At 38.7% G+C, this 107,001-nt stretch overlaps 3 protein-coding genes and 2 long non-coding RNA genes across 9 annotated transcripts; 3 read left to right on the top strand and 2 right to left on the bottom strand.

The window, feature by feature from the left end:
• Positions 1–11,996: 11,996 nt before the first annotated feature.
• sept5b (septin 5b) lies at positions 11,997–29,410 on the top strand. The gene is made up of 12 exons (XM_044333012.1): positions 11,997–12,730; positions 12,936–12,946; positions 16,582–16,672; positions 19,848–19,934; positions 20,046–20,169; positions 21,260–21,394; positions 21,483–21,600; positions 22,247–22,348; positions 24,325–24,421; positions 24,531–24,666; positions 28,510–28,612; positions 28,785–29,410. The coding sequence occupies exons 1-12, from the start codon at positions 12,685–12,687 to the stop codon at positions 28,845–28,847; spliced, it is 1,113 nt and encodes a 370-aa protein (XP_044188947.1). The 5' UTR covers positions 11,997–12,684; the 3' UTR covers positions 28,848–29,410.
• Positions 29,411–36,764: 7,354 nt separating this feature from the next.
• On the top strand, positions 36,765–77,039 carry mctp1b (multiple C2 domains, transmembrane 1b). 5 transcript variants are annotated; one of them, XM_044332954.1, is made up of 21 exons: positions 36,765–37,569; positions 55,029–55,152; positions 55,242–55,384; positions 55,551–55,630; positions 56,992–57,115; positions 63,318–63,356; positions 66,093–66,260; positions 66,379–66,509; positions 67,664–67,850; positions 67,950–68,043; positions 69,145–69,247; positions 69,946–70,048; positions 71,830–71,931; positions 72,021–72,095; positions 72,553–72,672; positions 72,773–72,883; positions 73,234–73,287; positions 73,386–73,495; positions 73,778–73,887; positions 73,976–74,073; positions 76,328–77,039. In XM_044332954.1, exons 1-21 carry the CDS (start codon positions 37,081–37,083, stop codon positions 76,397–76,399), a joined length of 2,637 nt encoding a protein of 878 aa, XP_044188889.1. In that variant the 5' UTR covers positions 36,765–37,080; the 3' UTR covers positions 76,400–77,039. The 5 variants fall into 5 exon arrangements, with proteins under 5 accessions (XP_044188889.1, XP_044188890.1, XP_044188892.1 ...); XM_044332955.1 differs by having other exon boundaries at positions 36,766–37,569; positions 66,096–66,260; XM_044332958.1 differs by lacking the exon at positions 36,765–37,569 and adding an exon at positions 54,389–54,949.
• On the bottom strand, positions 51,734–53,219 carry LOC122968090. The gene is made up of 3 exons (XR_006398743.1): positions 52,443–53,219; positions 52,136–52,221; positions 51,734–52,046 (listed from the first exon to the last, which is right to left on the bottom strand). It is a non-coding gene; the product is annotated as an uncharacterized LOC122968090 (long non-coding RNA).
• Positions 77,040–86,139: 9,100 nt separating the features above from the next.
• On the top strand, positions 86,140–99,558 carry LOC122968059 (arrestin domain-containing protein 3-like). Its single transcript, XM_044333006.1, has 8 exons — positions 86,140–86,794; positions 91,134–91,215; positions 91,362–91,509; positions 92,596–92,698; positions 92,818–93,074; positions 94,887–95,040; positions 95,135–95,289; positions 98,271–99,558. The coding sequence occupies exons 1-8, from the start codon at positions 86,515–86,517 to the stop codon at positions 98,340–98,342; spliced, it is 1,251 nt and encodes a 416-aa protein (XP_044188941.1). The 5' UTR covers positions 86,140–86,514; the 3' UTR covers positions 98,343–99,558.
• LOC122968093 lies at positions 88,013–90,548 on the bottom strand. Its single transcript, XR_006398747.1, has 2 exons — positions 90,477–90,548; positions 88,013–90,432 (listed from the first exon to the last, which is right to left on the bottom strand). It is a non-coding gene; the product is annotated as an uncharacterized LOC122968093 (long non-coding RNA).
• Positions 99,559–107,001: the final 7,443 nt, after the last annotated feature.

Below are 107,001 nucleotides of genomic sequence, written 5' to 3'. Positions count from 1 at the left end.
GTGGTTAAGGTCTTATAATTAAACAGTTCGACTAAACTTTTTCTCTTAGTCGAGTTTAAAGTGAACAACCATGACGACCAATCACAGAACAGGCTAACAAGCTCCTGGGACAGACTGGTTTCCAGTAAGTAGAGGCACTAACTGTAAAATCTTCAAAGATATTGTAAAAAAAAACCAAAAACTCGCTTGTTCAGAATTTAAATTAGATAACGCAGAAACCTTTTGACCTATTTATGCTGGAGAGTTGTTGAAAGTCTGAAAATAGGATGTGGGACAGAGGTTAGTGTGTCTGTTTACTGCTGAGAAAGTGATGCGTGTTGATAAGAGCTGGACCACACCTACTCTAATTACCCTGCGAACATTGAGAATGCATAATCTCATTTTTTCGGTTTTAGTCATGAAGTTGCTCCATGTCTCATACATTGACTGAGAGGGCTGAATCAGTGAGCTGGTATCTGGGTTGCAGATTGGGGGTCGTGGGGTCGGTGGGTCGGGGGGGGGTTGGATGGTGGATGGTGGATGCCACTGCAGATAAACACTAACAGGGTGGAGGAAGAGCTGTGTTGCCAAGATAAAGACTTAAATAACCACAAATTTGAGCCGTACTATAAATATTTGTCCGGATGTGGAGCACTGAAAATAATCCCTTAAAGTATGTTTGAGTTCATATAAAAATATATTATATAGTAAGTAAATATTTTGGTGCCAAATTCGTGACAGCGTGTTCAGATTGAGGACAGAGGTAGCAGGTGTTGGTCCAGTGTGGACGTCAACATGCTGACAAACAACATTCCTGCAGCAAAACACAATCAGGACTCCTTCTGGAAAGCTCGTTAGGAGAATAAGTCATGATGTCACGTAGTAGGTGAGTAGGTCATGAAAATTGTGTTCCTGCGGCCTCAATAACACAAGAACACTGATCTTAATTACAGTCGAGAAACAGTATGTGTGTATGTGTGTGTGTGTGTGTGTGTGTGTGTGTGTTGTGAGTTCATGGCTCCATGCATGTCCTCAGAGGGCCAGATGCTTCCTCTTCTCGCTCTATGGCTGAGTGTTTACAGTCACACCAACATACTTCCAGCTCCTACAGTTCTGATGCAGAAGCACTGAGATTTACCGTCTGTAAAGCTGCTGAAACCTGACTCCACCTTTCTTTCTTTTAACTCAACACAACTCAGCTCGGCTCCACTTCACTTGAAGGAGACGTATCCTGCTCATTTCCAGCTCTATATTTATATTCTGGGGCTCTACTGGAATATATTTGCATGATTTCCAGTTAATAACTCCTTATTTATCTTCTACTGGCTCTTAATACAGCCCCTCAGTTCAGCCTCTGTCTGAAACAGGTCGTTTTAGCTCCTGTCTCCTTAAGCCCCGCCCTCCCGATGAGCCCACTCTGTTCTGATTGGTCAGCTTCAGTAGCTTCAGGAGGCTACGTAAACAAACTATAGTAGCAGGATTTCACTTCTGTTTCTCCTTCTTTACTCCAAATGTCAATTTTTCAAATCCATTTATCCGTACATAGAGCCTGAAATATGCAACGGAAACAACGCAAACAATGCATGGAAACACCTTAGCAACCCCCTTAGCAACCAAGGCTACAGAATGCACGGCTGTTTGTTGGCAACAGTCGAGGAGGAAGAAGCGGTAACTTTGCAATCAAAGCGTTCAGAGCAGGTTGAAGCCCTGACTTTTGACTTGCAGGCAGCATTTCTACATACGTTCAACTCAAGTTTTGGAACTTTGACCGTGTTTAACATCATAACACAAAAAGCAGAAAATGTCTCCTTTAATTTCACTCAGTTCTTTTCAGCTTAGCCCATCATACTCCCATCTTACCATAAACTCCAACTTAACTTAGTAATAACTGTAATTATATAATAAAAACTCAGAAGATACGTTTTAAAGTTCATCATGTGTAAAAGCAGAACCAGACAGTGTTGCAGCTAAAAGGTGCAAATGTGTTGATCTAAAAAAATGTGTTTTTTACAATCATGTTTCCCTCCTTAAACATTCTCAGTTGAAATCCAACACAAACATGATTAAACGCTACATTTACTTTCAGTTCTCTTTGAGACTTAAAGGACAGGTTCACAATTCTTCAAGTGTGTTTTAAACCAGCAGTCAGGTGTCCATATGAGCAGTGAAAGAGGTTTTCCTCGCTGTAATCATTCCTCCTGTTCATACTGGATATTAAAAGATCCTTCAAATGTGCTTTCAATGGAAGTGATGGAGGCCAAAATCCACAGTGTGTCCACACAGTCATTTAAAAGTCTGTGTGAAGCTTCTATTCAGCTTCATCAGTCTGAGTTAGTCATATCAAGTGGATATCTGACACATTTACAGTCTTTTTAGTATCAAATTCCTTCTTTTTGTGTATCAAATCAGCTGAATGTTCAACACACCCGTGTTTCATTACAAATTAAAATGTTATGTTTTCGCAGCACAAAACAGCGCTGATTAAAGGATCTGCACACTTTCAAAGTGATTCCAGACTTCTGTCCCATGCAACATATTAGTAATACTCATTATGTAATTAGTATTTACAGGAAATGATTCAATATGTGCACTGAGTGTACTTGAGATAAGTGAAAGTAAATCCGTTTGTGCAGAATTTTTGAACTCTTTTGTCTTCTGACTCGGTTGTGTTTGATTGTGTTTTCCTGGTTTTTTGGTGTGTGTGTGTGTGTGTGTGTGTGTGTGTGTGTGTGTGTGTGTGTGTGAAGCTGACTGACAGATGTTGACGTGATGGCAGGCGGTGGGAGGGCTGAGATGCAGCAGTGTTAGGATGTCCTGTCTCTTATCACTTCCTCTGGACTCCATTGTTCTCCGAGCCACCGGGAATATTCTCCTCCTCCTTTTCCACATCAACTCTTTTTATTATCCACATTGAATTGTCACCTGCCGTCGCTGTTTGGCACATGTGGAGGCGTGAGGCCTTGGTTTTTTGTCGTTTTTGTGCGTTTGTCCGGTACCAATATTTGGCACGTTTTTCAGATGGATTGTGATCCGACGTGTGTGTTTGGGACCCGTCTGATCTCTGTTGTCCTGTTTTGGCTTCAGAGCATCCAGGATCATGCACAGCAGTAACACAAGACTCGTATGAAGGAAGCTGCATCATCAGTATCCATTAGCAACATGTTTTGGTTTTACTGCTTTTATCCACGTTAGCTGAAGGGACGGGCGATATCGATCTGTCCCGACAGTTGGTCCGCCATCTTTCTTCAAACTGAAATAACTCAACAACTATTGGATGGATTGGCACAAAATTTGACATTTGTGTTCCCCAGATGATGAATTTTAGCGCCACCATGAAGTTGACATTTGTTGTTTTGAGTGAAATGTCTCAACAGCTGTTGTAGGGCTGCAACTAACAATTATTTACATCATTGATTAACTGATTATTTCATTAAAAACAGTCCACAAACCAAATATATTAAGTTTATTGTCATAGAGGACTAAAGAAACCAGAAGAATTAGAGAATTTGGACATTTTCTTTGTAAAAAATGCCATCAATTAGCATTAGCAATAGTGGGTGATTAATTTAATAATTACTTATCACTACAGTTCCATTATATATATATACCACTTTTTAAAGAAAAGGGGCTATAATCAATATTTTTATAATAGTAATGTCTGAGCTGACAGTGTGTAATGTGTTGGTTGTGGCTCGTAGTGATGAACCTACTGAGAATTTTATGGAGAAAAGCATCACACAACTCCTGTATTTCTCTGGTACACCATGTTTTATTCACCAAACGTTTCCAGCTTTACACCTCAGTAAAATAGTACATCTGATATAAAACAGTACCGTCAAATCCACAGTTTTATTTCAAAGTTGTGTGTAAATTATCCTGCATTCTAAAAATTGTAAAAAAAAAAATATATATATATATATATATTTATAGTGAGTTTCAGCTCATTGTTTATCTGCAATGTTACTGTGTTGGTTCACTCTCAGCAGCTCTCATAGTGTCGTTTTGGGCCGCAGCAGGCAGCTGTTTTCAGAGAAAAAGCTGTAAAAAGCCGCTGTACACTTCCTGCTTCAGCACCAAACAGACACAGTTAGCTGTAGACTAGCTGGTGAACATAGTGGAGCTTTTAGCAGCTAAAGAGCCAGATATTTCCCTCAGGAGTTGGTAGAGAGCAGAAACAAAACTGAAAGAGAGTGAATATTGGACAGAAACACGACTCCAGATGAATGATAATGTTGCTCCGTAACTGCTGGATGTGGAAATAAACAACTGTTTGCTAACAAGTTCAACATATCAACTTAAAAGATGATGATATGTCAGACTTGTTTACTACTTGTTTCTGATAAAAACTAGAGGACAAAACATCAGTTGATGCAGGTTTAAGTAAATATACTTGACTTTAAAATGTTCACATAAAGTAAAAATCTTCATAATAACAAGTGTAGCATTGGTCAAATAGATATGAAAATGCCTGCAGCATGTATCATAAGAAAGTGCCTTCGGCGTAATTAGTCACAAGGCATTATTACCTTAACAAGCTGTTGACGCAGACTGGAGGAAATCCCAACACTAGAAAGTCATTAAGCCTCACTGATAAGAGATTAAAGGCCTCTGTGCCTCCTCTTCCTCTGGTGACTAATTCCACCTGTTATAACAAACAGCGGACGTGACACATTCATTCAGCCCCGAGTGCCATCGCACTACAGTCACTCTGTGAGAATTCAGTTTCGGTTCCATAGTGAGACCACTGCTGCATTCAATCATTATAGAGCCATCTGTCAATCATATTTCAGGTAACGTTTTATTTTACGGATCCATAATCATTCTTTAATAATTTTTCTATGAATGTTCCTGGAAAAAAAAAAGTAATTTGGCATTAGTTATAGGTAAAATACAGACAGTCAATCCCAGTGAAATGCTTGTGTCACCTAGACTCAGCAGCTCCATGCTCCAAACTACTGTACTGTACTGTACTATCTGTCTACAGGCAAGTATGTACGGTGGCCCGAAGGTGCAAAACACAACATCATCACAAAAAACTAAAACATTTCAGAAAATAAAATTAGCAGCGACTGTTGAATAAATCTTTTCTTTCAGAGAAGATCCTCTGGAAATAAACTGCTTTTAACACAACTGACTAAACTAAATCTATGTCAAAGTGTAAAAACTACACGACCACATATCAAACCCATCTTTGTAGACGCCCCATTGGCTGATATGTGTCTAGATGTACATGATTGGTTTTCTTCCTTTTTACTTCATACCTAACTTACTCTATTTAAATGTTGTTTGTAATGTGTTTCATGATGCCACTGATGAAGGCTACAAGCCAAAACGTTGGTCAAACAATAAAGTTGTTCCCTATACTACGAGTGTTGCTGGAGTTTTGCCCTCTTTGACTTCATTCCTTTTCTATGTGCACCTTGGAAGTAGGTGATGTGTTGCCAGAAACCCGTAATCTCCATCTAAAGTGGAAAAATTATCGCTCCACAGTGGAAGTGGTGAATGATACCACTTATTAGCCACTTACAATGCTGTTCTTTCATCTCTTTCCAGGCAGTTTAACACTCGATCACAGCTGGACTCATGAGACTCTAACGAATGTCACCTGACATCCCGGAGGACTAACGGACCACATGAAGAAACCCTTTGGAAAACGAAGTTCAGTTGTTCTTGATTCTGTGCTTTTGGATAAATCATGATGACTGAGAATCTTTACAGACCTAAATAAATTAAACTAGTCTCCAAACGTTGTCTCTATTTTAACAAAAATTAGCACCAAATACTTCAAATTATGAGGAAAATACCTACAAAATAGAGTGTTAAATGAAACTATCTGTATAATCAGATAGTCTACAATGATATAAAGCAGAGAAAAGAGTTTTGGTTTAGTGTTTTTTTTTTTTTTGCTTGATAAATAACTTAAACAAGTTAATTGTTGGTGATTCATTTTCTCCTGAGCGACAACTTAATTAATCAACTAATCATCTCAGTCTTCCATCTAGAGTCTCTGTTTGGTGTTTCAGCTGCTTCTGGATCTGTTGTGGGTCAGCAGGTCAATAGACCCCATGTTGATGTACACGGAGCTCTCCTATTGGATGAAGAGTAAGTTTCTATTCATTCTGAACCGCTGCTGCCGGGGGGGGGGGACGTCTCTGTGTTTCCATTACATGTGCCGCCTTTGGGAAAGACTCAATATGGTGATAATAGATGTCCGAACATGTCACTGAACATGGAGGTCAACGGGCTTTTCAATATGACATGTGGAGACGATGGTCCAGTAGAAGCTGCCCTGAGGCCTCAACCATCCTGTTGACCTCTAAGTGACCTCTAAATACTGAAACAGTCATCAGGCTAAAGGCCGACACACTAGGATTTAAAATGCGGAGAGTTTGTGGTTAATCAGTTTATTTAAATGGAAAAGGACAAAGTAAAACCGCACATCACATTGAGTTCAACTCTGGAGAACTTTCACTAATATAAAGCCGTCTTAACGGAGCTGAACTTTGAGTGGACGGAGAGCTGGAGAGTCCAAGATAAAGGAAGCTATCATTGTATATTAGATGTGTGTCACCGTCCAGTTTTATTAAATCTCATCTGTTGGATAAAAAACAACAGACACATGATTTACAGACTGTTATGAGACAGAAACAGATGGTACAAATATGTCTTTTTAGAATAAACTGTGTGAAGTTATTGTACTGTTTGTGACTGAGCTAAGCTAAGCTAGCTTGCAAACGGTCATGTAGCAAACCCGGCTAGCTCGGAGAGCTTTATTTACCCTCTTCAGTAACTTTTTATTGAATGAAACAGTGTGCAATGTTGGTAATTAAACCTACGATACGTCAACAGAACAGTAAAGAGCGAATAGAGAGAAGCTTCTTTTGATGGACTAGCAGTTAGCTCGCCAGCTACAGCAGCTAACCAGCTAACATCACGATGCTTACGGACACACCTGGAGAAAAGCAAATGTCACTTTGTAGTGCGACCGCTCCGTAATGCTCTGTGCTTCATAGAAATAATAGTATTAAACCTGTTGACAGTCATTTTAAATCAATGTGAAGATGTTACTGTTATTTATATTAAGCTTTTGCCCAATTTAGTGCAAAGCAGGGAAAATTTTAGCATGACTTGTGATCATTTGTGATATTTTTTGTACCATTTGAATACAAATTTGATTCCCTTAATGAAAAGTCAGGCTTTATTCCAGTGAATCAGCCCCCGTCATACACAGCAACTGGTATGTCTACATTTAAATTTATCACAACGAGGCTGAGATTTTATTTTTATCCTTTTCAAATTATTTATCTCGTCAACTCTGTGATTGTAGATTGTAGATATCATATCAGCAAACCTTTTTTATGTTGAATCTAACGGTTTATAAAGGGCTCAGAGGAGATTATTTTAATGGTCGCGGTTTCAAAACAAAACAAAACAAAACAGGAAACAAACAGCGATGTCACATGTCAAAGTCTGATGTTTTCTCACTACATAATGACCTGATTTCCTCCTTTGCTCCTGTCTTAATTACCACAGCTGCCTGAGGACACTGTTATTGCAACGTGACTGTATAAAGTTTTTCTGAAATGACTAAACCAGTCTTCAGATTCCAGGTGGATGACTAAACCTCCATCTGACAAATGAAAGGAAAAATCAAGCTACGGTTATTACAGCTGGGCGGGTTTGAGGCTGTCAAATAATGGAAATATATAACAAATAGTCAACTTATCTTTTCCAACATTAGTGGGTTTTCCACACAGGATAATAACTTGTGGGTACAAGATAAGAAATGATCTTTTGAGGATTTGTTGGCTCCATTAAAACTTGATTAAACCCAACAAATAAAACTAATAAAGATTCTGTATTCATCAAAAGACTAAAACAACCCTTAAATCCAAGATTAACGCTGCGATGAGGGGATGAACTTTGCACAAAAAAAAAAACAGTCTGGGAACCGTTGATTCTCAAAAATACAGATTTTCAGTGAAGTATTCCTTTAAAATTCCCATCCAGTCTCCTCAGCGGTTCTCCTCTCTGCTGCGTCGGCATGAACTTGTTTTGATTTCCGGAGCCATTTTCCCGCCTTATCGCTGCCATCAGCTCATTTCCCACGTGTAACAGCGCCATTTCCTGTCTCCATGGAGCACAATCAGAGAGATAACACAACCGCCACACAAAATGTCCTTGTTTCTCTCTTTTTATTTCTGGGCCCTGCGTGTCTCTCTCCCACTCTGACCACCAGCACCACCACTACTACCACCACTGTTTTCTCCCAGCATCCTTCTCCCCTCCTTTTTTCCTTTCATTCACATCTAACAAGATTTTTTAACCACTTTAAAGTCATCGAACGTTTGTCTGACAAATGAAAAATGAGCGCCGTGTTATCAACGTCTTGTTTATTCCTGACATCTTGACCTAAATGTTTCCTTCACAGGTAACAAATTCACGTTCTCTGCCAGGAATAAACAGAACGTATCGACACTGATGCATTTTACGGTAGTTTCTTCTCTTTCTTGGTAATCCTGCGTCTCGTCCAAAGAATAAATTAAAACACAGTTTTCCTGCTGCTATCTGTCCCTTCCCTCCTCTCCCTCTATTGTCCCTCTACCAGGGAAAAAGAGAAAAGGCTCGCTCAGAACAATAAGCACTTCCTCCTGCGAAGTGGCGTGTTCGACGGCGGCCGAGGAATCAACACAGAGCACATGTGTTGTGCTATTGTACGGCGCTGCGGTCCTGTTCTTCCTGCGTTAGCCTGTTTCCCTGGCTGAAGTCATTGTGTGACCTTGGGCTACGTCGCTGTCTGTTGGGAGGAAACGCTCATATACACTCACGTTCTCACAGCGTATACATATATGTTTCTCACACACACACACACGCTCTCCCTCCTGCCGGGCGAAAAATCTGCTGATGAAGACTATGATTTATGATGGAAACCTTCAGGAGAGCCATTAAACTCCTTTTCACTGATTTTGGGCTGAATGAGACAAAAGTTGGCAATGGAAACGTCTCGTTTGGCGTCAAATACGTCAAATCTGTACGTCTTAAGATGACAGGAAGTACCCCTTTAACATGCACATACAATCATTGCAAGAATGAATTCCCCACTCAGCCGACCTCGTATGAATTGAGGTTAAGAAATAATATTGGTTTACATTGAGATTATTGACATCTGCATATTTTGTAGCTTGTATATAATATCACGTTATCCACACAAATGGACCGTCCCAAATACTACATCACAGTTGTGTATAGTCATCAAGCGTCAAGGCCGCGCCCCCCACCCCCCCCCACCCCTCCACCCTTTTGGGGGAAATAATCACATTTTCACTTTACAGGAGAAACAGGAAAATGCTGAAAAGCTGTTGTGTAACAGGTTGTAAAACAGATAAACACACCTATCCATCCTTCCTGGAGAAGAAAAGGATCCAAAAAGGAGAGATTTATGGCTTCAAGCTAAAAGATGATGAGACGACATTATGGGACTCAGTGTCTTAACGTGTATATGTGTGTGTGTGAAACACTTCATGAGTAGTAAAGTGACTCTTTTATGACTTAAAAAGTAACATAATTAGTCTTTATTAGTTAAGACTTAGTACTGAACGGATAAGTGATGTTCAGCCACTGTGTCGGGTCATTGATCCGCTTGTACGGCGGGAGGCTGAAGGGTTATGACGGCCAAACGATCAACCTTGATTTATTCAGATATCGTGACTCAGGTTCAGGCGATGTAGCAAAATAATTACTGGACGTCTATGAAACAAAGGTTTATTTAACACGTAACGGACGCATAAAAACTTGTCAAAATGCTCAGCTAAACACACGTCTCGTCTAAATATGGTCACTTCTGGCTCCAAGAATCCAAGATGGCGACGGTCAAAAAGCTCAACGAGAGTCCACAAACCAATGAGTGACGTCACGGTGGTGTATGGATTTCATACAGCGGTTCCCTCTGAGACACTAAAGACTTATTTTATACACCTTTTTACACCTGGAATCATTGTTTTTTTCTCATAAACAAAAACTTTAAGACTTTTTCTAAATATACAAGGCCTTTATTTTTCTTTAAGACCATTTTTATGATATTTAATAATGTAAAGTGGGTTAGACTGTCCAACACCTGTAAACACACTTTAACGTGTAAAATTGATGCAGTTCCACTTTAATGATATTAAACGTGTTCATTTGAGGACTTTGTAATGATGACATTTCCAGCCAGCAGGGATTAAACCACTAAATATGTTGCATCTTTGACCTCGAGGCCGAGCAGCTCGTGTTAATCCCAGTTTATTACGCTCAGGCCGCGTCTGCACGAGCTGCCGGTGCTTTAAGCGGCTGGTCTGACGCACCGTGTGGACGTTATAGATAAACACAGATATTGTAGCTCTGTGTGCAGAGGTCACTGTGCTCCTGCGGCCCCCCTGAGATCAGAAGCTTTCGGTGCTGGTGGGAGGGAAGGTCGCTCATTGTCTGACCCCCGCCACCCCCCCCACACCACCCCACACCACCACCACCACCCCGCCACCCATGCACAGGAAACAGGGTCAGTTATGGCACCCCGCTCCTGCCTCCACTCCCACGCTCTCATCATTGTTTGCCGGCTGTCTCCTCCTCCCTCAGGTAGCTGTCACATCACCAAAACCTCATGAGATCCTTCTTTGGCTCGTTTTGTTTTGAATGTGATCAAATCCTGCCTGTGATTGATTAGTTATTGACGAAGAGGACGCAGGAAAACATCTGCAGCAGCTTGTCGTTTCCAGCAAAAGACGAGTTTAGATTTTAAACGGAGGTGAATTAATTAAAATAGAGTCAGATCTGACACCTGCACGGTCAGATTCACTTCCTTTCATTTTATTTTCACACAAGTATGTTGCCCCGTTGTGTTAGTGGGTGGCATCTACCCCCCCCCCCCCCCCCCCCGAAATAACAGTCACACAATGCTGCATTGTTGTTGGATATTTTCCTTAAAACACTGAGTTCCTACCAGGATGTCTAAATGCAGATGTGTGAGGGCATGATGCCGAGTGTGTGAGTGATGTTTTTATAAATAAATAAAGCTTTCATCTTAACTCTCACAGGGAGGAAACCTTTTCTTAAACCATAATCTATCAATATCCTCTAATCAGATCAATCAGTATGGTCATTTATTTCAATGGTTTTTGCTCAGAAATAGACATTTCTGCATCTTCGTGGCTCTAAAGTGACATTAAACAAGCTATTTTTCAAATTTATTTTTTTTTTACAGTTTTAATGAAGATGCATTTTGAATATTTTAATATGATAATAATAATATTAATCTGTAATTACAGAGCAAGTTAAACAGTGTGTCACACAGATGATCAGCTGGTTTTTAGTCATTTGATTCATTGCAAATTTGTACCAATAAAGTTTAAGTTTATTATTTCAGTTCACATTGTGCTCACAGACGTTTATGAATAAAGTTGTGTTCAATCAAATTTCTGCCTTCTTGACTCACAGGTTAGTTGTGTTGAGTTTATGAGCAGCTGCTGATTTACTGACGAATTACTCAAATACTGTTTCTACAATATTTACTCACCGTTCATTCATTTATTAACTATAGTGTCCATATATGTTGACGTGTAAACAAACTGTTGACAAACATTTTTGCATGTTTACCTGAACTGATATATAAGAGACAACAAGTTCATCTAGTAATAAAGTGACTGAGAATGAGCCAAACTTCCAATAAACACACAGTTACATCAGTTCATTATCAATCAGACTTTATTTGTATTGATCCATCATGCAGGTAACAAGACACAACAAACTATATGAGCTGAGAGCACATGAGAAATAAAGATGATGAAAATGTAACACTGAAACCAAAACAACTGATTAAACAAACAAATAAACAACAAAAACGACAATAACAATGTATGTATGTTTATTTCGAACATGTAACAAATAAATAATAAAACGGGAATAACAAATAAAATGAACAGTAAACATTTACAACAAACTCAATAAACAAAGTCTCATAAACAACATTAATAAAAATAAAATGTCTAAAAAGGAAGAAGTAAACATTTATATGGTCTAAACCCTCTATAACTCAAATAATTAACTCAATATTTATCATATACACAACTCACAAACAAATAACCCAATGTTATTATGTTATTAATGATTTATTAAACCTTTATTTAACCAGGTGAGTCCTGAGCAACAGAGCAGCAAAACAACATGCAAGAAAACAATTAAAAACATAATAACCTAAACATCCAGTATCCATAAAAATCAGATGTAACTACTTCGATTAAATAGATTAAACAGAATAAAACATTTTCAAACATGAATAAAATCAACAAAAATAAATAACAGCCATAAAATAAAGTAAAAGTATTCAAGTCTTCTTACTCTGAGAATAAAAACCAAGCAGGTTGAACCATCAGCTCCTGAAGAGCAACAGCGCCTCCAGCTGGTCATTCACATGAACTGCAAACACTTTTCACACAATAAATAATCTGACAACCATCAGACCAGTCTGCATCCGGAGCTCAAACATGTCACATATGGAGATGTATTTGCGTGATTAAGATTAATTTCTGCACATATCATCACGCATATCATCACGCATCTTCATCCTCCTCCTGATTCTGCAGATTCTCTTTATTAAAGGGACCCGTCGCGGCTCCAGACCCTCCTCTTCCTCCGGCTGTTTGGACGCATTTTCCACCAACTGTGTCCGAGATGACGGCGGCCAACAGCAGGTACAGGAGCCGCGCAGCCCGGTCAGGTAAGCAGAGCCTTCAACCCTGCAGGTGACCGACAACCTGCCGCGTGCGCGCTTCACAGCTGGCTGCTTAATTAATCATCGATTAATGAGATGATTTTTCTGTTTCTTGCTCTGCTTCTGGAAACGGCTTCATGCTACTGACATCTCTTCCACCCCCCCCCCCTCAAAAAAACCGGACTGATGTCTCCCGGAATTCACGCCACAGATGACGGAGAGGTGAGACAATCTGCGACACGCGATGCTGCATCACACCTGCACGAGCTCACATTATTCCCTTTGTTTGTGTACAGATGTTATGACATCACTGCAGGTGTCTGTCACGTCACACGGTCTCGTTAACTGATGCCTGTAAATATGCAGGAAAACTCATCCTCTCACTCACCTGCTCGTCTCCATTTCCTGTAGTTTGTAACATCTGTAAACATCTGTAAACATCTGTAAACATGATTCTACAGATTCTGCAGATTAGTTGAGTCAGAACCAAGTTTAACTGTTGATTCATCTGATGGTTGTTCTCTCGATTAACTGATTAATCGTTTGGTCAATTAAATGTGGTGAAAAGTGTAGTTTATCAGAGTTCAAGGTGACGTCTTCAGAAGTCTAAAACATAAAGATCTTCAGTTTATAGTTTAATGATATAAAAAAAGATACGAAACAGCAAATGTTTGGACATTTTTACTTGAAAAATGACTTAAACTATTAATGAACCATCAAAATATTCGTTTGGATCAATTTTCTCAATAAACTAAGAAAATAATCAGTTCAACTCTACATTATATTGAAGCTAATATTTTGAGTTTTGGACATTTTTATAAACAAAATGATGAATCGATAATGAAAATAAACTTTAGTTGCATCTTTTCATGATTCATCAACATCTATTAAACTGTCTGATAATAAACCTGCTGCCTGTAGAACATGTATCTGTAAAAAAGTGTCTAAAATGAGAGAATATTTCCATTTGTGTGTCGGGTTCAATAAAAACATCATATAGTTGAAATAAAAAGGTGAAACAAGATGATGCAGAATATTATAATCGATCGCCTGCAGATTATTCATCTACACAGCGTCAGATAATAGTGAAAAAACTACCGTTAAATGTTCCTAAAAACATGTCAGTGAGTCACATCGCTGCACTGGGTGACATGTTCCTTCATCATGAAGAGTTTAGTCATGTTAGTTTGTTTAGAAACGGCTCCAAAGACTAATAACAGCATCATGTTTTCAGTCTCCAGAGAGTAGTTCTGTGTAAGGCAGACGCTAGTGAGCATGTGCAGGAACACAATTATGTTTACAGCTTTGCTAGCTTGTTGCGCTACATATCACAAGCATTTGCAATGATATAAAACTAACAAATACTCACATTTAGAGAAACTGGAAACAGAGTATTTGGTATTTTAGCTGAAAAAAGACTAAAACAATTAAGCAACATCAATTATCAACATTGTGGCTCATCATAGTTTAAGTTCGGAAAAAAAGGGAGAATTGTTCGTTAGGGGGGTAACTGGAAAATGAACACACTCAGAGTGGAGAAGTTAAAAAAGTTAAAGGATATTGACTCACTACTGTGATGATGAAGGAACATGTCACCCAGTGCAGTGATGTGACGTTGTGATATGTAGCACAACAAGCTAGCAAAGCTGTAAACATAATGTAGTGTTCCTGCACATGCTCAGTAGCGTCTGCCTTACACAGAACTACTCTCTGGAGACTACTCTCAGACTCTTCATGATGAAGGAACGTCACCCAGTGCAGCGACGTGACTCACTGACATGTTTTTAATAGTTTTGGTGCAACAACGGAGGAATAAGATACAACAGGCTTTGTAGATCAGTTCATTGTTGGTTTGGATCCAAACATGAGATTTGTTGGCAATAAAAGAAAATCAGCAGCTTTATCCTTTAAGCACAAATATGTCACTGTGAACCTTCTGCCTGATGACATCTTGGCAACAGACATCTTAAAATCATTCATTTTCATCTGCGGAGGTTCAGGCGTGAAAAACCAGAGATAGAACAAACTGTCATTTCAAAAACAGACATCCTCACATGTCGTACATGCAGCAGCTTCACTGTGAGCATCTTTATTTTTACATATATATCCCTAAAAGCCCAGAGGCAGTTTCATCATCATGTTGTTGTCTTGTCACGTCGTGTTGGACGGCAGCGTTGAGGCTGAGTCAGAGCGGTGGACGCAGACGCAGCAGGGTGTTCACCAACAGCAGTCTGGATCTGTGGGTTGTTGTGGTGTGGGAGTGACTTGCAAACGCATCTACAGACAAAATGTCAATATGGAAGCAATACTGCAAACCAAAGAGAGAGAGAAACACACACACACACACACCCCCGCAGCCTCCTCTTTACATACACGGCTGTTTAAGTAGTGGAGCTAACGCTGCCTGCTGTGTCCTCAAGTGGAAATGTTCAGAAGAGTCTAATGCATGATGGGAGGAGATTTACTGTTATTAAACCAGTCTGTACTGGAGCTGCAACCATCCGCCCATTCATTAATGAGCGGGAAATGAATCTGCAACTGGTTTTATAATCAAATTATGGCTGCAGCTGATGATTATTCTTTCATTTCATTTTAATCTTTTAATCTATAAAATGTCAAAAACTAATGAATAACTGTCCATTAATTTCCTAGAGACCAAAGATAACGTCTTCATATATCTGGTTTTTGTCCGACCAAACGTCCAAAAACCCCAAAATATTCAGTTTATCAAAGATATAAAACACAGAAAAGGAGAAAATCCTCATTTTTGTCGAGCTAGAAGCTGGAAGGAGGATTTTTTGGGGTTTTTTTTGCTTGAAAGAAGTCACTGACACAATTAATCAATTATTAAAATCGCTGCCAATAATTTTTCCTTTGATAAACTTATAATTTAATTGTTTCAGCTCAAAATTAAAATAATCTCTTTAGTCATTTTTAAAGCAAAAATACTAAATATTTGCTGGTTCCAACCTCTCAGATGTGAGGATTCATGTTTTTCTTTGTCTTCTGTGATGGTAAACTGAGCTGCAACTAACAATTATTTTCTCGATTGATTAATTAGTTGTTTGGTCCATAAAATGGAGAAAAATCTCCATCAGTGTTTCCCAAAGTCCAAGATGACGTCCTCAAATGTCTTGTTTTGTCCACAACACAAAGATATTCAGTTTACTGTCATAGAGGACTAAAAAAAAAAGGAAAATATTCATCTTTAAGAAACCAGAACCAAAGAATTTTAGCATTTTTTCTTAAAAAAATGACTAAAAACGATTAATCAATTATCCAAATAGTTTGATTAAAAGACTCATCATTGCAGCTCTAAACTGACAAAACCAGATATTTGAAGATGTCAACTTGGGCTGTGGGACATTATAAAGGGGCATTTTTCAGACATTTTATTGACTAATAGATTCATATTCAGCAGATTAATCAATAATGAAAATAACAGCTTTACTCTGCTTCTGTCTCCATTTTGTTCTATTCTGCTCTTTTTCTCCCAGCCTTTCTTCTTCTTCTTTCCCTCTCTGGACATGTTTTCAGCCTCACATTTATGCTTCTGCATTGTCACGGTCACTGCACACGCTCCCCCCCCCACCCCCTCCTCTTGTGTCCGTGGCTGCCTGCCATACTGGATTATGAATACTCAGGGAACCTCAGGCCGTGCTCTCAGTCTCCCCACCGCCTCCTTCTTTCCACTGTTTCAATAAAACATGAAAAGGAATCATGGGAATGTCCTACTAACACAGCTACCGTACCAACGAAGGAGCACAGACGGAAGATCTGACCCGACTCTGACTGTTGCTGAGCACTCACAACTCACTCTGTATTTCTTTTATTTGTCTGTGTGATTGTTTTTCCAGGAAAAAGAGTACGTTGGTTTTGCGACGCTGCCCAACCAGGTGCACAGGAAGTCGGTGAAAAAAGGGTTTGACTTCACTCTCATGGTGGCAGGTGAGACGTGGTCATCTGCTGAAATGCTGTCACCTCCTCTGGGTTTTTAATGAACTGGAATGTGTGTCAAATGTGTGCATGAGCTTGTGTATGGGGGCCCAAATGTGACACTGAAAATGACTAAATAACTAAATAAATACATTATTGTGATTTATTAAAAGTAAATAAATACATTTTAATTTACACAAAAAGACTAAAGAAATTAACTAAATTAATAAATGCATTAATTATTTTTTAAATTTTCATATTAATTTATTTTCACATTTATTATACAAATTATTATATACATTTATTATAAAATTTATAAATCTGTTCTATAGAATTAATACTTACATAGATAAATGAAATTAAAAAGTGGAAATAAATGGATATATAAATAAATGTAGAAATACAGAAACACATATTATTATTATTTATTTATTGCATGCTTATTTATTTATTTTTTGGCAAAATTTTGATTCATTTATTTTTTTCTTTTGAGGGGGAAATTTTAGATTTATTTATTTGTTTTGGCAAAATTTAGATTGTTGTATTTATTTTTATATATTATTATTATTATTATTTATTTATTGCATGCTTACTGGTATTTACTATTTTTTTCCTTTTTTTGGCAAAATTTTGATTCATTTATTTGTTTTTATTTCTTGGCAAAATGTTGATTCATTTAGGGGCAAATTTTAGATTTATTTATTTATTTGTTTATTTCCTGTGTCACTTTTTTGCCCCCACACTTGAGTGCATAATTAACCCTCTGCGTAAAACCCCCCTTAATTACTGTTGCTATGTCTGTGAAGCTTTCCGTTCAAACATCAGCTCATATGCATTTTACAATGTTAATAGTAGGAGATTTACCATCAAAATAATTAGTAATTTGTGGAAATAAATAGGTTTTCAAATCACACAGAAGTAGACAAAAGCAGCTTCTCATTTCTAGCTGATGACTGTGGATTTTGTCTGTAAAATGCAGCTAGTAGATTTTATTACTAGCATAAGGTGATGATATCGCTAAAATGTGAGTTGGTTGAAAACTTTTGAATGTTTCTAGCTGACTCTTTTACAATAAGAACCATGTAAAAGGTTCAACTATACATACATTCATCCTCACCAGCTGATCCACATGGAAATTAAAGGAGCAGCTTTATTCTTGTATTGCAAATCCCCCGCAGCATTCAAAAAGAAAATAAACTCTTGTAATAATAAGTTTATGTTCCATCTTCACACATAAAAACTCAAACCTGCTTGTTGTGAGGCAGCTTACTCACCATCACACCTTCTCACTATTTCAGTTTTCACAAATTTCATGTTTCCTGTGAAAATGTCCGACTCTGTTAAAATCTGAATGCTGAATAAGTCACAAAAGCCCCCCCCCCCCAAAAAAATGTTTAATTACACTTTAAATCCATTAAACATCCTCAGAGACAAAACTATTCTCCTGTGCACAAGTGTGTTTTAAACAATTTTGACTCCATTAAGTACCTATTATGATGAGAGCTTGATTGATTTCGTGACCTCATTTCTTATCATCTAAATGAGCACACACATCGTTCAGTGGAAGAATCAAAGGTTTATGTTCTTCAGACTTGTGTCCAGAGTCTCATTTGTGGGATATCATGTTTTTGTTACGTCCGGAAAACAAAAAAACATCAATGTGATATTTGAGTCAAATTAAATTTCTGAAAGTGTGTCTCAGTCTGGCTGTTGAAATTAGATTTCCAACAGTCCTGGGTGTGTCTGGGTGTTGGTGGAGCAGCACTGGGTCTGTGAGGTGTTTAAACTGGACTGGAAGTTAGTTTTTACTCAACAACATGAAAAAGTAAACAGTGTAAAGTTTTAGTTAATTTAGATAATGGTGGCAGATTTGCCATCAAAATTAGCAGACATTGTTGAAACAACGGTTTCCTTATTATTTCACACAGATGTAGAGGAAAGCAACTTCATTTCTGGTCACAAGTGCTGATTTTGTCGACTAAAACTTTGTTAGACGATTTTATCAGCTATTGCTAGCTAGCTAATTAATGCTAACCCCATGAATTAAAAACTTTCTAGTGTTACCTGATTTGGTTTAAAAGAAAAACACTGTAAAGCATCTTATGCACATGATTTTGACCCTACTTGGTATCATGCTGAAAGACTGAGGCTAAAGCTAACCTCCCAGGCAAAAAGTTAGCTAATGATCCATGTAGAAGACACAGAATATTGTTCTTGTATTGCAGTACAGTTTTGTACATACACATGAAATTAAAATGTTATTCTATTCTAAATAACCCTGTTTGGATGCTTACTATAGCAGAACATGCTTGGACAATTAACATAGAGGTTAGATTTAAGATTTATTGTGTTTTTAAACAAGAGAAAAGGTTTTGAGGGTAAGAACTAACCAATGTGTTTAGGAAATGTAATCCTGTCTTGGATTACAGGTTTAACTGGAGTTGTTGGAGTGTAAAATTCCCCAAATCCAATAAGCAGCAGGACAGAGATGCTAACTTTATCCTTTAGCATAAACTGTTAGCAGTAAGCTAGTTAGCGAGGCATGCTAATGTTAATGGCTAACGTTTGAGCGCACAAACACACTACTGTTCAACCCATTCCTTACATTTTTGCTCTTTTTGGGTTTCGAAAGGTTAGAAAAAGACGCCACACTTCAAACTCATTGTATACAGAGTCTCTGTGACTAGCTCCATTTACGTTCTTTCAACGTTGTCATGTCTACTTACGGTTGCTAAGCTATCAACGGACAATCACTACTTGGGATGGGTTCGAAAAATGGTCAATTACGTTATTTTAATTTCATGAAAACCTACCAACCATGCAGACATAAAGCCAGTTTGGTCAGTTTGGTTTATCCTCTGTTATCTCTCTCCTAGTAAATATGGTGCAAATATAATCTAGATTTAATGGTTTGTTTTTCTTCTTTTTCTCTTTGCCTTCTTGTATCAGCTGGTTACTCTGAGCTTACCATTGAGTCTGTCATATCACAGTTTCTAGACATGGATGTATTAAGGAGAACTGGCCAGCTAAAGATACTAGCTAGCAAACAATGGTAGCAGCAAAGTAGACCTCAAGCGCACCCACAAATTTGTGGACATGTTTGTGGTCACCTGACTTTGAGCTTGTGAGAATACCTACCAAAAGCATCCAGACAATATTGAAAACTATCTGTTCCTTTGTGTTACAGGTGAGTCTGGTCTGGGTAAATCCACCTTGGTAAACAGCTTGTTCCTCACTGATCTGCATAAAGACAGGAAACTGCTGAATGCCGAGGGTGAGTCACCTGTCAATCAGACATCTCCGTACCTGCCTTCTTATATCTCTGATTGCAGCTCAGATTTCAAAGAACTGACTTAATTACATGTTTGCTGTCTCTGCCATGAAGAGCGTATCAGTCAGACGGTGGAGATCACAAAGCACACGGTGGACATCGAGGAGAAGGGGGTGAAGCTGAAACTCACTATCGTGGACACCCCGGGTTTTGGAGATGCTGTCAACAACACAGAGTGGTAAGCCTTCACTTTGTGACTGTGTCAATAAAAGCAGCTTTGGAAGCTTTCATGGTAAATAATATTACATTGAGGGAGCTCTTTGTAACTCCTCCTACATACAGCACCACTTATCTCACCCTGCCTTTTCAGCTCTGTCTCACTTTCTGTATTTTCATCCACATATAAATAAAAGAAACTGCTTCTTTGCAGCTCAACACCAGCCCACCATGTTCTTAACGGCACATGTAGTCAAGCTTCTTTGACTACAGTATTAGTAACTATAATTCTTAAAGGTTTAGGCTGGTGTTTTTCTATATTTTTCTCATTGTCAACAAATCCCATGAAAAGACCAAAATCGACAATGTGTTAGTGCGCCTCTCAGTATTTTCTGACTTCACTACTCCTACCCTACTGAACATATACATCTTTAAAGTTCTGGTATTGTGGCAAACAAGAAAAATCAGCTTTTGGGTGGATCAGAGTGACGGTGGGGCCTCTTGTTCTGTAAAATTACTCAATTCTATTTCCTCTGTCTTTTTAAATTATTTGAAATTTTGAAATTTTGCGGCTTAAGAGTGAGCAGTGTTGAGGTGTTGAGGCTAACTTAACAATGAAGCTAGTGCTAGCTGGTGGTTAACCTAGCTTAGCATAAAGACTGTAGCTCTGTCCTCTGTCCAAGCCTCAGAGATACATCTACCAGAACCTCTAAATCTCATTAATTAACATGTTGTATCTTGTTTGTTTAATTTGTACATAAACAGAAATGTAAAAACAAATTGTGATTTTACAGGGGTTATATCCTGTAGCTAACTTTTTCCTTTCTTTAGGTATTTTTAGGTATTTATTAGTGAGCTTTACGTGTGTTGTTAGACTTACTTTACAGCTTTGGACAGATCGAGGCTAGCTGTTTCCTGCTGCCTTCAGTCTATGCTAAGCTAACGTAATCACCTCTGGGTGCTAGCTCCATATTTAGCATACAGACATGAGAGTGGTATCAATCTTCTCATCTCACTCTCGTCAGGACAGCAATTAAATGTCAAACTATTACTTTAAAAGTTAGGCAGGATTATAGGAAAAGCACATAAAAATACATGTTTGTGTTTTGTAGCTGGAGACCAGTCACAGACTACATTGATCTCCAGTTTGAGCAGTACTTCAGAGACGAGAGCGGACTCAACAGGAAGAACATCCAGGACAACAGAGTGCACTGCTGCCTCTACTTCATACCTCCGTTCGGACACGGGTAATAAACACACTGCCGTATACACACACGTGGTATTTATGTACATGCATGTATTAAAATACTCAATAAAGTTCATGTCCTCCTGTAGGCTTCGTCCGGTTGATATCGAGTTCATGAAGGCGCTTCAGGATAAGGTCAATGTGGTTCCTCTTATCGCTAAAGCTGACTGCCTCACACCCAGTGAGATAAAGAAACTCAAAGAGCGAGTAAGACCTTAAATATCTGACATGCTGATCTCATAAATAATCCATAACTACCGATTTTGACTGCTATACTCAAATTATGGGACATTTTTATGATTTTTTGTAGATTATTTTGACAGCTTCATGTACAAAATATAAACTGAATTTATGCAATGACCTTTATCTCTTTATCAGACGCTCTGCTTCAGAAACATTTTCAGTAGACATGAAAACAGACCAGATTTCCCCTCTGGTGACAATAATAAATGATTGACTGATTTTTATACCAAACCCTGTATATGAAATTAAATAGAGATTGTTTAAAAAAAGGAAAAATGATCAGTTCAAGACATAAACTGAGCTTAAACTAACAAATATACTGGAAAAAAAATATATATACTGACATTCTGGGTTAATTAGTAAAATGAAGATTAAACAGTGGTTGCAGTTGAGTGAAAGAATATGGCGGTAAAACTGAATATTGCATCAGATTTGGGTTCATTTCAGTTCACTGGTGGATGACTCAGACATGTACGTTTTAAAGCTTTCATATGGGGCAGTGACTTCCTGCCAAATTTTAGCGCTCAGTGGGAGGGTGTGAGTGTGTGTTTCTACTGTTATCTATAACATCTCTCTTGTATGTGTGTGTGTGTGTGTGTTGTCTTTGCAGCTGAGAGAAGAGATAGATAAGTACGGGATAAAGATCTACCAGTTCCTTGACTGCGACTCTGATGAGGACGACGACTTCAAGCAGCAAGATAAAGAGCTGAAGGTGAGTCTGATTCATGCAGTCTGTTATTATTATGAGTCTTATGTTAAAAGGTACTTGTACTGTTCTTGTGTGTTATAATTTTCCGCTGCTTTATATATTTCTACTCCGCTGCATTTATCTGACAGCTATAGTTAGTAGTTACTTTGCAGATTAAGATTAGAGCTGCAAGCGATTAGTCCATTAACAGGAAATTAAACACAAAATATTTTCATAGTTGATTAATCATTTGAGTCATATTTTTAAGAAAAAAAAAAATACAAATATTTTCTAGTTTCTTTAGTCCTCTATGACAGTAAACTGAATCTTTTGGTTGTGGACAAAACAAGACATCTGAATAGTTTGACGTCATCTTGGACTTTGGGAAACATTGATCAACATTTTTCACCATTTTATAGACAATGAATTGATTAATGGAAGAAAAAAGAGTTGACAGATTAATCAATAATGAAAAATAATTGTTAGATGCAGCTCTAATTAAGATTTTATATACAACGGGTAAAGATAAGCCTATAAATATGGTATATGACTTTACATAAATTTAAATTTAAAATTATGCAACTGCAGGGCCAAAGCCAGGATTTTAGAAATCCAGAGGTCGTAAATCCAAAATCCCCCAGCATCATATTAAAGATATTTTTGATGAGCCACCAAAAAAATTTGATATTTTGTGATTTAAACGATTATTAATAAGTAATTTATGTAAATGTTTAGTTATGTTTTCTGTAAATTTTGTCTACCTAAATGCTGTTAAATACTTATATACTCACTAAATCCCTTATATTATATCTAAATTTAACTTTACAATCTAAAAACAATACAATTTATAGATTTTTACCCACCAAAACTCACCTTGTGTAATTTGTGTGTACTTGTAGAATGTAAATTCCTCATCAGGACGTTAAAACCCCCCAATTCCCATTTCCACAATACTTAGGACATGAGCAGTCGTGTCCAGTTCTATGTAAAGACGTTAAATTAACCTCTGCCTCATTAAAGAAATTACCAGAACCTCTAAATCTCATTAACATGTTGTATTAATTTGTACAAGCTAACTTTTTCCTTTCTTTAGGTATTTTTAGGTAACTCTATTTATTAGTGAGCTTTACGTGTGTTGTTAGACTTACTTTACAGCTTTGGACAGATCGAGGCTAGCTGTTTCCTGCTGCTTTCAGTCTATGCTAATCTAACGTGATCACCTCTGGGTGCTAGCTCCATATTTAGCGTACAGACATGAGAGTGGTATCAATCTTCTCATCTCACTCTCGTCAGGACAGCAATTAAATGTCAAACTATTGCTTAAAAAGATTAGTAAAAGCACATAAACATACATGTTTGACACATGTTTGTTTACATGTTATGATGTCGGATATTAAACAGGACAGGAGCTAAAACAGCCTGTTTCAGACAGAGGCTGAACTGAGGGGCTGCATGAAGGCCCAGTACAAGATAAATAAGTTTTTAACTGTAAATCATGCAAAGATATTCCAGCAGCAACCTTGGAGCCCATCAGCTATCAGTCTGATGACAATTTAGCCTCAGGGAGCAAAGACCAATATTTCAGGGCTTACGGTGTAGCCAGCAGATATCCGGATAATAGATATCTGGGCCAAGACTTCCTCTTCCGTGCGCTGCGTTGTTTACAGTCTGATCAGCAACTTGAGATGGTCCAGATGACATTTCGGCTAATCTCTATAAACAGATATGTGCCTATGAATGCGGATACATTTAAAAAAAAAAAAGAAAAAAAGCTAAACCATCATCACACGATAGCTGATGGGTTCTGAGATTGCATGCAACTTTTACCTGCATGCAACCAAAGCCCGCTCAAATGTGATGCATTCATATGCAAATATCTGTTTATAGAGATTTTTTTCCAGTAGAACCCCAGAATATAAATATAGACCTGAAAATGTGCATGATTCATCCTCTTTAAATGATCTGAATACTTCCTGTATCTCTGGCGTCTTGTGATGTAGGAGAGCTCCCCGTTTGCGGTGATCGGCAGCAACACTGTGGTAGAAGCCCGAGGTCAGAGAGTGAGAGGGAGGCTCTATCCCTGGGGGATCGTGGAGGGTAAGAAACTCTAAACTCTAAACTCTGTATCTGTCTATCCGAACTCTCTGCAATCTTCAGTTTCCATGACAATACAGCCCTGATGTTAGTCCTTTTTCCCTGTGTGCAGTGGAGAACCCGTCCCACTGCGACTTTGTGAAGCTGAGGACCATGCTGATAAGAACCCACATGCACGACCTGAAGGACATCACCAACGACTGTCACTATGAGAACTACAGAGCTCAGTGCATCCAGACCATGACCAGGTGTGTGTGTGTGAAAAGGAAAGTGTGCAACTATATGTTGTTTTGTTGTTATTTTGGGCTCATATTGACCTTTTGTTAAGTGTCTGATATCATCTCTGCTGTGCTGTGCTGTGTCTCAAATCGCTTCACTTCTGTACTTACACTTAACATTTTGAGTGCATAAGTGCGTTCACACTGAGAAGTATGGGAAAATGCAGTGTACTATGAGAACCCGGATGGTGCACTCAAAAAGTTGAGTGTGGAACTATGAACGCTTCTCCCCCTCAATGGTCGCCATCTTGGCTACATAGCGGAAGGGGAGGGACCGCTTTTCAAACTGGAAATGGTGGCCGGGTACGTTTTAACTACGGTGAACATCACCACATTATACAAATTTAAATTATACATGTGTTTTTTAGCACTAAGCACCACTATACTGTTGTCAGATATAAGCCATCAGTATGTTTTTTGGGTTAATTTAACAGTCTGTAATGATTTGGTAGCGCGAACGATAACGCGAATGCTAACGCTAGCTAATGCTAATTTGCGATCGTCATTTCCGGTAAGTGCACAGTGGCTGTGTTTGATTTGAGACAACACAATCCTGTCAAAATTCGCGCACTACACCAGTAATATATATTGTACACAGTGTACTACATGAAAGTGTTCTAACAGAAGAATGTGATTTGAGACACAGCTTAGGTGTGATTTTGCACATTTTATCCCGTACCCTCCAAAACACGTGTACTTTACGTTAGCCAAGCTTTCATCCAGATGTACTGTAATGCTAATTTTAATGCTGTTGTGTGAATATTAGCAGTTACGATACGATACGATAAAAACTTTATTGTCCCACTCAGGGAAATTTGTCTTGGACTCTGTAGCTGCACCATGAATGCCTTGACGGCCACAATGACACAAACAATACAACCTCAGCCATACCAACACCAACAATCCTCACAATATTGCACATAACCCGTAACATAAAAAATATCATAAAAAATATCATAAAAAATTCGTGCTAAAAGATCACCATAGTAAACGCACTGTAAAAATTAATAAAAAATTATTGCACAAGTTTCGTCCTCAAGCAGCATTGTTATGAAATGTAATGGAGGTTGGAACAAATGAATTCTTAAAACGGTTGCAGTGAGGGACTCTGTGTCGTCTGCCTGAGGGGAGGAGGTCATACTCTGAATGAAGGATGTGAGAGCTCGCCTAAAAACAGTTTGTTGGTAAATGGACTGCAGGGTCTGATAGTCACTTTTTCCAATTAACCCTCATGGCCGTGTGTACCAGACGAGCAAGTTTAGTTTTGCCGTGAGGTTGCCAATACCAGGATGACATCTCATATCTGAGTTAAACAGTTGGTGGCGCTAATCCTCCAGTCGGTGCCATTAAACCGTTGCTGAAGAAGAGGATCTGCTGCTTTTTTCAGCTCTTCAGTCACGTTTAAGTCACATGATTCATGTCCGTCATCATTTCTTCACTCAGTCTGTTTACATTTGCGTTTTATCCACACAACTACTTTAACACCTCAAAACTTTTTGGCAATACTTAGACGTTTTTTGAATTTTTGGCGTCTCCTCTCAGGTTTTTTTTTTTTTTATGCACGAACTGAATATGCGAATAAAAACAAGTGGATGGAAACATACTTGTTGTTGCCAACCGTTTTACAATGCATAATATTTAGATGGATCACACACCTTCCTGTCAGTCGGCGGTTTCCATTCATTTCAGTACGAAAACAGAGATGGAAAAACTTGATTGATGTGATGCATTTCCTTTGGAAACAGGAAGTTCGGTTTGGACATTAGACAGAGAAGAATCAATCTCGAGTTCAGACCAGACGGCTGTTGATTATGAACTGTGACTTAGAAGAGATGGAAAATAATGGAACAGTAACCAATCACATCTGACACCTGTCGTATATTTATTATAAATAAATAACATTAACAGCTTCTTATTTTACTCCTGAAATAACTACTTAGATGCAGCTCCTGCACCAGTCTGTACTATTGTGAGCCGAGAATGAAGTCTTAATTAAATTACCTGATGAATAACACTAATAAATAATACAATACATTTAATTTAAATAATGAATAAATAAAAACAGCTACCCAAGGGCACAATGAAGTAAAACAAAAAGCCCTGACATACTATGTGAATGCTACTTACTGCATTTGTATAACTTTACCAAGGATAAGTGCAGCTGCTTTGTAACTTGAGACACCAACATAAAAAACAGCCACAAATCACCTGCTGCTGCTCATAAACTTTACTGCTTTACTGCCCACAGTAGTAAAAAAGCAGATCCAAAGTTTTTATCGGCTTCTCTTTTCTCTCATCCGGATTTTAACGGCTGGACGGTGAGAGGTCGATGTTCGGAGAGATTTTAGAGAAGGAAATCAAATCAGGAAGTGTCCGTTTTAACTTAACGTAATGTAAAACATCACAGTGGACATTTTGCTGCCTTTACTTTGTTGTTGATTGTTCGTTATAGTTCAACTGAGAAGCATTTATAAGCAGGGATTTAAATACTTTCTGTCTGTGGAGACACCAGCAGACTTTGCAATGAAAGGCCAGTTTTCTGATATTCAAACCAACGGACACAAACAACAAGAGGCAAAACATTGGACCTCATGCAAGAACATTTTTCTGGTACGAGTGTTACAAGTCAGATTTAACAAACTCTCTTAACTCCACAAACTTGTAGTAAATCTCTGGTTTCAGCCTGTTCATGAGTAGCTGAACGTTCCTGAGATTTCATCGATAGCATCCTTGATGCCCTTAACCCTTTCGTGCATAATAGTGACTACAGTGGACAGCTATTCAAAAGCTGTTTACTTAGATATGCATGGGGTTTTGATGGTGTAGTTGCACATCAGCCACCACAGTGGACTCTAGTGTGTCATCCCATGTTTAAAAAAATGGAAGTTCAAATATTTTTTTTCATGTCTAAAGGGGTATAAAAAAATCCTGACTGAGGTTATCATAATTCATGCATGAAAGGGTTAAAATGTCCACATAAGGCGACCTGTTCCACTCTGTTTGTGGGCGAGCTAACCCTTTGCTGCTGTCAGAAACCAGCAGACACATTTATCAGTGTCAGTAGTCGTATTAAAGGAGCTGAAACTATCAGAAAAATATGAATCCATCAGAGCAGCAGCTGCACTGTGACAGAAATAAAGAGCTTTGACATGAAGTTAGACGCTAAAAAAATGTCTTTCTAAAGCAAAATGCTCCTGATGGGATGTGGTCAAGTGGGCTGTTAACAACTAAAATCTAAAAACTCTCTCAGTAAACTGGCAGCCATGTTTTTTTTTAGTCAAATATTTTAATTTAGTTGATTTCAGTATCATATTTAAACTCCAAATTCATTCAGATTAAGACGTTATGATTCTAAATCAAGTGTTTCTCCCCTTGTGAAGAAAGTCAGACTCATGACTCGTACAACAGCTCTGAACTCTGTAATTTCCTCAAGAGAAAACTGATGAACGCCACAAATTTTCTTAAAAACCTCACATGTACCTCCACAGAACAAATCTGCATGAGGCCTGTTGTTTTGCCACTATGTGTAGAAAATATCTGACTTGAGTGCCCTCCAGTGTTAGTATCAGAAAAGACACATGAATACTTCTATTCAACATATAATCTGCAATAATTGCCTGGATTGTCTTGTTTTTTTTTTTCTCTACAAATGCAATCAGAATAATTAAAAAGATGCTATAATCACATAAAACTTTAAAGGAGTTTCTGTTTAGCACCGTTACCTGTCTCTGCAGGTTGATTTCCATTCTGCAGTGAAACTCAAGTGTCTCGCTGTGTTCATCCTTCTTGTTTGTTCTGTTTGTTCTGTTTCAGTAAGATGAATGCCGATAAGCGGGTGGAGAGCCCCATCCCGATCCTGCCGCTGGCCACACCCGACGTGGAGACGGAGAAACTCATCAAAATGAAAGACGAGGAAGTGAGTGAAGAAACAAGACTCCCAAATAAAACCTCATGTAGTGAATAATTCATTGCAGCAGCTATTACGTAACCAAGACGCTGGATGTGGATTGATGACCCGTATATGTTATTACGTAACTGTCTCTCATCCTTCCTCTCGTTCCATTTTCTCTTTGTCTTCCCGTCTGCAGCTGAAGAGGATGCAGCAGATGCTCCAGAAGATGCAGCAGCAGATGCATGAGCAGGATCTGTGACCTCTGACCTTTATACCTTTCATTTTTGGGGGGGGGGGGACACACAAGAAAATCAATCACATAGCACAGATTTAAAGCTTCACTAACGACATCTCTACATGGGATGAGATCAGAACAGTTCAGATGTGACACATTAAATGCATGGATGAATGACAGCATGCTGGGAGACGTATTTTATTAGTTTAAATGGGTTTTTTTTAGCATTATTAAAACTTTCATTAAACTTTTTTTAATGCAGTCATTAGCCAAGTGAGTCTAGTTAGGCAATAGAGAGTAGATTGCACTTTGTCACCTTTAGATCTCCGTAGATTTCCAAGTCAAAATACTAAAGACTAATGCACCATAAACCCCTGATTCATTTAGAGACTGTACACAAATTATTAGGGTGGAGGGGGGGGGGGGGCTGGACATTATTTTTAACTTTTTTAAAAAGCAAGGCCCTCCCCAGCATCATTAGAAAATTTTAACCCTCCCACCAAGAGAAAAACTATAACACCCTCTCTGCAATATCTTAATATAGTAGTAATATAAATCAAAAATAATTAAACATATATATAATTATTAAATATAAATCAATAATAATATAAGTAATATAACACTATTGTGTTGGTACAATTTTGCCATTAAAAAAACTAAACGTGCACAATGAATTTAAAATTGTAGTTTAAACTTTAAATTCTTTATTTAGGATAGAATTGAATAAAACTTTATTGTCCCACTACGGCAGGAAATATGTCTTTGTCTCACCATTAAAAACAACACAATTAAATAAAAACAGTGAAGACACACACAAGGTCAAACAGATATTCTATTGCTGTTTGTTATAAAGGATCTCTGATATATATTTTGTTGACCAGATGTGTCCTTTAACTTTCAGAAGAGATGTCACTGTCATTTTGTATAACACATTTACTTTTTTGGACACATTTTTTTCTTTATTGTAGTTCTGCTTTCTGTTAAGATGTAGAATAATTAGGCTACGTTTCCCTCAGCAAAAACAAAACAAAACATAACATAACCCTCCCTTATTCCCTAATAATTTTCACACAGTCCCTTAATAGTTTATGCACTGATTGCGTGGGCACCTACATGTAGAGTGACGCCGAGGTTGAAAGGTGGTTGGTGGTTCATCATTCTTGTTCTAATGATTCTGAGTGGTGCAGTTTGTCATTGTTGACTTTCCTTATAATGACTTATGGCACTTATAAACAGTATGTTGCTCCTGTTCTACTGTCCTAAACCACTTCACGCCACCATGTGAGAATTATTATTGACTTGATATGTCACTGTGTAGCCATAGCCTGCGGCTAATAGCAATAGCAACTGTAGCTTTGGACAAAGTTTGACCATTGACGGTCGCTGTATTCCAATAGACATTGTGTCAAAATGTCATTTTTAAAAATGTATTTATTTAAACCTTTGATAACTGACTTTTAGTCCACTTGGCGTCAAGTTGTGAACACAAGTTGATATGTTGAACTTGTTAGCAAACTGTTGCTTATTTCCACATCCAGCAGTTACGGAGCAACATTATCATTCATGTGGAGTCGTGTTTCTGTCCACCTGGTGAGTGTGAGTCCAATATTCACTCTCTTTTAGCTTCTGTTTTTGTTCTCTACCAACTCCTGAGGGAAATATCTGGCTCTTTAGCCGCTAAATGCTCTGGGTTGTTCCTGATGAAAGTTGGTAATTGTGAGAGAAACATGATGAAATTTGTTGTTGTGCCAGTCAAGACACACACACTAACAGCTGATTTAGAGCATCAGTGACCAAAGAGATTGTGTTCAAATTTGGACAGTGTCATAAATTTAGGACCAAAACCCTGCAACATGACTGCTGATACGACCCACAGCTACAAACCAACCACTCAGAATCAGCACCACAAGAAAAACAACACTGGCACACTCTTTTCAATCTCAGCACTGATGTATGGGTGAGTAGATTTTTATGGTTTCTATTTAGCATGGCCATCAGTAAAGCTGTGGTACTGTATACTACGGCTTTACTGTATTACAGTATATGAAACCTTTAACCATGTATTTGCTGAAACAATGTATTGCAGTGTACAATCATAATTGTGAAAATGAATACAATCTGATGTACGATTATCCTAAATACAGACATACAGAACACCAAATTTCAGAGCACATGTATTAAAGTTTGTGTGCATAATATATACTGTATTACAATCTGTATTTCTGACTATCCCATCGCTATTATAGATGATATTGTATTGATTTCAGTCACCGTATCCATATCCTGGTGCAGATATTTATCACTGCCCAGCCCCACACACTGCCATGACTCAAGTAATATCTGAACAGGTTGTGCTTGATGATGATGACGACGATGATAATAATAATAATAATAATAATAATAATAATATTTTTTGTTTATATGGCACTTTTTGAAACAAAGGTAAAAAAATAAAACTTTCCTTTTCCTCTTAAAGTGTTTTCTGAAGTCTTTTCATTCAACTCTGGTCTCAAAACAAACATGTACAAAGACCTTTAACCGATGTTGGGGATAATTCTGCTTAATTTGAATGTTTAATTTAAAAATAGTTTAAGTGACTTTTTGTCATTAATTGATTTTAACTAACATACAAGTCCATACAATACAATCCTTTAATACAAACTTGTCAAAAGCACTGGAAGGTTGTCCTGAAGTCCACTCTGTCCCAACATCTGGAAGGTTTTATTAATTTCGAACAATTATTGAAGACAAATATAGATGAAGAAGAGAAAGGAAGGAAGTGGCAGTATTCTTCCATACAATTTAAAATGAATTCTGTTAATAAATTACCAACTTATAGTTGCATTAATTATTATTTTTGGCCACTTGGGAGCAGCAGAACAAACTGAAAACACAATATTGACATTTTATCACCTTATAAGTATTTTATAAAGAACGTCCAATATTCATTCTCTTTTAGCTCTGTTTTTGGTTTCCACCAGCTCATGAGGGAAATATCTGGCTCTTTAGCTGCTCCACTAAATCTCTATAGGTTTGTTATAGGAACCTCTTTCACATTACTCATTGTCATTTGAGTCACTGTTAATATAAAAATATTGATTAGTGCAGCTTTAAAGTGTTTCGATCCATTTATTTATTGAACCATTTGTTGAAATGTGACCGCTGGAGCCACAAGTGGCAATTAAAGGAGCAGCAGCACAAGTAGAGAAGAGTCATAAAATCACCAAACTGATCCAGTAATGACAGTGACACAGCAATATTGATCTACAGTAAACTTTGCTAACAACATTAGCCATCAGAAGCTACATGGTCATACCAGACCAAGTAAGGCTGTAGCAGCAAGATGCTAACAAGTTCAACTTTTCATTTGTAAAAGAATAAGGTGTTATTTCGTCTTTCAAATGGTAGACGTGTCTCTTTTAAAGATGATTTGGTGTTTATTGGTGGGACTAAGCTGCCCTCTGTTGGACAACACGGAAATGCTAAACACCTCCTCACTTTACTAAAAGATAAATAATTGTCATTTATCATGTTTTTTAAGTAAATAGAAATAACAGTAGTGTATTTCATTGGTTTGTATACAGGCATTTTAAATCTTCCATAATAAGACTTAATTACTTAATGAATCTAAAGCCTTTGTTTAGTCTTTTGGGGCAAAGACCCTTAACTGAGAATCTGCTGCCATGCTAGCGGCTACTTGAGGCTGTATAGACTGAATCACTGTGACGTCGCGCTAACAACAACAGTCACTTCCGGGTAGACAACTGGCAGTTGATTTGAAGACATGAAATCCGCAAACTTCTTTATTTCTGTTGTCGTTTCCAGCCGTAACTGTAACGCTTGAAGACATTTAGTTAAACACAGTGTTCGACCTATCTGACGTTTCTGCTTATTTTATGTACTGTGTTGCTTTGCTAGCGTCTTCGATAAACCAAATCTACCAGCGACATCTCACTGTGGGTCAGATTAAAAATTGCGATGGCCGGAGCGGGTGACGTCACGGTGGCTACGTCCATATTTTTTACAGTCTATGTTAACAGGTAGGTCAGGTTCCTCTGGCTGGCTAGCTTAGCACTGAAGCTAACCGAGCAATGAATCAGAGCTCCAAGCTAGCTTGTATAATAATAATAATAATAATAATAATAATAATAATAATAATAAAAGAGCAGTCCTCTTACAGAAGCTGATATGACGTTAAGTTTCACTGTTAAGAAAAATGAGAAAAAAGTTAAGTAATCGTGGTGAAGAAATGAATTAATTACATAAAGACTGGGACAACTGTTTTGTTCTAATCATTTTTTTCTACAAATATATCTTGACACTAACCAGTTTTCTTATTTGCATGTAAAGGAGTATGTGAAGTAACCTAACAGTTATATTTGTTCACTTAATTGTCTATTTACAGCTTCGCTCCAGGTGATCCAGACAGGCTGGAACTGGTTGTTCATTGTGCAGTAAATAACAGTTTGAAGGCATCACTAGGTGTTGTAGTGCATGTGTATCGTTGTCATGCAGAAGAGACAACATGTAGTAGCAATTATATTTAAAAAGAGTAAATATTCACTCTGAAGCACTCGTAAGTCAGTAACTTCTAATACAGATGTTTTCTTGAATACAGGGTTTAGACTTAGAATTTAACTGTTTTCTCTGCAGCGGTAAAATAAAATGGATCAGATACATCTTTTATAAACTTGCCCTCCATCATTTCTAACATACTGAGAATGTTCATATGTAGACGAGGACTAATGTTGCACAGATCTAAAGTGAAATACAAATGTTATCTATGTAGGCGAGAACGGGGTAAATAGAGCCACCTCCTTTATCTAGGTAACTATAAGCAAAAGTAATCATGTGATCACAAATTAAGAAAGTATAGTCAGTCTTGTATCTTAATTAAAACAGATAAGTTTTGGACATTATATTATTATATGTTAATTCAAGTCAGTGTAAGCTACTAAACAAGGTCATAAACTTAGCATAACTGGATCTGAGCCACTGTGTGAAACAGTTTTGTCTAAATGGAGATTGTGGGGTAAAACGTGCCAGTGATGTTGGGGCAAGTTGAGTCAATGGTTCAATTTACCCCCAAAAATTATTTTATGATATTCTAGAGACTAGAGACACTGTTTATGTTTGGTCCCTGTTACAAGTGCTACAATGTTGATGAATAAAAACCTAATTGTTGATTGATGTTAAGTTTAAGCAACACACAAACATGCTGTACATACAGTCAGGTGGCAAATTAAAGGAAAAGCCGACATAAAGTGTCTTAGTAAGATGTTGAACCACCAGAACAGCATCAATACACCTTGGCATTGATTCTACAAGTCTCTGAACTCTTCTAGAGGGATGAACATCATTCATCCAAAAGATATTCCCTCATTTGGTGTTTTGATGATGGTGGTGGAGAACGCTGTCTAAGACATCGGTTCAAAATCTCCCATAGGTGTTCAAGTAGGTTGAGATCTGGTGACTGTGAAGGTCATAGAATATGATTCACATCATTTTCATACTCATCAAACCATTCAGTGACCCCTCGTGCCCTGTGAATTGGGGCATTGTCATTGAAATGGAAACATATACACTTATGTTATTGTCTTAAGATTATGTTACACTGCCTTATAGTCAAAAGCTCATTGTAAGACTTTATGATTTCTGCTTCCCGTGTGAAAATGTTCCTAACAGGTACTATCTAAGGTGAGGTGTGGGACTCGGTCAGGTGAGGTGTGGGACTCGGTCACTGTAACTTTAGAGGGAATGTCCAAGGAGGAAAGGCAGATAAGGATTTTGGCCTTCAACTGTTAATTCTCAGCAGAGATCGAAAGAAACTCCGTAGAGATACGGTGAATGAATTAAAAATAACTGTTAGGGTGATGAATATGCAAGTACTAACACTGAACTTCATTCAGTATCTCTTCAGCTTAGCAAACTGGGAGATCTGGACTTGCAAATATGTATTCTGGATATTGCAATAAAACTCTGAAAGACAACTTGCTCTCTGTGAATTCATCTTAAATTTCCACTAAAGTCATCCTGGAAGAAACAACTCCCATCAGGATAGAAATGTTTGATCACAGGATAAAGGTGATGACTCAGAACAACTTTGTATTGATTAGCAATGACTCTTCCCTCTAGTAGGACAAGTGGACCCAAACCATGCCAGCAAAATTCCCCCCACAGCATAACAGAGCCACTTTTGTTAAATTGATGGCATTAATAAAGTTCAAAATTATCTCATATTTGTTTGATTTTGTGTAATTTTTATATCATTATTAATGGTAACACTATTTACCCCATCCCCATGCTCATTTTACCCCTACCTTGGGGTAAGTTGTGCCATAGGACTAAGTTTTTTTGATGGGTCATTGTTCTAAAACCATAATAATTAGATAACTTGTTTTAATTTCCATGGGTACACAACAACCTGAGGTATATATAGTAACTATTATTTGAAAGAAATACACTTTTATTTTACAGTAAAATCATCAAATATAAAAAGTGGCTCATGTTACCCCGTTCTCCCCAACTGGTTTTGTCTGGACAGTTATTTTTAAGGGAAAACGCAGTATCTTCCATTAGAAACCTGACCTTCTATCCCCTGGTGGAAGATGTAAACACTGATGCTTAATAGTTTTTAGCTGTATCATAGAAATTACTTATTGTTTCCACTGACACTCAGGATTTAATATTTAATATTTGTCAGTAGAAAAAGACATAAGAAGCACATCCTATAAACCAGCCTTCCATCTGCACGTCTGGGTCTGGACAGGAAACATGATCTTCATGTTGGGAAACTACAGGTGAAAGTTGCAGGTCCTCCATCACTGTGATGATATGCTGCAATGAATGAGGAAGACGTCCGGCGCTGCTCTTCCTCACAGGGAATGTGATAGGGAGAAGGCCTTTAAACCAACAGATGAAGTAACAGCACAGATAGATGCGCATCAAAATCCAAGCGGCGGCTGGCTTGATCGCAGTGAGCTGAACTAAACACGCCACAGACCCCAGACAAAACAAGAGTGTCATTGTAAACCAGAATACGACACAATAATTGTTTTATCTCAATTATCTTGTTTTCAATCGTCGGAAGCCAAATTCATAATTGAAAATAAAATTCGATTCATTATAACTTGGAAATCCATTACACCAAAATGACAACTGACATTTCAGACCCTGCTAGTTTGGCTAACAACGACTACAAAAGGTTTTGAGTTCGCCATTGCTGCAGCGCCACAGACTGTAAAATATATGGAGGTAGTCACCATGATGTCACCCATTGGTTTGTGGACTGCAGTTTTGAAGCCTCGAGTTTAGCAATTTCACCATCGCCATCTTGGATTTCACCGTCGCCATGTTAGATTTTTGGAGCCAGAAGTGACCAGCTTTGGTTAGCACTTGGTTAATAATAATAGCTTGGTTAGCTTGGTTAGCATGGTGAATTTACAATCTATGGTCAACAGTGATAATGCTAATGCTAATACTAATTTCCACTAGCAAAAAACAGGCCTAAAACCATTAAAACGTACTCACTAAAACAACCAAATGCTGAACAAGACTTTTTTAGGCGACCAAAATGTTATAATTGACTTTAATGAACTGAAAACACACTGTGAAATAGCAGTAGCTACGCCTATACGCCATTGTTATGTTACGTAATCAATGCTGTCGCCGTGGTAGCAACTTGTCAATCACATTGTAGCCACTCCCTAAAGCATACGCTGCTTTATTGTCTATTTTACTCTAAACAGGGCCATATTTTACAAAATGAACATCATGATGCATTGAAGAAGACTTGATACTAGCAATTGAGACCATAAACTCATTAGGAAAGTGTTTACTGAGGTAAGTAGTGTCATTTTCTCATAGACTTCCATACAGTCGGACTTCTTTTTGCAGCCAATGGCGGCGTCGTCTCCTGCTGGCCATTACAAAGAATGCAGGTTTAAGGCGCTTACGCATTGGCTTCACTTTTCAGACTGGGAGTGACCCGCTTTAAAGTCAGGGGGTGTGGGGGGCTGGTGGGCTGGTTAGGGCTCCCAAAAAGCTGAAGCCGGCCCTGCCCTGCTGGCACTGCCCGATCTTGTAAATATTTCCGTAGAAGGGGGGCTGGACGACCCTCGCTGCCTGCAGTAGAGACAGAAAACATGCCCACAGTGTTTTCCGCTAGTGTTTCAGTGTTTTCCTCTGTGTAAAGCTGCAGATACAGAGTACACACAGCCTGCGGAAGTTTGACGGCAGATCAGAAGCCTGTGTGAGGATGGAGCGGGGCGACGGGGACGAGAATGAGAGCAGCTCGTCCCAACAAAACACTCTGTGGAAACAGTTTCAAGCCAAAGCAAAACCGCTGCTCAGCCCCAAGCTGGGCGCCAGAGAGCCCGACGACAAGAAGGAGCGAAGCATGTGGATGTTCAAGAAGAAGAGGAAGGGAAACGTTATGGACCGGGTGATCTCCTCCTCGCAGCCCGACCTCATCTTCTCCTCTCGGGTGGATGTAGAGACGAAGGAGGCTCAGCTCTGCGGCAAAGCGGTCGGCCGGGAGAAGCTGCAGTCATCTTCCAAGCAAAGCTCAGCCAGCCCGAACAAACCCACGGTGGCTCATTTGGTGCAGTCCCACCATAAGAGCTCCTCTCTTGGGTCTGCGTGCCTGGAGAAGCTGGCCGAGCCGCCGGGTAGCAGCGGCGGAGGAGAGGCGGCAACAGCTGCAGCGGCAGCGGCGACACAGCTGGAGACGGAGGATGAACAGCCGGTGAGCTCAGTATGGTGGTTTGGCTTCTATTAGTTAAAATTTAGCTCCAAGCAACAGTCTTGATTGAATGTTAATGGATGTTTGGGCCACTGGTGGAAAGTAACTAAGTACATTTACTCAAGTACTGTATTTAAGTACAAATTGAGGTACTTTACTTGAGTATTTCCATGTGATGCTACTTTATACTTCCACTCCACTACATTTCAGAGGGAAATTTGTACTTTCTTCTCCAACATACAACACATTGTTAAAGATGAAACCAGTGGTTTCCAACCTTTTTGTCTTTTGACGTCTTACAAAAAGCAGTGTGTAGTCGGGGTCACATTTCACATGTCTATGAGTTGTTAACAGCTCCACCAAATAGTGATTTTTCCCTCTAAACTTCTCACATGCTTTCATTTCAATAAATGTTCAAATGATCCAATATTTCAGCAAAAATCAAAGATTAGAGAAAAAGAATGAAAACTGAAAACAGATTTGTGTATCAGAACTTTGTTTTTTCTTCTTTCCTCTCCCATTAATCATCTCACCACCCCTCAGATTTATCTGCTGACCCTCTAAAACTACAAATAGTCGTTTTCTTTGTGTACAGATCAAACATTAAATTGAAATCAAATGGTTACAATGCATTAATCATCATGCTTTGAGGTGTTTGTGGCTGTCGTTTTGATCTTTGAACAGAGCCATGTTAGCTGTTTCTCCTGCTCCCAGTTTTTATGTGAATATCGCCTCCCAGCTATATCTCCGACCCACATGACCACGGTATCAGATTTCTCATCTAACGCTTGGAAAGAAAGTGAATGAGCATATCTCCCAAAGTCTTTATATTATTACGTAATTAGCATTATCACAGCGGTTTGGAAGGTCTGCAATAGGCCTTTTTCACAGCTGACAGTTTGATTTGTCATAGTAGGAAAAGCACAACTAATACAGAAACAGCACCAGGACCCTGAAACTGAAGCAGTGAAGTGGAATTGAAATGTCATTAGTTATATCATTTACATATGTACTTCTCCTACTCTGACATGTAGAAAAGCAGTAAAAAAAAAGGCCCATGAAGGCAGAAAACTAATGACAGAGCTGTAGTGATGACCAGGATGCTGGACTAATGTCTGAGACTGAGGTGTAGCTCTGCAGGACTAGTGGTGTAGAGGAAGAGGAAAAGTGCATTTCAGGGGGTTTAAATGTGTTAAAAATAATCCCCATGACACCACCACTTTTTTTTTTGGAAGGACAACTGGCAAGCATCCGTAATTAGGAAGGGAGGCTCAAGTGGTGCAAAGTCTTTTAAGCCAAGTTTCGGGGATCTAATTGATACGACGCTTTGCCAAAAAGTGATTGACTGGAGAGAGAGATCTGGTATTTACTGTAGCGTGTGGTGTAGCGGGAGAAACCGACCAGGAAACGAGGGAGGAAATTAGAGAAACTGACTATGACAACCGCCTGATAGTTGTGACTTAAATATTGCAAAGTTAAATCACTACAAATGTCAAATATACATTACTGTTGAGTAGTAGATATCGTCATATATTTTGGCAGAAATGTTGTCTTTTCCTGGTTTTAAAAGCTGCGTCACAGTAAAATGATGTCATTTTCTGAACTTACCAGACTGTTGTAGCTGTTTCATTATTTGCCTTAATGCCACTTAGTCATTATATCCACATTACTGATGATTATTTATCAAAAATAATCCCTAATCCCTACAATATTGTTGATTGAAGTATTTCGTCAAAAATATTGTGATACTTGATTTTCTTTGCAGGCAAGTATCTGTAGACACATGTATAACTTACATATTTTTTTGTTTATTTGTCTCTTGTTCATCCATGTTGTGTCCTTAATTTTAGGGCAACATGCCATGTATTATTTTTATATGTAAAAAGGTCACAGATATGATGATGTTTACTACTATAAGATCATCATAAACATTAAGACTAAGTGATTTTTCCCTCACATTTCTGAAGATCATATTGCCGTTTTGTTTTCCTCTGGGACGTCCGGCGCTGTCGTCTACCTGTACAGACCTGTACGGGTCACATGTCAGGTGTTACGGAGGCGGAAGCTGCAGTGTTTGTCTACTTCATGGCTCAGGTCCCTGTAAACACCCACGTCCCTGTAAAACACGTTAAACAAACACAGCAACAGAAAAACAAGAGTCATTATTTGGAGGTTATTGAACAGTGTGATTTGTTGAAAGCCCCCGTCTGAGCCGTATTTATGAGGATGCTGCGTAACGGCTGATTGGTTATTGAAGATGTGTCTCTTATTGAGTTTCCTCTGTGTGTGGAGACAAACAGCTCATGTGCTTTAAGGCTGTTTTTTTTTTTCTTTTCACAAGACAAATAGTCGTGAGGTTAGATAATACTGTCAACAACTATTTGTATCTGTGTGTTATTGTGTGTTTGAGCGTTCACGCAACTGAATCGCACTCGACCGTCTCTTTCTATCAGCTCATGTGTTGTTCATCCTTGTCAGAGAAGGTTAGCATTATGACTTCAGGGTGTTTGTGCGGTTATTGCAGCGTCTTAGTGATACATGCTGAGTGGCTTTTTGTTATGTATCATCATCCAGGCGAATGTAAAGTTTTGTTGTCGGTGCAGGAGGTGAAAATTGGACTTTCAATGGTGATTATTAGTGTTTGAAGCATATAAACATTTCTTGGAATTAGTTTTGTTGACTTTACATTTGTTCCGAGGACATTATGATTACACTGCTGCTCTTTACAATCGATACCTTGTTAATTGATGGAACGGCTGCAACACTTATCGTCATTATCGGTTAATCTTCCGATTCTTTTTCTCCTGAAAGTGGCTGAAACCTACAGAGACTGAACAGACCACATATTAAGATTGTTTCCATCAACTGGCACCAGCTTTTAAAGTCTTTGACAGTGAGGAAGGAGCATAAGCCGCATGACTAAGGTGGTACGTATCCCCCAACTGTATGATTTTATCTGCTGACTGTAAACACCAGCTGACCCAGACTGGAACAGTCCAGCTCCGACTCGCTCCCATCAGCCTAAATCAGATTCATAACTGGCTCAACATTCATCAAGTGTGTCCTCGCCTTTAGTCAGTGAAATGGTTTAAAAATACTGAAAAAAATAGCAATCACAATTTGTCAGAGGCCATGGTGACGTCTACAGTTTGCTTGCCTAACAGTCCAAAACCTTTAATAGGACATATTCTGCATATTTCCAGGTATATATTTATATTCTGGGGCTCTACTGGAATATCTTTGCATGATTTACAGTTAAAAACTCCTTATTTATCTTCTACTGGTCCTTTATGCAGCCCCTCAGTTCAGCCTCTGTCTGAAACAGGCCGTTTTAGCTCCTGTCTCTTTAAGGCCCGCCTCCTGATGAGTCCACTCTGTTCTGATTGGTCGGCTTCAGATGTTCAGGAGGCTACAGAAACAAACTATAATGGCAGGATTTCACTTCTAAAACACATCTGTACATGTTCGAGTCCAAATCCGATCTGTAATTCACAAGTGGACGACGTGAACGACCTGTAGATCGACCTCAGCAACGAAGGCGACTGAACGGACGGCCGTTTGTGGGCGTGTGCAAACAATCTGATGTCAGTTCGAGAAGGAAATGAAGAGCTTTTCACCTTCAGGCAGCATTTCTACATACGTTAACCTCAAGTTTTTGGAACCATGTTTAACATCCAACATAAATAACTAACTAAAGACCTCTCATGATTTCGGTGCGTCTGTCGAGCCTTGATGTTTAACCTGCAGTGGGCTTATGGGAAATATCGAATAAACAATGATGATATATTGTTTTTTAAAGAAATCACCATCCTCATCTAAACATAGGCGGTGAACAACAGGACATACAGTTGAGTAAGAGTGGATCTGTAGTTATTTAAATTACAGAACCAGGAAGTATCTACGTCCCTTCATCCTTTACCAGCTGCAGCGTCACTGATTTATCTTTCCTTACACATAAAGTTTTCTTTGACAGTTTTTTTTTAAAGGTCTGTATTTTAGGACACTAGACTGGCCTTAAATCTGTCTGTGACCTTAAGAGACTTGTCTCCTGTCAGTCAGGCTCACTCCTCTGGAGGAGGATTATAATCAGGCCAACCAGCACCTGATTCCTTCATCTTCCTCCCCTCCTCCTGACCTGTTGCTCCTTCTTTCATTCAGCTTTAACACTCACTCTTCCCACACTCACTCCTTCTATGCTGCCGCTCTGTTCCTGGGAGATACTTTCTGAGCTGACAGAAGTTTCTTTTTACCTGGAAGCTGTATCCTCATCGTCTCTATGATGTCCCCCTCATAGTTGCTCTATTTTAAAAAAAACATCCCGACTCCCCTCTTTCCACCTTCCACCACCTCGTCCTCCTCGACCCTGGATCTCTTGATCAGCGAGGCCCCGGTGGCTGACACCCGTCTAGCGCTTCGAGGGTTATTTCGCTGTTCCTCTTGCGATGACGCCTTCTCGCTGGCCTCCACGTGTGGACGGCTGCTGTCGGTGAGCACCATCACTCTTTCATTTCTGCCTAGATAATGTGCAGCTCTGTATTTATCTCGTGTTATTTGCATTTAAACTTTTGAATACATTTTTGCATAGAAGGAGGACTGTGGATTTTAGCCCCCCATCATTTATATTGTAAGTGCATTATGAAAGGATCTAATGGTCAGGAGGAATAATTACAGCAAGAAAAACCTCTTTTAGTGTTCCTCTGGGCTCCTGACCGTCCTTTAATATATCTTGCTGGTGCTGCAGCTGCATTGATATCAGCTCCAGCTATAAATATAGACTAATTAGTAAGTTTGAGCTCTCGTACGTAGTAAAAAGCTGCATTTATGTAATTTAAGTTAATCTAAAAGTAATCAGTCCTCATTTATGCAACTTAAATCACTTTTGGAAGGGCTCTCTAGTGTGTGGAAAAGCTCAGAGAGGGGAAACCCTGGCGTTGTGTCATAAGATTTGAATGAATGAATAATGAAGGCATCCTCGCTGCTCCAGCTGAGCGTAAAGTAAGCCGGATTTCGGAGAGTCTGATCTTCTGCCAGCGAGCTGGTCTGAGCAGACGGAAACACAAGGAGGGGTGCTTCTGCCTCAACACGAGACCGTCCTTCCCAAGAAAAACAACAACAGCGTGACGACAGAATCGTGTTAGCAAATCTAAAACATGTTTACGTTGCAGTGACAGCGCCCTCTAGTGGTCGTAGTAATTATGATGGTAGCAAAGGAGGAAATCAGGTGACATTATTATAAAATTAGTTGACAAAAATATCCTTTAAAAACATATATTAGAGAAACTGAAATTGTGAAGTGGAGCATTACTTTCATTAGTATCGCCCACTTGAAACAACCACTAATAAAGTATAACTTCCTTTTGCTTTACAAACAGGAAGTAGTGAGAGCGGTGCACGGTTTGCACTGTCACGCTATTCGTGCATGTGAAGAAGTCTTTTTGTTGTCGGTTGTTTCAGCTCTGCAGAGAGACTCGCATGTGTGCTGCCACTTCCTCAATTATACAACCACAAAAAAAAACCAACCAGTAACTACAGTCTATTGTTTTCTAGATGAATCCATCAGACGTCGGGTCCATAAAATGTCCGAAAATAATGAAAAACGTTGATCACTTTCTCCCAAAGCCCAAGATGACGTCTTTAAATGTCTTGTTTTGTCCATAAACCAAAGATATTCAGTTTACTGTCATAGAAGACTAAAGAAACCAGGAAATATTCACATTGTTATCTTCAAATTCAATATTTAATATATCAGCTCTGGTAGAATTTGTAAAATGTTGCACTTTGGCTTTTATTTTCTTTAATTTTTTGATTTATTCATTTATTTTTGTCCAATATTTGTATTGAATGTTGTCATATTACAGAAGAGAACAGACCAGACCTTTCTTTGTTCTGTCTTTTGACTATTAATGATAATAATTTACTGTTTAATGTTTAAGTGCAATAGGTCGTTGGAGTAAAAGTTGGTTCATAGATTTATATTTGTATACAGGAGTCCTTGTTTGAGCTGCAGTGATACTTGCTGAAGACGTTTCCAGATATAAAACACTCAAAAGACGACACAACCAGTGATTTCATTTCATTTTATGCTTTTTTTATTTCTTTTTTTGTGGGGGTTGGAGGATTTTCCTGCAGGTGAGTCATACAGGCTCTGATGAAGACTTCATGCAGATTATGAATAAATTTTACCCAAAAGATCACAGACACACGAGGTGATTATTTCGCTGTTTTTGTCCTTTGCAGCGACGCCTTTTCAGACATTAACTCGAGCTCACGCTGTCACACTTCTGCAATTTTTCACAAATTACAGCCTCGTTGAGTTTCAGTACATTCCCCTCATGAGGAGAACGTGTGAGATTGTATTTCTCTAAAACACATTACTCCTTTCCTCTGTTAGCTCCTTCTGCCTCTCTGTTACTGTATTGATCACCACAGATCCGTATTGGCAACAGGATTGATTTTAATGGACCCTTGAGGTTTGACCATCACGGTAAGGCGGTCTGCTGTTGACATGAAGATCTGTTACTCTCCTCGGGGCTTTTTATTGACTTTCTTTTAGCCTCCCTCTCCAGCGTCTGAAATGATCACTTGCTGTGTGCTTCTTGACAGACTTTTGAAGTTTGTAGTTCAAAGAATTTCAAGTTCAAGTGTCACTTGACCGGTTTTACACATAAAGGTCAGTTTACTCGTCTACTGAAACTGTAAAAACAGGTTTAAAGCATCTTCTGTGGCTCTGGAGGAGCAAACAGGCTCAGAGCTAATGATTACTTTCATTATTATATTGACTTCAGAGCCAACAGTGATGCCTTCAGTCTGCTGGTTTTGTCGAACCAACACACCAGAACATAAAGATATTCAACATGTTGGAAGGAAGAACAGCAAATTCTCACATTTAAGAAGCTGGAACCAGAAGATGTTTGCATGTTTGCTTGAAAAATGAAGCAGTTAATTGAATAACTGACTTATCGTTGCGTTTGAGAGACGTGGGTGTTACCAGGCAGGGAGGATCAAATGAAAGACACTGTGGAGTTACGTAATGAGATATGAAGGATTGAGAATTTAATTTATTTCATACTAGTGAATAAAAGTCTGAATATTTCAGCCTCTGCTGCTTCAGTTTTAACCACCACTGTTTGTTTTTTGCTGGACGACTCATGAAGTTGGCTTTGTTCGATTGTTTTTGACCCTTTTGATTAATTTGAATATAACATTTTATCTGTTCTATTTATTTTCGTCCCACTAGTGATGTGGTTTAATGATGGTAAAGTCAGTCAGTTGGTCCATCGGTTTGGTTCAGACTGAAATATCTCAACACTAATTAGATGTATTGCTATGAAATGTGGTTCAAACATTCATGTTGCCCAGAGGAGGAATTATAATAACTTTGCTGATCCATTAAGTTTTCATCTAACAGCATTATTATTATTTTTGTTGATTTTATTTGGTAGGGACGATGCAATTTAACATAGTTCCAGTACAGAGCATGAAACTGACGTGCTGCACAGAGACTTTATAGCTATTGCTAATTTTCAGCTCTTGTTCCCAGTTGGTCTTTTTACATATACAGTGTAATTAACCCTCCTGTTGTCTTCCCGGGTCAAAATTGACCCTGACTAAACTTTTACATAAACCAGTCTGCCATAATCCATCAACATATATTCCTCTGATCTCAACTATAGTTAAAATAATTCATAGTTTCTTAGTCAGGATACTGTTTTGAAACCATTTCAGTTTTTTTTGATGACAGCACATAATGACACACAAGCACAACAATGAGTGTTAAAATATACAGCTTTCATCATCATAAAATCACGGTGCACCACAGATATGGAAGTACATCTGGTCTATCTGGTCAATATTTTCAGCTGTCTGATACTTTGATTTATGATCAAATATCAAAACTAATGACTTTCCCATCAGCCTCAGCTGCGCTTGGTGTTTAGTGCTCATTAACTCAAAGCACCTCTGTGCTCATGTGCGGCCTCACAGAGCTGCTAGCATGGCTGCACGAATCGAAATTGCGAGGAAACAATATTAAAATGATTTAGAGATGAAGGTGTCAGAGAATAAACCTGTGAGACAGCAGTGAGAGTCTCTGGCTCAGGATCTTGTGGCAGTGTGACAGAAAAGATTAAGTACTGACAGCGTTGAATCATTGAGCAGTCACAGGAAGAGAATATCACACAGTCGCTGTCTAGTTGAAGTACTTGTGCTCTCTGAGTTGTAAAATGTCTATTTTCTTTGGATAATTGCCTTCTTTCACAGAATAACTGAGGTATGTTGGCTTGTATCCTGAAGCCTTGGCCGCAGGCACAGATGTGTAAACATAAACACATAGTCCTAAAATAAGCGTGGAGCTGATGGGATTGTATGTGTTCTGATGCTATTCTCAGTTTGGTCACTTTGCTTCCTGATTTAGTGCCACAAGACAGTTAATCCTCTGTAAGCAGCTTGTTAACTATGAACAGCCTGGTTTCTCTGTTAAACTGTGTGACTCAGCCCTATACCGGCCTTTTTGGCAGTTTTGGCTGCAGCACTCATCTGTTTCGACTGTTCGTGCCCACCGAGGGGATTAGACGAACTGTATTGTGAGTTAAGGCATTTTGGAGCTGTGCCACGATGAAGCAGTAAAACCTACCGCAGCCGTTATCATCACAAGAGGCAAAGTAACACCTCGGGAGCCGCCTCAGACTGGATGTTTATGCAGACACATTCTGCTTCTGTCAGCTGTCTTTCTCTTTGAGGTTGCTAGCAGCTACCAAAGGAAAAATCTGGTGCATTGTTTAAACTCCCCAGCCACAAGTCAGCTCGTTACACGAGAGCTACCAAACACGCACATAAAAACTGTGACTGGCAGAGTTTTAAGAGAAGAAGAAACAGAGAAGAACAAGTTGAGAAGACTGAGCTCATGTCTGAAACCTCCACAAGTCCTCACATTTAAAGCATTTTGGGGAATATGCTCAATCATTTTTGATATTAATCTAGTTTGTGCATTAAGTGAAAAGCTACAGCTAGAAGGCTATGTTAGCTTAGCATAAAGACTTAAGGCAGGGGAATCATTTAGCCTGGCTCTGTCCAAAGTTCAAAAATACACCTGCCAAAAAGAGGTAGCTGATATATTGATCAATATAGTTTATTGCAGATACTTGGGTATCTGTGTAAGTGGTAATAAATTGCAGTGCAGAAATGCCAAGCAAGGTTTAAAGGGGACATGCTTTTTGTGATTTTCAATTATCTTTAAAACTGTTATAATGTCGGATGTTAAACATGGTCAAACTTCCAAAACTTGAGGTAAACTTAAAAATGCTCCCTGTAAGACAAAACCCAGGGCGTCAACCTGCTCTGAACACTTTGTTTGCAAAGTTACGACTACTTCCTCTTCATCATGACGTCAGATTATCGGCTGACTGTTCTGTAGTCTTTGTTGCTAAGGTCGTTGCTAAGGTTGTTGCTAAGGGGTTTCCATGTGTTGTTCATTTTGTCCGCTCTCATATTTCATATCATATTGTACAGATGGATTTGAGAAGTTGACATTTGGAGTAAAGAAGGAGAAAAAGAAGTGAAATCCTGCTACTATAGCTTGTTTACGTAGCCTCCAGCTTCCTGAAGCTGACCAATCAGAACAGAGTGGGCTCATCAGGAGGCGGGGCTTTAAAGAGACAGGAGCTAAAACGGCCTGTTTCAGACAGAGGCTGAACTGAGGGGCTGCATAAAGAACCAGTAGAAGATAAATAAGGAGTTTTTTTTTAACTGGAAATCATGCAAAGATATTCCAGAATATAAATATAGACGTGTGAGAGGACGTGGAAGCTGGGCAAGCGTGGAGGAGTGCAAGCTAGGCTAACTGCTAACCCATACAAACCGGCAACAATCATGCTGCCTAATGTTCTCTGGACAACAAAATGGATTATCTCACTCTTCCATCAGTGCTGGTCATTTGTTGAGATGCAAGAGCGGTCTACATCCAACTGAGACATGTACTTACGTTATCCTTTCTGTTGGAGGAACAGCATTTCGTTTTTTTGTTTGTATACAAATACACAAGAAACATGACAATAAAAACTAAATCTTGAATCTTGAAATGTGCAGAGTATGATCCCTTTAAATTCACCAAATGGACACAAACACAAATGAAAGATAATGTTGCTGTGTGTTTACCTCATAAAAACAGCTTTACAGGGTGATAATACGTCAGTGTTTTCATCTTTTACTGTTGCCCTGAAGTAACATTAAGTTGACCTGGAACACCTCATCCTCTCCCCGTTGGTTGACTTTATCTCCTTATTTAACATCATCATGTCTGAACTGGATTTGCCCCACTTGTCACACTCCGAGCTGAGGACAGAGACTACATAACATTTCAACAGCCCTCCTCCACACAGCCAGCCACGCCATCCTGCTTCCTCATGTTACAACACAGAATGGTCTCAATTATTTTATTACCGTGTTTTCAGCCCACTGGAATTTTCACAGTGTTGCCAGTGCACATGTTGGCACACCGTTCACGTTTTCAGCCTCAGGAGATACGTCTGTGTTTCATAATGTTTGTAGCTGATTTCTTGTTATCTCAGTTAGCTGATATAATGCTTTAAAAATTGGTGATATAAGGTTACACCTCAGCTATCTACTCGAGTTCATGTACTTGGTAATTATTTAGAACTTTTGGGTTAATTGTAAAAAAAAAGAGTATTTGTCAGCCTTCAAACCTGATTTTTGTTGAAACTTTTATGTTAAGCACTTTGTGTTTGTGTTATTATTGCTGCGTCATGTTTCAGACACTGTCACATCCTCTCTGTGTCATGCTTCCATCCCAGTCTGGCTCTGTGTCCCACCACCAGTCCACCAGTTGCCCTCAGGCTTCTCTGCCTGTTTTAGACTGGACTGAGTGGGAAGAAGCACAGATAAAGAGAGGTTACAGATTATATTTAAGGACCACTTGAGCTACTTTTGCTTTCTACATTGACTGTCATTGGAACTAAGTGCTAAAGTGAACTGAAACACTAGTTATGTTTTTCTGAGCTGCAGTTTGCTTTGTGTTGTTGTGTTGTGCTTGACAGACTGATTTATTCATGTTGACGTCAAGTTTATTCGGCTGTGTGCGCTCGTTGTGACTTGTGCACTTATTTGAGTTGTGTTCATGTGAGTTCTGGGACGGTTTGTGCATGGTTATATTGTATTTTCTGGGGGTTTTTTTTTGGTTTTCTGTTTGCTCTGTGTTTACCTTCTGTGTTTCTGTGCTCCACAGCTGCCCTGCATCAGTCTCGTTAGCCCTGCCCTACTCACTGTGTCTTTCCTCAGCCAATTAGCTCCCAGCCTGTTCCAACTGCACCGCATTCTCTCATCAGTTTGGTTTGTAATTAAGTCCTGGTGTTCAGTTCAGTTTTACTTTGCCTGCACTCGAGCCAGAATAAAGACGTGATTCTTCAGCTTTGCTCTGCCTTCGGTCTCCTGTGCTCCATTTAACAGTCTGGCCTCAGAATCAGAGCCATCAGAGCTTTCACTGTGCAGAGTGTTTGCTTTTATCTCCTTGCAAACCTTGCTAAGTTTTTAAAGGGTTAGAGCTCATTAAGAACATTTCATTTTAACAAGATAAACAAACCCAGATTTAAAAGGTGGCGGGCAGACAGCGAACAGCCTGAGACTCACTATCACTGCTGGACGCCTTTGGATTGTTTTTGGACTATTTAAAGTGAAGAAATATGCTGCTCTTTTTTGTACCATTACTTTGCTGTAGTTAATTATATTTGCTCCACTTACCTTTTAGCTTAGGTGACAGCATGATGCCAAATGTCATACATACACGTTTATTCAGACTAACCATTTAACCACAACGCAGTATGATCTGCGTAAAGTGTTCGACACAGTCAATCATGATGTTTTAACATCAAAACTCTCTGAATTTGATTTTTCATCTAGAGCACTGGCATGGATGTCTTCATATTTATCTAATAAGATACAATGTGTTAAAGTTTGTGATGCACTGTCCAGTAACATGTAGTTAACAGTAGGTGTTCCACAAGGGTCAGTGTTAGGTCCCCTATTATTTAGCCTATATATTAATGATCTCCCTCAACAGCGACACGATGTAGAACTGCAAATGTATGCAGATGACACTGGTGTTTATATACACATGCAAAAACAGCTGAATTAGCAGCTGCTAAGCTAACAGTTGCGTTGGGAAGGATCACACATTGGCTTGATCAATCATATGAGTCTAAATGTATACAAGACAAAAGGCATGGTACAATCTCCTAACATTGATATTCCCAAAGGTGAAAGGATTGACATAGTCACTGATTTTAAATATCTTGGTGCGACACTGGATCCAAATTTGTACAATGAAAAACATTCATAGAAAGTTAGAATGTACCAATAGTGTTGAGCAAGTACAGTTTGTGCTGATTTTATTGAAAGACTCAAGCCAAGCCTCATCTATTCCTCTGCTGACCTGTGTCCTCAAAAGCTCTTCAGTGGATGAAAGAGGTCCAAGTAATCAATATATGGTCAACAGACCATATTTTTATATATATATATATATATACAAACACAAAAGCTCAGTCATACACTACTGAAATGCCGATACTTTGGGATGACCTTGAGACACTGTGCATCCATAATTATTTCTGCAAGTTTCTGATGGGCCACAGAATCCAATTCAATCCACTCCTTGTCCCTGTTCTCAACTAGAGGACCATGGTAGCAGCTACCTAGTGCCCATGAATGCTCTCCCCTAACGCGAAGTAGGCTGATCCACATGAAAAAATGCAAGTCACTGGAAGAGTAATGTCAACTTCTGTGGCGTGTGAGCATATGTAATGCTGGCCTGCATAGAATATAGAGAAGTGCACAGACTTGTGAAAATCTAACCATTTGTGATACATGCCAATTAGCTATTGGTGGAAATACTCATTCAGATAATTAAAACACACACAGGGCCATGTGCACCATGTCTACAGTATGTGATCAATCAAATAAAAAAATGAATCCATTCAACATGTCTCTCTTTTGGATTAGTTGCAATCCACAAGCCAAATATGCTTTCACTAATACTTACAAAGAAGCTGTCATAGCCATCTGTAGCCACCTTCCATTAGTAACAGAAATGGTTGCAAATGTCTTTACTCCACTGCCAGAGGATGAAGCTTCACTTCTGTTGGCTTGCCCGTAAATGGAAAATTAAACATCACAAAGGAGGGACATCTCAAAAGATTATAAAGGCACATACAACAAAAATGTATTAAACCTGAAAAAGAGAATTTATGAACTTACTGCTAGTAGTCTTCTTGAAAGGTTTTTTGAGCCGTGCCACACATAAAGGGAGTTCTGAACCCCCTTATCTTTGAATTTCCTCCTGCCTGGATCTGTATGGAGAGAACAAATACAAGAAACACAAACCCAGTACATAAAGACACAGTAATTACAGTCCAGTAGGCAGATATATCGCTGTTAGATCAACTGTATCTACACAAACACTCCTGAAATCTGGGAATGAGCATCAGTGCATATTTCAGTCAGCTTGACTTGTCGATGAAGACTCTCAAATGTTCCTTCTTTCTCCATGATAGCAGAGTTTCTCTCAGTCTCCCTCTTGTTAGTGTTGGTTATGTAGAATATCTTCTTTGTGTCATTCTCTGTGGCAGAATACATGCAATAATCCAGGACTGTCCATCCAGCCCAATTAAAAAGGCATCATCACAAACTGTAACAGAGTCAACAGTCAGAGCTGTGTGACAAACCTCACTGCAGGTGTGCACATTGAATTCTTCTTGACCAAAATAAGAAGTGGTAGCAAATGTTTAAAATACAAACTCATCCAGTGCCACTACACTCTGTTTGGACTGTAGCTGAGCAATAATGTCTCTTTGCTTTATTTCCCAGAATTCATTGATTGCGTCCACACAGTAGTGGTCCTGGATCCTGTAGGACACGGTCCCGTTATGCTATTTCGGCATAGTTGTTTCATGACAAAAGGATATTGGTAGACAGAAGGAAGTCTCCCATACTTCAGAGTGGTTTGGGAAGTCCACCTCCACACAATATAACCTCGAGGACACATCTGGAATACAGTTTATCATCAGTGCATTTATGTAAAATTGTAATTTTCAACTAAGTTTTCCTACAAATGAAAAGTCATATGAGATCTATACTGAGACAGGAAAACGACCCATTCAGTAGTTACAGCAGTGTCCCTTGACTGTATCACAACTTCAAATGGTTTTGATGCACCCCAGTATTGTCTGGTCTTGAGGTCCAGAGTCTTGAATGTGTTGACAGGTAGGTGGAGGTTTTCTACTAGCTGTCTCAAGCAGCTGTGATCTGTGATCTATGCAGGATGCCCGATTATATTCACAAATAACTTTTTATGGTGCCTGAAAATGATGGCATGTCTGCTGCTGCATCATCTTCACTATCATGCACTCTATCTTCAATGCTAATTTCAAGAAGAGCAACCAGAGAGATGTTTGTTTTTCAGAGCCCCACCAGTCCTGCTGACATAATATAGTCATGAAAAAAAAACCCCACAGCTAACACACCATTACTGGACTGAGTGCAAAGCAAAGGATAGAAAACCTACTGAACATAAATGCATGGTTTGTGGTCTGGATCATCAGTTCCTCGGTGAAAGCTTCCAAATCCTCTGTGTCCTCATCCGGATACCACCTTATATCCTCCCAGTCAATGCAGATAAGACCAAAAAAAACTGAATTCAAATGCAATCACAAATGGAAACAAAAGGCAGGAAGTTTTTTCTTTGGGGGGGGCCATTTACATTCAGACCTGAAGGAGCCAGGAAGAAGGGGGTAGGAGGGGCTCCCAGACTCAACTATCGAGTCTGAAGTCATTCAAATGTGTATTCTTCATCAAAACACACAGTGACTTACGTGGCATTTTTAAGGCATCTGCACTGACTGTGTCCTCCATTCAAAATAACTGATGACTGAAAACATAGTGAGAATAGTAGGGTGTTATTTTATGTTGCTAAATTGATCGAGTACATTCACGTCTATGTGTGAGCAGCCACAGAGAAACTGTCTGCTGGAAAATAATGTTCTTCATTTCTAATAATCACTCCGTTTCCTGTCTAAATGGTGATAAGAAATACACAGGGTGTGGGTTGATTCCTGTCTGCGGCCCTCAATGTGTGAAATCAACTTCTGTATACAAAACATCTTTGATCCATGAGACATCAGCCAACCATCAAAATGCAAATAAGGTAGATTCAGGAAAAATAATGGGTTGAGAGACAGAGGGGAGACTAGACAAGATGCTCTTCTCAAGCTCCTCCACTACTTCCATGTATAAAGATTTCATGTTCTGCTCTCTAAATAAAACTACAGACCTGTTAATTTGAACAGATTATGAGGTTAAAACAGTCAAACAGAGAAATCAAAGGCCAAATATGTAATTAGAACAGTTTATCTCACCTTTCAGACAAACGGCAGTGGAGATTCTCTAGTCGTTCCAGCCTTATACGGTGCAGAAATATTTGTCTCTTTCGCATCAAACATCATCAAATGAATGATATGTAAGCACATATTATATAATACTATATTATACTTCTACTCTACCACATTGCATCTTTAAAAACTTCAATAACTGCACACTTGTCTAATGTATGTAGTATGTTATCCTATGTTTATATTTTATATTTGTTTTTTCTTATATTCTTGTATTGAGCTATTTTATTGTTATTTTCTAGTGTTGATATGTATATTTACTGTGTATTTACTGGATAACTGCTGCTGTAACACAAGAATTTCTCAATTTAGGATCGTTAAAGTACATCAATCTGTCCATCCAACACAGCACCCAAAACACAACGGAGTAAAAACTAGCAAGAGTTAGCTAAAGCTACAGTGACCGAAGAGCACCGTAGGTTTGTAGCTAAGCTAACAAAGAAGTTAACGTTACTTAGCATAGCATTTCAACTTATGCATCAATCCAAATGATCCCAAAGTGCTAGTAAACCTGTGTTTTTAGGTCTTCATGGCAATAAAACAATTACACACCACAATATAGAGCGAACAACTACACAGCACGTAATGTAACTAACGTTAGCAAGGTTGTGGGTTAACTAACTGTTGCTACAGTTGCTGCTGTGAAGTGAACATGCAGAGACTCTCCTGCTACTTAAGCTAACATCACAACAACAGCACCTCTTCGTAAACTAGACAGTAAGCTGGATGTCTGTGAGCAGGTGTTGGTTATGTGAAATATAGTAAAACTAACGTTACCCATCTGTCCGAATATAGCAACCTCCACATCTGTCTCCAGGCCTTTCAACTTTCGGCTTTTCGCCCTTGACCTTTTTCTTTAATTTGTGTTCTTCTTCTCCTCTTTTCTCCTCTCTTCTTCTGGACAACACCAGATTTACCGTCCCTCTTGCTCCTAATGCTCCTCCTACCACCCCATCTCCCCTCCCCCTGTCCTTAGCACGAGTATGAGCTGTTGCTGATCGGCCGGAGTAGTGTTTTGTAGCTCGGTCCGACCCGCTGTTTACATGCCCGTTTACAGAGCCAGCGCTGTGTATGGACACACAGAACAGACAGCTATCAGACCATGAGGAGATGTTCGCAAAGTGTATTGGATTAGAATCGCTGACTCTACCTTTTAAAGCTGCCATAATCAATAATTTTACATAAACACTGGGATCAGATGTCAGTGTGTAATGTGTTTGGCTCGTAGTGATGAACCTACAGAGAATTATCAGCGACTCTGCAGCTCCTCTCGGCTTTGCGGAGCTTTATAGTGAGTTTCAGCTCGTTGTTTATCTGTCTGGCTGCAACTTTCTCATAGTGTTGTTTTGGTGCATGCAGCTGTTTTCAGATGTAATCTAAAAGATAAAAAGTTATTTCCACCTTGCTTCTCTCTGGCTGTATCTGTGCTAATGACTGCTGACACAGGTTAGTTTCTCACTTTCACAGGCTGAGGTTTCTGGTTTTTGTGTATAGTTTTGTGGTTACAGTTGAGGTTATTGATTTTACAGAGTTTCTGCAGCCTGTTACAAGACAACAAAAATGTCCAGAAAAGTGTTCCTAGAAACATTCATCCTCTCGTGCATCTGCATCACGTAGTGCAGCAGTGTCCAGGCTGCGAACGTCTGCGATGTATCTTCAGTTTCTGCTTTGCTACAGGTGCTACACAGATGATGGTGCTGCAATGGAAGTTAGGATTATACAAGAATGGAAAAACCCTTCAGCTCAGAATCACTGTGATCAGTCGGGGAGGAAGCTGCTCTCTTGTAATTTCCTGTCAGTGTTCACCCCCTGGGACGCAGCTGAGTGAGACACTTCAGTCAGTGTCGGTGGATGCAGACAGAAGTAGTTAAAGCAACGTTTTAGCGACGGCTTGAAACACCTTTTTTAGTTCTTTCTTTTAAAAAATGCTGGTGAGGTTTCTGTGAAGAGTTTGGACTGTACGGTGAGAGAGTGACTGTTTGTAATGAATGCATTTGTTTCCTCTAACAGGGTGTGGGTGCACCGTGCTCCTCAGGGCCCCCCGTTGAGCAAGCAGCCCTCCCCAGCTCAGGGATGTACAAGCTGGACATCGAGCTGAAGAGAGGACACAACCTGGCCATCCGAGACAGAGGAGGTAGAGTCATGTTTACACTTTTTTTTTTTTTTTTTTTTTTGCTTTTTCACTTCTTGTTTTTATGCAAACAACTTTTTTGTTTCTTTTAGGTAGCAGTGATCCGTACGTCAAGTTCAAGCTGGCTGGTAAGGAGGTGTTCAGAAGCAAAACCATCCACAAAAACCTCAACCCGGTGTGGGATGAAAAGACGACTTTAATACTGGATTGTCTGAGTGAACCTTTGTATGTAAAGGTAAAGACTTGGACACACACACACACACAGCTTTTAAAAATTCATTCTCTGTATTTTTTTGCCTTTAATGGTCAGCTGATAGTAGATAAGCAGACAGGAAACAAGAGAAGAGAAAGCCTCCTAAATATGAATTCTTAATGAACTGTTGCTTGTTGCTGGTCTGCAGGTTTTTGACTACGACTTTGGCCTTCTAGATGACTTCATGGGTTCTGCTTACCTGTACGTGGAGTCTCTGGAGCAGCAGAGGTATGTACGAAACTTCAACTTTTGAAATGAATGAAATTTAGTCCAGTTGTAACAATCAAACTCTATAAAGCACCTTTCATGCAAGTTGAATGCAATTCAAAGTACTTTACAGGTAACTGACAAACACACAGGATTCACAGCACCAGTTCAAACCAGTCGCAGTTAAAAACGACCAACTAAGATCTAAAAAGTTATCATAAAAATGTGGCTTAAAGCTCTAAAAATATAAGTCGATTTATGAATATGTTACAATATGAGTATCCGGGAGACAACTGCAACTCAGATGTGTTATCTTGTAGGTGTTTACAACCGCAACACCGATGCATGCATCCTCTGTGTGTACACTCCTGATTAAAATGACTGATTTCTCTGGGCTTGAAAATTGTTGGAAACATTTGGGATAATGTAAGTATATAACTCAGTAAAATATATAATATAGGTCTAGTTGTTTTTAGACATTATTATAGCTTTAATAAAACCTACTTTAAAAGAATTAATTGAATAAGGCAACAATAAAAGATGAGTAAATGTTGAGAATAAATCTTAATAATAAGCAAAAGGATCGACGCTCTGCCTGCACGGAGCCGATGCTGAGCAGCTGACCTGCATAATGTTTTCTCTTATCTCTCGCTAGTTCGGTACTAGCATCACATTTCATGTCCGAAATTAGAATTTCACAGTATCATTATGACTTTACACACCGTTTCACATGTCTATGAGTTGTTAACAGCTCCACCAAATAGTGATTTTTCCCTCTAAACTTCTCACATGCTTTCATTTCAATAAATGTTCAAATGATCCAATATTTCAGCAAAAATCAAAGATTAGAGAAAAAGTCCAAAAACTGAAAACAGATTTGTGTATCAGAACTTTGTTTTTTCTTCTTTCCTCTCCCATTAATCATCTCACGACCCCTCAGATTTATCTGCTGACCCTTTGGAGGGGCCCCGACCCCTAGGTTGGGAACCACTGGACTAAACTAGCTAACTGTATATAAAGTAGTGTAAACTAGCTCCACCTCCAGCAGCTACAACAGTAACATGCTGCTCTAACACTGATGCTTCACTATTAATAATCTATTGATGTCATATATAATAATAATATATCAGTCTTCTTTATGTCAGAGAGTAGCAGGATCCAACAAGACTGAACTGAAAACCAGGAGAACACAGAGCAAGAGATTTATAGAGCAGTAGTCGCTGTCGTAGATGAAAAAATGCAGTTTAATTCCAGTTGGAGTTAAACAGACAGACTGGGATCAGTGATGCTTCCAGTCTTTATGCTGCAAGTATAAGTGTATCTTCAAAAATGACAAACTATTCCTTTAACCTGTCATATCTCTCTGTGTGTTTGTGTTACAGGACGATACCTGTAACTCTGGTGCTGAAGGACCCTCAGTACCCGGATCAGGACCTGGGCTCCCTGGAGCTCGCCGTCACCCTGACGCCTAAAGACAGTCCCGTAGAGGAACGACGAGACTCCACGGTACGTAGGATAAGAAATAACATCATCATCCTCTCTCTTCTCACAACTGTCATATTAGAGTAAAGAAAAAGTGAGTTATTGTAGTGAGAACTATCATTTTTTTGGGGGATTATTCAATCAATTGCACAACCTATAAAATAATAAGAAACGTCCATCACAAATCCCAAGAGAGCAAGATTAAAGATGCAGTAAATCCTCTCTGTTTAGAGCCTCAACCTGCAAATGTTCAGCAGTTCCTTCAAATCAGTTTTTAAATTACTATTCGCCGTATTGGCCTGAATATATATATATAAGACGACCCTCATTATGAGATAACCTCCACTCTTCCACTCGTACTGTCGGGAACGTTTCTCTGAGATACTGTTAATCTGAAGAGAAGAGAGTCCTCGTTCTTGAAGCGTTTTCTCTCGTAAAAGTGAAATACGTCTACTACTTTCTCCTGTCAGCCTCTTTTGAAGCATCAGTATTATTTCTCAGCTGTTTGACAGGTGATTCAGTTCCTCGCTGTGTCTCTGCTGTAAAGACACTTTGGACTTTTTTTCTTCCAGGTCAACAGCCGGATAAACCGAGATAACGAAACACTTTTTTTTACTACTGATTGACTTTTAACAGATGGAAGTTATGACATCACTTCCTCTGTCACAGCAGCTTGTTTACACAATCTCTCATTCAGTGTTTCTTGCATTTGTCTTTCTGTAAAAGTGAAACATGTACCTGGAGTTTATTTTCCATATTCTAAGATAAGTCAGCTGAAAAAACTACATCTCGGTCCCGATCCATAAAATACACCGATGCTCTTCTCTGATGTCTTTTTCAACTTTTTAGTTTTAATCCTCGCTGTCTATAAACGACACCGTTCAGGCCTCTCTTTTGCAGCCTGTCGACTCGTCTTGTGGTCAGCAGGATTATGGGAAATGTGGTTCAATAACTCAACTCAAATTTATTTATAAAGCAAATTTAAAAAAAAAAAACAACAGTTGACCAAAGTGCTGCACAATCAAAATAACAAAAACCATAAACCACACAATAAAAAGACAAAACACTCACATACAGAGTTAAACGCCAAGGAACTGAAATATGTTTTAAGACTTGAGGCTACAGCTGCAAAGGGATGATCTCCCCTGTGCAACTGGAACAACTGGAACAACTGGTCAGCAGACCTGAGTGACCTTGATGGGACAGAGAGGCTGCGAAACAACAGAAATACTGAATAACAACAATATTAGATCTTCTTTTTTTGCAAGAACTCTCATCCTTGTCTAAAGATACGGAGTAAAAAACACAACAAACTGTTGAGAAAGTTTTTGTTCTGAGTCGAGATGTTTAATCATTTTAATTATAACATATGTCTTCTCTTTTCTTATTTCTGGAACAGAAGAAGTTCTGGTTTCACTTCGTCTCTATAAACAGACTTGAAGAAACTCGTTAGCAGAGCATCGTTAAAGCTACAAACGACCCATAATTCAACACTGGTACTCGCTGCATTCAGAAAGAATACATAATTTTTCCTTGTAATTTCCTTGTTTTACATTCAGGCCAACATGGTAATTTACTGTCGATCCATTATTCAGTTGATCTACTAATCCGCTGGTTCCCAACCTGGGAGTCGTAATGGAACAAATGCTACAAAAAAAATGATTTTACTCGCCTTTAATCTTTGCTCTTTTCTTTGTGAAATGCAGGATATTTGAGATGTTTCAACCGTTCAAGAAACAATTCAAACGAGTAAAAACTGGTTTGGAACTCGTAAAAACATAAGTAGATAATTGCTTTGTTTTAAAATGATAAAAAGGGTGGCACTGTTTCAGCATTATTGGATTAAGAAATTACTAGAGTGTATAATTGGCTCAGTAGTGTCTCTGTCTTCTGTTGTAACTTGTATAACAACACCAACTCTCACATGTCACAGTGAGGATTTTGTCTTTGTGCTGCGTTTGTGTTTCCTGCAGCAGAGACAGGTTAAGATGTATCGGTGGAAGCCCTATGTGAATAAAGTGAGTGTAGCGGTGATTAGACGCTTAGTGACTTTCCTTTAGAGCCCTGATTGACCCTTTCCTGCTTTATCTCCTGATCTAGTGAGGAGCTTTTTTCCCCTTATCAGCTACGCAAATTAGCTTATTGCCCTCTAATGGACGGAGCCTGCACTCGAGCTCCGGCACCAGTGATGTGATTGTTGTGCTTCTAGTTTATCTTAAAAGCCTTTAATGTTTAGTTTCTGGTAGTTTTCTAGCTGTTTCTAGTTTTTTGGTTTTGTTAGCTTTAAGGTTTTAGCTCCTGATTTTTTTTCTTTTTGGGCTTCATCTTGTCTCAGCAGTCCTTATGAATAAAATAAAGATCAACATGAATTATACAGACTGTTGCAACGTTTCCTCTCACTGCTGAGCTCAATGTGGCACCAATGAGACGGCTAAAAAAACCAAAAGAAATTCATGCTTGTTTTGTCATTTTAGTTAGCTTTTTATTAAATGTTATTTCAACAGATTTTAGTATGGAAGCAAAGAAATGTCAAAATAATAAACAAATTAATAAATATATAAAATACAAGAAACATTTATGTATTTATATATATAGATACTATATATAACGACTATTTTAAAAAATATATAAAACAATACTTTTTTATTACTTACTTAAAAAAATTATGTACTTATTTTTCGTTGTTTTCTCGTTCTCTTGACCCACTGTGAGCTATGTCCTTAATACACTCTGCATTTAATTGAATAATAATAATAATAAATGTTTTTGAAATTATGAAATGTGATCACTACTATATATGAAGAAGCAGTATTAAGCATAAATGATGCAGTGCACCAGAGTTAGCTTGAAGCTAATTTGCATCTGTAGTCCATTACAATCAATACATACAACAACAAACAGTACAAAGCAAAAAAACCCCACAAAGAACACACCATACAAAATACAAAGCTAGACACAACAGCACATCACATACACCCACAATGCCAATTAAAAATTAATTAAAAATGATTTACAGTAAATGGACTTCCATAAAGATGGGAGACTCACAAGTTTCATCCAAATTGAAGCAGCATAGACTGAGATATCCTGACTTTTAGGGTCAAACTCAGCCTACATTTCCCATAATTCAACCCGACAGCATAATTTTCTTAGATTTCTGCTGCTCAACACCTCCAGTCTGTTTCTGTTTATAAATTTGTAGTCTCCGATCCTGTGCCGAGGTAACTATGATGACATCACTCTGACATCATCACGTGGTTATTTTCTCTTGACACTTCTCCAGAACCACAGAAGACGTTATACAACTATTTTCCGCAGACGTTCTCAGTTGAACTCAGTGTGGATCAGGGTGAAACATTCCTCTGAATTCATGTGGTTCAAATTATCGTCTCTGAAACTTCCAGTTGGTTAAAATCTACACATCCTGGGGTTTTTTGGACAGAATGTAAACAGATTGATCGACTGGTTGCCTGGAAGTTCAGTTTTTTATCTTGAATTTTGGTGTTTGAATTTCACCAATTCAACTTGATTGTTTGACTTGATCCAAAAATGACCAACTAACTAACTGAATTAGAACAACTTGAATACAGTTGTTTGAATATTGGTCAGTTTTCTGTCTATTCTGCTGTTAATGTGTGTTGCTTGTACATTTAATCAACAGATAATTAACACTGTTTAGTGAAAGTCAGACACATAAATACAGTAAAAGTATTTTTACTGAGGCTTCATTTCCACGTCTCTCATTGTTGTAAAACCATAATAAACACAAAGTTACAACCTCTGATTACAAAACACATAAAGGATACATGAGTTTACTTTGCTGATAGAATATTTTTAGCACTTTCCACTCATTTTCTCAACTGATCACTAGACTTTTACCTTAAACAACCACAAAGAGGTGCTAATATAACAAAATTAAAGGCTGTTGGAATAATATCATGACATTATGTGAATTTGTGGGGGGAAAAATGAAAGCTACATTAATCAATATTTGTGATATGGGTGATTTGTCAGTGTGTGTTTGGCTCGTAGTGATGAACCTACAGAGAATTATCAGTGACTCTGCAGCTCCTCTCAGCTTTACGGAGCTTTATAGTGAGTTTCAGCTCATTGTTTATCTGTCTGGCTGCAACTTTACTGTTCTGGTTCACTCTCAGCGCTCTCATAGCGTCGTTTTCAGAGAAAAAGCTGTAAAAAGCCACTGTACACTATCTGCTCAGCACCAAACAGACACAGTTAGCTGTAGACTAGCTGGTGAACATAGTGGATCATTTAGCAGCTAAAGAGACAGATATTTCCCTCAGGAGTTGGTGGAGAACAAAAACAGAGCTAAAAGAGAGTGAATATTGGACTTACATTCACCAGGTGGACAGAAACACGACTCCACATGAATGATAATGTTGCTCCGTAACTGTTGGGATGTGGAATAAACAACTGTTTGGTGATAATACATCAGTTTTGTGCTTACAGCTTGTTGTGCTGCCCCCAAGTGGCCAAAAAATCCCCCCCAAAAAACCCAAAAAACAATTAATGCAGCTTTAAAATGACATTCAGATAGATGTTTTTTAAAAAGTGAAATATTTAAATTACGTAGCAAGTAGTGATTTGATTTAATAATTAGGTATTTTGTTACTGAACAGTTTCACATCTTTTGGCCTCTCTTTGCTTCCATACATGTTACAGATACGGTAAGAAGTGTTAATCGTAGTTTCTGGTAATTTATCCTTTATCAGATTAGAGTGTCAGAAGATGGTTTCCTCCCACTAAGATATTAAACAGAGGAAGTCTCCTTCATGTTTTATTCAGTTTATAAATGAATTATAGCCCAACTTGTCAGTCTGTGCTGCAGCTCCGCTCTGAGAGGAGGAAGAGGAGGCCGAGGATATAGAGATTTATGGTAATGAGAGACAGAGATGAAGATATTGATGAATATCAACAAACAACAACAGTAAAAACACAAACAGCAGAATCGGGAGAGCTCAGATACATCAAAGTGTCATTAAAGCTAATGAGCGTAATTAATATTCAGCACCGGTAGAGAGATTAATTATCAGATGCTTTATGCACATCACTTGTTTTATCTCCTTGTAGTTAGAAACGTGTTCCTGTCCTGTAGCGTCCCCTAGTGGCTTAAAAGGTCTGCAGTGCTCCTGGGCTCGTGTTTATCCAACTTTTAAGAATAAAACTTAATAAATGCTCCAAGAATAAACAATAACAGTAACACATATTTATAAAGTGACTTCTATTTACAGAGAAGTGATCACATGAAAGGAAAAAAAACAGATTTTTCATGCAGCGGAAACAGGCCGATATGTTTCATCAGTTAACTTGATATAAAGTTGAGTAAATCTAAAGTTAATTAATATGTTGCTGTGAGCAGCTTTGTCTTTAAATCAGCAGCAGTGTCCTCAGTGTTTCAGGTACTCGGCAGGTCGGTTGTTACTGCATCTTGGTGAAGATGCTGCCGTTCTTCTTCTGTGGTTTTCTGTTTCTGTGTCTTCATGTTAATCCCAGACTGACTCTGTGATGTTGAGATCAGAGACCATCTGTTCTTCTTGTTGATGAAGATAGTTCTTTATGACTCTGGTTGGGTGTTTGGGTTCGTTGTCCTGCTGCAGAATAAGTTTGGGACGATCAGACGCCTCCATGATGGTGTTGAATTATGATTAAGAATCTAAACTGCCTGAAACTTTTGCACAGTCCTGTCTATAATTATCTTTTTTTGTACTAGTGTGAAATCTTTAACTCTGCAGGAATAACAGTCTAATATATCTATAATGTATAAATATATAAATGTGGATGAAATAACAGGAAACTAAATATAACATTTATTCATATAATAATAATGAATCACTGTCAGATTTATTCTTATTGTTTGTTTGCACCCCTGGTAAATCCCAAAATAAGTTAAAAAAGTGGTGTAACGTCCAAACAAAGGTTCAAATACAAATAATATATAAGACTAAAACGACTCTATTAATGATTTTGCTGCAATAACATATTATTGATGATTATCATTTAACAGCACAGTTAGCTAAATAGTTTTTGTTCATAAGTTTGTGAGTAAAAGTGACAAATTTTTACTTTTATCAGTGTGATAAATACAGGCCCAGGTGTGCATTTTATTTTGTATTAAAGGAAGATTTCCTGTAGCTCCAGTTAAACCAGTAGTCTTTTCCTCCACTGCAGGAATCAGTTGAAATAATGTATTTTAATGTATATTCAGACCATGCTGCTCAGGAGGTCCTGGAAACGATCCACTAAGGTAAAATCATCATCATCATCATCGTCATCATCACTGCTCCGTCTGAACTGTCTGTTTGCCGTCACAGCTTCCCATCTGCTGTCCTGACGCCTTCATGCTGATCATGTTTCTGTCAGTGTCGATCGCTGTTGTTGTTGGTGGTGTTGCCTCGTGTCTTCGTTGTCTGTGTTATTAGAGCCTCATTTGACCTCATTTTTTCATCACGTGTTTTTTAGTGGCTTTTAGTTCAAGTTGACATGCTGTGTGTTGAGATCCTTTAAAGGAAAGATTCAAAAACATGTTTTTTCTGGCTGTAATTATTTGTCTTGTTCATACTGACCATTAGAAGATCCCTTCATAATAAAGGGTGTCACGACTTTCATTCTAAATTGGTAATCAATCGTAATGAGCGTTCAGTTTTGACCATCGAAATCAAAAGGAGGATCAGCGATTCTCACAGTATTTTTTTCTCTCCACCTCCTCATACTTGCACGCGTCTGGAATTAAAAAAACAACACAAAAACAACATTTCAGAGACGACACAGTGTAGCTTACCGATATTCTCCAGCTGCATTACTTTGAGACAACATGGCCGCTGCCGGAGTCGTGTGGAAAATTTGATGTATCTTCTGCATCGTCGACAGAAAAACTCCAGTTTGTCGGTAAAGTTGGAAGATTGACAGTTTCAAACTTCCCGGATCAATAACTCATAAGTGAAATGTTGTTAAAACACAAACGATGTCTCTTTCCTACCGTAGTTAGACAGACGATGATCTGATAACGTTGTTCTCTGTGTGCAGCCAGCTGTTAGTTGACAAAGTGCAACACACGTAAATTTAGTTTCCTCAAGCTGTTGTTGTAAAGTATCTTCTGCCATCTGGTGGCTCTTCTTTTTGTTTACGTGATGAACAGTTTGTTCCCAGTTGACTGGTGAACTAAGTTATTGTTATTACATTTTAAATAATTATTTAAATTTGACCATACGGCCTCAGTGTGGTACATTCCAAAAAAATATGGCGGTTATATCACACTTGTTACCGTGTAGCTCATCTTTTTAAAGAAGAATCTGAAAATGTAAACGACATAAAACCAACGATCTGTTGATCTTTACAAATCAAGACTTGATCGTGTAACAATGACAAAACTGTCAGTGCTGGAAAAAAAAGAAGTTTCCATTGAAAATCGAATGGAGACCTAAAATCGAAAGTCCAATTGAATCATGGATTTAGAGAATCGTGACACCCTCGTTCATAACGTACGTGTAGCATCACGAACTGTAACAAAACTTCCAAAAAGTTTTAAAAGCCCAAAAATAAAATCAAGTGAGCTGCCAATCTTTTGTGTGTGTTTAAGAATTAGTGTATTCATGCAGTTTACAGTGAGAGCGAAATATTCGATTATGCTAAGCTAATTATGCTAACGTTATTGGCATGTAATTTGAGGTTTTGTGTGTTTGTGCTGTGAAATGTAAAGTGTCAATTGGTTGATTCAGCTAGCTAACGCAACAGTTATGCATGTTAGTTAGTGGGTGTGAATAATTAGTGACAACTACTTATTCATACTAATAAGGGGAACCAAGCGTTCACACATCCAGGCAAATTATTCAGACAAGACAAGAAAAATGTCATTGCAGGATAGAAAGCAGTGACGTCTGCTCACTGTTAAGCTCCCAATAAATAATTATATTCTCTTTATTGAAGCAACGTTTCAATCTGTAAGCCTGAGGAAGATCATACAGATTGAAACTGCCTCAAAAAAGAGAATAAAATTATTTATTGGGAGCTTAACAGCATCCAGACTTTGACACTCCTTTGTATCCTGCAGCTAATCTCTACGTAACAACTAGTTTTAATTTAGTGATGTGTAAATCTCCACTTCAAAAACGCTGACGTCATGATGAAGCTAACTTTGAACTTATGAACAGCTGCTGCAGATGGCTCGTCTTCAAACGTGGCTTATTGTAACTCACCGGGGCTAAAATGATCCTGTTAATTCTCATCCATCCAAAACAGTTTTTTGTATCTGAGTTTGAAATTAAAGGACACATATTCTACACATTTCCAGCTCTATATTTATATTCTGGGGCTTGACTGGAATATCTTTGCATGATTTCCAGTTAAAAACTCCTTATTTATCTTCTACTGGTCCTTTATGCAGCCCCTCAGTTCAGCCTCTGTCTGAAACAGGCCGTTTTAGCTCCTGTCTCTTTAAGGCCCCGCCCTCCTGATGAGCCCACTCTGTTCTGATTGGTCAGCTTCAGGAAGCTTCCTCCGGCTCCGGAGGCTACGTAAACAAACTATAGTAGCAGGATTTCACTTCTTTTTCTCCTTCTTTACTCCAAATGTCAACTTCTCAAATCCATCCGTACATGTTGGAGCTGAATCAAATTTAAAATATGAGAGTGCACAATGTGAACAAACACCTTAGCAACGACCTTAGCAACCAAGACTACAGACCGATGTCAGCACATCAGCAAGGTAGAAAAAAAACGCTACTTTACGTAACTTTGATCATGTTTAACATCCGACATCAGAACAAGATATAAATGATAAAAAAAAACCACAAAAAGCAGAACATGAACATGGCCCCTTTAAGGACTTAAGCCACCTTTGAAGAACTGACACATCCAAACTTGAGTCAAACTGTCACAAATCAACTGATGCTTTCATGTTTCCTAATGTGGTGAATAAAACTCAGCGTGTGTGTGTGTGTGTGTGTGTGTGTGTGTGTGTGTGTGTGTGTGTGTGTGTGGACCAGCAGCAGCAGTCACAACGTCTCTCAGAGATGCATCGGAAGTGGCAGCTGTGGCGAGGCATCGTCAGCATCGCGCTCATCGAAGGTCGGAACCTCATCCCCATGGACCCCAACGGTCTGAGCGACCCGTACGCCAAGTTCAGGCTGGGACACCAGAAGTACAGGAGCAAGGTAACGTCGACCCCCCCTGACCCCAGATCAGTCAGTCTCTGTTCGGTGGTTTACTGATGTGAGACGTTAACGTTCGGGGATGTAACCTGTGCTGTTGTGTGTGTGTGTGTGTGTGCAGACTGTGCCAAAGACGCTGAGCCCACAGTGGCGGGAACAGTTTGACCTGCATCTGTACGAGGAGTCGGGAGGCGTGTTGGAGATCACAGTGTGGGACAAAGACACCGGGCGGAGAGATGACTTCATCGGACGGTCAGTCAGTGTTTGAATGTCTGCATGCATTTGTTTCATTTGTAAGCTCATTTAAATTCCCCCAAAAATCAGAGGCCTTATGTCATAATTACAAGAAGATGATCCTGTAATTATGAGTTAGTTTTTCTGAATTAAAGGACAGGTTCATAATTTATCAAGTGTGTCTTAAAACAACAGTCAGGTGTCCGTATGAGCAGTGAAAGAGGTTTTCCTCGCTGTAATCATTCCTCCTGTTCACACTGGATATTAAAAGATCCTTCAAATGTGCTTTCAATGGAAGTGATGGAGGCCAAAATCCACAGTGTGTCCACACAGTCATTTAAAAGTTGATGTGAAGCTTCAAAAATACAAGAAAACTCCAAAGCACTCTTTTTTTAGAACAATTAAAATGCCTTTATTGTCATGGCATGGTCATATAGACTTTTAAAAACAAAGCCTTCGTCAGGGAGTCAAACAGATCTCTTGGAACACCTGACCTTTTCTTAGTGGTCCACCAATAGGAAACTCCCATTTTAATATGGTGTTGTGGCATAGAGAGGGCGAAACGTGTCAGAGCTTTGTTTTAAAGGTCTATATGACCATGCCATGACAATAAAGGCATTTTAATTGTTCTAAAAGAGAGTGCCTTGGAGTTTTCTTGTATTTTTGTGTCTACATTTATCGCTATCCAAAGAGCACCTCAAACAAACTCATTCTTGAGTCCAGGAAGCTCTCCTACCTAAACATTTTTTGATGTGAAGCTTATATGAGTCTTAAGCAGTCTGAGTTAGTCATATCAAGTGGATATCTGACACATTTACAGTCTTTTTAGCATCAGATTCCCTCTTTGTGTTTCCTCGGACAGTGTTTCCCTGTTGAGCTGCAGGTGGAAGTATAGTAACAAAAAGAGGAACTTTGGCACTAAAAAGACTGTAACGTTGAAAGATATCTACTTGATTTGACTCATTCAGACTCTGAAGCTTCATATTAGCTTCAGATAAACTTTTAAATACATTTTTGCACAGAAGGAGGACTGTGGATTTTGTCCCCCATCATTTGAAAACCTTCCTCACCATGTATGTGCTGTTTGTTTGGTCTTTAGCTCAGTTTGATTGTGGTTGTGACTCAGTTGTGTAGTTTATGAGCTCACGGTGTGTTGTGTGCTTGTCGCTCAGCTGTCAGTTGGACCTCTCCACTCTGGCTAAAGAGCAGACGCACCACATGGAGCTGCCGCTGGAGGAGTCCCGGGGCTACGTGGTGCTGCTGCTCACGCTGACAGCCTCGGCTCACGTCTCCATCGCTGACCTGTCCGTCACGCCGCTGGACGACCCGCAGGAGCGCAGGGAGATACTCAAACGCTACGTGAGCAGCTCTCTCACTGCTAATGATGATGATGATGATGATGATGGTGGTATATATATCACTGCAGCATAAACAACGTCTCTCTTTTTCCTTCTGTAGGGTGTGTTGAGGTCGTTCTCTAACTTGAAGGATGTGGGCATAGTGCAGGTGAAGGTGATGAGAGCTGAAGGACTCATGGCTGCAGACGTGACTGGTAATTTTAATAAAAACATCAAAAGTCCTCCTCCTCTTCCTCATCATGTTTTCTCTGTTGTACTTAATGTTTTTATTAGGGATGTCCTGAACAGTTCTTAAAGATCTCGGCATGAATTGAGAGTTTTATAAGGTTCTCATTCATAAAAGCAATATTTAAGTGCATAAATGGCGTCACCCCGGATATAATCTGTCAATTGACCAAAAAATTATAGCAGTAGAGGAGTCACGACAAGTTGGGCAACTGTGGTAACTGTAGAGTTCAAAGGTGCAGAACAACTTTTTGTCAGTCATCTTTTTCAGTAAAACATTCGCAGTCATGGAACAGAATTAAAAACACCATCACAACTTAAAGTTTTCACCACATACATGAAACAACAACCAAGATGTGAACACTAAATAACTAATAAAACTATTAAAAACACATCAGTGAGCCATGTTCCTTCATTATGAAGAGTTTGGTCATGTTAGTTTGTTTAGAAACGTCTCCAAAGACAAATAACAGCATCACATTTTCAGTCTCTGGAGAGTAGTTCTGTGTAAGGCAGACGCCACTGAGCATGTGCAGGAACACGATTATATTTACAGCTTCACTAACTTGTTGTGCTACAAATCACAACCTCTGGACTTTCTACTACATTGTTCATTGTAAATAACTTTAGTACAAAGTCCAGAGGTTGTGATATGTAGCACAACAAGCTAGTGGAGCAAGCGTCTGTCTTACACAGAACTACTCTCCGGAGACTGAAAATGTGATGCTGTTATTAGTCTTTGAAGCCGTTTCTAAGCAAACTACAACAACAACAGAGGAATAATCAGACTTTGATACACACACAATACTAGATCAGTTTAGATCAGATTAGTTAGTAGATCAGTTTATTGTTGGTTTGGATCCAAACATGAGATTTATTGACAAGAAGTAAAACAAAGACAGTTTTTCTTTAGTTTTTAATGTTCCTATTTCTTTCTCTGTCTATTCTTCATCTTTGTGCAGCTCATTGTATTACATCTTTTTGAATGAAATGTGCAATATATATATTTTTTTTAAATATTGTTGCTGTAGCTGTTAATATAATGTGACTCACCCATGTTGGTTTCTTAGGTAAGAGCGATCCTTTCTGCGTGTTGGAGCTGAATAACGACAGACTGTTGACACACACGGTTTATAAGAACCTCAATCCAGAGTGGAACAAAGTCTTCACCTTGTGAGTGAACATCAGTCTACATGAAGCTGTTTCATTCATTTATCTCCATAATACAGAAAGTCTTTATGTCTTTATGTCTGTATTTCCTACTGTTAATGTATTTTGTAATGTATATCTTTAATGGAGCTGCTTCTAACTACCTTAAATCTTATATTTTTGCTTTTTATTTAATGTCTAAAAAGAAATTCTGTTTTATTTTATGGCTGCAATTAATTATTTTTATTATCAATCAATCTGCTGATCATTTTATAGATTAATCAATTAGTATTATAGTCTATAAAATATCAGAATAAAGTGAAAAATGCCTGTTATCATTAATTTGTCTGATCAACAATTCAAAACCCAAATAAATTCAGTTTATTATGATGTACGACACAGAAAAGCTTCACATTTAAGATGCTACAAAGAGAAAGTGTTTGACATGTTTGCTTCAAAAATGAAACGATTAATTGAGTATAAAAAAAGTTGCAGATTAATTTTCTATCATGGATTGATCGACTTATCATTGCAGCTCTAGTTTAATGGCTCTTTAAGGCTGCATTGATTTTAAATGTAAGATAGATGTTTAAAAAGCACAACAGATTCATTAAATAATTAACAGTTTTTCAGTGGCTGTAGTGCTGATCGATCACCGGCTGAAACCTGATGTTTAATAGCTCTCTACATCAGTCTGAACTGATCTCCTCTCTTTCTGTCAGTAATCTGAAGGACATTCACTCAGTGTTGGAGGTGACGGTGTTTGACGAGGACAGAGACAGAAGCGCCGACTTCCTGGGAAAAGTGGCCATCCCCTTATTACACGTGAGTGCATGAAACTCTGTGTTGTGTGTTGTCTATACGTCCCATAAATCTACAGTGTATAAAAAATACAGGTTTCAGGGTTATATTTATATATATATATATATATATATATATATATATATTATAATAATATCTTTATTTATATAGCACCCTTAAAAACAGAGTTTATTAAGAGCTTTGACAGACAAAGCAAAAGCTGTACAATATAAAGCAAAGACATGAAACAGAAAACAATAACAGGTCTGACAAAGAAAGACAATAAAGAGATGATAAAAAGATTAAAAGACAATAGAAAGATGACCAAAAGACAAACATTACATAAAAGCAAGTTGGTAGAAATGGGTTTTAAGAAGTGATTTAAAAGAAGTCACTGATTCTGCAGCCTGATCTCCTCAGGCAGGTCGTTCTAAAGTCGAGGGGTCCTGATGGCAAAAGCAGGGTCACCTTTAGATTTAAACCTCGACTTTGGAACAGCCAGAAGGCCCCAGCTGAGGATCTAAGGCTGTCTGCCATGTAACCATGAGCATCTGCAGCCTCTTAAACCAGTGATGAACCACGTCTGTACATAGTGAAGGTCAAGTTGTAAAGAATGATTGTAAAGATTCAATCGGAGACATAAATACTGCAGTTTTTCTTCTTTTGTGAACAATTTTCTATTGATTGAAACGTAATGCATCACTTAATTGCATATGTGCACGTATAAGAGGAGAAGGAAGGGACAGAAAATAAAATCACAACACAGAAAATACTTTCTCTAAAGGATAAAGCTGCGATTTTCTATATAGCAATCATCATGTTTGCTGCACTGGCTGACATGTTCCTTCATCATGAAGAGTTTAGTCACATTAGTTTGAAACGACTCCAAAGACTAATAACAGAAATCACACTTTCAGTCTCTGGAGAGTAGTTAGAAAATATAACACTCTTTATGGTTCATTATCCAAAATCCGTATAACTCTGCTGCTCACATCACTTCAAACATCCTGAGAACCTCCGACTGGTGACTGGTAATCGCTCTCTAAATAATAAATAAATGTATCGTATGGCTGCCTCTAAACAGTATCTACATACATCTCACATACAAATGCTGCAATCCACTGCAAGTATGAAGTCGATAGTTCAGAGTCGGTTTTCCCGACTTCCAATCTAAATGCATCCCGGTGCGTCTGCTCAGGAAAACATGGACGCCTGCAGCAAACTGATGTTTGGATGTACATGCAGGTTTTCATTCCAACACAACACGACAGCAGCTGATTTAACAGATTAACACACTTAAAAAGAGACGGGAGGAGCAGACACTAAGACTTCTATCAAGCACAAATCAACTGAATGGAAATGGCAACTACGAAGTTGTTACAACACATTTCACAACACAAACACTACATGAAGTTAAAGTTGATGAAAAGGTCGTCCTGCTTACTGTTCACTGTGTCGCCGCCATGTTGCTGTGACATCAGATGTGTTTCTGTCGGAGCTAAATGGATCTCGCTCAAGTTTCCGACTTGAATGACTGTTCCATTGCATTTTCCCGTGTTGGAGGTTGTTTTTCTACAAATACAATGGATTGCATCAATATCCACACACATGCAGTGACAGACGAAGCTTTGGAACAGACAGTAAACATGTCTCTTGTATTAGTATCTCTATAGTTTTTTTTATGTTGCTTGTTTAAATTGGTCCGACCTGCATTTCCAGGTAGCACTAAAAAAGCCCCTCAAAAGTCTTAGTAAGTGTGTTTGACGTCAGTATAAACTGTAACGCTGACTATCTTTATCCGTCAGATCCGTAACGGAGAGCAGAAAGGATACGTGTTGAAGAATAAAGAGCTGACAGGTCCGAGTAAAGGACTCATCTACCTGGAGGTCGACGTCATCTACAACACAGTGAGTGTCAGTCTGAGCCGCTGCCGTACTGTACGTGACGCCCGGCCTCGGTCACATGACCGGCTCTAAGAGTGTTTTTTTCTCTTCAGGTCAAAGCTGCTTTGAAGACGGTCGTCCCTGCAGAGCAGAAATACATCGAAGAAGAACCAAAAGTCTCTAAACACGTATGTTGACGTGTATTTATTATTTACTAACATGTTCATCATAACAAGAAGAGACCATTAATTAAACCACAGTGACTCTAAATAACTGTTATAGTTCATTATGATACAGCAGCTTATCTGAGAATTACATCATAAATAGTTGCCATTACAATTTTATCATCACAGCCCACATCTTCACATAAAAATGATAATAATAATAATAATAAATAAAATGTATTTATTCTATTATTATATTGTTATTTATTAGAAATGATAGTAGTGAAAAAGATACATTTTTATCAATAGATTTTTTAAAATTGTTATATCAGGAAATGTAACATGATTTAGCAGGTTCATGCTGTACAACTGTCTAAATAATTCTAAATAAACTACAGTTCATGTGATTTGATGACAGTCAAAAATATATAATATCAGTTAAAAATGATTAAAAAAAACATGTTGACTTTGTGTCTTTCAGTTGCTGCAGCAGAACTTTAACCGTGTGAAGCGATGCATCATGGTCTTGATTAGCTACGGGACGTATATCAACAGCTGCTTTGAATGGGAGTCTGCACAGAGGAGCATCATCTCCTTTGTGGTATGAAACACACACACACACACACACACACACACACACACACTCTCGCAGGTATTGTCATGTTTTGTCTCGAGGGTGATCACGTGTTTTTGTCTCCCAGCTGTTTGTGGTCGTGGTTTGGAACTTCGAGCTCTACATGCTGCCGCTGGCCTTACTGCTGCTGCTGGTCTGGAACTACTTCTTCTCCTCAAGCAGGGACACAACAGACATGGTGAGAAAACAATCAAAACAGGTTTTTCTTTATTAAAGGACAGGTTCACAATATTTTCAAGTGTGTCTTAAAGCAACAGTCAGGTGTCCGTATGAACAGTGAAAGAGGAAGTATAGTAACAAAAAGAGGAACTTTAGCACTAAAAAGACTGTAACGGTGAAAGATATCTACTTGATTTGACTCATTGGGACGCTGAAGGGATCCTCTAATGGTCAGTATGAACAGGAGGAATGATTACAGCAAGAAACACATGTTTCACTGTTCATTTGGGCTCCTGACTGATGTTTTAACATCCTTTAACATCTGTATTTCAATCAGTTAACAGTTTATTGCTTCTGTTTCTGCTGCAGTCCATGGAGGCCATGTTTGAATGGGAAGATGAAGAGGAGGATAAAGACGACAAGGTGTTGTCATCATAAAGCAGCTGCACATCCGTCTGTAATGTCAGACAGTATAGTGAACTAAATGGCTGAACTCTGACCTTTCCCTCGTTTTTTGTCAGGACTCGGAGCACAAGGGCTTCATGGATAAACTGTACGCCATCCAGGACGTGTTCATCAGTGTGCAGAACGCGCTGGACGAGGTGGCATCGCACGGAGAGAGGATAAAGAAGTGAGGACGTAGTTTCCACCGGGGAGACGGGGGACACGTTACACCTCACAGTGTTTTTGTCACACGCAGCTAACAGATGGATCTTTCTCATAGTTTTAAATATCAAAACCATACAGACAAACCATTTTTTGCTGAGTGTACAGCTTTTATTTTGTAATCTGGCTAACTCACAAGATGAATATTGATTGACCACAGCTGATAAGATATAAAGATATGAGAAACCTTCTTCTTTTATGTGAAGCAGCAGTTTTTATATGTTTATATGCTCTCCCTCCCCTGCAGCACCGTTAACTGGACAGTGCCTTTTCTAAGCTGGTTGGCGATCACTGCCTTATGTCTGGCCACAGTTCTTCTCTACCTCATTCCTCTTCGATACCTCGTGCTCGCATGGGGTGAGTCCTGATTTACACGCCGACAGCTGATCACACCGACACACAGAATATGCACGTATATATATACTCTAAACTCTCTTCTCTGTAGGTGTGAACAAGTTCACGAAGAAGCTTCGTGATCCGTACATGATCGACAACAATGAGCTTCTTGACTTTCTCTCCAGAGTGCCCTCTGATGTTCAAGTGGTGGGTAACTTATTATTGACAAAATTAATTTTAATTGTCTTTCAAGCAAAACTGCAGAAAATCTCCTGGTTGCAGCTTCCTGAATTTATAGATTTGCTGCTTTTTATTTTTCTTACATGATTGTAAACTGAACATATTTTGGTTTTGGACTGTTGGTCGGACAAAAAAAACACATCTAAAAATGTCACCTTTGGCCCAGAAAAACTGTGACAGCATTCTTCACTTATTTCTGACATTTATGCCCAAATGATCCATTAAGTTTATTGAAGTATCAGTCTGGTGATTTTCCATATTTTTCTTATTGTCAACAAATCTCATGAACTGATCAACTAACAAGTTATGTTATCTTATTTCTCCGTTATTGTCCAGAAACTATTAAAAACACGTCAGTGAGTCACATCGCTGCACTGGGTGACTTGTTCCTTCACCATGAAGAGTTTAGTCATGTTAGTTTGTTTAGAAACGGCTCCAAAGACTAATAACAGCATCACGTTTTCAGTCTCTAGAGAGTAGTTCTGTGTAAGGCAGACGCTACTGAGCATGTGCAGGAACACGATTATGTTTACAGCTTCACTAGCTTGTTGTGCTACAGATCACAACCTCTGGACTTTCTACTACATTGTTCATTGTAAATAACTTTGTGATATGTAGCACAACAAGCTAGCGAAGCGAGAGGAACTTTACAGACTTTTATTTTTTTAGGAAAATAGCTCCATTTATACAGTATAGGTTTTACTTTTTAAGGTGATGTGTAAACATTCAATCATGCCTTCATAGACTGTAAATATGGGTTAACCACTCACATGGGTTAAAAAAATAAATGTGGCCTATCAAGTAAATTAAAATAGAAGGTCATTTGTGTCAGTTGTGAAATCAACCACATCGTTTCATAACTCCTGTCATATCGCTGCATCTTGCAACACATGTTGTACACATGTCGTATTACGTGTACTGCGGTCACCACCTTTAACTGCACTTCCTGTTAACTTCTGTTCCCAACATGAGCAGTTATTTCTGTGATGTCATACAGCGTTGGGAAATGCACCGTGTGAACATACCCCTCAAAGATTATAGACTCTGCTATTATTTGAAACAGCCTAAATAAAAAAAAATAATAAGATATAAGACCTCAGAGAAATATTTAACCTGTTGTAATGAAGTTCCAGACAGATTGTGTTCATATAATCTGCTCCCACTGAGGACGTCACACATTCTCTGCCTAACCACAATCAACGTTTGATTAATTACTGTTGCAAAACTGCATGTTCCCTCGTTACAGTGAAGTGTAACATTGCCAGGACGTGTTTCTGCAGGGACAGCAGGTGTTCTCCTCCTTCTTTGAATATCTCTGCCTGAACGCCGTCTCCTGACAAGTCCGAACATGTCAGGACTCCTCTGCAGCTCCTAAATATGAGCACAGATAGGAGTGAGTTTGGAAAGTTGGTAAAAAAAGCTTTTACTTCTAGTCCTGACCAAAAGGAGAGATCTCCTACTCTGAGGAGCTTGATAGAGATCTTTAAACTAGACATGATTGGTCAAAATTACTGTGAGATCTGAGAGCAAAGCTGCTGTAAGCTTTCAAGCTGCCAACTCTGCTGTTGCATGTGTGTTTTTGTATGTCAGGTACACAGCCAGAGGGTCTTCAGATTACAATATTAGTGTTCTTCAGCAAACAGTTTGTCTGTCTGAGCAAAGAAACTTTTCCCTGAAAGAAACTGGGTCACCTGTCTGAAGTCATAACAATGTAAAACACACGTCAGTCTTTGTTTTTTGAATCGGAAAGACGAGTTTATGTGTCATGAATCATTCTGCCTTTTTAGATCCACTTCCTGCCCTTGTGTGTTTCCCGCTCCTGTCCTCGTCATCGTCCCCTAATGTCCTCCACCTGCGTCTCATTACTCTTACTCCCCCTTGTGTATTTAGTCTATGTGACCCCTGCTTCCTGTGCCAGTTCGTCTTAGCCTTTAGTCGCAAGCGTTCCAGCGTTATCCTCTTTGTTATAGTCTCTCGTGTTTTTGACCCCGGATCTGCCTTTTTTTTTTGACTCTGCCTCTGCTGAACCCTTTTTGGTCCTGTTGCCTTCTCTGACTACCTGCCCGTGTACCGAACCCGCTATTAAAGACTTGTTTTTTGGAGCTACTGTTTGAGTCGTGCGTTTAGGTCTCCCCCTCGAATATACACGTAAGCCTCAAGTGCTCATAGAGACTCTGAATCTGTCGTCATATTGCTATCTCCGTGTGTTTGTACCCGACAGATGCAGTATCGGGAGTTGAAGGTCGATCCGGGACAAAGCCCCAGCAAACGGAGGAGGACGAACCTGAGCTAGCAGCACGCTCAACATTAACAAATCGCTCCTCTCTGAACTGTACAACAATGTAAACTAAGTTATTTATATATTTCTTGTATATTTGGATTATTATGAGAAGATGTGAATGTTTTGAGTTTTGAGTTTTTGTTACTGTGGAAAGATTTATTTTCTAAATCTTGTAAAGAAACACTTCTTCTGGTGATGTTTTTTAAAATCTCTTTTATTTCTTGTAACAACACTTCACAGGATGAAGCTAAAGTGATATATATGTGGTAATAATGTTTGTCATGAATGTACACGTGTATGTTACAATGAGCATGCGTGTATGAAGGTGTGCTGCTGTTGCATGGGATATTTGCATCTCTGATTTATGTTTTTTTTTTTTTTTTTAATTTCTTTAAACATTATTGTGCTATTTTTTAATGTGTTGTTAGAGTCTGATGTTATTTTATAAAGATAGAGATGCATGTTATTACCGTCACTGTTGTTCCACGTATGACCGTACACACACACACACACACGCACACGCCCGGTAAACACGTGAAACACACGTCAGATTAGATCAAATCCACACTACGACTTTGCATGTTGACTTTATGAACTGTGTTAAATGGAAAATAACATCATCTGGATTTCATTGTGGAAATACAAACTGGAAGTGTTGCCATGGCGATTCAAATCAATCAAATTATTTGGCAGTTACAGGGGAAGTTCACCAATTTTATATGTCAAATTCAGTTTGCTCACCATGATGAGTCATATTCAGTCTGTAAAGCAGATTTTTTTTAACGTCTTCTGTAGCTCTGACGGAGGTTTGTGAAGTCTAAGGAAATAACCCTGATGATGTCACCGCGATGTTACATAATAGAAAGCCTGCATTACAAACCTGATGGTGTAGAGATTGAGACAAAGATATTTACCAGTTAAAAGGCACACTTATCCATTACTGACACTTAAAGTGTCTATAATGGATATTGTCATGGTAATAATGTCTGAGCTGTCAGTATGTGATGTGTTTATCGTGGCTCGTAGTGATGAACCTACAGAGAATCATCAGTGACTCTGCAGCTCCTCTCGGCTTTACGGAGCTTTATAACGAGTTTCAGCTCGTTGTTTATCTGTCTGGCTGCAACTTTACTGTTTTAGTTCACTCTCAGCAGCTCTCATAAGCCAGTTTATCATCCAAATGTAGCACAACTTTTATCTGAATTTCCAGAAAATCAGCAAAAGAATATATGAATTATGATGCACATTTCCATCCACTGCTGTTATGCAAATATTAGGAGTTAGAGGAAATGAACAGCTGGTGGCGCTATGTCATTAAACAGTTGCAGAAGAAGAGGACACAGTTAAATGAGCATCAGTCAAAGCTCAAACGATGGAAAACATTTCAGTTTGTTTCATGTATTCATTTGAGGAAGGTTTCAGTCTCCTCTTCGATCTGATGTTTTCAGCTCTTCCCTGATGTTTAAGTCACATTATTCATGTCTGTCATCATTTATTCACTAAGTCTGTTTACATTGCACTTTGTCGCATTTTGTTTTTATTAATATGCCAACTTTTACACGTCAGCAAAACATGAAAAAAAAAACAACTTTTTTGCAATATTTCAAGATTTTTTCAAATTTTTTCTGAATTTCCATTCACGATTTTCTATGCACAAAATGAAAATGCGAATAAAAATCAGCAAAATAGTGGAGCATTTAGCAGCTAAAGAGCCAGATATTTGTAAAAACAGAAGCTAAAAGAGAGTGAATATTGGACTTACATTCACCAGGTGGACAGAAACACGACTCCACATGAATGATAATGTTGCTCCGTAACTGCTGGATGTGGAAATAAGCGACTGTTTGCTAACAAGTTTAACATATCGACTTAAAAAGTGATGATATGTCCCCCAAGTGGCCAAAAAAATCAGTCATAGCAGGTTTAACGACTTGTAACCTGTAATTTTTATGTATTTGGACGGACAATGATGGAATAAGGATCCTGCAGTGTTCATGTGACGTGTACAGTCAGAGTTGCACTGATGTCACTGTTCTGTAATGTCTTATCAGTTTTATAATCTCCGGAGTCGTCCACACGTGGATGGTTTTGGATGGAATTTCCTGCATGTCTCTGTGTGATATCATTTATATGTGTCGAGGTGTTTTTGCACGACTGAACATAAATTATATGCAAGTGCATTTACAGATACTGAATGTTTTGTTACGTCTGTTGCTTGTGAGTCACGTCCAGATCCTCTCTCATCTCTTCAACTTTTAGCTTCTCACGGAGGAAACTGAAGAGAAAAACTCTCTTGTAGATTTTGTGTAAAGTTTACTCTCTCAATTAAATCATCACTTCTGTCATTTTTTGCACATTCAGGTTCCCTGTTGCACCATGGGTATTTGCCTGCAATTGTGATGAATTCAAAAGCAGGACAGACTGAGTAGCATTTATGTGAGAAAACTTATAAAAAAAATCTATTTCTACACAGTTCCTTGTTGCTTTATTTACTTCATGTATAAAAAATATAATAATACTCAATGGTGGAAAGTAACTAAGTACAATTTTGAGGTATTTGTACTTTACTTGACTATTTCCATGTGATGCTACTTTATACTTCCACTCCACTACATTTATTTGACAGCTTTAGTTACTTTTCAGATGCAGATTTGACACAATGGATAATATAACAAGCTTTTAAAATACAACACATTGTTAAAGATGAAACCAGTGGTTTCCAACCTTTTTGGCTTTTGTCGTCTTACAAAAAGCAGTGTGTAGTCGGGGTCACATTTCACATGTCTATGAGTTGTTAACAGCTCCACCAAATAGTGATTTTTCCCTCTAAACTTCTCACATGCTTTCATTTCAATAAATGTTCAAATGATCCAATATTTCAGCAAAAATCAAAGATTAGAGAAAAAGTCCAAAAACTGAAAACAGATTTGTGTATCAGAACTTTGTTTTTTCTTCTTTCCTCTCCCATTAATCATCTCACCACCCCTCAGATTTATCTGCTGACCCTTTGGAGGGGCCCGACCTTACTATACATAGATAAATAAACTAACTAACCTGCATAAACTAACTTACAGACAGACAGAAAAGGAGGATAAAAATGACCCTGAGACATGATTATAATAAATATTTGAACTAAGTCTGGTCTGAAGGATGAAATATAAACAAATGTTTCCCTCTGAGTTTTCAAGCTCTAAATAATTCTCTCCACTACATGAATATTGTACAACATTTTCCTTGTAAAAACTTTTATTTGGCTTTTATTTGTTGAATTGAAAAAAACTTTTTTTTGCACATTGTGCAGCACAGTTTTGGCCAGCAGATGGACTCAAAGGTTTTGATGATTCCCAGAGCTGCAGCAGCACAGTGGAGTCTGTCTGTGTGTTCAGACTACTGGCGACAAAGCAACAGGCTACAAGTCATCTTCAGTGGAAACCGTGACATGAAGCTACAAACTGACGCCCGACACTTGTTACAAATCAAAGTTGAGCTGACCTCAACTTTTTTCAGCGCTCCAATGACGCAGTGAAGCATCATCCAATCATGTTTTTGTTCCACTCCCCTTCTCTCTCCCCACAATTCCTGTTCTGTTCCATCTAAAAAAAAATGGAAGAAAAGCTGATTCTTGCAGTTAGCCGTTTCCCTTTGCTATTTAACTCTAAACATTTCGTTTACAGCGACACTAACAAAAAAAATGGAGCTTGGCAGCTAGTGTATCGGGTAACGTACATTTTTAAACACAAATAGCTATTTCTGGTATTATGTCATTTAATAATACTAAATCTTATTTACTTGCAATTAAATATAATTGTAATTTAATATGGTAAACAAGCCCATGACGACATAACCACGTCAACGAGCAACACTTCAAAGGCAACTCGGCGACAATGTAGCTGACCACACGTGGCCGATCTGTAGCTTTGTCGCTCATAGTGTGAACAGCCTATGTGTCATGAAGAGCAACTAGAGGTGGTTTTCTAGACCTTAAGTTAATTAATACAACTGTTGCAGTATAAATAGATTATGTGCTGCAGTATAAAGTTTATACACCTTTCACAAACACCAGTGACAAAGTGCTTCACAGTCGAAGAGATAAAATCAAATGCATCAAAATAAATAAAACAAAGACACCAGATAGAAATATACAAGGAGAGAGCAGACAAAATAGACAAATTAAGAGATAGAATTGCACAAACTATCCAAATGCCTGTCTGAACACATGGGTATTTAGCTGCTTTTTAAAAGAGTCAACAGTTTCCAAGGCCCTTAAGCTAGTTGGACGACTGTTCCAAAGCTTAGGGGCTGCTGACTGGAAAGCATGATCACCCCGGGTCTTAAAATGTGCACGAGGTACACTTAGAAAGCCCTGAGTGGAGGACCTAAGAGCTCAGCTGGTGGTGTAGGGGTGGAGAAGGTCCGTAATGTACTGTGGCGCTTGGCCATGTAAGGCTCTATAAGCACCAAAATAGTGTAATATGTGACCATCTGTTGGATCGTGTCCATTTTGGACACTTTGTAAGCGGTGTATGGAAGAATTATTAAGATTAAGGTAAAAAGAGAGTTACAATAGTCCAATCGTGATGAAATAAAGGCATGTATTAACATCTCCATTTCATTTCTTGATACCACAGACAGGAGTTTGGCTATGTTTCTCTGGTGAACATTTTTAGGCACTTAAAGATGTTTAGATTCTTATCCATATAGCGATACCATCAGGGAGACGTCTGATTGGTTCCAAATGTGTTCTGCACCATGACAACGACCTCAAACATACAGCCAGAGTCATAAAGAACTACAGACAGGTGACAACTTAAAGGAAAAACTGGTCCGGGTCTGAATGCTTGACCCCTACAGTGAGGGGATCTGGTGGCTCTGTTATGCTGTGGGGGGCATTTTGCTGGCATGGTTTGGGTCAAGAGTCACTGCTAATCAATACAAAATTGTTCTGAGTGATCACCTTAAATCCTATGATGAAACATTTCTATCCTGATGGGGGTGGTCTCTTGTTTGATGAGTATTAAATGATGTGAATCATATGTTATGACCTTCACAGTCACCAGATCTCAACCCAACTGAACACCTATGGGAGATTTTGGACTGACTGACCGACAGCGCTCTCCACTACCATCATCAAAACACCAAATGAGGGAATATCTTTTGGAGGATGTTCATCCCTCCAGAAGAGTCCAGAGACTGTAGGATCAATACCAAGGTGGTACATGGTGACCCAACACCATACTGAGACACTTTATATTGGTTTTTCCTTTAATTTGTCACCCGTCTGTATCTTCAGCAACAAGAAGAACAAGGAGTCCTACAACAGATGGTTTGACCCCAACAGAGCCCTCATCTCAACATCATGGAGTCAGTCTGGGATTAACATGAAGAGACAGAAGCAGCTGAGACGCCGAAATCCACAGAAGAACTGTGGCAACTTCTCCAAGATGCAGGAGCCATCGACCTGCCAAGTACCTGACAAACACTGAGAACTGCTGCTGGTTTAATGGCAAAGCTGCTCACAGCAAATACTGATTTACTTTAGATTCCTGCTGTTTACCTTACACCTTATACTTTGTATAAAATTAACTGTGAAATAAAAAATATTTATGACATTATTTTATTATTGAAAGCATCCATACAACAGCACAGTACTGTATGTATATCACCAATGGTGGAAAGTATATTTACTCAAATTCATGCACTTAAGTACAGTTTTGAGGGTCACTGGATGTCCAGGGATTAGCTTTGATCAATAAATATTGCAAATTCAATAAGTGTTTCATAAATAAACTATTATTATTATTATTAGTAGTAGTAGTATTATTAACACACCGTTAACTGTCTTAAGCTTTTGCGTCCTTTAACATATATGAAACACAATCTTATTAAAGCTTTACAACATAGCTCTGAGTGAACGTGGCTGTCCTGACTTGTGTTCACTTTACTCTAGAGCTGCAACAAATTACTCCATTAATTGATAGTTGATCGACAGAAAATCAATCATGAACTATTTTGATAATTGAATAATCTTTTTAGTCATTCTTTTAAGCAAAAATGCTAAAAATGTCCTGGTTGCATTTTTTCAAATGTGATGATTTGAAGCTTTTCTGTGTCACACATGATAGTAAATTGAATATCTTTAGACTGTTTGTCAAATAAACACCATGAGCTCTGCGAAATTATAACTACTTTCTGACATTTCATAGACAGAATGATTGATTAATTGAGAAAATAATCAGCAGATGAATCAATAGTGAAAGTAATAGTGAAAGCAATGCTTGCTTCATTTTAGCTTTCATGCCCTGACTTGAAGCTGGTCACTGACAACCATACTGGGAACTCTAGAACCTTTTACTAAGAAAAGCACAGGTGTAATTAATAACATGAATCATGGTTTAATTACATTCACGTGTGCAGGTTTCAAAGCCCTCCCACTGGGCACGCTGCCTCGCAGGCTGTACTTCTGGGGACACAGAAATGCTTTTCCTGCTATGACAAGTCAAAACGTCTGCTGTGGGGAAACGTCTACACTTGTGATTCTGTTCATCAGCTTTTCGACCGACAGTTCTGTTTAAAACACATCGGTTCCTATGAAGCTTTGATCTGGGTTAGGTACAAAAATGTCACGCAAGTAAATAAAGACCACCTGTAGTGAACATAGTGGAGCATTTAGCAGCTAAAGAGCCAGATATTTCCCTCAGGAGTTGGTGGAGAGTAAAAACAGAAGCTAAAAGAGAGTGAATATTGGACTCACATTCACCAGGTGAACAGAAACACGACTCCACATGAATGATAATGTTGCTCCGTAACTGCCGGATGTGGAAATAAGCAACTGTTTGCTAACAAGTTCAACATATCAGCTTAAAAGGTGATGATATGTCAGAGTTGTGTTCACTACCAACCCTGTATCACAGCAGTTCATGAAATAGTCACAAAATTTAATCTATAGATTTGTGTAGATGGACACAAATTTTCAATTTTTTTCATGACATTCAGCATGACCTTTAAACTTGTGTATTTCAGTTGGAAGTATCTTTCATGTCTGCACAAGTCACTGTTAAAAAATAATTATGTTTTACGGTGTTACAGTGCTGTTGAAGTCTGATTAGGTTTAGGGAAGGATCACAGTTTGGGTTAAAATGATCGCTTGAAACATGACGTGGGTTAACGTAGCTACTTCCTTTAAGTTAGGCAACCCCCTCATTGTCATGGCAACAGTAAACACCTTGACAATCATAGTTACGGTTTTCAGAAAACTGTCCTGATGTGTGGTTGGAAACGGAAAGCAAACAGGGACTGCCCCCCCCCAGTAGTTTCTAAAATATCCCATTAGACCAAAAGCCAGACGCCGTTAACATATTGCTCGACAGTTCTGTTAAATTGAATTAAACAGATACTCCTCCTAAATCTTAGCCTATGACTTTGTATGACTTTGTATGACTCCTAAAGAACTGCAAACTAAGTTAAATAAATTAAAATAAACGTAAGATGTGTAATGTTACTGTTTGACATTCCGAAACACCGCCAGTCCACGTAATTTTCATAACGTGGTTTCATTAAATCAGAGTTCTGCTTTGAGAAACATGACGGCAAATTTATCAGAAGAACTGAGTGAATTGTGAAAAGTCTGTTTGATAAGTTAATTTATATTTTAAATGACTGATGATGGGGCAGCTACACAAACATGACAGTTTTTATTATGTAGTTTGACCTACAGTCCCATGTACTAACGATTGATTGGACAAAGTATTTTAATTATTTTTGTGATGTCGTGAAATAACTTTTTTTTTTTTGCTACTGTCAGACGGACCCTGTTAACATATTGATAAATTTAACGAGGCTGAGCTTACCAGTAAACATCTACTCCTTCTAAAACATAATTTATGTTTTCTGGATTTTTTTGAACTACTGGCGTTTCAGAATAGGAAGTGGCTACTGGTACGGATTCCTCCGTGTTAATAGTCCATTTATTGTTGGTACAGAATTATTACGTATGCACCCTGGTATTGATTGCGCAAGATCATGTGATCAAATTCAAATTGTTTCAAAATGGAGGAACGTTTATGCTTGCAGGTGATACGCCAATCTTTCCCGTTGTTTGGGTTAAAATAGTTCGGTTTAGGCACAAAAACCACTTGGTTAGCTTTAGGATAAGATCATGGTTTGGTTTAAAACAGTAAAACTTCCTGTTTAACGTCACTAAAATGCCCGACATGACGATTAAAAAAATTGTCCAGTTAGTGGTCTACAAGAGGTCCGGCGATAAATTCCACCAACCCATTCCATACCAATAGAATCAACTACCATTGGCATGGAAAACCAGTCCGGACCAACTGCCTGTGGACTTCTGGCACGGAATCTCGTTCTGTCTGAGTAGTCGGTAAATTATTGCACTGGTTCCTTAGCCTTCGGAACAACGGGCCATTGGACCAATGACATGGCACCAAACAAACAGTGGTCTCCTGCAGCAAAGTCCATTTTTTGCAAGTTAGGATCTATCGATCGATCCAACCCATCACCTCCGAATATGAAAATTTGTCACCTTTCACCTAGATCGCATACAGAAGTGGGCCACTTCAGGCAATGATGTGGCACTACTGGCCTTTTTCTGGCCCGGACAAAATGGATATGAGCCTGAAACGTCACCACATGTAGAATAGCAAATATAGCCCAAATATCCCAAATCAAATGCGGGCCTTTTTTGGTAAAGATGTAGTGCTCTCAGGGATGTGTATTCTGGATGTGGGCCTTGGTTGACAGACGTCTTGCTTGTGGTCCAGATCTGGGAAACAGGAGTCCAAATGCCATCATTCTGCGCGGTATGTGGGCCGGATGAAAGTGCCAAAAGTGTCGGGTGTGGGCCGGATCTGGGCCACAGCAGTTTTGCTATCTGGGTATAGATGTCATCTGAACTGCACCGCTTGTCAGGCTCTTTGAAAGTCATGCCGAGTAGATGGAAAAAATGGAAAAATTTGTGTCTATGTACACAAATCTATAGATTAAGTTTCGTGACTATTTCATGAATTGAGAGACTGGGCTGTCAATACTTGTTTCTGCTGGAAACTAGTGGACAAAAATCAGTTAATACAGGTTTAAAGTAGTCTATTTTAATTAAGCTGGACTTTTAAAAATGTGCTATTTTACACAGTGTAAAGGAGGAATTAATAAAAAAAAAAACAAATGCAGTTGATGAAATAGTAGTTATAGTTGGTGAGAATTTGCTTTACAGTAAATTTTTAGGACATTTTAACAGAGATGATGCTGACAAAATGAAACAGAAAGTTGCATTGGTTTAGTTTGTAAGTTTTCAGTATTTAGTTTTGTGTGTCAAACTGCAGAAAATCAGGAGGTACTTACCAACTCAACCAATTTAACACTTTTTTTCAGTTTTTTCTTATAATTTGTACCAAAATTGCACCACCTTCTCTGTAAAATATCCTAAAGTTAACCGTTAAATACCTGTAAACTACGTACTTAAATTTCACGGAAATCAGTATAAAATTAAAGAACCTGTAAAATAAAATTTAAAAAAGATACCTTATAGTTCATTATACATTAATTATGAAATCTGTAAACACCCCAAATAAAATTACCCATCAAGTTCTTATCAGGAAATTTTTTGAAAACTATGAAATAATCACCTTTTTCATAATCTCACACCTTTCATAATGGATACTAACTGTGAGGACAAGTGGAGACATATCCTCTGCCTCTCTCTGTGTGTATTAGTCAGATTATTAGTTGGTGCTATAGGCTGAGCTTCGGCTCATGTATGTGTGAGCAGGCCGGCCGGTCTGTGCGCACATGCTCAGTGAGGTTATTTTTGCGCACAGAGGCTTTAAGAGCGGAGCGGCTGGAGGCTGAAAGCAGCAGAGAGAGAGAGAGAGAGACACACAGGCAGACCCGGAGCCGGAGGAGAGCCGAGCCGAGCTGAGCCGAGCCGAGCTGAGCGGACCATCAGCTGTGCGGTCCGAGCCAGATGATCCATCACCGACACAGACCCGGCTCTGTGCTGGGCACCTGGAGCTAGGCGCATGCATTTGTGCCAAACGGCTCTATTCACAACTTCTCCTCCATAGACTCTCTCTCTCTCTTTTTTTTTTAAACTCTTGTTTCATTTCATTGCCGTCATGGTACTGGGCAAAGTGAGGGCCTTGGCTATCTACTTTGACAGTTTGAATGAGAACAACCTGCCGGTGTTCTCCGGTGGGGACCTGGTGTCAGGGAGGGTGGTGGTGGAAGTTACCGGGGATGTGCGGGTGAAGAGCCTGGACATAACCGCGAAAGGAGTCGCCAAGGTCCGGTGGACAGAGTCCCGGAACGCCGGAGCCAACACGGCTTACACTCAAAACTACACGGAGGAGGTGGAATACTTGCACCATTACGACACGTTGATAGGAGAGGAGAGAGGTAAGGACTCATAAAACCAGTCGGTACATCTTATTGTCACATAGCTGCTGTTCCTGCTGCTGCTGCTGGTGCTGGTGCTGTTGTCGCAGTGTATGAAGTGATGCGGGTCAGCTGATCACCGCAAACTTTTCACACAAGCCGATCGAAGTGAGGCTGATTGTGATATTCAACTTTATGAACACAAAATATGTGCGGTCATGAGTCAAAACAAACCGCAGAGCCCCCCAAAAAACACGCAGTCCATCAGTGACTGTGGTGCTGATGCAACAGCTGATCGTTGATGCGATAGTCTACACTGCTCTTCTCTTTTTCCTCACTTCACATAAATTATTAAAGCGTCTCGTGTGTACTATGTAAATGCTTTTTAAACGACATTTCCAGCAGTGACAGCCTGCGGTAAGAGAGGGTTTAAAAAGGTTGGTGGTGGAGGGGAGAGAGAGAGAGAGAGAGAGCCTATCATGTTGTCATGAACGGTCTGCATCAGTTTGCTTCGGGGGGGAGAAAAAGTTGCAATCCATGTATGAAACAGTTCGGAGTTAAAAGAGGAAATCGATGTACGGTCGAAAGCAGTCGAAGGAGTTTCATGTTAGGCGTGCAACATTTTACGCAAACTGCTGCGGAATAAACATTTTTACTCAAAAACATCCTGAAGAAGTAGCCTATATAGCTCAGGCAACTCCCTTTGTTAGAAGCGGTTCAAACCTGTTCAGAAACTGCCAGAGAGAGGAGGGGAGGAGGAGGAGGAGGAGGAGGGAGGAGGGAGGAGGGAGGACCAGACTGACTCTCTCTCTGTGTATGTGTGTGTGTGTGTGTGTTTAGTATCAGCTGCTGGTTACCACTTCCTACCTGTGTTGTTGTCTGTTATACTTGTAAAATATGATGCAAATGAGTGAAAGGACAGTTTGGTGGATGTAAATAAGCCTCCTGCAGGGATCTTAAACACTGAAGCTCTTGTTAGTTTCTTGTTATTTGACAGGATGTTGGTCAGAATGTCTCCTACATTTGTTTTAGGTTTTATATTTTTGTCTTTTCTCCTCCTCACCGGACTTTACTACAGTATAAAGTGTCCATATAGTGAATTATTTGTATGATTAATGACTGAAAGACACGTTTGGACTGAACAAGATGAGTTATTTTAAAGCAAGATGTCACCATCATCATCATCATCATCATCGTCATCATGAAGACCATGGAGGATTTACTGTCGACAGCAGGACCTTTATTCAGGGTGGATGGAGGACGGTGTTTGGTGGGGGGTCAAAGGTCAAGATCAAATGAAACGATGTCGCTTCACTTTCAGGGATGATTTTGTTAAATCTGGACGGAAACAAACGTCGCCGATTTTCGGTTGCTGTTTCTGGAGCTTTCATTCGTATCACATGATCTTCCTCAGCAGACAGAGTTGGGATTGTAAATGTTCAAACTTCAATAAACTTTTGTTTGTTTTTTTCTTCTATTAATACTTTAAGGTGATCATGTTAGAGCTGTAATGATTAGTTGATCAGCTGAGTGGTGAATTTTATTGATTGTTTAATCGTTTCAGTCATTTTTCAAGCAAAAAAGCCAAATATTTGCTGGTTCTAGATTCTGAAATATGTGGATTTGTTGCTTGTTTTGATCGTATGTGATAATAAATGAAATGTTTTTTGTTTTTTGGACTGTTGGTCGGATAAAACAAGCAGTTTAAGGTGATCACTTTGAGCTCTGAGAAGTTGTTACAAACATTTTTTTTCTTCTTTTTGACTTTTCATCGACTAAACAATCAATCAAATAATGAAAATAATGGTTAGTTTCAGCCATGTTATTAACAAATCTGCCAATTCATCTCTTGATTAATCGTTTAGTCTATAAAATGTCAAAATGTAGCAATAAACACCCTCCATGAGTCTCTGAGATCAAAGATAACGTCTTCAAACGTCTTGTTTTGTCCAAAAACCCAAAAATATTCAGTTTACAATGATGTAAAACAAAAGTTTGAGATGCTGAAAGCAACAATTTTTTGGCCTTGTTGTGTGAAGTGTATCAACCAATCGTTGCATCTCTGTCACTGATTCATCGTCGATTATTCTCACGATGAATCTTTTGGTTTATAAAATGTCAGAAAACAGTAAAAACATATCAAATATAATCTTTAAAAGCCCAAACTGACGTCTTCAAATGTCTTGTTTTGTGCGACCAACAGTCCAAAAACCCAGAAATATTCAGTTTACTGTCACATAAGACAAAGAAAAGTAACAAATCAACACAACTGAGAAGCTGAAACTGATGAACGTTTGACTTTTTTGCTTGAAAAAAAACGACTCAAACGATTAATCGACTTTCCAAACAGTTTCTCAATTAATCGTTTCTGCTTTAAAGAAAGTTGTCATTTAAAGTTGATTCTTAAACTCAGTGTTTTTTAACCTTCAAGCTAACACGGACGAGGTCAGAAATATTAACATCTACAGTAAAATTCAAACTTCAAATGAAAACTTCTGCAGATCAGCTACTAAACGGACCTTGAGGTGTTTTTATGAACCGCTGTGTGAGAGTGAACCTTCAACACTGACTTTAAATGTTTCCATCCAAAAAAAAAAAAAGAAAAACAAATGAAAATATGACGCTGGTTGTGATGTGAATTTGCCTGTAAATGTTTCTGTGTATAATTCTGACGACGGTTTATGAATAAAACCATAAAAGCAGCAGATGTGTTTTTTTTTTTTTTACTGTCGTTATTTATTTCATTCAAGTCTTTGCGTGAGAGTTGCAGGTCCACCTGGAGTTCACTGTTAGTGTACAACACCCTTCCTCTCCTCCTCCTCCTCCTCCTCCTCCTCTCATGCCACACACCACATGGCTGTACTAATGTGGGCAGGGGCTTGTCGGAGAAGCACCAATCAGAGCCAGAGCTGTTTTTCATGTCACGCTCTCGTCCAATGAGAAGCCGAGTTGTAATGCATGCGTTGGAGTTTCCAGCTGAAGGAAGCTGCTCAGTCTGGTTCATACCGGTCTACTCCTGCTTTGCTCTGTGTTGCCGGTGACTTGACTGGGTGCACGCTCATACATGCACGAACACACACACACACACACACACACACACACGTACACAAGCTGTTCATGACAGCTCTCACGCTAAATGCATATGAGCTCAAACACACACACACACACACAGACACACACAGACACAGACACACACACGTATGTACGCAGACAGACACAAACAGGCGAGATGCAGCAGGGTGAAGCGGAGCGATGGAGACATTTACAGATCATTTTAAAAACAAACAATAACAGCAGAAATGAGGAAGTGGATAGAGGTCATGTTCTTTTCTCACAGGGCGTGTTACTCCAGCAGCTCTTTGCTTCGTCTGTTCACACTGAACTAAAGCACAAAAAAAAAAGCCTGTTAACAAACCGACTTTTACTATGATTATGTTTGATAGAAATTCTTTGTTTTTATGTGTGTGTGTGTGTGTATACGAGGTAGAGCTGCAATGATTAGTCGATGAATCGATTAGTTGTCAACTATTAAATTAATCGCCAACTTCTTAGGTAATTGTTTTGAGTTGGTTTTTAAGGAAAAAAAAGTCCAAATTCTTTGATTCCAGCTTCTTAAATGTGAATATTTTCTGGTTTCTTTAGTTCTTTATGACAGGAAACTGAATATCTTTGGGTTGTAGGTTTCATCTTGAGCTTGATCAACTTTTTTCACCCTTTTCTGACCTTTTATAGATCAAACAACTCATCAGTTAATCAAGAAAATAATTGACAGATTAACCAGTAATAAAAGTAATAATAATTAGTCGGGTGTAGTTTGAAATTTGGTACAAATATCTGCTGTTAACACTTTAGGGCTGCAACTAAAGATTATTTTCATTATCGATTAATCTGTTGAATATTTTCTCAATTAACCGATTAGTCGTTTGGTCTTTAAAACGTCCCAAAGCCCAAAATACAACCTGATGCAACAGTCCACAACCCAAAGATATTCAGTTTATCATCATAAAGCTCAAAGAAAACAGAAAAATATTCACATTTAAGAAGCTGGAATCAGAAAATTTGAGTATTTTCCCTCAAAACTATTAATCGATTATCAGAATAATTGTACATTTTGGTAAATATTTAAAAACTGAACCAGAAAAGTAAAAAAAAAAGGGGGTCGATACTCAGCGCTAACACAATGTTCTGAATGAGTTTTTCCGCTTCTTACGTGCCTCTAAAAGTTGGAAATGAGTCCTCTGAGGTGAGGAGATAAGTAGAGTCCATTGTGTAATGAATCAAGGTGCCGTTATGAGTACAGTATGTGTAAACAGACTCGGTACGGAGTGGTGTGACTGGAAACCTGTTCTTTGTCTTTTAGATGAGGACTGTCCAGAGGAAGGCCTGACTGTTCTGCACGCCGGCTTACACGAGTTCGCCTTCAGCTTCAACCTGCCTCAGATGTGAGTAATGTGTATATATATATATATATATATATATATATGTACGCAGCTTGAGTGCATAGCCTGAGACGTTCACAGGACACGACCGCAGACCACCCACACTTCCTAATTGTCCGTTTCCTGCTGCCCTTCCTTCTGTCTGTCAGGGCTCTGGCGACTTCCTTCGAAGGGAAGCACGGCAGTGTGAGGTACTGGGTGAAAGCTGAACTGCACCGTCCGTGGCTGCTCCCCGTGAAAGTGAAGAAAGAGTTCATTGTGTTTGAACACATCGACATCAACACGCCGCTGCTGCTGGTAGGCACGCTGCACACGCTTCTGTCGTTTTAAAGGGATAGTTTGACATTTTTTCGAGTCAACTGTGTGTGTGTGTGTGTATCTGTGGGTCTGGGTGGCGAGCTGCTGCATACTTTTGTTCTTACATGGATAAATAAAGTTGTATTGAGTGAAGTTGAATAAATACGTAGCTGGAGCAAGCAGCAGGTTAGCTTAGCTTAGCTCAGCATAAAGACTGAAAATGGATAAACAGCAAAATCTGCCTAAAAGCAACACATCTGTACAAAAAGTGTAAAAATGTCAATTTCTCTTTTGTATCAGATGTGTCGGCAGTCTGCGTAGACAGCGTAGAGTTATTGGTCTCGGCCTCGTTTTTACACTTAAAAAGATGTATCATGTTAATTAATGAGCTGTAGAGTTGCTGGTAGGACAAACTAACTGCAGAACAGAAATGCCAAAACTAGGTTTGAGGTCATTTAGAAACATGTATTTATGTATCTTGGTCACAATAAAGAATAAAGACATAAATAAGGGACATATATCAAGATCCTTTGTGTCTGTTTTTGTTGTGTTTTTATGGAAAAACACAAACAAACCAAACTATATTGTTATTGTGTCTTTTAAACTTTCAAACACTGATATCAGCATCACAAGTTCACACACGCATCAACGTGATGTTTCTCATTTTTCATTTTTTATACACATACAAACAGAGAGTAAAAATGATCATTTATGGTATTCTTAATATTTCTTGGTGAACAGGAGTACTGATCAGATGACTTTTGCTTTTTGTATATCAAGAAATAGTCCCAGCACACTCAGTAACCAAACATTTTCATACTTCTGTTTGTGTACAGATTAAACAAACAAGATACAAAGAGTTAATCTTTGAGTTTTGGAGGTGTTGCTAGATGTATTTTTGAACTTTGGACAGGACCAGGCTAGCTGTTTCCAGTCTTTATGCTAAGCTATGCTAGCCAGCTGTTTGCTGCAGCTTTATATTTGCCCTACAGAGATGGTATGTGGTATCAGTCCTCTCATCTAACTCTCAGCAGGAATGTAATTATGTTTTGCCGAGAGTTAAAACAGATGATTGTGCATCAACAGGCCCCTCAGGCCGGTACAAAGGAGAAAACCTTGTGCTGCTGGTTCTGTGCTTCAGGCCCGATCTCCCTCAGTGCCAAGATAGAACGAAAGGGCTACACACCAGGTGAGCCAAGTCTCCCTCTCATTCCTCCAACTCTTCTTCTTATGCTCTACTTCTGAGATTTCACATATTTCGCTTCTCTCTCAGTCTGTCAGGCTGATCTCTTCTCCCCTCTCTCCAAGGCGAGTCTATCCAAATCTTCGCCGAGGTGGAGAACTGTTCGTCGCGTGTCGTGGTGCCCAAAGCTGCTCTGTACCAGACCCAGACCTTCTTCGCCAAGGGCAAAGGCAAGCAGATCCAGCAGCTGGTGTCCAATCTGAGAGGAGACCCTCTGCCGCAGGGAAAGAGTCAGAGCTGGGAGGGCAAACTGCTTAAGATCCCTCCGGTGTCGCCCTCCATCTTGGACTGTCCCATCATCCGAGTGGAGTATGCTCTCGTGGTGAGTCTACAATGTTTCTGCAGAGACTTAAAACCACTCTATTACCTCCCCTCCCCCCACTGATGTGACCCAGAGACACCGATATGACCAGGCTGAAAACAAAATGACTTTTTTTTTAACCAAGATTGTCTCAATTCTATACAAAATAAACACGTATCCCATCAGAATAACTGGAATGATGCTTTAGTCCAGTAAAAAATTATAAAAAATCTACACATACACACATTTCTTAGAACATGAGTTACTAGTTTATTCATTAAAATCCATTAACCTACAGGCTCAAATGAAAAACATGACAATCAAAATGAGCTTTTGCTAATAACACACTAAAAACTGCCAAAAACATGCTAATAACATGCTGATAGCCAGCTCATACCGCACTAAAAACCTGCTAAAAATGACTAACTTGCTAATAATGAGGACCAAAAAACCCCTAAAAATACACTAAAAACTACAGATAACATGCCAGTAATAACCAGCTCTCAACAACGCTAACAACACTCTAAAAAACACACAAAAACTACTAAAAACTTGCTAATAACACTACAAACTACTAATAATCTACTAATAACACACTAAAAAAATGCAAATAACAGCTAACAACACACTAAACTACTAAAGATCTGCTAATAACACACAAAAAAATTGCTAACAACAGCTAACAACACACTAAACTACTAAAGATCTGCTAATAACACACAAAAAAAATGCTAACAACAGCTAACAACACACTAAACTACTAAAAACCTGCTAATAACACACTAAAAAAATGCAAATAACAGCTAACAACACACTAAACTACTAAAGATCTGCTAATAACACACAAAAAAATTGCTAACAACAGCTAACAACACACTAAACTACTAAAGATCTGCTAATAACACACAAAAAAAATGCTAACAACAGCTAACAACACACTAAACTACTAAAAACCTGCTAATAACACACTAAAAAATTGCTAATAACAGCTAACAACACACTAAACTACTAAAAACCTGCTAATAACACACTAAAAAAATGCTAATAACAGCTAACAACACACTAAACTACTAAAAACCTGCTAATAACACACTAAAAAAATGCTAATAACAGCTAACAACACACTAAACTACTAAAAATCTACTAACAGCAGCTAATAATGTGCTAAAAATGACATCATACTAACATTCTGCTAACAACACTCTAAAAACTACTAAAAACTTGCTAATAACCAGCTAATGTGCTAAAAACTACTAAAAACCAAACACACAAATAACTTTGTATAGAATAGAATAATGAATAGAATTATATAGAACAGCACAGAACACAGAGAATAATGATCTACTGGGAACATATAAAGACTTTGGTCACATGTCTTAACAGGAAAGTTGCCTAATGTGAAAGTCTCCTAAAAACACAGTTTTCTTTGTGTTTTTTTGCCTCAGTTGCAAACAAACAGACATTAAAAATACATTATAGTTGAGGAGGTTGTTTTTTTCTAGTCCCAGAGCGTGACATTATTATCAAGAAACAGGGAGATAAACTTTTGAACTGATGCTTCAGGAGTGTGCTTGCTCGGACTGGAATGCAGGAAGTTGTGGTTGCACAAGCTGCGTAGAGCACAAAATGTTCTGATGTCTTTTACACACGATGCCTAAAGACTATGACAGGTTGTATTGTGTACAATAAGTCATGTGTATGTGAAAAATAGTTTGAATCTTGTCGATATGAACAGGTAGAACTGGCTCCCATTGGGAAACAAAATGTTTGGCAATATTTTCTGTCATGTTTCCATGTTTTTTTTTTCTAAACCCTCCCTCTCTGTGATTGCAGGTGTATGTGGACGTTCCAGGTGGGTTGAACTTGTCTCTCTCGTTGCCGTTGGTGATAGGGACCATACCTCTACACGCCTGTGCCACCCGCACATCCAGCATCAGCAGCAACTCCAGCACGTTAAGCTGGCTGGGCCTGCCAGAAAGACCTGAGGGTACGATCAGTAAACACATGCATGCATGTTCTCTCTTTCATGTGCCTACAGTGCAGCGAGATCTCTTACACTCATGTCTCTATTACGTCTGCAGCGCCGCCGAGCTACAGCGATCTGGCAATATCAGAGTCTCACAGGCGGGATTGCCTGCAGGGCTGTGATAGGTCTGACGGGGAGGGAGAGGACCAGGGATCTCTGCTAACATACATCACAGAGTTCAGATATCGGCCCCCGCCACTCTACTCAGAGGTACAGTTAGTGCCCACACGCACGCACACAAACATTTACACTGGCATAACCTCACAGGTTGTGCCAGGTCACATAGTGACGAGGTAATTAACTCCCCCTCTGTGAGGAAAGTACTCCGGGGCATTTCAGTTCATCTGCTTTTTTTACTTGCACAACATAACAACAATAACATTTATCAGTAACTGTTTGTAGCATTTATAAGCAGAATATAAGCAGTTAATACATGGTTTAAAATAAGTTTTAAGCAGATATGAGGATATTTTTAAGTGTTTGTTAATGTACAGTATTTGTCAACAATTATAACTTTTTCATATTTCATATTCATATTTTATATTATTACAACTGTGTTTTACTAGATATTGTCATTCATTATCTGTTTACATATATCTGCCAACAGCTACATTATATTCTGTTATAAAGCATTTATTAACTGTTTGTATGCTGCTTATAAATGCTTAATAGGACTTAAAGTGTCACCTATAGATCATAAACATAGACATACATTGTATATAAGTACTATAAATCTGGCTTAAAATGCCAAAATTAAAAACAAACCGGACAAAGAAATTAAGTGAAATACAATTCACGTTGTTATATATATTTCCTATGTGTTATAATTACATGATAAATATATGTCTTCTATATTGTGATTTTCATGTGGCAATGAAAAATAATTCATTCAGTTATTAAAGACAACATGCAGAATATAACATACATTTAATTATTACACAGTAAACATATCTGAAAAAGGAAATACACATAAATATGTGTTTTAAAAATGAAAAATATTATAATAAAAGTAAAAAATATTATTCTTGCAAAATGTCTTACTAATATAAATTATATTTTACACTGCAATATTGATATATATATATTCTGATTTGGTAAATTATCTGGAAATTCACACAAGAAGTTTATAGATAAAGTTAAGATACTTCATCAAATCATAAATTCAATATTACCAACAAAATTAACCAGAAATCACAGAAATAGTTTAACATTTTGGGAAAATTTCGCTTTCTTGCCGAGAGTTAGATGAGAAGATTGATACCACTGAAGTCTAAACATAAAGCTACAACCAGGAGGTGATTAGCTTAATAATAATAAAAATAATAATGGATTATATTAATATAGCACTTTATCGTTATACCCAGAGCGCTTCTCAGTGAAGGAGGGAAAGTCACCCTAACCGCCACCGATGTGTGGCACCTACGGCAGCCATTTGGTGCCAGAACGCTCAGCACACATCAGCTTGAGCCAATTACATTTGTTTAGCTTAGCATAAAGACTGGAAACAGCGAGACCGGCTCTGTCCAAAGTTCAAAAATACACCTGCCAACACCTCTAAATTTGACTAATTAACACGTCATATCTTGTTTGTTTAATCACTAAACAAACAGAGATGGAAAAATAACAAGTGGTATCAATGTTTCATCCGACTCTCACCGAGAAAGTGAGTATTGTAAAGTTACGGATCTGCTCGCAGCCTCCGTAAAGGTTCAGAAGGTCAAGTCTAAAATGAGTATTTAAAAGCAGGTCAGTCAAGTGTGGACTCACCTGTTTGATTGGTTACCTGCGTTAACAGATACAGGCTGACAACAATCAGCTGAGCTTCATGTTAATAACTTCTCTATGAGATAAAGTACAGCTATCATACCTTCAGGCTAACAAACATACAGAAAGAAAATACTTATATGACTCGTTCAGCCAGTTTTACCCACATCTTTCACCGTCATCTCTGCCTCCGGTTTCTGTTTCTGTCTCTTCAGTCTGTCGAGGAAGCACAAAGTGTTCTTGTTTGACATGTAAACACAAACATTAGAAGGTCCTGATGATCATAAATGAAGCCACAGTAACTTGACTTTCTACATCAAAATGATGAGATTATGAGAAAATCATAATTACTATATATTAATCAAATGTTTAAAACATTTATAAGTTAACATTTTGACTTTCTAAGTCAAAATTTAGATACTAATAATAATAAGAATACAATTTATTTGTATAGCACCTTTCCTTCATATAATGTACCTCAAAATGCTTTACATAAAATTGTTTTAAAAAAAATAATTAAAACATTTAAACAAATAAATTAGACGTGTTTTGCATTTTTTTGTATGAACCTGCTTGAGCAGATGAATTTGAAAGCAGGTCAGTGAGATGTGGAAGATAAAGTGTGTCATTGACCCCAAATGTGCTTTAAAAATAAGATTTTATCATTAATTATTATCACAATTATTAGAAAATAAGTCAAAATTTATAATAATGATCCAAAATTGTGAATTTTTATGTTATAAAGATCTCAAGACTTTGAACTAACAAGTATTTTTTTTTAAACTTTTAATCTGTTGTCTGTGTTTTTTTTCGGACATGAATTGGCTTCCATAGACAAACGGTTGCAAATACACAAGATTTATCAAGAGAGAAATGTTTTGCATGTCCTGCATCATTATTCATTCCATGTTTTTTCTAAATGCGATAAATGAGAGATACTTCGTTGACCTCACACATATTTGCATTTTAATGAGGAAAAAAGTCATTCCTCTTGACACTGTTGTATCTCCGTAGAGCTTTAAGACACTTTCTATTAATATCGCTCCTGTTTTAAGTTGTTTTATTGTAGTCCTGCTTTCTGACCCTTCACAGTCGATAAAAATGATAAAAAAAAACTCTTGCGCGCTGTCTCGCCAACTGCTGGAATATTTATTAGTTTACAGCTTTTCGATTTTGTCCGGAAAACATCGCAGACTAATAAATATTCCAGCAGTGATTTATAATGAAAGTCGGACAGACTGAAATGTCGTAAACTCATAAATTATTAAAACTTTTTTCCACACTTTTTTATTTCACCTTGTGTTCATACTTTCTGCTTACTGTTGTTATTTATATTTACTTTGTCTCTATTTAAATCAGCAGCCTGTAAACGTGCAGCTCTGTCTGTCTTCCCCCCCCCCCCCCCCCCCCCCCCCCCCCTCCCTCAGGTTGACCCTTACCCTGACCCTGTGGAGGTGTCCGCTGACGTCAGGAGACCCGACACGTGTCCGTCCCGCTGAGTTATACTAGCTCTGGAGCTCAGGGGGCTCCTCCATAAAACAAGACACCGTCACTCTCGGCTACAGACCTGCATCGCCAGCTTCTCACCAGATTATATATCACGATAAATAAGGTTCCCTGACTCGGGCGGGGGGGGTGTGTGGGGAAAGTCAGCTGAGAAGAGTATTCGGTGACCATCGATTGACATATGGACCAGGGATTTCAAGGCATGCTGGATCTTCCGTGTCCTTTGCTCAAGACGAGGCAAAAAAAAAAAAAAAATCTCTCTGATGCGGCAGCGTGACAGAAAGGTCACGCCGAGCGGTCAGAAGAAGCCACCTCCTGCCTCACAGTGAATTTTGCACATACCGTAATTACTGTTTCTCTATGGGTGGTTTTTTTAAGCAGCAGGCCTACGTGCTAAAGTAGATTCTGTCCACAGATGTAAACAATATTGTTCTCTTTAAATCGCTCTAAGTGGCACATTTGTGACAGGAACGAAAAGCTATCTTCAGCTAAATGATAGTTTGAGCTTGTGACCGAGGCCTGAAAGTGTCATCAGGTGGAACTTTTGTCTCTTTTGTGTGAACAAAGCTGAAATTCACTGAGAGACAAAAACAACAACAACAACAACAACAACAAAAAAAAACATAAGACAGATGTTTCTGATGATAAATCACAGAAATGTGTCACATAAAAGACCACCTCATGCACTTAAAGTAAAGCTCAAATCGTGTGTGAATGTGTGTGTGTGTGTGTGTGTGTTTATGTGTGTGAGAGAGATTGAGTGTGTGTGTGTGTGTGTGTGTGTTTTGGTTTAAATGACCAGGTTTATACCCAGACAGGGTCTAGCGAAAAAGCACAACTCTGACCAAGATAAAATACCACAAGTAGCCTGTTGGTTTCTGCTCTGAACTAAAGCTTCTCTTGCTGTAGATTTTTTTTTTTTTTTTTTTGGATGTTATTAAGAAGCTTACGACAAGAACGGCATAAAAGCATAAAAGATAAAAATGTTTACAGATGAATATATCAAATTGAGAATGTTGTTCAAACATGACTTCTTCCACCTAAAACTTCAAAGTGCAATATATTTTTGTATTTGTGATTTTTTTGCACTAGTTTTTTCATATACTCTGTTGCTGTTTATTCCATTTCTGTGCATTATATTATTGTCATGATCTTATTGCTGTCATGATCAACTTTTGATAAAAATAAAAGGTTTATTTTATGAAATAATGAGACTCTCGCAATGTTTTTTTTTTTTTTTTTTATATGTGAACTTTCTTTATATTTCCTCATATTTGTTGTTTTTAAACCCCAGCAGGGCATTCATTGGTTGAGTAGACAACTTTTACTTAAAGTAGCATAACTTTATTTAAAGCCGCAGTATGTGAAATTTCACAGTTTTAGACTTTTTTTTGTCCCCTTAACAGTATCAAACCAGACACTGAAGCTACTTTTCCAGTGTGGGAACATAACAGCCTGGAGTTTCCTGTAAGCTAAACCTGATTTTTTTTTAAAAAACTTGAATATTTATTGAGTTTTTGTTTGTTTATGTAACCAAAAGTATTATCTCTGTTAACTTACGACTTTTTTTTACAACCAAAAAGCAAGAGAAAGAAAACAAAATAAACATGAAACTAAAACAAATCAGCCGTAGTTACAAATGTCCCTCGTTGAAAAAAGGTTGTTTACAAAACCAGTATCCTGAAACTGATATATCAGTTAGTCCATAAGCATTTTCCACTGTGTCATAAATCATCCTTTTCTTCCATTTATTAACAAAAACATTTTCTTTCACTCTAAGCTGAGGTCATTTTTTCCACAGTATAACTCTTTCTTATAATTCCAAACTATTGTTCTTTAACACTAAACCTGAACTGAAAGGGTCGAGGTGTCTGATTCTGATTCTGATTCTTTTCTGTTGTATTTTACAAACCAGGAAGGATCAGATGTGAAAGTTCGATATTATAAGTTAAGATTACAATCAAGTCTTGTGAAAAAGAAACAGAAAGCACAATGACAACAATACTAAAAGGAAAAAAAAACACAGTAAATAGTAAAAAGTACAAACTGATTAAGTTCTAGATGTTTTCAAAAATGTCATTATAATAATTGTTTGTGCATAAACTCTTTTTTTTTGTTTTGTAAAATATGCAAAATTGTGAAATTAAATGATAATCTTTTCCAAAAACATTTGCGAATAAAAATTTTTACTATTATAATCATTACATTTACAATAAAATCATTCGTAGTTTAACATCTTTAATATAAAGTTTTAAAAAATGTTGAGTGATTCATAAAAAGTATCATTAATAATGACATTAATATTCTCAATTATTCTGTTTTTTCGCTGTTCTTTGTCTTTAAAGGTCTTCATCGATGTTCATACAGCAGTTGGACGCTGCTCACTGTTGAGTTTGTTGTAATTAAGTCGTGCCGACACACTTGAATCACAATCACAGTCAACGTCCCCGTGAGCCACTGGATCCAGACGCTGTATATGTGACGGGATCGAACGACGGCTGATTTCATAGTGACTTCGGTTTGTGTGTCTGTTAAACAGCAGACGCTGGAAGATTAAACCTGATTTTAAGCCCTAAACTAGTTTTAAAATCAGATTTCTGTCAGATCGGTTGTCGTTTGACACCCAATTTGAGGTCATGACACCTGATTAATGGATCCATCTCAAATGCTTTTTGGCTTTTTTTGCTGTCAGCTAGTCGTCTGATTCACCCGACATGCATGAAGTGACTTCCTGTCAATGTGCTGCTGATACAACATTAGTTTTTCCTTTTGTTTGTTTTGCATTTTAGCATTGCTAGCATGAAGAATTCACAGAAACACCTTTCCTCTACTTAGCATTTATTATCATTATATAAACACTGAATAAACTCACTATAATGTTCTTATCAGCAGATAAAAGGACATTTTTTAAGTGTTTATATCCCTCAGGAGGAGTTATAGTTGTTGACTAACACATTAGTAAACACTTATAGTGTGTCATAAACCATAATCCCTTCAGCTGTGGAAACACTCCACAGTTATTTCCATACTGAAGAAGGGAACTATCAAGGTCCTGAATGACCTCAGGCCTGCACCTCTCACCTCGCCTGTGATGAAGGCTATGAGGAGCGTCCTCAAAAAAACCATATCATCAAAGCAACAGACTCACAGCTGGACCCGCTCCAGTTTGCATACCGTGTAGACAGAGGGGCCGCTGACGCAAAAGACTCCATCCATAAGCATCTGGAATCCCCCCCCCCCCCCCCCCCCCCCGACACTACAGCCAGACTTCTCCTCAGCATTCAACACCCTGCGGCCGCACATTCCTGCCGAGAGACTCAGAACCTAGATGACCTACTAACCCCGCGGATAAAGGAGTTTCTCACCAACAGGTCACAGAATGTGCTGGTCAACAACAACCTTCTCTGACCTCTTACACACTTCAAAACTGGTTCCCTGCAGGGCTGTATCCTCCCACCCCTGCTCTTTCATCCTCTACACCGATGACTGCAGGTCATCACCGCGATCCACAGGAAGTCTGTTGAGATCGTTGAGGAGTTTAAGTACCTGAGAAAGATCTTCGATAAGCTGCTCCGACACGGAGGAGATCCACAGGAAACGTCAGCGGCAGCAGCAGCAGCAGCAGCAGCATCTCCTGAGGAAGCTCAACTCACTTTAGGGTCGGCAAGGACATCTTTGAGAGCGTCATGGCGTTCTCAATGACCTTCCACCCCCCCAACACTCATTCAGACATGGTTCATGCATTAAACCCCCCCCACACACACAGTGACTTGCACATGGCTTCAGCTCTGGACTTCTGCCTCATCCATCTGCTTTTTACTGCCAACATGACTTAACTATGTTCATCAAATTACAATAATATATATTATATATTATAATATTATATAACTGCCCATCAATACACATACTGTGCATACGGCACTATACTATTATTGCACTATTATTAATATTATGTTAGTATCATAATGTGTATAGCTTATTTTTGCACTTTATGCCATATAATACATAACGAAATCAGCATTATTAATTGTACTACTCTACATGCCCCCCTGGGACAAATAAAGTGATTTGAATTGCATGTAATTGAATGTATTAACTGTTAATATACGGATTATAAAAGATAACTAGAGGGACTTAAAGTAAAGTGTTACCTGATTAACTATAATCCTGTAATTGGCCGCTTGTGGCCGAGGCGGCCGCTGGTCAGCAGGAGTTACAGGTTTGCTTCAAGAGAAATTTTTAATAGAAAATCCAGGTTTTAAGGGGATGAATGAAGGTATGTGACAGTATCTGTGAGTGTGAGTCCTCTGCTGTCTGCAGCCGACTGATTTCTGCTCTCCAGACTGCTGCAGAGACAAAAAAACCAGATGTAGGCCAGACAGAGCGCACGTGAGCTGCTGACCTAATTCTCCACTGCAGACTGCCAAACTGGATGCGGGGAGAAAATAGAAACAAGCTTTTTCAGCGATAATCCTCTTTTTTACTCAAGATATTTCATAACTTACAGTACGCGGTGGACACAGCGTCCGGTAGAAATGTTGGCAAGTGTTTTAGGCTGAAATGTGTTGTGTTCATTCAGAACAGAGCTGCAGCTAACAATTGCTTTCGTTAATCTGCAGATTAAAACAGATTCTGATTCTGATGAGGTAATCGATGATGACGAAGATCTGATTTGGATCATTCATCTGTTTGGATTTAAATTTGAACTGTAGCTTTGGAGTAAGTGTGTGGGCTCTTTCTGTTGTTGTTGTCATTAATAACCCTGCATCTATGAGATGTTTGTATAATTACACCTCTTCATTCCTTACGATTAATTGTTCGGTCAATAAAACATCAGAAAATGGTGACAAATGCTGATCACAACATCCTGGAGTCCAAGGTGACGTCCTCAAATGACCCAAACCCCAAAATATTAAATTTACAATAATGTAAGATGAAGAAAAGCAACAAATCTTCAAATTTGAGAACCTTGAACCAGCAAATGTTTGGCATTTTTGCTTGAAAAAAATACTTATATTACAACAGCTGATTATTTGATGATTAAAATAGTTGCATATTAATCTTCTGTCAATCGATTAATCGACTGCAGCTCTAAGTCAGAATTCACAGATCATATGAACATGTTCTCACACACTCAGTTGTGCACGTAAAACTGGATGAAAGAATTAGACACCAGCGATGTTTGTGTTTGTGTGTGTTTACAGGATAAACAGGGACGTACTGTACACGGGACGGGTGAAAGAAATCCTCAGAGAACAAACGGCATCAGCATTTTCACGCAGTCGAGATATAAACATCATGTAGTTTTTTTTTACTGGAGTGAATCTTTAGTTGAAATCGTTGACAGTTCTTGCTGCAGATAAGTGGAGCTTAATGATGGAAATCCAGCAAGTCGTCCAAATTAAACGACAAAATACATGTTGATCCATGAACGAGATCGGTCAGTGGGAGGACATCATTTCTCTGTGTGTTATAGATCATATTGGAAAATAAATGTTTTATGATGTAATGATGCGAAGGTTAAGGTCTAGTTAGGTTTAGACACGTACAAACTTTGTCAGTTACAATTATAACCGTGTGGTAGAACCTGTATTCACAGATGTTTTGTCCACTAGTTTTCAGCAGAAACAAGTAGTGAACACAAACTCTGACGTATCATCATCTTTCAAGTTGATATGTTGAACTTCTTACCAAACAGTTGCTTATTTCCACATCCAGCAGTTACGGAGCAACATTATCATTCATGTGGAGTCGTGTTTCTGTCCACCTGGTGAATGTAAGTCCAATATTCACTCTCTTTTAGCTTCTGTTTTTACTCTCTACCAACTCCTGAGGGAAATATCTGGCTCTTTAGCTGCTAAATGCTCCACTATGTTCACCAGCTAGTCTACAGCTAACTGTGTCTGTTTGCTGTTTGGTGCTGAGCAGGTAGTGTACAGTTGCTTTTTAGGGCTTTTTCTCTGAAAACAGCTGCCTGCTGCGGCCCAAAAGGACGCTATGAGAGCGCTGAGAGTGAACCAACACAGTAAAGTTGCAGCCAGACAGATAAACAATGAGCTGAAACTCACTATAAAGCTCCGTAAAGCCGAGAGGAGCTGCAGAGTCACTGATGATTCTCTGTAGGTTCATCACTACGAGCCACAACCAACACAGTACACACTCACAGATCAGACTGTGTTGTTAAAAATATTGATTATAGCTGCCTTAAAGCTGGAGTTTGGGACTTTTACATATAAATGAACTTCACATTCAAACCCTTGCCAAGCAAGTCCACACAATGCTGATTAAGCCTATCACCGCCAGATAAATCTCTCTGTATTTCAAAGTATACCAGAAGAAAACATTTTTTCCTAGGATGGCGACAGAATGACCCGCCCCACCCTGCCTCACTCTACCTCTGACTGGCTAGTACTTGTTGCCTTCCTTCGTTAGGTTTAGTTAGGTTGGTCAGGTTTAGGCAGTGAGATGGTTAGGGTAAGAATATCAGGGTCAGAACCAATCAGAGGCAGTTTAGGGGCAGGTCTTCACAGTAAATCTGTTGCCATCCTAGGGAAAACAATAACACATACCAGGGTTTTTTATCTGGTGACCGTGGCGACATTCCTGTGCTGGCACACCAGTAGTGATGCATTTTACATCAACCAGCAATGACTGGTTTGCCGGAGCTGAAGGGCGCCCATAGAGCTGGAGGAATAAAATAATTTAATCATGTGGCTCTTCTAGACTTTACAAATGTCTTTGGACCAAATGGATCAAATTCTGATACGGAGGTTGTGATGCTCAAAACAATTTCTCCTCTGTTTTACAGCCGCTATGGTAGCGACAGGGACCGGCTCACGCAAGTACTCATAGAACCGTAGTTACATCCAGGTAACTACTATCTACTCTCACTGACAGAGGGGGAGGGCGGGGGGGGGGGGGGGGGGGGACAAAAGTTGTGTACGGCAGATTTAAGTAAAAGGTCTCAATACCTCTTCCACCGCTGTTGTGCTAACATTAGCACTTTGCTCAAAACATAAGCCAAGAATATGAAGAGAAGAAGAAAAGATGAAGCTATATTAGTTACATTAGCATGTAAGGAGTGCTTTTGTAAATCCTCACTTGGACAGACGGCTTTTTCTTCTTCTGCTTTTTCTGGGATCAACATGTAGAACTCAAAATGGTTCCTGACTGGGAACATTTTAAACTGAAACATTTTTTTAAAGAGGGTTCAGTCATGTAGTCATGAGCGATCTGCTGCTTGTTGTTTTATGAATCTTTTATGGTATGTTTGTTTGTGAGTTGTTTACATTTTGTGTTGCTTTGTATGTACTTTGTTGTTGGGTTTTGTGCTTTATGTATGAATATGTATGCTCATTGTTGAGTCTTGTGCAGTTTTTTTCAATTTAATGTTCATATTCTCAACATCGCTGCCCTCTCAAAAGGAGCCACGTTATTAATAAATCAGCCAGAGTAGCTCTAGAATCATCTCTTCCCAATGCTCTCACAAAACGGAGTAATTACACTGGCTCTCCTCATAGCTTAAATGAACTAAAGCTTGACTCAGTAGCCCCCCTTCAGGTTAGAAAATGCTCCTCACCCCACTTTACCCCATGGTTCAATGATTCTACTCAGGCATTCAAGCGTTCATGCAGAGGTTTGGAGAAAAAATGGTGCAATACAACATTAGAAGTATTTTGCGAGGGATGGAATGACTCACTGCTTAAATACAAATATGCCCTTCAGCAAGGTAAATCTGATTATTAGTCGGATTTGATCTCCAACAACATACACAACCCCAGATTCCTATTCAGCACCATGGATAAGCTCAGTAAAACAACCTCTCCTGCTTTACAGCCCAGGTTTTAACAACTTTTGCATTGAAAAGATTGAGCTAATCAGGAGTGATATTACTGGTAAGGCTGTGTTCCTCTGCTCTGATCCCTCCCACCCTCTACTTCTTCCTCATACTGATTACCGAACCAGTTTGATCCAGTTGATTTCAAACACTCTCTCTCATATTGTCACTAAGCTCCAAACGAACTACGTGTTCTGGATCCCATCCCTGGCAACCTCATTAAAGACATGTTCACTATGATAGGAAGCCTTCTTCTTGACATCATCAATAAATCCTTCAGTTCTGGTATCGTTCCCACTGCTTTCAAAACAGCCGTGGTTACATCATTAAAAAGACACAACCTTGACCCTCAAACTCAAAACAATTATAGACCAATCTCAAATCTCCCAGTCATGTCCAGACTGCTAGAAAAGGTTGTTGCGTGTCAACTCAGTGCCCATCTATCCATGTAACAACCTCTTTGATGAGTTTCAGTCCGGTTTCAGACCCAAACACTCCACTGAAACTGCACTGACCGAAGCAACTAACAATCTATTAATTGCAGTGGACTCTGATCTGTCATCTGTTTTGCTGTTACTTGATTTAACTGCCGACTTTGACACTGTGGACCACAATACCTTCCTACAGCGTCTTGAGAACCTTATTCTCAAGGGGCTGGCACTTTCTTGGTTTTGTTCATACCTGAGTAATAGAACACAAAACGTTACATACAATAATACTATGTCTTCCTGCTCTAAGGTCAAATACGGTGTCCCACAGGGATCAGTACTCGGTGTACTTCTGTTTTGTGTTTACTTGCTGCCCTTGGGTCACAT

This window comes from Thunnus albacares, chromosome 18 (genome assembly GCF_914725855.1).
Source record: "Thunnus albacares chromosome 18, fThuAlb1.1, whole genome shotgun sequence".
NCBI classification, from domain to species: Eukaryota; Metazoa; Chordata; class Actinopteri; order Scombriformes; family Scombridae; genus Thunnus; species Thunnus albacares.
The sequence above is the reverse complement of the archived record's forward strand: the minus strand, read 5'-3'. Positions and strand labels throughout refer to the sequence as shown.

Coding starts and splice junctions, on each gene's coding strand:
- mctp1b (XM_044332954.1), top strand. CDS start 37,081: ATGGAGCGGGGCGACGGGGACGAGAATGAGAGCAGCTCGTCCCAACAA. Junction 55,385..55,550: donor GTGAACCTTTGTATGTAAAG/GTAAAGACTTGG, acceptor GCTGGTCTGCAG/GTTTTTGACTACGACTTTGG. Junction 67,851..67,949: donor GGGAGATACTCAAACGCTAC/GTGAGCAGCTCT, acceptor TTCCTTCTGTAG/GGTGTGTTGAGGTCGTTCTC.
- LOC122968059 (XM_044333006.1), top strand. CDS start 86,515: ATGGTACTGGGCAAAGTGAGGGCCTTGGCTATCTACTTTGACAGTTTG. Junction 91,510..92,595: donor TCAACACGCCGCTGCTGCTG/GTAGGCACGCTG, acceptor GTGCATCAACAG/GCCCCTCAGGCCGGTACAAA. Junction 95,290..98,270: donor CCCCGCCACTCTACTCAGAG/GTACAGTTAGTG, acceptor CCCCTCCCTCAG/GTTGACCCTTACCCTGACCC.
- sept5b (XM_044333012.1), top strand. CDS start 12,685: ATGACGGCGGCCAACAGCAGGTACAGGAGCCGCGCAGCCCGGTCAG. Junction 19,935..20,045: donor GAAACTGCTGAATGCCGAGG/GTGAGTCACCTG, acceptor TCTGCCATGAAG/AGCGTATCAGTCAGACGGTG. Junction 24,667..28,509: donor TGCATCCAGACCATGACCAG/GTGTGTGTGTGT, acceptor GTTCTGTTTCAG/TAAGATGAATGCCGATAAGC.